General features: G+C 38.7%; 6 protein-coding genes and 1 long non-coding RNA gene across 13 annotated transcripts; 5 read left to right on the top strand and 2 right to left on the bottom strand.

Moving 5' to 3' along the window:
• The first annotated feature begins 12,937 nt into the window (after positions 1 to 12,937).
• On the top strand, positions 12,938 to 37,160 carry LOC117290546. Of its 2 annotated transcripts, none has more exons than XM_033771981.1 (6): positions 12,938 to 13,019; positions 15,217 to 15,340; positions 16,653 to 16,726; positions 18,266 to 18,411; positions 20,277 to 20,439; positions 35,944 to 37,160. In XM_033771981.1, the coding sequence occupies exons 2-6, from the start codon at positions 15,271 to 15,273 to the stop codon at positions 36,046 to 36,048; spliced, it is 558 nt and encodes a 185-aa protein (XP_033627872.1). In that variant the 5' UTR covers positions 12,938 to 13,019; positions 15,217 to 15,270; the 3' UTR covers positions 36,049 to 37,160. The 2 variants fall into 2 exon arrangements, with proteins under 2 accessions (XP_033627872.1, XP_033627873.1); XM_033771982.1 differs by having other exon boundaries at positions 12,985 to 13,019; positions 15,220 to 15,340.
• Positions 37,161 to 51,003: 13,843 nt separating this feature from the next.
• On the top strand, positions 51,004 to 56,841 carry LOC117290195. Its single transcript, XM_033771453.1, has 5 exons — positions 51,004 to 51,030; positions 52,768 to 53,149; positions 54,454 to 54,555; positions 55,376 to 55,511; positions 56,535 to 56,841. The coding sequence occupies exons 1-5, from the start codon at positions 51,004 to 51,006 to the stop codon at positions 56,668 to 56,670; spliced, it is 783 nt and encodes a 260-aa protein (XP_033627344.1). The 3' UTR covers positions 56,671 to 56,841.
• Positions 56,842 to 60,242: 3,401 nt separating this feature from the next.
• LOC117290862 (aspartate beta-hydroxylase domain-containing protein 2-like) lies at positions 60,243 to 62,502 on the bottom strand. Of its 2 annotated transcripts, none has more exons than XM_033772417.1 (3): positions 62,372 to 62,502; positions 61,329 to 62,220; positions 60,243 to 60,699 (listed from the first exon to the last, which is right to left on the bottom strand). In XM_033772417.1, exons 2-3 carry the CDS (start codon positions 62,065 to 62,067, stop codon positions 60,479 to 60,481), a joined length of 960 nt encoding a protein of 319 aa, XP_033628308.1. In that variant the 5' UTR covers positions 62,068 to 62,220; positions 62,372 to 62,502; the 3' UTR covers positions 60,243 to 60,478. The 2 variants fall into 2 exon arrangements, with proteins under 2 accessions (XP_033628308.1, XP_033628306.1); XM_033772415.1 differs by having other exon boundaries at positions 61,329 to 62,257; positions 62,451 to 62,487.
• Positions 62,503 to 62,654: 152 nt separating this feature from the next.
• Positions 62,655 to 92,070, top strand: LOC117290561 (synergin gamma-like). Of its 5 annotated transcripts, none has more exons than XM_033772003.1 (18): positions 62,662 to 62,672; positions 64,787 to 64,812; positions 66,244 to 66,285; positions 69,096 to 69,283; positions 70,370 to 70,515; positions 71,488 to 71,726; positions 72,318 to 72,584; positions 72,793 to 73,120; positions 73,809 to 74,031; positions 75,319 to 75,508; positions 78,726 to 78,893; positions 79,382 to 79,522; positions 82,765 to 84,204; positions 84,563 to 84,672; positions 86,542 to 86,692; positions 87,966 to 88,022; positions 88,859 to 88,950; positions 90,776 to 92,070. In XM_033772003.1, the coding sequence occupies exons 1-18, from the start codon at positions 62,662 to 62,664 to the stop codon at positions 91,013 to 91,015; spliced, it is 4,059 nt and encodes a 1,352-aa protein (XP_033627894.1). In that variant the 3' UTR covers positions 91,016 to 92,070. The 5 variants fall into 5 exon arrangements, with proteins under 5 accessions (XP_033627895.1, XP_033627894.1, XP_033627892.1 ...); XM_033772001.1 differs by having other exon boundaries at positions 70,367 to 70,515; XM_033772004.1 differs by lacking the exon at positions 66,244 to 66,285 and having other exon boundaries at positions 62,655 to 62,672; positions 70,367 to 70,515.
• A 4,012-nt stretch (positions 92,071 to 96,082) lies between these two features.
• LOC117290390 (protein tirA-like) lies at positions 96,083 to 113,948 on the top strand. Its single transcript, XM_033771766.1, has 10 exons — positions 96,083 to 97,152; positions 99,453 to 99,852; positions 103,209 to 103,312; positions 103,976 to 104,121; positions 106,019 to 106,137; positions 107,244 to 107,397; positions 108,864 to 109,006; positions 109,883 to 110,014; positions 110,584 to 110,824; positions 111,337 to 113,948. Exons 2-10 carry the CDS (start codon positions 99,480 to 99,482, stop codon positions 111,473 to 111,475), a joined length of 1,551 nt encoding a protein of 516 aa, XP_033627657.1. The 5' UTR covers positions 96,083 to 97,152; positions 99,453 to 99,479; the 3' UTR covers positions 111,476 to 113,948.
• Positions 113,949 to 115,324: 1,376 nt separating this feature from the next.
• Positions 115,325 to 117,339, top strand: LOC117289975. Its single transcript, XR_004519015.1, has 3 exons — positions 115,325 to 115,593; positions 116,219 to 116,418; positions 117,245 to 117,339. It is a non-coding gene; the product is annotated as an uncharacterized LOC117289975 (long non-coding RNA).
• Positions 117,340 to 122,483: 5,144 nt separating this feature from the next.
• Positions 122,484 to 126,044, bottom strand: LOC117290194 (perlucin-like protein). The gene is made up of 2 exons (XM_033771452.1): positions 125,741 to 126,044; positions 122,484 to 122,659 (listed from the first exon to the last, which is right to left on the bottom strand). The coding sequence occupies exons 1-2, from the start codon at positions 126,042 to 126,044 to the stop codon at positions 122,484 to 122,486; spliced, it is 480 nt and encodes a 159-aa protein (XP_033627343.1).
• Between the last annotated feature and the right edge of the window lie 18,135 nt (positions 126,045 to 144,179).

Genomic DNA, 144,179 nt, shown 5'->3' with positions numbered 1-144,179 from the left:
CTTTTCTTTATAGTTTTCTGTTGATGTGTTATTCAGGTTGGCTGCTTTTTGACTGACTGGGACGTTGACTGAACCATCTAACGGAGTTGCTGGAATCGACCTGTTGCTGTATCTGGACGCCTCACTCTCTACTTCAAAAGGTAGATATTTTTTTTTTAGAAAAAGAAGTTTTGAACAATATCAATCTGTAAAAGCTCTATTTAATTCAGCATTTTCCTGTTTTAGTTGTATTTGATGTGTTATTCAGGTTGGCTGTTTGATGACTGACTGGGACGTTGACTGAACCGCCTAATGGGGTTACAGGGATCGACCTGACGCTGTATCTGGCTGCCTCATTCTCTACTTCAACAAGTAGATTTTGTTTCTGTTAATTTTACATTCAAGAAAAACCTCACTAGTATTTTGACACAATCTCTAAAGGTATGCCATTTTATTCATTGCTCTACTAACCAAACTTGCACCTCCATCCGTCATGGTTCACAGGGTCATATGTAACAACCACCCACACCATCTATCGCACCGAATTTAATCCCAAACTAATTAGAAGAAACTCGGTTTCTAAATGCATTTTTTGATTGTATGTATTTGTTTTTTTATTTTATGCAATGATGTAATGTGGAACCATCTGCCTATGGGAGTCGGCTTGAAACTGCAAATGTCATTCGGACCATGACGTTGACTGAACCATCCAACGGAGTTGCTGAAATCGACCTGTCGCTGTATCTGGACGCCTAACTCTCTACTTCAAAAGGTGGATATTTTTTCTTTAGACAAAGAAGTTTTTAACAAATCCAATCTGTTTAAAGCTCTATTTAATTCAGAAACTTCTTTTTTAATTTTTCTTTTGATGTGTTATTCAGGTTGGCTCTTTCATGACTGACCGGGACGTTGACTGAACCATCTAACGGAGTTGCTGGAATCGACCTGTTGCTGTATCTGGACGCCTCACTCTCTACTTCAAAAGGTAGATATTTTTTCTTTAGAAAAAGAAGTTTTGAACAATATCAATCTGTAAAAGCTCTATTTAATTCAGCATTTTCCTGTTTTAGTTGTATTTGATGTGTTATTCAGGTTGGCTGTTTGATGACTGACTGGGACGTTGACTGAACCGCCTAATGGGGTTACAGGGATCGACCTGACGCTGTATCTGGCTGCCTCATTCTCTACTTCAACAAGTAGATTTTGTTTCTGTTATTTTTACATTCAAGAAAAACCTCACTTGTATTTTGACACAATCTCTAAAGGTATGCCATTTTATTCATTGCTCTACTAACCAAACTTGCACCTCCATCCGTCATGGTTCACAGGGTCATATGTAACAACCACCCACACCATCTATCGCACCGAATATAATCCCAAACTAATTAGAAGAAACTCGGTTTCTAAATGCATTTTTTGATTGTATGTATTTGTTTTTTTATTTTATGCAATGATGTAATGTGGAACCATCTGCCTATGGGAGTCGGCTTGAAACTGCAAATGTCATTCGGACCATGACGTTGACTGAACCATCCAACGGAGTTGCTGAAATCGACCTGTCGCTGTATCTGGACGCCTAACTCTCTACTTCAAAAGGTGGATATTTTTTCTTTAGACAAAGAAGTTGTTAACAAATCCAATCTGTTTAAATCTCTATTTAATTCAGAAACTTCTTTGTTTTAATTTTTCTTTTGATATGTTATTCAGGTTGGCTCTTTCATGACTGACCGGGACGTTGACTGAACCATCTAACGGAGTTGCTGGAATCGACCTGTTGCTGTAGCTGGACGCCTCACCTTCTAAGGTGGATATTTTTTCTTACGATACAGAAGTTTTTAACAAATCCAATCTGTTTAAAGCTCTATTTAATTCAGAACCTTTTCTTTATAGTTTTCTTTTGATGTGTTATTCAGGTTGGCTGTTTGATGACTGACCGGGACGTTGACTGAACCGTCTAACGGAGTTGCTGGAATCGACCTGTTGCTGTAGCTGGTGGATATTTTTTCTTACGATAAAGAAGTTTTTAACAAATCCAATCTGTTTAAAGCTCTATTTAATTCAGAACCTTTTCTTTATAGTTTTCTGTTGATGTGTTATTCAGGTTGGCTGCTTTTTGACTGACTGGGACGTTGACTGAACCATCTAACGGAGTTGCTGGAATCGACCTGTTGCTGTATCTGGACGCCTCACTCTCTACTTCAAAAGGTAGATATTTTTTTTTTAGAAAAAGAAGTTTTGAACAATATCAATCTGTAAAAGCTCTATTTAATTCAGCATTTTCCTGTTTTAGTTGTATTTGATGTGTTATTCAGGTTGGCTGTTTGATGACTGACTGGGACGTTGACTGAACCGCCTAATGGGGTTACAGGGATCGACCTGACGCTGTATCTGGCTGCCTCATTCTCTACTTCAACAAGTAGATTTTGTTTCTGTTATTTTTACATTCAAGAAAAACCTCACTTGTATTTTGACACAATCTCTAAAGGTATGCCATTTTATTCATTACTCTACTAACCAAACTTGCACCTCCATCCGTCATGGTTCACAGGGTCATATGTAACAACCACCCACACCATCTATCGCACCGAATATAATCCCAAACTAATTAGAAGAAACTCGGTTTCTAAATGCATTTTTTGATTGTATGTATTTGTTTTTTTATTTTATGCAATGATGTAATGTGGAACCATCTGCCTATGGGAGTCGGCTTGAAACTGCAAATGTCATTCGGACCATGACGTTGACTGAACCATCCAACGGAGTTGCTGAAATCGACCTGTCGCTGTATCTGGACGCCTAACTCTCTACTTCAAAAGGTGGATATTTTTTCTTTAGACAAAGAAGTTGTTAACAAATCCAATCTGTTTAAATCTCTATTTAATTCAGAAACTTCTTTGTTTTAATTTTTCTTTTGATATGTTATTCAGGTTGGCTCTTTCATGACTGACCGGGACGTTGACTGAACCATCTAACGGAGTTGCTGGAATCGACCTGTTGCTGTAGCTGGACGCCTCACCTTCTAAGGTGGATATTTTTTCTTACGATAAAGAAGTTTTTAACAAATCCAATCTGTTTAAAGCTCTATTTAATTCAGAACCTTTTCTTTATAGTTTTCTTTTGATGTGTTATTCAGGTTGGCTGTTTGATGACTGACCGGGACATTCACTGAACCGTCTAACAGAGTTGCTGGAATCGACCTGTTGCTGTAGCTGGACGCCTCACCTTCTAAGGTGGATATTTTTTCTTACGATAAAGAAGTTTTTAACAAATCCAATCTGTATAAAGCTCCATTTAATTCAGAACCTTTTTTTTCTTTAGTTTTTTTTTATGTGTTATTCAGGTTGGCGTTTGACGACTGACCGTGACGTTGACTGGACCATCTAACGGAAGTGCTGGAATCGACCTGTCGCTGTATCTGGACGCCTCGCCCTCTACTTGAAAAGGTGGATATTTTTTCTTTAGATAAAGAAGTTTTTAACAATTCCAGTCTGTATGAAGCTCCATTTAATTCAGAAACTTCTTTTTTAAAGTTTTCTGTTGATGTGCTATTCAGGTTGGCTGCTTTTTGACTGACTGGGACGTTGACTGAACCATCTAACGGAGTTGCTGGAATCGACCTGTTGCTGTATCTGGACGCCTCACTCTCTACTTCAAAAGGTAGATATTTTTTCTTTAGAAAAAGAAGTTTTGAACAATTTCAATCTGTAAAAGCTCTATTTAATTCAGCATTTTCCTGTTTTAGTTGTATTTGATGTGTTATTCAGGTTGGCTGTTTGATGACTGACTGGGACGTTGACTGAACCGCCTAATGGGGTTACAGGGATCGACCTGACGCTGTATTTTGCTGCCTCATTCTCTACTTCAACAAGTAGATTTTTAATTTTACATTCAAGAAAAACCTCACTAGTATTTTGACACAATTTCTAAAGGTATGCCATTTTATTAATTACTCTACTAACCAAACTTGCACCTCCATCCGTCATGGTTCACAGGGTCATATGTAACAACCACCCACACCATCTATCGCACCGAATATAATCCCAAACTAATTAGAAGAAACTCGGTTTCTAAATGCATTTTTTGATTGTATGTATTTGTTTTTTTATTTTATGCAATGATGTAATGTGGAACCATCTGCCTATGGGAGTCGGCTTGAAACTGCAAATGTCATTCGGACCATGACGTTGACTGAACCATCCAACGGAGTTGCTGAAATCGACCTGTCGCTGTATCTGGACGCCTAACTCTCTACTTCAAAAGGTGGATATTTTTTCTTTAGACAAAGAAGTTGTTAACAAATCCAATCTGTTTAAATCTCTATTTAATTCAGAAACTTCTTTGTTTTAATTTTTCTTTTGATATGTTATTCAGGTTGGCTCTTTCATGACTGACCGGGACGTTGACTGAACCATCTAACGGAGTTGCTGGAATCGACCTGTTGCTGTAGCTGGACGCCTCACCTTCTAAGGTGGATATTTTTTCTTACAATACAGAAGTTTTTAACAAATCCAATCTGTTTAAAGCTCTATTTAATTCAGAACCTTTTCTTTATAGTTTTCTTTTGATGTGTTATTCAGGTTGGCTGTTTGATGACTGACCGGGACGTTGACTGAACCGTCTAACGGAGTTGCTGGAATCGACCTGTTGCTGTAGCTGGTGGATATTTTTTCTTACGATAAAGAAGTTTTTAAAAAATCCAATCTGTTTAAAGCTCTATTTAATTCAGAACCTTTTCTTTATAGTTTTCTGTTGATGTGTTATTCAGGTTGGCTGCTTTTTGACTGACCGGGACGTTGACTGAACCATCTAACGGAGTTGCTGGAATCGACCTGTTGCTGTATCTGGACGCCTCACTCTCTACTTCAAAAGGTAGATATTTTTTCTTTAGAAAAAGAAGTTTTGAACAATATCAATCTGTAAAAGCTCTATTTAATTCAGCATTTTCCTGTTTTAGTTGTATTTGATGTGTTATTCAGGTTGGCTGTTTGATGACTGACTGGGACGTTGACTGAACCGCCTAATGGGGTTACATGGATCGACCTGACGCTGTATCTGGCTGCCTCATTCTCTACTTCAACAAGTAGATTTTGTTTCTGTTATTTTTACATTCAAGAAAAACCTCACTTGTATTTTGACACAATCTCTAAAGGTATGCCATTTTATTCATTACTCTACTAACCAAACTTGCACCTCCATCCGTCATGGTTCACAGGGTCATATGTAACAACCACCCACACCATCTATCGCACCGAATATAATCCCAAACTAATTAGAAGAAACTCGGTTTCTAAATGCATTTTTTGATTGTATGTATTTGTTTTTTTATTTTATGCAATGATGTAATGTGGAACCATCTGCCTATGGGAGTCGGCTTGAAACTGCAAATGTCATTCGGACCATGACGTTGACTGAACCATCCAACGGAGTTGCTGAAATCGACCTGTCGCTGTATCTGGACGCCTAACTCTCTACTTCAAAAGGTGGATATTTTTTCTTTAGACAGAGAAGTTGTTAACAAATCCAATCTGTTTAAATCTCTATTTAATTCAGAAACTTCTTTGTTTTAATTTTTCTTTTGATATGTTATTCAGGTTGGCTCTTTCATGACTGACCGGGACGTTGACTGAACCATCTAACGGAGTTGCTGGAATCGACCTGTTGCTGTAGCTGGACGCCTCACCTTCTAAGGTGGATATTTTTTCTTACGATAAAGAAGTTTTTAACAAATCCAATCTGTTTAAAGCTCTATTTAATTCAGAACCTTTTCTTTATAGTTTTCTTTTGATGTGTTATTCAGGTTGGCTGTTTGCTGACTGACCGGGACATTCACTGAACCGTCTAACAGAGTTGCTGGAATCGACCTGTTGCTGTAGCTGGACGCCTCACCTTCTAAGGTGGATATTTTTTCTTACGATAAAGACGTTTTTAACAAATCCAATCTGTATAAAGCTCCATTTAATTCAGAACCTTTTTTTTCTTTAGTTTTTTTTTATGTGTTATTCAGGGTGGCTGTTTGATTACTGACCGGGACGTTGACTGAACCATCTAACAGAGTTGCTGGAATCGACATGTCGCTGTATCTGGATGCCTCACCCTCTACTTGGAAAGGTGGCTATTTTTTCTTTAGATAAAGAAGTTTTTAACAATTCCAATCTGTATGAAGCTCCATTTAATTCAGAAACTTCTTTTTTAAAGTTTTCTTTTGATGTACTATTCAAGTTGGCTGCTTTTTGACTGACCGGGACGTTGACTGAACCATCTAACAGAGTTGCTGGAATCGACCTGTTGCTGTATCTGGACGCCTCACTCTCTACTTCAAAAGGTAGATATTTTTTTCTTTAGAAAAAGAAGTTTTGAACAATATCAATCTGTAAAAGCTCTATTTAATTCAGCATTTTCCTGTTTTAGTTGTATTTGATGTGTTATTCAGGTTGGCTGTTTGATGACTGACTGGGACGTTGACTGAACCGCCTAATGGGGTTACAGGGATCGACCTGACGCTGTATCTGGCTGCCTCATTCTCTACTTCAACAAGTAGATTTTGTTTCTGTTAATTTTACATTCAAGAAAAACCTCACTAGTATTTTGACACAATCTCTAAAGGTATGCCATTTTATTCATTACTCTACTAACCAAACTTGCACCTCCATCCGTCATGGTTCACAGGGTCATATGTAACAACCACCCACACCATCTATCGCACCGAATATAATCCCAAACTAATTAGAAGAAACTCGGTTTCTAAATGCATTTTTTGATTGTATGTATTTGTTTTTTTATTTTATGCAATGATGTAATGTGGAACCATCTGCCTATGGGAGTCGGCTTGAAACTGCAAATGTCATTCAGACCATGACGTTGACTGAACCATCCAACGGAGTTGCTGAAATCGACCTGTCGCTGTATCTGGACGCCTAACTCTCTACTTCAAAAGGTGGATATTTTTTCTTTAGACAAAGAAGTTTTTAACAAATCCAATCTGTTTAAATCTCTATTTAATTCAGAAACTTCTTTGTTTTAATTTTTCTTTTGATATGTTATTCAGGTTGGCTCTTTCATGACTGACCGGGACGTTGACTGAACCATCTAACGGAGTTGCTGGAATCGACCTGTTGCTGTAGCCGGACGCCTCACCTTCTAAGGTGGATATTTTTTCTTACGATAAAGAAGTTTTTAACAAATCCAATCTGTTTAAAGCTCTATTTAATTCAGAACCTTTTCTTTATAGTTTTCTTTTGATGTGTTATTCAGGTTGGCTGTTTGATGACTGACCGGGACGTTGACTGAACCATCTAACAGAGTTGCTGGAATCGACCTGTTGCTGTAGCTGGACGCCTCACCTTCTAAGGTGGATATTTTTTCTTACGATAAAGAAGTTTTTAACAAATCCAATCTGTTTAAAGCTCTATTTAATTCAGAACATTTTCTTTATAGTTTTTTGTTGATGTGTTATTCAGGTTGGCTGTTTGATTACTGACCGGGACGTTGACTGAACCATCTAACGGAGTTGCTGGAATCGACCTGTCGCTGTATCTGGATGCCTCACTCTCTACTTCATAAGGTAGATACTTGTTCCTTAAGTGAAGAAGTTTTTAACAATTCCAATCTGTATAAAGCTCTTTTTAATTCAGAACCTTTTTTTTCTTTAGTTTTCTGTTGATGTGTTATTCAGGTTGGCGTTTGACGACTGACCGTGACGTTGACTGGACCATCTAACGGAAGTGCTGGAATCGACCTGTCGCTGTATCTGGACGCCTCGCCCTCTACTTGAAAAGGTGGATATTTTTTCTTTAGATAAAGAAGTTTTTAACAATTCCAATGTGTATGAAGCTCCATTTAATTCAGAAACTTCTTTTTCAAATTTTTCTTTTGATGTGCTATTCAGGTTGGCTGTTTCATTACTGACCGGGACGTTGACTGAACCTTCAAACGGAGTTGCTGGAATCGACCTGTTGTTGTATCTGGACGCCTCACTCTCTACTTCAAAAGGTATACTTTTTTTCTTTAGAAAAAGAAGTTTTGAACAATATCAATCTGTAAAAGCTCTATTTAATTCAGCATTTTCCTGTTTTAGTTGTATTTGATTGGTATTCAGGTTGGCTGTTTGATGACTGACTGGGACGTTGACTGAACCGCCTAATGGGGTTACAGGGATCGACCTGACGCTGTATCTGGCTGTCTCATTCTCTACTTCAACAAGTAGATGTTGTTTCTGTTATTTTTACATTCAAGAAAAACATAACTAGTATTTTGACACAATCTTTAAAGGAATGCCATTTTATTCATTACTCTACTAACCAAACTTGCACCTTCATCCGTCATGGTTCACAAGGTCATATGTAACAACCACCCATACCATCTATTGCACTGAATATAATCCTAAACTAAATAGAAATAACTCGGTTTCTAAATGCATTTTTTGATTGTATGTATTTGTTTTTTTATTTACTGCAATGATGAAATGTGGAACCATCTGCCTATGGGAGTCGACTTGAAACTGCACACGTCATTCTGACCGGGGCGTTGACTGAACCATCTAACGGAAGTGCTGGAATCGACCTGTCGCTGTATCTTGACGCCTCACTCTCTACTTCAAAAGGTAGATATTTTTTCTTTAGAAAAAGAATTTTTTTAACAAATCCAATCTGTTTAAAGCTATATTTATTTCACAACCGTTTTTTTTAAAGTTTTCTTTTGATGTGCTCTTCAGGTTGACTCTTTGATGACTGACTGTGACATTGACTGAACCATCTAACGGAGTTGCTGAAATCGACCTGTCACTGTATCTGGATGCCTCACTTTCTACTTCAAAAGGAGTACATTTTTTTCTGTAGACAAACAAGACTACGTTCGTATCTCAAAAAGTTCTTCTTAATTCAGCATCTTGCTGTTTTGTCATCAGGGCCAAATTTCATCTGGCTGTTTAAGCAGAAAATATTGCTAAACAGTTTTCTGCTAAGCAAAACAAAAGCAGGATACTAGTCATAAATTGTACATGTGACACGGTATTTTGGCATAAGTATTTTGTGCTTAGTTCCCTTTTGAGCTTAAGCAGTGTTGTAAATTGGGCCCTGATGATCTATATTTGTTTTCATATGGTTTGTTCTGATGTGAGTACATTGTTTTTTTCTTTCGGATGATTGTGAAGACTGCTTTTCTGCCCTCCGTCAATATGGACCATGAAGATGTGACGACACAGTACAAAGAGAGATACATCATAGCTCGAGGAGATGGACATCAAGTATTTCTCAGCTACATACCAGGGTCCCAAGTGAAGTTTGAAGGTAGGATCTCTTTTAGCTAAGCTTGAGCTGAAAGTTTAGAAATCCATTAAAGTGCAGAATTTATACATTTCTTACGTCTTATAATTAAAACATAGTCCCATATTACCTTGCACGAATACTGTATGTTAAACTGCCAGGAGCGTCACTGAGTGAGAGATATGCATGCTTTATAAAAAGCCATTGTTGTGGTTATTATTATACACTCATCTTTGACCTTTAAATTCAAATCTTAGTTAAATCTTAGTTTTTAAACTAAGATTTGAGTTTAAAGGTCAAAGATGAGTGTGTAATAATGACCACAAAAAACAGTTAAAACTGTTTTTTATTTATGTTTGATCATATTATTACAGGATTAACAGCGTCAAACAACTTTGAGTTGGACACGTGAAGATGCTGAGCCACCTTATGCAGTACCATAAAACTCTTGCTTCACCACCTCATCGAAGGCGTCATGACAGCAGATGGACACATTGTATAACAGAATGAACCCCAAGAACACAATGAGGCAGACCAAGTTGGCCTTGGATGGACGACACAAGAGAATGTGGAAGCGTCACATGGATGGGACAAGCACAAGAAAGATCAAGGTGGAATGGTGACGAAGAGACCTTCCTTCTACAGTATTAAAATAATGCAAAATCTTTTTTTTTTATTTATTTTACTATTCATTGGCCTGTTTTATTCATTCCTGGAAGTTGACATAAAACAGTTTTTGTCCTCATTGCTAAAGTACTTAACTGTGGATGAAGTTTATTTAATTCCTATTGTAACTTTTATTATTCTTATTGTTTACATGTTATCTGTTCTGTGGTACCCTTACATGGTGGCCACCATGTTTTTATTATTATTATCTACTGTATGAGGACATGTAAAATATTGTGACACACATAGGGTTAACTAAAGTTTGTAATGTCAAAGTTCATGACCTTGTCTGTGTTTGAGTACTCATTAACAAGGTTTTTGCTTACAAAGGTCTTGACATTGTCCATGGTATTCATTAAGGTAATTGAGTTCTCATTAACAAGGTTTTATAATTACAAGGTCATGACGTTGTCTTTAGTGTTTATTTATAGTGTGTTGAGTACCCATTAACGATGTATAAAGATCCCCTTTAACTGATTGTGGGGTGGGAGATGACAACCTTCGCGTGGTCCACCCTGTTGTTAACTAATTGTCATCAATAATAGAGCTATATAATACTAGTTTGTATAGCTCTATGCACCAAACTAATTTTTTAATTACAAGGTCATGACATTGTCTCTAGTGTTTATTTAATGGCTGTTTAGTACCCATTAATGATGTATTAAGATTCCTTTAACTGTTATTTGTGGGGTGGGAGATGACAACCTTCACGTGGTCCACCCTGTTGTTAACTAATTGTCATCCAACAATAGAGCTATATAATACTTGTTTGTATAGCTCTATGCACCAAACAATTTTTTTCAAATACAAGGTCATGACATTGTCTTTAGTGTTTATTTATAGGGTGTTAATTACCAATTAATGATGTATTAAGATTCCTTCAACTGTTATTTGTGGGGTGGGAGTTAGATGACAACCTTCACGTGGTCCACCCTGTTATTAACTAATTGTCATCAAACATTAGAGCTAATAATACTTATTTGTATAGCTTTATGCACCAAACTAATTTTTTAATTACAAGGTCATGACATTGTCTTAAGTGTTATTTATAGGGTGTTTAGTACCCATTAACGATGTATTAAGATTCCTTTAACTGTTATTTGTGGGGTGGGAGATGACAACCTTCACGTGGTCCACCCTGTTATTAACTAATTGTCATCCAACAATAGAGCTATATAATACTTATTTGTATAGCTCTATATATGCACCAAACAATTTTTTTTAATTACAAGGTCATGACATTGTCTTTAGTGTTTATTTATAGGGTGTTAAATACCCATTAATGATGTATTAAGATTCCTTTAACTGTTATTTGTGGGGTGGGAGATGACAACCTTCACGTGGTCCACCCTGTTATTAACGATTTGTCATCAAACTATAGCTATTATACATGTTTATAGCTTTATGCATCATTGTACCCTTTTCATGAAATATGTAAATTGCACATAGCACGTGCGCACTAGCATTTTAGTTGGCAAAAAATTAGGGCACATTGATAGGGCTGTTTTATACACGGGGAATGGGTGCGTGATGCAGACGCGATTGTGCGTCTGCTTGGTGCACAACTCTATGACGTTTGCCAACCAACAGGGGCCGTGCGCATGCGAGAATGAAATAAGCATGTTTCCTGAAAAGGGTCCATTTACCCCAGGCACGATGGAATTCATGACTTGATGAACTTTCAAGAATTTTCATGATTAGTCCATGCATCAAACAGTTCTTGACATGTTCATCACAGCATCAGTTCATGAACCAACTCGTGAACTGTTAATCCACTCCATTAATGAACATTTCATGGAATTTATAAGTTTCGTGTATTTTCATAAAAGTCCATCTTAGCTTTCTCTGCAATTTATTCATAACTCAACTGTGTATTAACTTAACTCCCTGTTTTCAAATTGGTATATATTTTTCTTCTAACTTAATTACTTCCAGTATCTGTATGTCATTGCTGGTAATGCCCATTAATGTAATTACCAAACGCTTTACTTTGACAAGTTTCCTTTTGCTTTGACAAGTTTTACTTTGACAAGTTTCCTTTTGTAATTAAAAAATCTCTGCCAAAACCCGGAGGTCTTTGGTCTATATCCCACTCCAGTTAATTTGTCTTTGTTCAACTCAAAATCATTTACAATTTACCCAGTCAGTTTCCCTTGATAGGGTTCGAAACTTTTCACGGTAGAAGAATTATCAAAGGGGGATATAGTTCCGGTACTGTAACAATCGGTTTTTGGCCAAAAAACAGTGTTTGTTGTTAAAAGCATTGTTGGTTTGAACTGTAAACCCCACTTTATAATGCAGTGGGCCTAATACTAGAATTAACCTGCGAATTTTCATTTCAAAAAGGTGATCGCGTTTTTGAGATACTGCCCAGACTCCACGGCGATTTATGTCAACGTAGGAAAAAAATTCATTAGAGGAGTATAGTAACACGATCTTTTTATAATCAGTTTTGGGGAGAAAAATCACAAGTACCCTTTTTCCATACCCGTACATATATACCAAAGCTGCTGTGTACTTCTTTCTATTCATTTTCAGAGTTGAATATTATGTCCACAATAGGAAGAATAATCTCTATAGGAATACAAGCTCAGAAGCATTACCGCGGTAACGATTCTCTATGTTGATTAGTGGGAGTGGGGTTAAAAAGTGTGACCCCTTTTTTCACACATAATTCCGCCCCGCCTCCTCCTCCCCCAATCGGATGTAGTAAATAAACTTGTTTTAGTCCCACCAACGCCCAAGTGCATGCAGGTAGACTCAAACCAGCAGGCCTACTCCGCCCTGTACTTAAACGTTGTTATTGCTTCATATCTATTTTGGCTATTTTAAAGTGATATATTATTTACAAGAGTTAGTGAACGAATAAAAACCATCAGCGCAATATAGATGAAATTATAAAAATGAGTAGTTTCTAGCGAACTACACACCCCCTGCGACTAGAACAAGTTTTGGAACATGTAAACTGCGCGACCCTGGTTATGTGGTACTTGCGCACGTTCCTGTCATCACGCATTTTCATGCGGTTGGATGGAACTTACAAGTTTGCGCAATGATGTTGATGTGATAAACACATAAACAACAGCTGAAGGAAGAAAGATGGTCGGTCAAAAAGTAAGTAAAGTGTTTTTTGTCACTTAAATAACCCAACTACTACTTCTACCTTTATGGTAGTCAAGTATCTATAGTCAGTAGTCAGTGTTATTTATAGTGGTACACAATCCATGATTTGTGTGGTTGGATTGGAATAATGGATGGAATTGACGGGTATCGGTACATGCTTAGCCCCGTCCGTCTGTGTGCATGCATGGAGGTAGAATTCTACCTCCATGGTGCATGCAATAGAGGAAGTTCAGCATGAGCCTGGCATGTTTCGGTTCACACGACAACACTTTTTCATTCAATGTGAAATAATATGTTAAAGGCAGTGGACACTATTGGTAATTACTCAAAATAATTTTTAGCACAAGACCTCACTTGGTGATGAGTAATGGGGGGGGGGGGGGGGAGAGGTTGATGGTATAAAACATTGTGTGTGAGAAACGGCACCCTCTGAAGTATTATATTATTATTTATTAAATTAAATTTTCACAGGTTTGTTATTTTATGCATATGTTGAGATACACCAACTTGTGAAGGCTAGTCTTTGACAGTTACCAATAGTGTCCACTGCCTTTAAAGCCATTGGACACTTTCAGTAAACAGTGTTGTCCAAAGGCCCACACTTCGTGTATCCCAACTTATATATAAAATAACAAATCTGTGAACATTTAGGCTCAATCGGTCATCTGAGTCGGGAGAAAATAACGGGAAAACCCACCCTTGTTTCCACACGTTTCGCTGTGTCAGGACATGTGTTTAAAATAAACCCGTAATTCTCGACAACGAGAATTGATAATTGTTTTAATGTTTTCTCGAAAAGTAAAGCATTTCATGGAATAATATTTCAAGGGAAGTCTTTCACCATTAGATTACCTTCTGTAAACCCTTCAAGTTATTTGTACATCTGTGAACTTTTATTTTGTTTTTTTGTGCCGAAAGTTCATAATGGCTTTAACTCAATGAAATATCCTGAAAAGGTGGTGGCAGGATACGGACAGTTATCCAGTAACTTAGTTGCGATAACGTAACCCTCCTGCCGATGGCAGGCTGGCTCCGCCGTTGGCAGGAGGGTTACGTTATCGCAACTACCAGTAATTTTGTCTTTAATCTATTTATAAGTAGACTTTACCATGTTTACTACTCTGTCAATCTCTGTGTGTGTTCCCACTGTGTTGGTACAGTCTATAAAAATAATTCAGAAGTTAATTTCCATGTCCGACTGTCACTTGTTCACTTCTACCATGGAGGTAGAGTCATCTTATGCTTCTACTTCTTCTACCTGTCCTTGGTACTTGGCGTAGTCCTTCAGTCAGGATCATGGATGTAAATGCCAAGGCTAGCTGCTTACATGTTTGACTTTTTTATGTGCGCTGCCAAGTGTTGCAGCTAGCACTGTAGCAGGTGACGTGCACTCATCATAAATGATGAAATAAATTATCTCTTATCTACTCAATGACATTACAACGAAACAATTACACAACATTTATTCATACAGCGCCTAACATTAGGGATTAATACTGTTGTTTCTAAATCCACATTCAGTATTTTGTGTTAGACTATACCCAGTTACTGGGGCGCTGAACCACTTTTCTCAAAACATGTCATTCTTTGTCATACTGGCAAGTACTAGTACAACCGAGAATGGCAAATTAAAAAAACCCAGGTGTACAGGGCCCCAGTAACTGTGTCTAATGTGGGACTGCGTTTGAATTATGAGAATTATGTACTCCTTTTAATATTTACTGTACATGCAGCAACATTGTTTACAAGCGCTTTTCGAGCGCTCTGGGTTTTTTTTCTGTGTGTTACAAAACAAACAGGACCAATGCCAACGGCTTTACGTCCCATCCAAAGGACAAAGCATCATGGTTACACTTGTATGTGGCTTGCTCAAGGACTGTGGCGACTGAGAATATTGCCAGTATTACATTTTGGTAACATCACTTAAGTGAAAACATGGCAGTCCATATAAAAAATGTTCATGGATTAGCTGAGAATTTTGGCATTCTTTGCTTACACAGCTAGTGCAGATGTTCTGCGCTTGCCGTGCAAGCAAAATGGTGATCACATACATGATATAAGCGCAAAATATGGTGGTGAGCAGAGCCATGAAATGGGGCCCTGGTATTTTTCTCCATTAGTCACTGAAATTGTCATTTGAAAACCCAGAGTCTGTAACAAAAACCTCTCTTTGTTTTGTTTTTTGCAGCAGCTTTTGTAGTCCTAGCAAGCAGGTGACGCCATACTGAGTGTTGACAGCATCATGAAGTACTCCAGTGACGTGTACTTTATCTATCATCAGGATGATAAAGAATTCATGGAGGTTTTTGAGAGTATGTATAATTATTTCAAAAAAAGTTGAGGATCTTCCTTATGTATGTCGAAAATCTACTCCTTGATAGTAGAATAATATATAGCAAGAAAGGTTCTCAAAAGAACATAATCTACCCAGCAAGTAGATATGGTTTTAAAGACACTGGACCTTATTGGTAATTGTCAAAGACCAGTCTTCTCACAAAATAACAAACCTGTGAAAATTTGAGCTCAATTGGTCGTCAAAGTTGAAGAAAAGTTGAAGAAAAAATGCTCTTGCTGCACAAGTTGTCTGCTTTCAGATGCTTGATTTTGAGACCTCAAAATCTAATTCTGAGGTCTCAAAATCAAATTCAAACCAATTATTTTTCGTAGGCAAGGAGTTCCTAAGCGATATTAATAAAAATAATAAACGCAAAGTATTATATAGCGCACGTATCTACCAAACGAGGTACTTAAGGCGCTGAGTATATACAAATTTTCAGAAAGATTGCAGTGATGAATTCCGAGACCCAATTATGTAGCACCTTATAAGGGTTACAAGGTGCTACGGCACATACAGCAGCCACAGCCAGAAACGACGAGGCGATCCCCTTCTCTTTTTGATAATTGCACTTGGTTCCTTGACATGCGTTGCACAGCACATGGGACCAACGGCTTTACATCCAATCCGAAGGACGAAGCAATTGTTAAGTGTCTTACTTTATACAAGGTTTGGCTGGGGATTCGAACCCACACTCTGCTGATCAGAAACACCAGAGTTTAAATTAGATGCTCTTAAATGCCCGGCCACGACAATTCCACGTGAAATGCCTCCGTGAGGTACATAGTATCAGCTCTGCATTTTGTTGAGAAAGTTCATCACTTGAATTAAAGGCACTGGATTGGTAATTACTCAAAATACATGTAAGCATAAAAACTTACTTGGTAACGAGCATTGGAGAGCTGTTGATAGTATAAAACATTGTGAGAAACGGCTCCCTCTGAAGCAACGTAGTTTTTGACAAAGAAGTGATTTCCCATTAAATATTTTAGTTTGATTTCGAGACTTCAGAATAAGATTTTGAGGTCTCTATTTTGAGGCACAACTTGTGCTACAAGTGCGTGTTTCTTCCAGTATTCTCTCATAACTTCAATGACCATTTGAGCTCCAATTTTAGCCATATGTTGAGATACACCAAGTGAGAAGACTGTTCTTTGAAAATTACCAAAGGTGTCCAGTGTCTTTAAACTCTTCTCTTAGGCTTTTTAATTTCCCCAGTGTGGGATAATAAAGTTCTTATCTTATCTTATATTATCTTATCATTGCAAACCAATTTTCTTTCAATCCAGAATTACTGAAATCTAACGGTCTGTCTGTATGGGATGGGGAGACAACACATGGAAAGGGTTTGATCGATTCTAAGGTAAGTCAAAAGAGTTCTGAGTAATGTTTCGTACAAAAGTGCCCTGAAAACCAACCTTTTTACTATACAGCATTAATTACCTTGCTTGTGTTCAGTCAATTGTACATAGTTACACGCGTTCTATTTGAGTAATTTGTAAAGTCAACAGTTAACTAAGGTTTCAGTGCCATACATCTCCATCGGTGATGCTCGGATAGCTCCCTCGCTGAAAGCTCGGAACTTAGGGGTTATTTTTGATTCATCAATGACACTTCAGCCACACATCAACAACATTGTTCGTTTATCATCATATCACATCAGGAATATAGGTAAGATTCGCAAGTACTTGGGCAAAAGTGCCACTGAAAAGGTCATTCACGCATTTGTTACTTCTCGTCTTGACAACGGCAATGCTCTTCTCTACAGTCTTCCTAACAACCAGATTTCCAGACTTCAACGGCTCCAAAATACTGCTGCCCGCATTGTGACACTGTCTAGAAAATCGTGTTCTATCACCCCCATTCTGAAACAACTACACTGGCTCCCTATCTCTCAACGAATCATCTTCAAGCTGATGCTCATTGTCCACAAAGCTCTTAATGGCAAGGCTCCCCAATATATTTCTGAACTGCTTCAAGTTTACACTCCATCAAGGAATCTTCGATCAAGTTCTATGCTTCTCCTCATTGAACCCAAGTCTCGACACTCATGGGGTGACAGGTCTTTTTCTTCAGCCGCGCCAGGCATCTGGAACTCTCTACCACTTAATCTTCGATCTTGTCTTTGTACTGCAAAATTCAAGTCTCTTCTCAAAACTTATCTTATGTCACAGGTTTTCAATGACTAATTTTGTTGTGTCTGTTTTTCTTTGTGTTATGTTTTGTTTTTGTTTTGTTTTTGGTTTTACTGCGCCTTGAACACCCAGCAGGGTGGATATGTGCGCATTACAAGTCTTATTATTATTATTATTATTATTATTAAAGTGCCTTATAGAGATAACATTATATTAGGCGCTATATAAATCAAATATATTATTTCTTACTATGACTTGTGTGTTGTCGTGGCTGAGAGGATAAGAGCACCAAGCGCTTTATAGAAAAAGTCTGATGATAAGAACACCAGAACCCATATCAGGTGCATCAGACCATGACACATCAAAATAACCAACAAAAACACAATGTAGCTGGAACATTATACAGTGTGTATGTTTAATATTTCTCATACTGCAAAGCAATATTGGTCAAGTAGCTACGCAAACACACATTGTATGCTCAAGCTGCTCATGCAACCTATCCTAGACGAAAAATAACTGCCAGCAAAAAAAACACCTTAGTTTAGACTTGTATACAAAATGTTAAAGTGTTGACACAACAGGTGCACACAACTGAGCAAATGGTACTGTTTGCACGTGCTTCGAGCTGTTAGTTTTCAGTTTCTCTCTTAATTTAAAATTTTCTTTGGAACGAAATGCTTTTAAACGAACGCATTTGCATTCATCATTGATATTGGTAACCCATTAAGAACAAATTTTGGATTGGTTTTTGTTCTCTATGGTTCCAGGTCGTGGTGATTGTAATGAGCACCAGCTCCACCCAGGACAGACGCTGCGAGGACGAGGTATCGCTGGCCTATATATCAGATACTCCCATCTTCCCGGTGACGAAACAGACCTTCGTTGAGCTGGAACGTACCCTCTCCTTCTCTATGTATGTAAACAAAAACTTAAAGGGACACGTTGCCTTGGATCGGGCGAGTTGGTCCATGAAAAGCATTTGTAACCGTTTGTTTAACAATGCATATGGTTAGTTAGAAAGATATTTAAAAAGTCGAGTAGGCCTATAATGATTAACCCACACAAACATGCCTTGAAATTGCAAGGTTTTCCTTCATACGTCGTGTACTATCATGGTCAGCCGTTTTATTGAGTCAAAACTTTGACTTTATAAAATGGCCGACCGTATTAGTTCTCAAAGTAAAAGGAAAACCACGCTATTTTGAGGCATGTTTGTGTGGATCAATATATTCTACCTTTATATCATCTTCCAAACCATATGCATCTTACAAAAAATTATTACTAAGACCAACTGGCCCGATCCAAGTTAAATTGTCCCTTTAAAGACTAACTAGTTGTATAAAAACTGCATGAGCTTTCGTAGCAACAACTACCCTTGTATACATTTGTACTAGTTAGATTCATTGTCAGAATTTTTTTTGGGTAATTCAACGTGTATCATCGTTACCATGACTACAACAAGAACAGACAACCAAACATACATCAGGAATTGCTTCATTTATATCTAAGGCCAACCCCTGGGAGAATTAAAATGTTTTGTAGCTGTCGCCTTTGGATTAGTTGTCAGAATATTCAGGGTAATTCAGCGTTTATCATTGTTACCATGACTACACCAAGAACAGACAACCTACGTCATAAAATACGCCAGGATTTGCTTCAAAGAGTATTTTACCACTAAGGCCTCACCCTGGGAGAATTAAAATATTTTGTAGCTTTCAGCTTGGGATTAATTGTCAGAATATTCAGGGTAGTTCAATGTTTATCACCGTTACCATGTCTACACTGAGAACACACCACAAACAATACAAAACAACAATTGTACCAGGGATTCGCTTCAAAGAACTGCTTAATGGGAAGTTTCAACAATTCAGAATTTTAATCTGAGAATCGGACTGTCAGATTGTTTTTTTTAGATTATCTACTCCATAATGTATTTTTTCATGCGTGGACATAACTGCTGTAGAATTTTGGCGATATCTCAGAAATGTAATTCTGGATGAATGTTTATACTATATGGCATCTAATCTGTTATGGAAGTGTAAAATAGAATAGAATGCAAAACTTATGTGAAAAACTCATGAAACTTAGGGAATCTGTTTACTTGGTCTGGCAACAAAATTAAAAGGCCCCCAAATAAAACTTAATTACATCCCGCCCGCTTGCTTTTTAGAGGCTGCCTCCTTTTAAAAAAATTTGTTATTTTTTATTTATACAGAAAAAGGATATATTTTAAACGATCTCCCCGATCAGAGGAAAAAATACATTTTGAAAAAAGGAACCCAGCTGGTTGTCTTAAGAAATGTGTCAGCAGCCATTTTGAAAAAAAGGGTCCTCCTCCTTTTCGAGAAAGAAGTAATTTTCCTCTAAAATATTTGAACTTGATTTCAAGACCTCAGATTTAGATTTTGAAGTCTCGAACCAAGCATCTGAAAGCACACAACTTCGTGTGACAAGGGTGTTTTTTCTTCCAATATTGATTATCTCCAAACTTCCACGACCAATATTTTGACAATTGCCAAAGGTGTCCAGTGTTTTTAAAGACGAATATCAATGTCTACCTTCAGCTCCTCTACGTTATTATTATCAATTTATAATTTTCTTCTTGTATAGAAATTTTGCACACAAACAAAAATAAATAGTATTTTTTTAATCAATTCCTACTTTCAGCTGCCCTGAGTTATTATTCACATTTAATAACTTTGTCTTCTTGTATATAGCGAACTTGCATACAAAAAAATACAAAATAAAAAGAAAAACTATACCGCATCATTTTTTCAGGAAATTGATCTTAGCTAAGATCAACTGGATGTTCTTTGAGACTGAAGAGCAGCGAAAGACAAATTTCGCAACGCTGCTGTCGTCAATCTCGTCCACCCTGGAGCAGGTAACCAAGGAACAGGACCAGCAGGAGGAGCAGGACGAAGATGAGGACACCCCTAAGGTATGAGAGGCCTTTTTTGAGGAAGGGATATGATTTTAATCATTATAATAACTGTGTTTATAACACACCTTTTGCAAAAGGATACAAAGTGCCAGGTATTTTTACTGCAAGGAGTGGGACGAAGTTTGAATTATGAGACGTAATCCTTAGCACCATGTAATGATTTACAGGCCCATGTAATGATTTACAAGGTGCTGTGGCACAATATGCAGCCAAGTCAGCCAGGAACACCGGGGCGAACCCCTTCTCTTTTTCGATAAATGCACTGGGTTCTTTTACATGCATTTACACAACACATGGGGCCAACGGCTCTACGTCCCATCCGAAGTACGAAGCAAAGGTTAAGTGTCTTGCTTTTAAAAGGACACAAGTGTCAGGGCTGGAAATTCGAACCCCCACTCTGCTGATCAGAAACACCAGAGTTTGAATTAATAATAATAAAAATAACGAAGTCTTATATAGCGCACGTATCTACCAAACAAGGTACTCAAGGCGCTGAGTATATACAAACTTTCAGGAGGATGAGTTATTGCAGTGATGAACTCTGAGATCCAATTATTAAGCACCTTATCAGGATAATAGTTTTTGAAACTGTGCATGGTGGAAGCATAACTAAGCGGGGTTTGCGGTAGCACCATTTGAATATTTTTGAGTATTGTTGGTTCTGAACAGGTGGTTTATGACTCAACGCTTTGAACAGTATGCTCTGATAGTCTTCAGGAATATAGTTTTGGAAACTTTGCATGGTGGAAGTATAACTTAAACAGGTTGGCAGTAACACCCTCACTATCCCCTGTGCTTGTTTCTACTGACACGGTTCAGTGAGCACACACCCCCCACACACCACCCAAGGCTCCACAACAGGTTTCACCACGCATCATCGAGTTCACTTCCCACCTCTATTTCCCGCCTTCATGCATCACCGCTGATCCGCCGCCCAGTACTTAAGCAGCATGCAGCATCAGAGTCCAGCATTCTCCAGAAGACGATCAGAGCATACTGATCGAAACGTCGAGTTAATCCAACGGTTCTTTTCAGAACCACCCCAACTCATTTAGAGATAGTTATTACATGGTGTTACCGCAAACTTTTCTATATCTTACTTCCACCATGCAAAGTTTCAAATCCTACTTATGTGAATATCTCTTTTGAGTACTGTAGGTTCTGAAAAGAACCGGTGGGTAACTTTGCTTGGTGGAAGTATAACTAAGAGAGGTTTGCTGTATCACCATGTGATGATCCTTTTTTTGAGTAGTGTTTGTTCTGAAAAGAGCCGGTGGGTAACGACTCAACGTTTCAATCAGTATGCTCTGATTGTCTTCAGGAATATAGGTTTTGAAACTTTGCATAGTGGAAGTATAACTAAGCGAGGTATGCGGTAACACCATTTGAATATCCCTTTTGACTAGTGTTGGTTTTGAACAGGTGGTTAACGTTTCAACGTTTCAATCAGTATGCTCTGATCGTCTTCAGGGTAATGGTTTTTGAAACTTTGCATTGTGGGAGTATAACTAAGCGAGGTTTGCGGTAACACCATTTGAATATCCCTTTTGACTAGTGTTGGTTTTGAACAGGTGGTTAACGTTTCAACGTTTTCGATCAGTATGCTCTGATCGCATTTAGAACAATAGTTTTTGAATCTTTGCACATTGTGGAAGTAAAGTGAGGTTTGTGGAAACACCATTTGAATATTTTTGAGTATTGTTGGTTCTGAACAGGTGGTTTATGACTCAACGTTTTTTGATCAGTATGCTCTGATTGTCTTCAGGAATATAGTTTTTGAATCTTTGCATTGTGGAAGTATAAATAAGAGAGGTTTGTGGTAACACCATGTGAATATCTCTTTGGAGTAGTTTTGGTTCTAAATGAACTGTTGGCAAACGACTCAATGTTTCAATCAGTATGCTCTGACCGTCTTCAGGAGATTAGTTTTTAAAATTTTGTTACTATTATTATTGTTTTTTGTTTTATAATTTAATCAAGATCAAATTAATAAAAATTGTGATGATGAAGCCATACATGGCACAAGCTAGTGTATCGGGGCCAATATGTACGATTTGCTTGGCGATACGCACAAACTTCAGCTTACGTGAAAAATAAAAAAAGTAATGTGGAGATACGGGAAGGAGGCCGGTCCTCTATTTAAAAATGACGAGATTTTCACGAAAATTACCCAAAATGCAAAATCCAGATGATTAAGTCAAAAATATATAGTTATCCTCTGCACTTGCACTGATTTTTAAAACTCCAATCAATACTCTAGTATGTAGCATACGCAGTACACATTGCATAATACAACACGCACAGCACAGTCACTTAAAGTAACTGGACATTTTGCTAATGGTCAAAGACCAGTATTTTTACTAAGTGTATCCCAACTTACATAAAATTAAAAATCTAAACATGTTTGGCTAAATTCATCATCAAAGTTGTAAGAAAATAATGAAAGAAAAAAAAAATTGTGCTTTTAAGATGCCAGAAAAAGGCTTCAGGCCTGAAGTATTCTCAGATTTAAATATTTTAGTGAGAAATAATGTACTTCTTTCTCAAAAATGTCTTTAATTCAGAGGGAGTCGTTTCTCAATGTGTTATACTTGTAAGAGCTTTCCGTTTCTTGTTAGCAAATACGCTTATATTATGCTTTAATATTTTGAGTAACTATCGAACGTGTCCAGTGCCTTTAAGGCCAAAGGTCAACACTAGGCTGGCTACACTTAGTACAAGTACAAGTTTACAATGATTCAAAAAGCCCTAAAAATGGCAATATTTCTGGAATTAAATACATGTAAAACACATAACATTATACACTAAGAGCATGGCACTGTACAACGTAGACTTTATCGTAGATACTTGGTACGCACACATTAGGCGTGGAATGAGGTGCATGCTGGTCTAGCTAGCCTTCAAGTTTGATCTTTTGATCGCTAGCTAGACCAGCATGCACCTCATTCAACAGTTAGCGCTTGCAAAAAGGTATATGATTATTTAAAAACACTTAATAATTTACACTTGGTGTAAAGACATTCTTAACAAATCAGAAACATGTCGTGAAATCCAAATCAACTTTATCTTGAATCTCATTACAGACCAACGTTTTTTTTAAAACTACAATATACAGGGTGTCTAAAAATAACTAAACACTTTTCAAATGGCTGCCGAATAAAAATGTATGATTCTGGGGGAAAAGGTTAATAATGTACATGTATGGATAGCGTATGGACTCAACTTCCATATGTGACACCAACTAGTCCCAAAATAAATTAATGCTTGAGTGAGCACCGCTCACTTTTGTAATGGGTATGAAAATTAGGTTGCGCAGGAATTAGCTTTCCAATTTGTGAGAGGTAAGTCCTTTTGAGCTTACAAAATTGAGGGTGATATGATAGATTCATGATCAATTGCGATCAGTTTGGGTTTGCAGAGTTATAATTGTATGCATGAGTGCACAGGAATGGCTTTAATTTTTTATTGTAGTGTTGTAACTTTCCCTGGTAGACTCAGTGGTGTGTTCATGGGAGTCAGGCAGATATTACATGTTGCAACTGTTATTGTTTACATCTGTCACTTTGAATAAAAACCTTTAACCCACATTTCAGTTATTGTAAAATGAGTTGAACATCTCAATGGTTTACTAAATAACCAGATGGGGATTATGTAAATTGATTATTCAAATACGGTCTGTTGAAAAATAGGGATGTCACAGATGTTGGCTACTTATAATTTAGGTTACCCATTGACCTCAAGAATGAGTAGCCAATGTCTTAGATTGAATTTTACACCAAATTACAAAACTGCTGACAAAAATGTTTCACTTTGCAACTGACACTAAAAATCAGGAACCCACAATCTTGTTACTACATCCCGAGTTCCCAACTTTTCCTGGTTCTGCAGAAAATTCTGTGAAAATAATCAAATCTTTTCACGGTTTGATAGACAAATTTGACAATCTCCCTGATTATGGAAACTTGTTGAATGTAATTCTAAATATCTCCCTAATTGCTGTACAAGATCTCTCTGATTGCAAGACGCAAAATTGTTGGCAGCTCTGCTACACGTTCTTAAAAAGGGAACACTTCTAGAAAATTGATACATGTAAAAATCCCATATCACAAAGAATGTCAAAGATAAATATTTGGTACATCATACTCGCGGAAAAAAACTTTGACAAAACAGGATATAAACCTGAATAAAAACATCCACAGAATCATAGAATTTGAGCTATCCAAATCCAAAACACATGCACGAGTACATGATATCAAATGTTCAGCGGCATGTATTTGTACTACAAAATACCGACAGGCAATCTCCTCAACCAAATATGAATGACAACAAGTTACAATACTATATCCAAATATTTTTAAAAAGTTTGAAAGTTGAATTTTATACAATGAAAATGATCCTATTCACAACGCGCAGCGCATATACACGCACGTCTCCTGTCCGCCATTTTGTGTGTCAAAATGTGGACAGAAGGAATGAACTCCCCAAAAAGGCAGAATTGGTAGATATGCATTGTTCGGAGGTGCGTAAACAAGTGTACATTTGTGTGCATTTTTGACACCCAAAATTGCGTACAGGGAGGTGCACCTATGGTAACCACTAATGCCCTAGACAGGTACATTTGTAAATTACCATTCCTGAATACAAAGGAGACCTACCTAGATTTTTTCCCCGGCTTTCCCATTCGTCAAACCAAAAGAGTGGCTATAAATACAGAGTCCCTCAGAAACTGCTGTAAACCAGTAAATGAACCGAATCTTACATGAGCTACCTACAAAGGCTTTATAACACCCCTTACAAATATTCTGCCTTTTCATTGGTTTAGAGCGCGTCACATTCTATGTCTTAGTTTTACTAGACAGCGGCAGTGTGATAGTGCATCGTTTGCCGTGTGATAGTCCGACAACTATCACACCAGGTGATAGTCCGACGATGATAGTCCGACAACTATCACACGGCGTGCAGTACCCAGACGTCTTTTTACCCACCTCGAACCCAATCATCAGTTGTGCATTTGTGTATCAGAAACGCGCGTACGAACGTTACATGTACGAAGATGATAAATAGTCTGTTGGGGTGTTATAAAACAAATATTGACTGCTTTAACTCTTAATATGGTTAAAACCATAGCACTCGAAGCAGTCAATATTTGTATAACAACAGCTAAGAGATATTAAATGGATAGTTAACAGTCAGAATACTGGCATTACATTCAATGTGTTTCCTGCATGTTTTCTAGTTGCTGCACGACTCGAAGCTGCACGACTCTGAGCTTCTGAAAAGCTAGAGGTATAGTTTGCTAGCTGCTTGCAGTAAATGAACCGAATCTTTGAACATGGGATGCCTGTAAAGGCTTAACTTGTTTCAAAAGTTTCAAGATCTCTTCTGTTATGAACATTGAGTAACATCTCATTTTCAGTTCAGAAGTAGGGCATTTTATAAAGTTAAAATGAACACACTTGCTTGTTTACTTGCTTAAGTCGAGTGATTTCCTTGATGAACGCTTGAACACAATAGTCATATCATCGTGATAAAGTAAATTACATTTTTTGTTATAAAAGTCATGGGATTGAGGGCGCCTATTGTTCATCTAACACGTCGCATTCATTCATAGCAATCTGAACAACAATCTGGTCCGGCCTTAGAGGTCGACCAATGCAAGAACACAGCATGTCTTGAAGACCTTTCCGAAACTTCTCGTATTTGAAGATGTAAATGATTGGATTGATCACAGAGTTCATTTTGTAAATGCTTTTGAATACACTACTAAGTGTGAATGAGCAATTGTTGAAGCTCCGTCCTGGCAAGCAGATAAGTAAATACAAAGTATAGGGTGTCCACAGCACAACCAATGCACCCATGACAATCTTAAGCATGCTGATCACATTCTGTCTGGCCTGGAAAAGCCTAAGGGCTGCTCCTTGTACATTCTGTTGTTGGAATCGTTGAGCACTTCTCTTGAGAGTGGCTTGGATCTTGTAGTAAGCCCAGCTCATAAAAAGGATGGGCAGCAGGTAGGCAAATAGGAAAAAGAGCACAGATGTTACATCATCCAATGTGTCAAATGAGTCAGTCATTCCACAACCAAGCCAGTAGGTATCATTGCTTTCATTCCATGTGAACAAACTTGGGCTTGAAAATAAAATCGACATCCCTAATGCTACAAAAATTTTCATGATAACTTTTTTAGGAGACATCATTCTAGGATAGTGCATTGGATGCACTATTCCTATATATCGTTCATAGGTCACCAGACACAGACCGTAACTTGATGAGTAGGCCATACAAATAAATAAAAAGCCGCTCCTGACAATCCGACAATAGACCTCTCTGCCGACCAAACTCTTCGGTAGATACTGCTCAGCTGTCGCATTGATCCAAATTAAGTTACAGCAGTAAATGCTGTCAATAACGGCAACATATGCCAGCAAGTAGTTTGTCATATTATGAAGGCTTTTGGTGCGAAGGATGACCAGCCAAGCTAGAGTGTTGAAAACCATTCCAACTGGTCCTTGGACAAGTGGAGTTATAATAACCCATTCATACATTTTCAGTCTTATGAACGCTGGTTTTAACCTGATGCTGGTAGGTAGTGATTGTATAGTTACCAACTTTCAGTAATTGTTTTCAAAATTCATGTGCTGATCACAAACACACAAGATATGTTGGAGTTATTCCTCAGTCTGATGGGCGATTGCACACAGTCTTTGTGTTTTCTACATCAAGTGACGCTGTGATAAGATTCTTCAACTCTCCTCTTTGCTGCTGAAAAGTTTGACGTAGTCTCTGAATGCCAGAGAATTTTATTAGCCTTATACAATTGAGAACAAGTCCAATGTTGACAGCAATCATAAATAAGTGATGAAGTCCAAGATGGTCAGGCACAAATCTCCTGGTCTGCTCTCTGCTGTCGTTCCTTGACACTGTTATATTTCTGAGAGTGTTCCTCCACAGTTTTGGTAGAATTCTCATCCAGACGAGTGTAGGTTTGACAGGAGATTCCAACTGTTGTGCTCACTAAAATGGACTTGACAAGGTTTGATTGCCAGTCTCAATTTTTTGCATTACGTTATATTGGAACCTTTGCTGGCATCAAAGACTCATTTTATATTCTCGTTAAGGCATTTATTTTTGCTATGTTGATATCTACATGATGAAAGACTAGAGATGAAATTTGTTCGATGAATATTAAATGAGCGCAGGGAACAAAAATAACCCCATTAACCTTCAACGGGTTTTACCACAATATTTGAGCTTTAGTGAGTTTACTGTGACAGGAGATGATTATGAATAATTTCCATCCTCATTGTCTGCACCAAATGCGAATCTATACCACTGACAATGTAATACTAAAAATAATAGTAATAAAGTCGAATGCGCACATATCGACCCAGCTGGGTGTTCAAGGCGCAGAATGCTGTCATAAAATAAAGGTCAACTATTTTTTTTAAAGTGCTGGCTGTTTCAGAGACTGATTTATTGGTTGTTTCTTTCAGTTTTACAACCAAATTTAGACCGACATATATGGAGTTATAAATATATTTTTTGTTCAATCTTGCAACTATTTTGATGAGTTGGGAATTCATCAAAACATTTAAATCTTACAAAATGAACAAATGAAACTTGCGCGCAGAGTGCTTTGCACAAACCAATGCATATTAAGACTCGCTGGTTTGTGATATCAATAAACTTATAGTAGCCAACAATTTTGTCGATGTGAATAAATCATTGGCTGTTCATTCTCAGCTTGGATTTAGCTAGTATTGAAACAGTATTTGCTCCACTTTCCTGCTACATGTATGAGAATACTTTAGTAACCTTTATAGACCAATAAACATGGTTATGGTTATGGTGCATGGTTTGATGAGATTGAGGTCTCCTGCTGTCATGCTTACATGTTTTGTTCATTCATAGCAATCTGATCACCGATCTGATTTGGCCTGAGGGGTTGACCAATGCAACAACACAGCATGTCTTGAAGACCTTTCCGAAACTTCTTGTATTTGAAGATGTAAATGATAGGATTAATCACAGAGTTCATTTTGTACATGCAAAAAAGTGCCAAACGCAATGTGAATAGATTATTATTGTTGCACCATTCTTTCATTGCATCTGGCAAGCAGATAACTAATTCAAAAGACATTGGGGTCCACAGAACAATCAGTGCACCCATGACGATCTTAAGCATGCTGATCACATTCTGTCTGGCCTGTAAAAGCTCAAGGGCTGCTCCTTGTACATTCTGCTGTTGAAGTTGTTGAGCACTTCTCTTGAGAGTGGCTTGGATCTTGTAGTAAACCCAAGTCATGAAAAGGATGGGCAGCAGGTAGGCAAATAGAAAGAAGAGCACATATGATACATCCTCCAATGTGTCAAATGAGTCAGACGGTTTACAACCAAGCAAGCTGGTATCGTTGCTAGCATTCTGTATGAACAATCTTGGGCTTGAAAATAGAATCGACATCCCTAATGCTACGAAAATGATCATAATAACTTTTTTAGGAGACATCATTCTGGGATAGTGCAATGGATGCACTATTCCTATATATCGTTCATAAGTCACCAGACACAGAGCATAACTTGAAGAGAAGAGCATTAACCAAGATATAAACCCACTGTAGACAATCCGACAACAGATCTCTCTACCAATGAAACTCTCTGGTAGCTGGGCCGTACTTGTGACATTAACCAAAAAGAGTTCACAGCAATAAATGCTGTCAACAACAGCAAGATATGCCAGCAAGTAGTTTGTCATATAATGAAGGCTTTTGGTGCGAAGGATGACCAGCCAAGCTAGAGTGTTGAGTATTATTCCAATTATTGCTTGTACCATTAAAGAGATATCAATCCATTCAACCATTTTCAGTTTTTGATTACTGTTAACAGCCGCTATTTGCCTCTGAAATATCAACTACAATCCTGAACTGATGCTAGTAGTGGTTGATCGGAGTTGTCAATGTTCATCAAGGAAGTTCTGTAAATGTGAGTTTACATGTAGCAAGATCATGTCTTTCTTCATTTGTTGATCACACATCAGAAAATATGTTGGAGTTATTCTTCAGTCTGATGGGCGAATGCAAACAGTCTTTGAAGTTTCTACACCAAGTGATTGTTCAATCAATGCTACTATTTGCTGCCGAAATGTTTTATACAGTGTAATTTCAAAATGCTAGAGAACTCCAATAGCCCGATACATAAACTGAAAACAATTTCAATGTTGACAGCAATCATGAAGTAGTGACGAAGTCAAAGATGGTAAGCCACAGATCTCCCAGTCTGCTCTGCGCAGTTGCTCATTGAAACTCTGTTTTAGTTCTGAGAGTGTACCTCACAATGCACAGTTTAATTATACATATAACTGTCATTCAGTCGGTGATTGATCTGTTTGACAAGTGATTTCAACTGTTATCCCCATTAACACAATGGGACTTGACAGGGTTTTGTTTGCCAGTAGTAGTAGATATAGCAAGACAGTTCTCTAAAAAACAAAACTCTACCTGGCAAGTAGATATACACATCGTAAACCAAATAAATATTGATGCCTCACCATGAAGTGCCTCAAATCATATATAATTTACTGCTATAGTTTATAATATGCAATTAGCTTAAAGGCACTGGACACCTTCGGTAATTGTCCAGACCAGTCTTTACACTTGTTGTACCCTCAACATATTCATAAAATAACAAACCTGTGAAAATGGTCGTCGAAGTTGCGAGAGATTAATACCTCGTCGAAAAAGCTGTGTGCTTTCAGCTGAGGTCTCGAATTCAATTCAAATGTTGTAGTGAGAAATTACTTCTTTCTCAAGAAACTACATTGCTTGAGAGGAAGCCGTTTCTCACAATGTTTTTTACTATCAACAGCTCTCCATTGCTCATTACCAAGTAAGTTTTTATGCAAACAATTATTTTGAGTTATAACCAATAGCGTCTATGTACACATGCAAGTGCAAGTCATTGCATTTTTTAATTAGTAAGTGCTCAGTTTTCTTGAATATAAACAAAGGGCTTGAAAAAATAGAAATGACATCACCCTTGCTCTGGAAACGGATCAACCCTGTGGAAACAGCGGGCACTATTTTCCATCAGATAAAAACCATCCACAATTACTCTTGTCCCATTTAGGTTGTAATGTTGTAACAATATTAACAATTTTACCTTTTTAAAGGCACTAATTGTCAAAGACCGGTATTCTCACTTGGTGTATCCCAACATATGCATAAAATAACAAACCTGTGAAAATTTGGACTCAATAGGAGACTTTCCAACGCTAGGTGGCAGCAGACATACCGGGTAAATTTCCATTGTTTACGTAGTTCTGAACATGCGCATAATTCTGAGAACAATGGATTTACCCGGTAAGTCTGCTGCCCTCTATCGTCCCAGAAAGTCTCCCATTAGTCATTGAAGTTGCAACCTTGTTGTACATACATATAATAGTGTGCTTTCAGATAGGAATAAAAGGCTTCTGGCCAGAAGTCTTTTATTCATTTTTAGTGAGAAATTACCTCCTTCTCAAAAACTACCTCACTTCAGAGGGAGGCGTTTTTTTACCAGAATGTTTCATACTATCAACAGCTCTCCGTTGCTCGTTACCAAGTAAGGTTTTATGCTTGTCACGGTTGCGACCGCTGAATGATGATGATTTATGATGTTATATTTTGAGTAATTACAAAACGTGTACAGTGTATTTAACTAATTTTAATTAAAACAAAATGAAATGAAATGATCAGCACATTGGGACAGATGTTGTAGGAATTCAGTTTCCAAAATCATGTCTGACTCGATCAAACAGCCTTACATTTTTGAAACAGTATTTGCTCGAATTTTTTTATTAAAGAATACTGTAATTTGTGTAGACAATATTCCACAAGCTGTTGGGAAATATTTGTAATTTGACATTATTTATGGTGTATGCTTGATGTGATTGGGTGCTCCTAGTGTTCTTCTCACACAATTTGTTCATTCATGGCAATCTGCACACCAATCTGGTCTGGCCTTGGAGGTCCACCAATGCAACAACACAGCATGTCTTCAAGACCTTTTCAAAACTTCTTGTACGTGACGTGTATATAGAATACATGTACGTAAAGGATGAGTTCACAGAGATGGTTTTTGTACACTAAATCAAAAACAATATTTAGTGTGCCTGAATAATTGTTGTATTGTAGCCTCTTTCTGACAAGTAGATAATTGTAAAAAGACCTCTGTGTCCACAGTGCAAACAGTGCACCCATGACAATCCTAGGCATGATGATCACATTCTGCTCATGCTTTGTAGTGGGACGTTTGTAAATGTTTTTGAAACGTTTGAGCCCGCGTCTTCATGATGTCGGGTATATTACTGATTTTGGGGGTTGAGCAAAGAATTGACTAGAGTGGGATTCGAACCAAAGACCTCTGGATTAATGTGCCGGCGCTCTACCAACTGAGCTATCTAGCCCTATGTTGGTAAAGCGCCGGGAAAAAAATCTTCAATTCTCCTCTTTGCTGCTGAAAGTTTGATGTGGTTTCTAAATGCCAGTGAACTTCAGTCGTTTTACACCTAAACGAGAACAGGTTCAATGTTGACAGAAATCATAAAAAAAGTCCAACATGTCCAAGATACTCAGCCAAAGATCTCCCGTTCGGCTTTTTGCTGTTGTTCCTTGAAACTGTGCTTCCTTAATTACAGTGTTCATGCAATGGTGAGAAAATGTTCACAAGTTGAAGTCTGATGGAACAGCATGACATACACCTTGTAAAAGTGTTGTTAATGAATGCCGCCTGTCCCAACAATCATCCAGTCAAATGACGAGAATCTGCGTTGGTGGTATATCATATTCTAAATGTGCCTTTGTATCGTTTTCCTTTTACTGTTGTGAGCCCTGCTGCGGCCGTGAGGTCAATTCATTAATATTGTTTGCTTACCTAATTTTTGAACAGTGCCTTTGTGCTATCTTGTAGTTAGTATCATTGTGTTCGGTCTCCCCTTTCATGTTTTATTGCGTTTTGGTTCTACCTTCTATGTTTTACCTATGGTTTTACAGACTTATAGTGAGATTAAAAAGAAATAATTACCGGATTTATATAGCCCCCATTTACCAAAGGATGCAAACAAATTGAAGCTCGTCAATTTTAGCCTTTTTAACTACTGTTGTGTAATTTTGAATTTTAATTGAACAATAACAAACCAAATTGAATTGAATTGTATTCAATAAACACACCATAACACACCCCTGCAAAATTGCTGAATTGCTTTTTGATGAAAGCTTCTTTCAAGGAATGAAGTAATAGCTCATAAGAGAACAATAACTGTCTCTCGCTAAAAGCTGAAATTATTATAGCAGTTTTTTTGTAATGTCATAATAAAACCTTTGTCCGGCGTCAAAAGCTCATTCTGAGTTGTTTCTAAGGCATTTCTTGAGCAAGTTCGAGTGTGCACATTTAGTCCACCAGTGGTCGACCACAGACTAGCAACGCACATGCGCAGTGATGTACTCACCCGAACGACTTGTTTGGTAGTCTAGTCAACCTTCCACCTTTTCGCTAAAGTGTCACTGGTTCCCCTCTGCGCTTAACACATGTTAGAATGGAACATGTTGTTGGGACCAGTGAAGAAACCATGGGCTCGAGGCTGGTTCCAAATGGTCGACCACAGTAATCAACCAATGGTCGGCTAGCCTGGGTTCGAGTCAAAATGGTCAACCTTTAGTTAACCATTGTGCTCACTCGAACTTGCTCCTTGTATTGTCAGTATCAATGATTATTAAAAGAGCACATTAAATAAAAGCCACCCCCCCCCCCATTAAACCTTCAACAGGTTGTTGTTGGTGGGAACTAATATCTCATCAATATATTTAGCACTAGCGAGTTAACTACACCGTAGGATAGGAGGACATTATGAATGATCTAAATTTCTCGCCGTTTGCACTCATGTCGAATTTACATCACTGTCAATATTCTGTAAAGCTCAACTATTTTTACAAGTGCTGTTTCTGAGACTGCTTTATTTTAATTTTATTTTTAATTTGTCCATAGAATGGAACCCTGTGGAATACCAGAGGGCACTGTTTTAAATTCAGATGAAATACATGTACCATCCACAATTACTCTATAATTTCAATTGCTCAATATACTCTACGATGAACACATTGGGATGCATATTGTAGGAATTCATTGGCCACTAAAGAAAATTATGGTTGACTGGATCAAAAGGCTTTAAGTTTTTGACACAGTGTTTGTTTACAATTGTATGATTCAAGAAACTGTATTTACCTGTGTGGACAAAACTTAAAGTGTAGGACTAAAGAATGGTTATGGTGCATGGTTTGATGTGATTGAGGTCTCCTGCTGTTCATCTAAAATGTTCCGTTCATTCATAGCAATCTGCACACCAATCGGGTCTGGCCTTAGAGGTCCACCAATGCAAGAACACAGCATGTCTTGAAGACCTTTCCGAAACTTCTTATGCTTGAAGATGTAAATGATGGGATTGATCACAGAGTTCATTTTGTACATGATTTCGAATGCAAAGTTTAGAGTGACTGAATAATGGATGTAGCACCATTCTTGCATTGCATCTGGTAGGCAGATTGCCACATACAAAGACGCTGGTGTCCACAGAACAACCAATGCACCCATGACAATCTTAAGCATGCTGATCACATTCTGTCTTGCCTGTAAAAGCCTAAGGGCTGCTCCTTGTACATTATGCAGTTGGAATTCTTGAGCACGTTTCTTGAGAGTGGCTTGGATCTTGTAGTAAGCCCAGCTCATGAAAAGGATTGGCAGCAGGTAGGCAAATAGAAGGTTGAGCACATCCTCCAATGTCTTATTAGATGAGTAAATCCGTTTGCAACCATTAACACTGTTTGTATCATTGCTAAAGTTCCATGTGAAAAAACGTGGGCTTGGAAAGAGAATCGACATCCCTAATGCTACGAAAATGATCATGATAACCTTTTTAGGAGACATCATTCTAGGATAGTGCAATGGATGCACTATTCCTATGTATCGTTCATAGGTCACCAGACACAGAGCATAACTTGATGAGTAGAGTGTACAAACAAATATAAAGCCGCTCCTGACCATCCGACAATAGATCTCTCTACCAATCAAACTCTCTGGTAGGTAAGTCTCAGCTGCGACATTGATCCAAACTAAGTGACAGCAAAAAATGCAGTCAACAACAGCAAGATATGCCAGCAAGTAGTTTGTCACATTATGAAGGCTTTTGGTGCGAAGGATGACCAGCCAAGCTAGAGTGTTGAGAAACATTCCAACTGCTCCTTGTACAATTTTAATGATAGTTTCCAATTCCATTTTTAGTATTTTGAATCTTTTTGTTTGCCAGAGCTGCAGTCTTAAACTGATGTAGGTAGTGAGTGATTGTTCCCAGTGATGTTGCTACGAATCTTCAACTCTTCTCTTTTTATGTAGTTTTGCAATGTCTGAGAACTCCAGTTGTTTTACACATAAACTGAGAACAAGTTCAATGTTGACAGCAATCATAAATAAGTGTTGAAGTCTAAGATGGTCAGCCAAAGATCTTCTAGTCTGCTCTCTGCTGTTATTCCTTGAAACTGTGCTTTCTCAATGACAGTGCTCATTGAATTACAAATAGTCAATGTATGTGAGTGCAATGGTGAGAAAATGTTCACAAGTTGAAGTCTGATGGAACATCATGACATAAACCTTGTAAAGGTGTTACTAATGAATGCCGCTCACTAACAATCATCCAGTCAAATGACAAGAATCTACTTTGGTGGTATATCATATTCAATGAACACACCATACCGCAATCCTGAGAAATTGCTGAATTAATTTTAGATTAAAGCTTCTTTGGAAGTAATAACTCATTTATAAGAGAACAATAACTGTCATTTGCTAATAGCTGTATAGATCTCCCAGTCTGCTCTCTGCTGTTGTTCCCTGAAACTGTGCTTTCTCAATAACAGCGCTCATTGAATTACAAATAGTCAATGTATGTGAGTGCAATGGTGAGAAAATGTTCACAAGTTGAAGTCTGATGGAACATCATGACATAAACCTTGTAAAGGTGTTACTAATGAATGCCGCTCACTAACAATCATCCAGTCAAATGACAAAAATCTACTTTGGTGGTATATCATATTCAATAAACACACCTCTTGCAATCCTGCGAAATTGCTGAATTAATTTTAGATTATAGCTTCCTTTGAAGTAATAACTCATTTATAAGAGAACAATAACTCTCATTTGCTAATAGGTGTAACTACGACATGTAGGTCAGTTTTTTATAACGTTATAATTGAGCTTTTACCTGGCATCAAAAACCATTTAGTTTTTCATTACGATGAAAGAGATTGACATTTTTTAATGAATATTAAATTGATGCATGGTACAAAAGTTACCAAATTAACCTTCAACAGGTTGTTGTTGGTGGGAACTAATATCTCATCAATATATATTTAGCACTAGCGAGTTAACTGTGACAGGAGGTCATTATAAATGATCTAAATCTTGATCGTTTGTACCCTACAGGTTGTAATGGTGAATCTACACCACAGTCGGGAGCTCTGTCCAGGGGCTGTTTTCACAAAGCAGTCAAATTCATCACAAGACAATTTTTCAGTATTGCCATGGTGATTTCCATTGTGACATCACTCGTTATTGTGCAACTTTGATTGATTTGCAGTTAAAATCAATCTTAGGTCTTTGTGAAATTGACCCAAGGTCCACTTTTTTTTAAGAGCGCTGTTTCTGACTGCTTCATTGTTTTTTGTTTTTTAAGTTTATCCTTAAACCCTAGTCACACATAAGGCAGAATGTGCTGGAAATGCCATTGGAATGAAAATTTGTTGTATGTTCCTGGATGTTCGAAGTGCATTCTGAACTTTCTGACTGCATTCTGGGTGCATTCCAAATAGTCGAGCCCATTCTTGTGGCCGGTCAGAATATTTTGCTCTTGCTAAAAACATTCAAAGTCATTTGAAGTGGAGCAACAATTGAACGGCATTCTAAGTGTTTATTCTAACTGCACTCTGATTGCATTCTAAATATTCTTATGGCATTCCAACAGCATTTGAGACATTCTGATCGCATTCAAGGGAAAATTAAAATCAGCTGTTGGTCCAGGGGTCCATAATCAGTGGTGGTTGGGCTTAGACTGATGAAAATGCTAGATTCGGCAGCATTTCTTACCCTAAGGGGAACCTTCGCAGTACATTCTTAATGTTTGTGCTGCTATCGGTTTGAACTTGTTGACGTTCAACCACATTTAGTGGGCATTCCAGAGGAGTTCTGACTGCATTTGAGGTGTATTCGAACATCATTCCTAAAAAGCTTGGTCAATTTGAAATTCCCTCGCGAAGATGACATGAGTTTTTAAAATTCTTCATTCCGGCTGGTTCTTTTTCATTCCTGCTGATTCTGAAAAAGGGTGACTGGGGCTTTAGAATGAATATACCCTTTGAAATACCAGAGGGCACTGTTTTCAATACAGATGAATGATCAACAACAATTACTCTATGGCCCTTCTTAAAACCAAACTTCGGCTATGGATTCGTCTTGAGGCTCCATTCTCTCGTCTCAAGCCCTGAGCGCGAATACACAAAGCACGTGCAATTGTCAGAACCAGCAGGGCCAAGCTAGCCTGAGCCAAAGCCGAAGCCTGGTTTCGAAAAGGGCCTATGTGTTCTATAGCTTTATCTACTCTAAGATGAACACTTTGGGGTGCATAATGTAGGTTGTATGAATTCACTTTCCACTATTAAAAGAAAATTATTGTTAATCAAAAGGCCTGAAATTTTTGAAACTGTTTTGATTTACAATTGTCTGATTCAAGAAACTGTATTTACCTGTGTAGAAAAAGCTCAACGTGAAGGATTTTTAAATTGTTATGGTCCATGGTTTGATTTGATTGATTGTTCCTAGTGTGCTTCTAACACGTTTTGTTCATTCATAGCAGTATGAATACCGATCTGGTTTGGCCTTGGAGGTCGCCCAATGCAACAACACAGCATGTCTTGAAGACCTTTCCGAAACTTCTTGTATTTAAAGATGTAAATGATTGGATTGATCACTGAGTTCACGTTGTACATGAATTGGGATACAATAGTCAGTTTGAGTGAAGAATCGGATAAGCACCATTCCGTCATTGCATTTGGTAAGCAGATAATAGAATGGAAAATAAGTGGTGTCCACAGAACAAACAGTGCACCCATGACAATCTTAAGCATGCTGATCACATTCTGTCTGGCCTGTAAAAGCTCAAGGGCTGCTCCTTGTACATTCTGTTGTTGAAGTTGTTGAGCGCTTCTCTTGAGAGTGGCTTGGATCTTGTAGTAAGCCCGGCTCATAAAAATGACAGGCAACAGGTAGAGAAGTAAAATGTTGAGCACAGACTGTACCTCCCTCACTCTGACAAATGAGTTAGTTTGTTTACAAACAACACTGCTGGTATCATTGTTAGCATTCATTGCAAACAGACTTGGGTTTGAAAATAAGATTGAAACTCCAAGCGCAATGGAAATGAAGCAGATAACCTTTTTAGCAGACATCATTCTGGGATAGTGCAATGGATGCACTATTCCTATATATCGTTCATAGGTCACCAGACACAGAGCATAACTAGATGAGTAGACTAACACTTGCCCTATAAAGCCGCTTCTGACAATCCGACAATAGATCTCTCTACCAATGAAACTCTCTGTTAGGTACTTCTCCGCTGTTGCATTGATCCAAATTAAGTTACAGCAATAAATGCTGTCAACAACAGCAAGATATTCCAGCAAGTAGTTTGTCATATTGTGAAGGCTTTTGGTGCGAAGGATGACCAGCCAAGCTAGAATGTTGAGAATCATTCCAATGGTTCCTTGTACAATTCCAATAATAGAAGCCCAGTCATACATTTTCAATACTTTAAACACTAACGTTTGCCCGATGTTATAGTCTTAAACTGATGCTGGTAGTGATCGATCGTAGTTGTCAACTTTCATCAATGAAGAACTGTACATGTTGATGTAGTAAGATCTTTTCTCACTTCATGTGTTGATTGAACACGCAAAAGATGGAGTTGTTCTTTAGTCTGATTGGCGAATGCAAACAGTCTTTGAATTTTCTACATCAAAGTGAAGTTGCTGAGTTTCTTTAACCATTTAGCCGCTGTACCGCCCAGCCGCCTCTATGCGGTACGAGGAAACCCCGCTAGCTTGTGTTTGTAGAAAAAAAAGGAACATTAAAAGAAAACTCGATAGTCATTAGTAGGTCTACGCATTTGTTAATATATCTAGTTGTTATAGATCGTTATTAATTTTCCCTTCACAGTTGACTTGTCGAAGCTAATGATGATGAAATAATTTAGCTCTTACGAAAAAAAAACGCTCATTAGTAAACAGGAAATTGTTCATCATTTATGATGATATTGTCGTAAATTAACGCCTTCGCATTTAATCAGTATGAGCATTGAGCCAGATAAAAGCCTTGAAAAGCTATTGTGTCCACTTCATCCGTGCACAAAAATATTCGCCATAAAAATTACCGTAGCCGTTTAACGAGAGGCATTTATTGTTCCCTTGAGAACTTGTACTTTTATACAAATATGTGCATACATATTACGATTCCAGTGATTTACTGCAAGAATCTTGAGAAATTGGTTTTCAGCAAACTCCGGCGGTGCAGGGACTAAAGGGTTAACACTATTTGCTGCTGAAATGTTTTACAGTTTTTATATGTTTTACAAGTTCAATATTGATAGCAAGGTATACATGTGATGAAGTCCAAGATGGTCAGCCACAGATCTGCCATTCTGCTCTCTGCTGTTGTTCATTGAAACTCTGTATTATTTCTGTGAGTGCTCTTTCGCCTGCTCAGTTTTATAAGAAATGTCATTCAGTTGAGTGTATGCTTGATAACAGTTTGCAACAGTTATTCCCATTGAGGCACATAGACCTTTTTTCTTTTCTTTTCTTTTTCGCCCAAGTGAACAGTATACCTGGCAAGCAGAAGTTGTCATTGATTTTCTATTAGTTTAGAAATGCAGTTATAGCTTTATTGCTTTTGATCATACCTTTGATACGCACAATAAATCTAATGGCGGTTTGTCAGGTGCTTGGAAGAAGGGTTTATGGCTTCATGCACTTTTTTTTCGACACACAAAGTACTTTTTTCCGGTAACAAATGGCTGAGGAATTGAAATTGCTCTGGAGAAAAAATATGCCCATTCTTGTTTTTTTTTTTCTTCTAGAATTATCACAAAGACATGGATTTCCATGCAGAGTTTTACCTGCATGGAAATGACTTGTGAAATGCAGACAACTTTTTCGTGAAAGTTTTCACCTAAAACAATTTTGTACATTAATCCAAAGTTATGCCCTGGTATTCTTTCAAAACGCCCTACTTGATTTGAGGTTATTTTTGTTTTTATTTGTTTGTTTTCTTTTGCTGCCAATGAAAGGAATGGATAATAAACAAAATTATTGCGTAGTATTACAACTACCTTCAAGTAGCTATATGGGTTAGAATCTTCACTGCTACTGTTTGCTGCTGAAATGTTTTATGTAATTCCTCAATGCCAGAGAACTTCAGTAGTTTTACACGTAAACAGAGAACAAGTTCAATGTTGAAAGCAATGAGAAATAAGTGTTGCAGTCCAAAAAGGTCAGCCACAGATCTCCCAGTCTGCACTCAACTGTTGTTACTTGAAAGTGTGTATTCTTTATGACATCGATAGCACATTCATACATTTTCAATCTTTTGAACACTATCGTTTCCCCAGTGCTATAGTTTTATACAGGTGCTAGTAGTGATCGATCGTAGTTGTCAACTTTCATCCATAAAGAACTGTACATGTTGATGTAATAAGATCTTTTCTCACTTCCTTTTTATGATCACAAACACACCAAGATGTGTAGGGATTATTCTTCAGTCTGATGGGCAAACGCAAACAGTCTTTGAGTTTTCTACACCAAGTGATGTTGCTTAGTTTCTTTGATACTGTTTGCTGCAAAAATGTTGTAGGTAGTTTCAAGGTAGAACTTCAAAAGCTTTATACATAAACTTAGAACAAGTCTATTGTTGACAGCAATCATACATAGGTGACAAAGTCGAAGATGGTCAGCCACAGATCTCCAAGTCTGCTCTCAGCTGATGTTCCTTTAAGTTCTGTACTAATAATAATCTTACTTATAAGGCGCTTTTTACAAAAGCGATACAAAGCGCTAACGAAATACAATAGCAACAAAACAAAAGATAAATTACATGCTTTACAGACAAAACAATGCAATTAACAATGACTCAATCTAGAGTAACTTAGGATAGAGGTGGGTTTTTAATTGGGATTTGAAGGAACTCAGGGAATTGGCTAAACGAACAGATTGAGGAAGACGTTTCCAGCATTTTGGCCCAGTGCAGCAAAAGCTTTAGATCCTACATTGGTACGTGATCGTGGGGCATTCAATACAACAGCTGAAGTGGATCTTAAATTATACAGAGACTGGCGGGTGTGGAGAAGGTTGCCCAGATAATTTTTTCGTAATGACCAAAAGTGTCCAATGCCTTTAAGGCCAAAGGTCAACACATTGCCAGCTTCATGACACATACAACTTAATTTTAACAATATTAATTTTGGTTTTGCATCAGGGATAAACTTGACATCTATAAATTCGTTACAGTACCCGCTGCCAAAACATGGGACTCCAACTGCCTCTAGCTACCGGGCAGTCTCTGTAGTCTAACTAGTAGGACACTGCTCTAGAACTGCAAGGGTCGTGGGTTTGAATCCCAATCGAGTAATATGCCTGTGATATCTTTTCACAGGACTCAAGAAAGTGCTGAGGATACAGTGCTCACGCACATCGATGTAAGGGTGAAATCTAAAATCTATATTCTTTATCCCCATTGCAAATTTAACATCTATTAATTTTTTAAGTTTACAATTATTCAATAAGCCCTACAAATGGCAATAATTCTGGAATAAAATGATGAGTAAAACAAAAAACATTATCCACAGCGAGTTCAAGGATCTGATCCCTGCCAGATTAATAGTATTTTGAGCATGGTTTGATGATAATTGGGGGTTGCTGCTGTCCATCTTACAGGTTTTGTTCATTCATAGCAATCTGACCACCAATTCGGTTTGGCCTAAGAGGTCGACCAATGCAACAACACAGCATGTCTTGGAGACCTTTACGAAACTTCTTGTATTTGAAGATGTAAATGATGGGATTGACAACAGAGTTCATTTTGTACATGGAGTTAAATACATAAACCAGATAGACTGAAAAGCTGTGGCACCATTCTGTCATTGCACTTGGTAAGCAGATAATGTGATAAAAAGCCAGTGGTGTCCACAGAATAAACAGTGCACCCATGACAATCCTGAGCATGCTGATCACATTCTGTCTGGCATGTAAAAGCTCAAGGGCTGCTCCTTGCCCATTCTGTTGTTTGAGCTGTTGAGCGCTTCTCTTGAGAGTGGCTTGGATCTTGTAGTAAGCCCAAGCCAAACAAAGAATGGGCAACAAGTAGCCAAAGAGAAAGAAGAGCACAACTGTTACACTCTCCATGGTGTCAAATGAGTCAGACAGTTTGCAACCAAGCCAGCTGGTATCATTGCTAGCATTCACTGTGAATAAACGAGGGCTTGAACATAGAAATGAAATCCCTAATGCTATGAAAATGATGCAGATAACTTTTTTAGGACACATCTTTCTTGGATAGTGCAATGGATGCACTATTCCTATATATCGTTCATAGGTCACCAGACACAGACCATAACTTGATGAGGAGGCTGTTAATACCAAAATAAAGCCACTTTTGACAGTCCGACAATAGATCTCTCTTCCAATGAAACTTTCTGTTTGATAGCTTTTAGCTGTTGCAATGTGCAAAATAAAGTTACAGCAATAAATGCTGTCAATAACGGCAAGATATGCCAGCAAGTAGTTTGTCATATTATGAAGGCTTTTGGTGCGAAGGATGACCAGCCAGGCTAGAGTGTTGAGAACGATTCCAAATGCTTGTGCAATTTCAATAATAGAAGTCCATTCATACATTTTCAATACTTTAAACACTAACGTTTGCCCGATGTTATAGTCTTAAACTAATGCTGGTAGTGATCGATCGTAGTTGTCAACTTTCATCAATGAAGAACTGTACATGTGGATGTAGTAAGATCTTTTCTGACTTCATGTGTTGATTGAACACGCAAAAGATGGAGTTGTTCTTTAGTCTGATGGGCGAATGCAAACAGTCTTTGAATTTTCTACATCAAAGTGAAGTTGCTGAGATTCTTTAACCATTTACCCACTATAAAGCCCAGTCGCCTCTATGCGGTACGAGGAAACCTCGCTAGCTTGTGTTTGTAGAAAAAAAAGGAACATTTAAAAGAAAACTCGATAGTCATTAGTAGGTCTACGCATTTGTTAATATATCTAGTTGTTATAGATCGTTATTAATTTTCCCTTCACAGTTGACTTGTCGAAGCTAATGATGATGAAATAATTTAGCTCTTACGAAAAAAAAACGCTCATTAGTAAACAGGAAATTGTTCATCATTTATGATGATATTGTCGTAAATTAACGCCTTCGCATTTAATCAGTATGAGCATTTAGCCAGATAAAAGCCTTGAAAAGCTATTGTGTCCACTTCATCCGTGCACAAAAATATTCGCCATAAAAATTACCGTAGCCGTTTAACGAGAGGCATTTATTGTTCCCTTGAGAACTTGTACTTTTATACAAATATGTGCATACATATTACGATTCCAGTGATTTACTGCAAGAATCTTGAGAAATTGGTTTTCAGCAAACTCCGGCGGTGCAGGGACTAAAGGGTTAACACTATTTGCTGCTGAAATGTTTTACAGTTTTTATATGTTTTACAAGTTCAATATTGATAGCAAGGTATACATGTGATGAAGTCCAAGATGGTCAGCCACAGATCTGCCAGTCTGCTCTCTGCTGTTGTTCATTGAAACTCTGTATTATTTCTGTGAGTGCTCTTTCGCCTGCTCAGTTTTATAAGAAATGTCATTCAGTTGAGTGTATGCTTGATAACAGTTTGCAACAGTTATTCCCATTGAGGCACATAGACCTTTTTTCTTTTCTTTTCTTTTTCGCCCAAGTGAACAGTATACCTGGCAAGCAGAAGTTGTCATTGATTTTCTATTAGTTTAGAAATGCAGTTATAGCTTTATTGCTTTTGATCATACCTTTGATACGCACAATAAATCTAATGGCGGGTTTGTCAGGTGCTTGGAAGAAGGGTTTATGGCTTCATGCACTTTTTTTTCGACACACAAAGTACTTTTTTCCGGTAACAAATGGCTGAGGAATTGAAATTGCTCTGGAGAAAAAATATGCCCATTCTTGTTTTTTTTTTTCTTCTAGAATTATCACAAAGACATGGATTTCCATGCAGAGTTTTACCTGCATGGAAATGACTTGTGAAATGCAGACAACTTTTTCGTGAAAGTTTTCACCTAAAACAATTTTGTACATTAATCCAAAGTTATGCCCTGGTATTCTTTCAAAACGCCCTACTTGATTTGAGGTTATTTTTGTTTTTATTTGTTTGTTTTCTTTTGCTGCCAATGAAAGGAATGGATAATAAACAAAATTATTGCGTAGTATTACAACTACCTTCAAGTAGCTATATGGGTTAGAATCTTCACTGCTACTGTTTGCTGCTGAAATGTTTTATGTAATTCCTCAATGCCAGAGAACTTCAGTAGTTTTACACGTAAACAGAGAACAAGTTCAATGTTGAAAGCAATGAGAAATAAGTGTTGCAGTCCAAAAAGGTCAGCCACAGATCTCCCAGTCTGCACTCAACTGTTGTTACTTGAAAGTGTGTATTCTTTATGACATCGATAGCACATTCATACATTTTCAATCTTTTGAACACTATCGTTTCCCCAGTGCTATAGTTTTATACAGGTGCTGGTAGTGATCGATCGTAGTTGTCAACTTTCATCCATAAAGAACTGTACATGTTGATGTAATAAGATCTTTTCTCACTTCCTTTTTATGATCACAAACACACCAAGATGTGTAGGGGTTATTCTTCAGTCTGATGGGCAAACGCAAACAGTCTTTGAGTTTTCTACACCAAGTGATGTTGCTTAGTTTCTTTGATACTGTTTGCTGCAAAAATGTTGTAGGTAGTTTCAAGGTAGAACTTCAAAAGCTTTATACATAAACTTAGAACAAGTCTATTGTTGACAGCAATCATACATAGGTGACAAAGTCGAAGATGGTCAGCCACAGATCTCCAAGTCTGCTCTCAGCTGATGTTCCTTTAAGTTCTGTACTAATAATAATCTTACTTATAAGGCGCTTTTTACAAAAGCGATACAAAGCGCTAACGAAATACAATAGCAACAAAACAAAAGATAAACTACATGCTTTACAGACAAAACAATGCAATTAACAATGATTCAATCTAGAGTAACTTAGGATAGAGGTGGGTTTTTAATTGGGATTTGAAGGAACTCAGGGAATTGGTTAAACGAACAGATTGAGGAAGACGTTTCCAGCATTTTGGCCCAGTTGCAGCAAAAGCTTTAGATCCTACATTGGTACGTGATCGTGGGGCATTCAATACAACAGCTGAAGTGGATCTTAAATTATACAGAGACTGGCGGGTGTGGAGAAGGTTGCCCAGATAATTTTTTCGTAATGACCAAAAGTGTCCAATGCCTTTAAGGCCAAAGGTCAACACATTGCCAGCTTCATGACACATACAACTTAATTTTAACAATATTAATTTTGGTTTTTGCATCAGGGATAAACTTGACATCTATAAATTCGTTACAGTACCCGCTGCCAAAACATGGGACTCCAGCTGCCTCTAGCTACCGGGCAGTCTCTGTAGTCTAACTAGTAGGACACTGCTCTAGAACTGCAAGGGTCGTGGGTTTGAATCCCAATCGAGTAATATGCCTGTGATATCTTTTCACAGGACTCGAGAAAGTGCTGAGGATACAGTGCTCACGCACATCGATGTAAGGGTGAAATCTAAAATCTATATTCTTTATCCCCATTGCAAATTTAACATCTATTAATTTTTTAAGTTTACAATTATTCAATAAGCCCTACAAATGGCAATAATTCTGGAATAAAATGATGAGTAAAACAAAAAACATTATCCACAGCGAGTTCAAGGATCTGATCCCTGCCAGATTAATAGTATTTTGAGCATGGTTTGATGATAATTGGGGGTTGCTGCTGTCCATCTTACAGGTTTTGTTCATTCATAGCAATCTGACCACCAATTCGGTTTGGCCTAAGAGGTCGACCAATGCAACAACACAGCATGTCTTGGAGACCTTTACGAAACTTCTTGTATTTGAAGATGTAAATGATGGGATTGACAACAGAGTTCATTTTGTACATGGAGTTAAATACATAAACCAGATAGACTGAAAAGCTGTGGCACCATTCTGTCATTGCACTTGGTAAGCAGATAATGTGATAAAAAGCCAGTGGTGTCCACAGAATAAACAGTGCACCCATGACAATCCTGAGCATGCTGATCACATTCTGTCTGGCATGTAAAAGCTCAAGGGCTGCTCCTTGCACATTCTGTTGTTTGAACTGTTGAGCGCTTCTCTTGAGAGTGGCTTGGATCTTGTAGTAAGCCCAAGCCAAACAAAGAATGGGCAACAAGTAGCCAAAGAGAAAGAAGAGCACAACTGTTACACTCTCCATGGTGTCAAATGAGTCAGACAGTTTGCAACCAAGCCAGCTGGTATCATTGCTAGCATTCACTGTGAATAAACGAGGGCTTGAACATAGAAATGAAATCCCTAATGCTATGAAAATGATGCAGATAACTTTTTTAGGACACATCTTTCTTGGATAGTGCAATGGATGCACTATTCCTATATATCGTTCATAGGTCACCAGACACAGACCATAACTTGATGAGGAGGCTGTTAATACCAAAATAAAGCCACTTTTGACAGTCCGACAATAGATCTCTCTTCCAATGAAACTTTCTGTTTGATAGCTTTTAGCTGTTGCAATGTGCAAAATAAAGTTACAGCAATAAATGCTGTCAATAACGGCAAGATATGCCAGCAAGTAGTTTGTCATATTATGAAGGCTTTTGGTGCGAAGGATGACCAGCCAGGCTAGAGTGTTGAGAACGATTCCAAATGCTTGTGCAATTTCAATAATAGAAGTCCATTCATACATTTTCAATACTTTAAACACTAACGTTTGCCCGATGTTATAGTCTTAAACTAATGCTGGTAGTGATCGATCGTAGTTGTCAACTTTCATCAATGAAGAACTGTACATGTGGATGTAGTAAGATCTTTTCTGACTTCATGTGTTGATTGAACACGCAAAAGATGGAGTTGTTCTTTAGTCTGATGGGCGAATGCAAACAGTCTTTGAATTTTCTACATCAAAGTGAAGTTGCTGAGTTTCTTTAACCATTTACCCACTATAAAGCCCAGTCGCCTCTATGCGGTACGAGGAAACCTCGCTAGCTTGTGTTTGTAGAAAAAAAAGGAACATTTAAAAGAAAACTCGATAGTCATTAGTAGGTCTACGCATTTGTTAATATATCTAGTTGTTATAGATCGTTATTAATTTTCCCTTCACAGTTGACTTGTCGAAGCTAATGATGATGAAATAATTTAGCTCTTACGAAAAAAAAACGCTCATTAGTAAACAGGAAATTGTTCATCATTTATGATGATATTGTCGTAAATTAACGCCTTCGCATTTAATCAGTATGAGCATTGAGCCAGATAAAAGCCTTGAAAAGCTATTGTGTCCACTTCATCCGTGCACAAAAATATTCGCCATAAAAATTACCGTAGCCGTTTAACGAGAGGCATTTATTGTTCCCTTGAGAACTTGTACTTTTATACAAATATGTGCATACATATTACGATTCCAGTGATTTACTGCAAGAATCTTGAGAAATTGGTTTTCAGCAAACTCCGGCGGTGCAGGGACTAAAGGGTTAACACTATTTGCTGCTGAAATGTTTTACAGTTTTTATATGTTTTACAAGTTCAATATTGATAGCAAGGTATACATGTGATGAAGTCCAAGATGGTCAGCCACAGATCTGCCAGTCTGCTCTCTGCTGTTGTTCATTGAAACTCTGTATTATTTCTGTGAGTGCTCTTTCGCCTGCTCAGTTTTATAAGAAATGTCATTCAGTTGAGTGTATGCTTGATAACAGTTTGCAACAGTTATTCCCATTGAGGCACATAGACCTTTTTTCTTTTCTTTTCCGCCCAAGTGAACAGTATACCTGGCAAGCAGAAGTTGTCATTGATTTTCTATTAGTTAGAAATGCAGTTATAGCTTTATTGCTTTTGATCATACCTTTGATATGCACAATAAATCTAATGGCGGGTTTGTCAGGTGCTTGGAAGAAGGGTTTATGGCTTCATGCACTTTTTTTTTGACACACAAAGTACTTTTTTCCGGTAACAAATGGCTGAGGAATTGAAATTGCTCTGGAGAAAAAATATGCCCATTCTTGTTTTTTTTTTTCTTCTAGAATTATCACAAAGACATGGATTTCCATGCAGAGTTTTACCTGCATGGAAATGACTTGTGAAATGCAGACAACTTTTTCGTGAAAGTTTTCACCTAAAACAATTTTGTACATTAATCCAAAGTTATGCCCTGGTATTCTTTCAAAACGCCCTACTTGATTTGAGGTTATTTTTGTTTTTATTTGTTTGTTTTCTTTTGCTGCCAATGAAAGGAATGGATAATAAACAAAATTATTGCGTAGTATTACAACTACCTTCAAGTAGCTATATGGGTTAGAATCTTCACTGCTACTGTTTGCTGCTGAAATGTTTTATGTAATTCCTCAATGCCAGAGAACTTCAGTAGTTTTACACGTAAACAGAGAACAAGTTCAATGTTGAAAGCAATGAGAAATAAGTGTTGCAGTCCAAAAAGGTCAGCCACAGATCTCCCAGTCTGCACTCAACTGTTGTTACTTGAAAGTGTGTATTCTTTATGACATCGATAGCACATTCATACATTTTCAATCTTTTGAACACTATCGTTTCCCCAGTGCTATAGTTTTATACAGGTGCTGGTAGTGATCGATCGTAGTTGTCAACTTTCATCCATAAAGAACTGTACATGTTGATGTAATAAGATCTTTTCTCACTTCCTTTTTATGATCACAAACACACCAAGATGTGTAGGGGTTATTCTTCAGTCTGATGGGCAAACGCAAACAGTCTTTGAGTTTTCTACACCAAGTGATGTTGCTTAGTTTCTTTGATACTGTTTGCTGCAAAAATGTTTTAGGTAGTTTCAAGGTAGAACTTCAAAAGCTTTATACATAAACTTAGAACAAGTCTATTGTTGACAGCAATCATACATAGGTGACAAAGTCGAAGATGGTCAGCCACAGATCTCCAAGTCTGCTCTCAGCTGATGTTCCTTTAAGTTCTGTACTAATAATAATCTTACTTATAAGGCGCTTTTTACAAAAGCGATACAAAGCGCTAACGAAATACAATAGCAACAAAACAAAAGATAAACTACATGCTTTACAGACAAAACAATGCAATTAACAATGACTCAATCTAGAGTAACTTAGGATAGAGGTGGGTTTTTAATTGGGATTTGAAGGAACTCAGGGAATTGGCTAAACGAACAGATTGAGGAAGACGTTTCCAGCATTTTGGCCCAGTTGCAGCAAAAGCTTTAGATCCTACATTGGTACGTGATCGTGGGGCATTCAATACAACAGCTGAAGTGGATCTTAAATTATACAGAGACTGGCGGGTGTGGAGAAGGTTGCCCAGATAATTTTTTCGTAATGACCAAAAGTGTCCAATGCCTTTAAGGCCAAAGGTCAACACATTGCCAGCTTCATGACACATACAACTTAATTTTAACAATATTAATTTTGGTTTTTGCATCAGGGATAAACTTGACATCTATAAATTCGTTACAGTACCCGCTGCCAAAACATGGGACTCCAACTGCCTCTAGCTACCGGGCAGTCTCTGTAGTCTAACTAGTAGGACACTGCTCTAGAACTGCAAGGGTCGTGGGTTCGAATCCCAATCGAGTAATATGCCTGTGATATCTTTTCACAGGACTCAAGAAAGTGCTGAGGATACAGTGCTCACGCACATCGATGTAAGGGTGAAATCTAAAATCTATATTCTTTATCCCCATTGCAAATTTAACATCTATTAATTTTTTAAGTTTACAATTATTCAATAACCCACTAAAATGGCAATAATTCTGGAATAAAATGATGAGTAAAACAAAAAACATTATCCACAGCGAGTTCAAGGATCTGATCCCTGCCAGATTAATAGTATTTTGAGCATGGTTTGATGATAATTGGGGGTTGCTACTGTCCATCTTACAGGTTTTGTTCATTCATAGCAATCTGACCACCAATTCGGTTTGGCCTAAGAGGTCGACCAATGCAACAACACAGCATGTCTTGGAGACCTTTACGAAACTTCTTGTATTTGAAGATGTAAATGATGGGATTGACAACAGAGTTCATTTTGTACATGGAGTTAAATACATAAACCAGATAGACTGAAAAGCTGTGGCACCATTCTGTCATTGCACTTGGTAAGCAGATAATGTGATAAAAAGCCAGTGGTGTCCACAGAATAAACAGTGCACCCATGACAATCCTGAGCATGCTGATCACATTCTGTCTGGCATGTAAAAGCTCAAGGGCTGCTCCTTGCACATTCTGTTGTTTGAACTGTTGAGCGCTTCTCTTGAGAGTGGCTTGGATCTTGTAGTAAGCCCAAGCCAAACAAAGAATGGGCAACAAGTAGCCAAAGAGAAAGAAGAGCACAACTGTTACAATCTCCATGGTGTCAAATGAGTCAGACAGTTTGCAACCAAGCCAGCTGGTATCATTGCTAGCATTCACTGTGAATAAACGAGGGCTTGAACATAGAAATGAAATCCCTAATGCTATGAAAATGATGCAGATAACTTTTTTAGGACACATCTTTCTTGGATAGTGCAATGGATGCACTATTCCTATATATCGTTCATAGGTCACCAGACACAGACCATAACTTGATGAGGAGGCTGTTAATACCAAAATAAAGCCACTTTTGACAGTCCGACAATAGATCTCTCTTCCAATGAAACTTTCTGTTTGATAGCTTTTAGCTGTTGCAATGTGCAAAATAAAGTTACAGCAATAAATGCTGTCAATAACGGCAAGATATGCCAGCAAGTAGTTTGTCATATTATGAAGGCTTTTGGTGCGAAGGATGACCAGCCAGGCTAGAGTGTTGAGAACGATTCCAAATGCTTGTGCAATTTCAATAATAGAAGTCCATTCATACATTTTCAATACTTTAAACACTAACGTTTGCCCGATGTTATAGTCTTAAACTGATGCTGGTAGTGATCGATCGTAGTTGTCAACTTTCATCAATGAAGAACTGTACATGTGGATGTAGTAAGATCTTTTCTCACTTCATGTGTTGATTGAACACGCAAAAGATGGAGTTGTTCTTTAGTCTGATGGGCGAATGCAAACAGTCTTTGAATTTTCTACATCAAAGTGAAGTTGTTGAGTTTCTTTAACCATTTAGCCACTGTATTATGAACGCTGGTTTTAACCTGATGCTGGTAGGTAGTGATTGTATAGTTACCAACTTTCAGTAATTGTTTTCAAAATTCATGTGCTGATCACAAACACACAAGATATGTTGGAGTTATTCCTCAGTCTGATGGGCGATTGCACACAGTCTTTGTGTTTTCTACATCAAGTGACGCTGTGATAAGATTCTTCAACTCTCCTCTTTGCTGCTGAAAAGTTTGACGCAGTCTCTGAATGCCAGAGAATTTCATTAGCCTTATACAATTGAGAACAAGACCAATGTTGACAGCAATCATAAATAAGTGATGAAGTCCAAGATGGTCAGGCACAAATCTCCTGGTCTGCTCTCTGCTGTCGTTCCTTGACACTGTAATATTTCTGAGAGTGTTCCTCCACAGTTTTGGTATCGCCCTGAGGTCCCTATGTCGGAGTTAATGTCTGTATCATTATGATGAAAGACTAGAGATGAAATTTGTTTGATGAATATTAAATGAGGGCGTAGAACAAAAGTCCCATTAACCTTATTAGGTTTTACCACTCAACAATATTTTAGCACTAATGAGTTTACAGGAGAACATTATGACGAATTTCTATTCTTATTGTCTGCACCTAATGGTGATTGAAGACCATTGTCAATATAACACTGATGGTAATAAAGACTTGTAATGCGCACATATCCGCCCTGCTGGGTGTTCATGGCGCAGAATGCTGCCCTCAAGGTCTACAAGTGCCTGTTTCGGAGACTGCTTTATTGGTTGTTTCTTTTAATTTTACAACCAAATTCAGATTGACATAATATATCAAATAAATAGATTGTGTTTTCCTAACTGCTTCAAATTTTTGGGCGATACATGTATAAAAAAAAAAACACCAACACCTTTTTGAAAGGAAATTTTCATTAGTTTTATTGCATACATCTACATTTTGTCTTGTTCCATGAAATGCTTGATCACAACTTATATTTGAATTCCTCAGTTTTTGAGACAGTTGCTGTTTCACATGATTAGGGGCAAGCTTTTGCCTAGTCTCAAAAGAGATGGTTATCACCCAAACACAATTCTGAATGAACAATGGTACCAGGGTTTGCTCGTCTTGAAGTTGCTATGCAAAGGCTTGGCCCGAACCATTTGACATACAGCAAATGTCTAGGAGGAATTCAAATGTAATGTGTGTTTTGTGTCTAAGCAAGTCATTGTAACAGGCATTATTCATATTTATATAACACCCAGGCAGATCCTTGCCATTTGATTGGAGGATTGTCCGTCACGTGATAGCAAATAAAAGTGCTATTGCACGCTGAGTCACTCACCGTGCATTTTTCGTTCCATCCGAAAAGTACTATTACACACTGAGTAAAAACATCACTGCATGTGCGTGTCTTTGGTAACGCAGTTAAAAGGCACATACATTCGGCGTTTGCGTGTCTCAAAATAGCTGTAAAGAACGCACATAGTCCTGAATCCTGCAGGCCGACCCAAAAGAAACGGGTGTAATTTCACAATTGAATGTAGGCCTACGCTTTGTTTGTTTTCAAGTTGTATCCTCCAATCAAATTGACAAAGATCTACTTGGATGTTATATAAAACAAATAATGAATCTTTTTCATTCGTGCAATGTTTCATTCAACTCGCTCCGCCTTGTTGAATAGAACATTCCATCTTTCAACTCATGGACATTTCGCACCATTGCACTCATAAACATTCATAATTTGTATACTAACTCGCAAATGGCTTTTTCTCTACATCTGTCTTTCAATTTGTTTTCAGGCTTGGAAAACCAGACTGCACTCCGGAGTCCCACTCAGGGAGTGTAAGGACTTTTGGGAGAATAAATTTGGTGACCTTAACGAGGTTCCTTGGGTGACCTTCCGAAAGGCGTTCCTGGAGGAATACGACGACCAGCTGACGGAGAAATTCTCGAAAGAGAAGATTGATTGGTTGACGAATCTCCTGTACGGTGACATTTTGCTGATGCGTAATATCATTACCAAGCACACATATGAGACGTTCTGCTGCCATGATCCGAACGAGCCTCGGGATCCAGATCGCTTCTTCAGCAGGTTACTCTCATACGCGAAGGGCACCATCGCCATGAGAGGGGTATTCAACATGGAGAGTACTGTGCGCTTGGATGCTATACAAAAGCTAGGTACGGCGTAGCCCTATATAGGACTCTTCCTCGGTACACAGATACAGAGTCCTAACTATTAAGGCCCGTTTCTGGGGCGGAAATTTTTTAAAGCTTCATAACTCAAATCTTACCTGCAAAAAGACACTAATTTCAACAGATTCACGTTCCATGGCGGCGTACATTTTTCTGGGGTGGGTTTTGGTCCTAATATATTCCTAACAAATCAGTCATTTTCGTGAAACAATGCAGCTCCCAACATTACAAAAAATCCCATTTTGATCATTTTCTCACAGTGTTGTCTGTTGCCTTGCGTACGCGTATACATTCGCGTACAGACGCATGATGCAAGACGCAAGAATTCTTGGTCACCGTATCTTGACTGCACAGCGTTAACATGCAACCACAACGCAAGATTTGCGCGTCGTGCGTTTTGTCTTGCGTTAACACGGCAGACTGTGAGAATACAAACAAAAATATGAATTTCTTACTGTGGGGAGCTGCATTATTTCATGAAAATGACGGATTTGTGAAGAATATATGACGACCAAAACCCACCGCAGAAAAATATATGCTGCCATGGAATGTGAATCTAGTGGCTTGTTGCAGGTAAGATTTGAGTTATGAAGCTGTGAAAATTTTCCGCCCCAGAAATGTACCCTGATGTCCAGGACGTCACTGTAGTACAATACGAAAGTGTAAGGCCGCCAGGGCTAGGTACAGCGTTCATTTATGTTTTGCTTCAACCCTGGTCCCAGGGGTGATCATTCTCGCTGTACCATTCTCTTTTTTACAGGAATCCTTGCTGGTATTGGTTGGTTTTAATGTTCCAGTATAAAATAATAATAATAATAACCAGATTTTGTTACACCTGAAGGGCGTCTCAAAGAGCTTCAAACATTATTACCCCTAGTCAATGGGCCATCTCAGCTCCCTCTTGTGCTACAACGTGCCACTCCGCTAAATCAATCACAAGAACCATCTCAGCCCTAACGGTTACCAAATTACCCCTAGGTGGAGAGAAGCAATTACAATATAGTTAAATATCTTGCTCAGGGACACAAATGTCACGACCGAGATTCGAACCCACACTCTTCTGAACACTCTGCGGCCTCGACACCATAAAGCACGTATTTTAATTAGCTCTGTAGCCTAATGGAAAGATACTTTTGCAGAATGACCACTGCCATATTTGTGATTAGTAGGCTCTTGTGGGTAACATTACACACTCCATTTTGGGGGTCATCTTCAACATGTACATTTAATGAAAGTCAATTACTCAATGCAAATATTTGTTATCTTCATTCATTTGTTGTGACATGCAGGGCAATTCAAGACGCAGTCAGTCATTGCAGTTTTGTTGGACTTGTCCAATGATAACGATGCTAATGTGAGAGCCGTTGCAGCTATTTCCTTAGGGAAAACGGGTAATTATGCCAAATATATCAATCAATTAATCAGTCAATTAATCAATCAATCAATCCAGGGGTCGATTTCACAAAGAGTTAGGACTAGTCCTAGGAGATATCATAAAACATATGTCTAACCCCCAAGTTAGGACGAGTACATGTAACTAGTCCTCGGAACGAGACTAGTCCTGAACTCTTTGTGAGAGCTGTCTCTGGGTCATTTAGAGAGCACCAAATCAAAAGTTTGCTTTAAGGCGCTGAGGCACAGTTGAATGGTTAGTAAGCCTTCTAGAACATTCCAAAATAAAGCAATACAACAATGTTGGAGTATAAACAAGTAGGTTGCACAGTTGTTGGCAGCCCACAGGAAGTGATAATATAGTTGTGTGTAAACAACAATCATTCAGTATCACCCTGGCAGGCCTGATACTTCACGGAGGCAACGAAGGCGATTGCCTCCGTGTCCCCCGGTCATTGCCTTGGTGCCCCGCGAAAATGCTACAGTACAAATTTGCAATTTCATCATAGGGTGCCCTTTACCAAGAAGAAAATGCCTTGGTGCCCTTGCCCTTCCAAAAACGAAGCATACAGCCCTGCCCTGTAATTGGCAACGGGGCTTAGAGGTGATTTTTCTTTGATGGTTAGGGAAGCCATGGATAATCAAATCTCCTGTAGGGGGAAGTTTTCAGTCATTACCAAACAGATACACACCCTATAAAAACGTGAACACCAGTTTGTTTTGTTCAAAATATCTACATTTTTTGTTAAGGATTAAAACAATGAAAGGGCTCCAAAAACCAAAGGTATACTTTTTCCTTTAAATCAATGAATCCTGCAGGTATAAAGAGCAGACGAGTGTCCCAGAGGATGCTGAAAATGCTGTCTGATCCGGATCGCTTGGTGAGAGAGGCTGCCTGCATATCCCTGGGTCGCATGCAGATTGAGTCGGCAGTACCCAATATTGTACAAGTCTGGTGAGTTCGGCAGAAATTCTTAGTCTGGATTATACAATCTTTTTGGTTTTTACCCATACACACCGATGTGTGAACTCCACCCCAGGGCACTAATGTAAAGTGCGCTGATGTGTAAATAAAATCTGTTAGAACTAGTTGTCAGTATTATTGGGCTTGATCAAACAAAATTGTTAAAAAACAAGGTAAATATTAATGTTAAAGTTTTTTTCTGATTTTGATGCTGGTCTTGCAAAACAAATTCTGGTCCAGTTCAGATTTTGAGCTACAAGCCCAGTGGACTTGTGGATTTTCTGCTCAAATTGTAGCCCTATTAAGACACTGGACACCTTTGGTAATTGTCAAAGACCAGTTTTCTCACTTGGTGTATCTCAACAGTACATGCACAAAACAAAAAAACCTTTGAAAATTTGAACTCAGTTGGTTGTCAAAGTTGCAAGTTTATAATGGAAGAAAATACACCCTTGTGATACGAAAGTGTGTGCTTTCAGATGCTTGGTTTCAGGACCACAAAATATCATTCTTAGGTCTTCTTTAATTAACTTCTTTCTCAAAAACTATGTTAGTTACCAAGTAAGTTTTTATGCTAACAATTACCAAAGGTGTCCAGTGCCTTTAAAGGCAGTGGACACTATTGGTAATTGTCAAAGACTAGCCTTCACAGTTGGTGTAACTCAACATATGCATAAGATAGCAAACTTGTGAAAATTTGAGCTAAATCGGTCATCGAACTTGCGAGATAATAATGAAAGAAAAAATATCCTTGTTACACGAAGTTGTGTGCATTTAGATGGTTGATTTCGAGACCTCAAGTTCTAAACTTGAGGTCTCAAAATCAAATTCGTGGAAAATTACTTTCTCTCGAAAACTATGGCACTTCAGAGGGAGCCATTTCTCACAATGTATTATACCATCAACCTCTCCCCATTACTCATAACCAAGAAAGGTTTTATGCTAACAATTATTTTGAATAATTATCAAAGGTGTCCACTGCCTTTAAACCATTATTGTCTTTTTCCGAACCAGGAGGAAGGACATCATCTCTCATGTGAGGGCAGCAGCCGAGGTAGCTCTTCGTTTGATCGATTCAGACCGTGCCAGGCAGGCTATTCAGATGACTGAGGTTATCAGCTCAGAGATTCACAAATTGACCTTTGACTGAAATCTCCCCTCCGACTTTTATGGTTGTTTGTTTGTTTGTTTGTTGGGTGTTGGGTTTTTGTTTGTTTGGATGATCTTCTCTTCGGATGAACTTGTCAAACTCCCACAAGGGGATATAAACACTAAGCTGGCAATAGACCTTTATTACTCCATTCCAACTCATTGTAACCAAACTGAGGCTGGATGAAATAATAGACTGGTGCCATGTTTGCACAATCAATGTTAGGATTCATTACTGTTATGGAAACAAGGGACATGACCAAGATGGTGACAGTGTGATAAAGGTATACATGTATAGCCAATCTCTCTCATACAAACAACTTCTATGATGATGAATTGCACAAACCAAGAAACCAAGATAGATTATGCGGTCACTTCAAGCAATGTGATGGTGTCCTCGTCAAGGTCTATAAAGGTTAAACAAAACAACTTCTTCCTGCCCTGAAGGCTTTAGAATGATTTGTTGGTGATTATAGGTTTTCCGGGTCAATTTTAGCAAAAATTAATTCAATTTCATCTTAAAACCATATTTAGATTCCATGTACAGTCACAGGCCTGCTATGACAAAAGCAATGGTCCTGTTTTAAGATTCTTGAACAAAATGATTGTTTTACTCCAAACATTTTGATGCAGTTGTGCTCAGCTGAGTGGTGTTAAAGCCACTGGACACTTATGGTAAACAGTACTGTCCAAAGGCCCACACTTCGTGTATCACAACTTACATATAAATTAACAAACCTGTGAAAATTTAGGCTCAATTGGTCATCGGAGTCGGGAGAAAATAACGGGAAAACCCAAAGTTATTTGTAAATCTGTGAACTTTTAATTTTGTTTCTGTTCCAAAAGTGTATAATGGCGTTAAATCTTTATCAAATAATGTTAGGGACTGCTGTAAAACAATGTAATGAAAATAATTGTTGTCTCAGTTTTTGGCATGTAAAACGTATTAACCAGTTATGGTATTTACATTGCCGTCATTGCAGTGATTTTGCTGCAAATATTTATAATTATAAAAATCTCCTGAGGAAGCTGCAAATTCCTTTATTTTCACACTCAGATTTTCACTGATTAGAAGGGGTAGCTGCCAGCTAGAGTCTGACAACTTCGCGGTCTCCCTTGGCAAAGCACGACTTCATGCCATGCACATCGCAAAAAACCACGGCGTGTGAGCTCGCTCAAACCTCGGTCATTTACGTACTAAGCATTCTCTCAAAATAAACATCTTTTAAATAATATAACCAGTTCATACGTTTTACATGCTAAAATAATTTGTGTGAATTGTTTCACCCATTTCTCAAAAACTGCAGCATCTCAGCAAGTACCACCATTATCTCCAAACCATGTAAGTTTAATGTAAATCTGTGGACCTTGTGTTTTGTGTCCCACAAAGAGTACCCAAATCGTTTAAAGGAACATTGCAGAGTTGTTAAAGGCAGTGGACACTATTGGTAATTACTCAAAATAATTATTGGCATAAAACCTTTGTTGGTGACGAGTAATGGGGAGTGGTTGATGGTATAAAACATTGTGAGAAACGGCTCCCTCTGAAGTGCCATAGTTTTCGAAAGAAAGAAGTTATTTTCCACGAATTTGATTTCGAGACCTCAAGTTTAGAACTTGAGGTCTCGAAATCAACCATCTAAACGCACACAACTTCGTGTTGCAAGGGTTATTTTTCTTTCATTACTATCTCGCAAGTTCGATGACCGATTGAGCTCAAATTTTCACAGGTTTGTTATTTTATGCGCATGTTGAGATACACCAACTGTGAAGACTAGTCTTTGACAAGTACCAATAGTGTCCACTGCCTGTAAGAAAAACAATCGTGAATTATCACAGGTTTACATAAAACTTAGTCTAATGATAATGATAGTAGAAAAGATCCCTTGAAATATTTCTGTCTGAAATGTCACATTTGATGGATGTAAAAATAACTCATTTCCTGTTTACAGTTTATTGCTCAGTGAGCATTTTCTTCCTCTTTTTTTTTTTCAATTTGTGTAATCGGTAATCAGTTTTTCACAAACTTCTACAGGTTCTACACTGCCAGCAACTGTTTTGTTAGCAAAACAAAATGATGTAATATTCCATTAATATGTTATAATAATGGTGCAATTTCTCTGTCTCAATTAATACTATCTATCAATGTTTTATTACAAAATTATGCAAAAATGAGTGTTTCAAAGGTATCCAATTTGGTTAGATAAAGATAACTGAGTAACGTGTATTAACTAGAACTTTATGGAGATTTTAGAAAGTTATATTTTAGTGTTTATAGTATTTTCATAAAATTATAGAACTTAAAGTAGTGCTGGATATATCAGTGACAGTGAAGTGAGTCTAGAACATCCTCACCGATGATAAATCTTGCCATTTTGGGAGTCAGTAAAAAAAAAAAACTTAAATCAGGGGAAACATAAACATCACAAAAAATTCTTATAAATCACAGAACTCAGCGAGTCTGTCTGGTTCCTTTGATGAATCTTGCTTGTACCATTTTGGGAGTCAAGAAAAATCCTGAAATCTGGGGGGACTATACCTGGAACTAAAATAAATCAAGAAAAAGTCAAATAACAGGACTCAGTGGTACTTTATTCATCATAAATGAAGATTTTATATCAAAGTAGTGTCTATGGTGAAATCTAAATCTGCCTCAAAATGTCACTGATGTTGTTTTGTATTTGTATAGATTTATAAACATCTGTAGTGTACTGTAAATTATGTTATGCCATTTGTACTTTTTACTCAGTGTAATTAAAAGTCAGTTTCGCTTGGAAGGAAACTTGAACTTGTATCCTTGATTACGTGTGAAGTGGGCAGGGTTGTTCCGTAAGGACTATTGGTACGTATGTAAATGGTAGGAATGGGTTTGCACTATTGCTTATGGACCGTATTGAATAACCCCTTTGTCGTTTGTTGCTATGAAATTCGCCATTTTGTAGGGTAAACCATATGTGCGTCCAAACGCTTACATCAATGAAGCACGCATCATTCCCGGTTTGATTTCTGCGGTGCATGCACACGCACACGCCTGCACACTCACACAGACACCATGTTGTAGGTCCGACATTTGAAAGGTGACGTTACATTCAATATGGTCTATTTCACACATGCGCTCATGGAATACGGATAGTGAACCCGTAGACAATGAGGGTCGAAAGGCTTAGTTGGGTTTGGCACGCACGTGATCTTTTTTTCCCCCCGTACTCCATGAGTGAGTGTGTGACAACAAATATATCTTCAAGCAAATTATCAAATAAACACTACGCTGACAAAAGCCAATCTCTCCCATACAAACATTGGTTTACAGGCAGTGGACACAATTGGTAATTACTCAAAATAATTATTAGCATAAAACCTTACTTGATATAACGAGTAATGGGGAGCTGTTGATAGTATAAAACATTGTGAGAAACGGCTCCCTCTGAAGTATCGTACTTTTCGAGAGAAAGAAGTAATTTTCCGCGTTCATTTGAAGAGGCATTTATCTGTGACAAGGTGTTTTTTCTTTCATTATTATCTAACAACTTCGACCACCAATTGAGCTCAAATTTTCACAGATTTGTTATTTTTTGCTTATGTTAAGATACACCAAGTGAGAAGACTGGTCTTTGACAATTACCAATAGTGTCCAGTGTCTTTAAAGTCTATGATTATTAGTTACACAAATCAAGGAAATTTGATTTGATTACAATGTTTTAGATTCAGAGATTGTTAGATTTAGCCGGGTGTCTGTGCATTGTTGGAGACGCTTGAGGGTTTGCAGTCTGACAAATCCAAAACTGCTCCACAGTTAATTTCCGCCGTCCCTACAAATGGAACAAATGGCCCAAGGCATCCCTCTCGGTACTTGTGATATCTGGGTGCCAGAAGTCAAGCAGCAACACGACCCGGGGTCCTTGGGCTTGGGATCCAGCGTGTCTCGCTTCATGGAGGAACGAGTCGTCGAACAGGAGGCATTTCCCTTCCCTCCAGTGCCTTCTCTGATGGGCTACGGTGAGTGTACAGCAATCTCGAGGAATATGAAGACCTGTAGATGTGTGTGATCAGATAAAGAAGAAAAAATGTACACAGTTATAAGCATCACTCTTGAATTTCAAGGATTTACATCTCAAGGAGAGCATCAATTGGCTTCCTATAGTCGACCGAGGTCTGAATCATGTTGGGGGGGGGGGGAGGGGCAACTTGGTACCCATTTAAAGGGGCTCTGTGCCAGTAGCTGTGTGGAATCATGGAGGTAGGAATGAACTCGCACCCAGTTTCTGCACGCGCATCCTCCTTTAATATCAAATCTATGAGAGCACATGCAGTAACTATATGTTCAAATTCCATAGTACTGTACATCAATAGGCCTGCTTTGATCATGAGGACATTACCCCTTTAATAGGTGTGGGTGAACAGCAGCTCTGATTCAATTGAAGGTAATTCTGTTGTAAATTTTGGCAATTGACCAAGGACAGACTTGGGGCCTATCCCATGTAGTCTGTAACCTAAAGCTAGAGCAAGATTACTCCAAGAACTATGAGGTTCGTTCCGCTATCGTCACCACGAGACAGCTGTGGAATGAACCTCATAGTTCTAGGAGTTCTTGGCTCTCTTTTGACATTGGTCTTTTCAGGGAATCCAACTGTTATCCACCCATTATAATAGAGCTCTCACCAAGATGACATCTGATCCTTAAGTTGCACGGTCCGTAGTGCTCTGTGATGTGAGTGCCTGCCTCCAGAACGGAAAAAGTTGCGTTTCCAAAGACACAACCACTCATGAACGATTCCATCTCTTCAAGAATTGCGACTGTCTTCGGGCATCTTGCACAATTCTCCTCGATCTTACGTCCCTGGTTAAACAAATGAAATACGCTCCACATTCCGTCTGGTACGTCATTCTCGACCCATCCTCGGAAATCTTCCGCAATGTTTTGTTCGTTGAGCATTTCTTCGTATTCCCGTTTGACAATCTGAACGGCACCTTCCAAAGCTGATATTTCGGATAAAAATTTGTCATCACACCATGGACTGGCATCCAGTCCTTCGAGTGTAAAAACATTTGGTTTCTGTAAAGAGGTCAATCGACTTGGTTCTTGGTCCACCTCTGCGCTGTTCTCAATCGAAGTTTGTACACGTTTTAATTCCATTCCTTTACAACCACCATCTTTGCTTATCTCCTTCTCATACACCAAAAATCTTTCCGACAGATCAGTTTTCAATAGTTCATAGTTATTGCATCTTACACAGCCAGGTGAAGTGCATTTAGAGAATTTATCATAATACAAACTGTTGTTATCAGATTTTGTTTGTGTCTCCTTCCGTTGAAAACAAAATATAATCATCGTAATTATAATACCAGATCCGATAGTAAGAAACAGTAACAGTGGGTGTTGAAGCATTTCAAATTCCATTTTCACCGGCAATCAAGGGTCCTTTCAGCGACTCACTAACAGTTGCCTACCAAACTATGTCTACAGTTAACTTTTACAATGGCTGACCCCTCCAGTAAAGTCACACTCACAGTTGCACTTTGCAGTTGTCCAATTCAACAAATTGGAGGGAGTCTGATGATAGCAGATTGGAAAGTGGACAGTTGTCCAACTTAAGTCCAGAAAGTAAGTAAACGGATAACTTTCCGTATGGCGCCACCACTTTTTCACTCATATTTACAGAAAGGGATATCTCATATCGAATGAAAAAGTGGTGGCGCCATACGGAAACTTTTCCAAGTAAACCATTGAACATTCTGTGTCATTTTTAACGCAATAATTCTCTGTAAACAGTAGGTTTTTACAAACTAAAACACAAAACTTTGCAGACTTCAATTTCAGATGGACTTCTACCAATGTTTATGACGCGCGCCCTCTCTTGTCAGTCATCGCCCAGGGCGTTTGAGAAAAATAGTAAGGTTACCCAGTTTGAGAGGAGTGAATTTTGCGCACAAATCCTATGCGAAAATACCGAGAGACGTCTGGAACATTATTATGGGAGAATAATGTAAAGAAATGGCATTTCGGTGAGTAGATTTTCTCCATATTGCTGTATTTTTCGTCTGTATACTTCACGTATTTCTGTAAATTTTATGAAAAACAATTATTTGCTGTAAATATGGAATGTGTAGAATTTAGCAGAAGTGGTTTATGATTGATATGTATGTACCAAAAAAGACTTTCTAACGTCACTATATTCCTCTCCATGCAATTGCAATATTGAATGGACGGATGACTGTGTGTGGGTCCTACTAACTACTTGCCGTCAACTCGCAGTCAACTCCTCCAATATACATTTAAAATCCACAAAAGAAGCATAGAACGGTGACGTATCAGCTAAAAGAGAACTTGCGTAAGTTTTAGGTCGTATTTCGGAATAAAAATTGAGTTTTTTTTCTTGTGAAAAAATTATCTCGAAGCAGCAAAACCGTCGGCCGCCATCTTGCTTTTTCATATGGATTAATCTTGGCCCGAGATGTCAATGATTGGTACTTTTTTCATCAACACAAAGTCGTTTTTATGAATGAATTTGTACCGAAAACCATGAGAAATATGTAGTTTAGCCCAGACTTAACACTTCCGTGCCCCGTTTATAAATTTTTCAAGTAAATTTAATGAGTTGACGGCACGAAAATGATTTGACGGCAAGTCGGCGAGTTGACAGCAAGTAGTAGGACCGCTGTGTGTGTGTCACTGAATGTGTCACTAACTACTGTCACTGTGACACTGGCAGTGTCTACTTCTAAAAACAATATAAAGGCTCCCCCGTGAGCCATCTCCATCTCCTGCCGGAGGAGGGTTACGTTATCGCAACTATCAATATACATTCATTATTATGCTTGCATTGCCTTTTTGTCGGGTGAAATTAAAAAACATCTTCTAAAACTATAACCGGGAAATTTTCTGCTCAGTACTCACTGACACTGTTGTTTTTCTGTCGCGACGCACGTTTTTTAACTTCTCAATAAGATATACTGAACGCTTTATTTTTTGGGTCACAAAGTGCTGTACACGCTGGCACCAGCCTACTAGATTGACGCTGTGCAGGCAAAGCCCTAGCCGAGTTGGACTAAATCATTCTGTACAAGGGGTGTTACAAGGTTATGCGGCAGGCAGTGCGTGGGCGCTGTCCGGTTACAATACACGCCGTTCATGCATATAGCTTGCACTGCCTTGTAACACCCCTTTTACATAATGGTTTGGTCCGACTCGGCTGCGGCTCGGCAGTTCGTTAATCCAATTGGCTGGTACCCGCTTGGTGAAAAAAAAAAGCGTTGGGCATATTGAGAAGTCAAAAAACGTCCGATTGACATAAAAACTACAGTGAGTACCGAGCAGAAAGTTTTTTTCCATGGAAAATTAATTCTTTCTCAAAAACTACATTACTTCAGCCGTTTCTCACAAGTAAGGTTTTATGCTAATAATTGTTTTGAGCAATTATCAATAGTGTCCAAGCTTGATAGTGTCCACTGTCTTTAATAAGCAATTACACAGCACACAACGCAAGGGACCTGTGGCTTCACAACCCATCGGAAAACGATATGGAAAGGTTTGCAGTAACACCATGTAATGATTATCTCTAAACGAGTTGGGGTGGTTCTAAAAAGAACCATTGGTTTCGAATCGATTTTCAATCAGTATGCTCTGATCGTCTTCTGGAGAAAGCTTTCTCCAGAAGACATCAGAAGTCGACCAGAAGACAATCAGAGCATACTGATCGAATTGTTCAGTTGAAACCAACGATTCTTTTAAGAACCACCCCAACTCATTTAGAGATTATCATTACATGGTGTTACCGCAAACCTTTCATATAGCAGAGGTTTAGCTGAATTAACTTTAAATCTTTTTATGTCAGCCTGGTGAAAGAAATGGGCAGTTATTTTTTTCCCACACAAAAAATAAATCCTTCACTTTGGTCTATTTGTCTCCAGTGCTGTGGAAAACCTCTGTGAAATTTAAACCCCAGTGGTTGACCAAGTGGTAGAAATGCCACCATTCCAACACACATTGTGCAATTCTCCTAAAACTTGGATCATAGTGTCTGACTTGGTATTTAAAATAAATTTGATATAAAAAGAAGAAACAAATATTATGATGCATTAAAAGTTTTTAAAATGTGGTCTTTCATTTACCATCCTAGGAATCCTAATGGTCAACCAAGTGCAGGTAAGAAGTTAACTAATCAATAAATTAATTAAAGAATTCGGGTACTTTTTCAAAATGTCCACAGATTTACATTAAACTTACAGGGTTTGAAGATAATGATAGTGGACATGGTGGAAAGCTTCCCTCCAAATATTACTAACTGAGGTTCTGTAGTTTTTGAAAAATGAGTGACACAAGTCACAACATAATTTTCGTCTCAGGAAGACGAAAATTATTTTAGCATGAAAAATCCCATTAACCAGTTATGATGTTATGACATAACCATAGATGTAGAATAAGTGGTTTAATACGTTTGTACATGCTAAAACTGAGCAAACTTATTTAAAAAAAATAGTTAATGGCCTGACGTTTCGACCCTAGCAGAGTCTTTCTCGAAGGCTAAATGACAACACAACAAACATGAACAGGTAACTAAGTGAAACAGAAGCAGTGAAGTGTAAATACATGAATGGGGTTAGCTAGAAAGCATACAGAAAAAAGCAAGGGGTAAACAATGAATAGGGGGACAAAAAAAGGGGGGGGTGAAGGGAAGGGACTGGCTTGACCACAAGCAAGAAGATGGAAACACAAAGGACAACATCAAGGGTGGGGAGGTGGGGTAAAAAAGTAATTAATTGGTGAATGAGGCCCAGGCTAAAAGGCTATGGTGAAAAAGGAGACGGCAAAACAAAAGGTTTACTAGTCGTTTCCTTCTTGGATGTTCAGACCATGGGGTTGAATGGTCTGGAGGCGTCTAATCCAGAGTTTCTCCCTACTCAAACAAACAGTCTCTCTGTGGTTGCCTAGTGCTTCTATTCCCTGTAAAATCAAAATTATTTGTTTTACTTATTTCTCAAAAACTACAGCACCTCAGTATTAAGTAAAATTTCAAGGGAAGCTTTCTACTATCATAATCTTCAAACTGTGTAAGTTTAACGTAAATCTGTGGACATTGTGTTTTTGTTAGGACAAAGTACAATGACCTTTTAAGCCAGGCTCATACTTCCTGCGAACGCAAATGCGATACGGATGTTGACATCACATTTTCGCAACAAATAAAAAGTTGAGCTGTACTCAACTTTTGCGAAATATTTGGTGCAAAAACAGGGCTGTGATGTCAAATTCAAGTCAAATTGGCTTCGCATTTGTATTCGCAGGAAGTATGAACCAAGCTTCAGTGTCTTTGAGTAATATTTTGATAAGGCTTTTGAAAAGTCAGTAAAGCTCTGACCAATACTTTTACCTTGCGCTTAAAGGCAAAATATGGCTTTAATTAAAAAGGAAACCACGTTTTTAACAACCTATCCAGTTTTGTGCAAAGAAACCACCTTGACTTAATCCTAATTATGCAAGCCTAAATCTAACAAAGATCACTTCTATTTCTTTCTTCTCTTCTCTTCTCCAAACTCTGACACCCTCCCCCCCCCTATCTCCGGGGTTCCCTGTCAGTAGGCTTTGGGATGCTGCCATATCATCAGCAGATGTATATGCCAGGTAACCATAGCAACAATCAGTAGATAAATCAAGGATGCAGTATCAGCTTGTGTACATCATCTTGAGTGCTTTCCATATCCCCTCATTCCTCTTTTCAGTGTCTTAAGTTTATTTTTGTCTCTTTTTTTGTGTCTCATTTACTCATTTGATTTTGGCATCAGGTGTGCATCAACCAAGCCTCTTGAGCGCTTTAGAAAAAAAGTTATGTTTTCTGTTACATGCCAACCATAGAGCTATATATATTGACTAGAGCGCTAACTTGCTCTGCGTTTTGAAGCCACCCTGTGCGCAGACATGTTTGATGTGTTGCGTGAATTTTTAATTTTAAGAGAACACACATTGCTGCGATTATTTTACATTCGGCGTGTGCGCTTACGTACGCAACTGTCCACTCGCGTACGTCCGCGCTACGTAAACCGTAACTTCGACTTGATTGCCGTACTAAAAAAAAGTAAACGCGCCATTTAATCATGACGCACATGGCGCTCGCAGTTTGTGCGCTGATCAGCAGATTGTGCGTTCACATTTACTGCATTTTTGCTTCGATGGCACATAAAAAAGAACAAACGCACTATCATGCAAATAGCCGTACAATTGCCGTACAAAATTTCAAGCTTTTATATTGGTTTGTACATAAACATGGATGCGCCCACACGGCTTCAAAACCTTGGCGCGTGTATAACGGGGTGTAAGCGCTCTAGTCAATATATATAGCTCTATGATGCCAACCCAAACTAGTTGTTTTGTTTTGTTTTGTTTTGTTTGTTTTTGAATGTGAAGCGAATGCTGACGTCACAAAATTCGCGGTCGGGTAACAGGAAACATAATTTTTTGTTTGTTTAGCCCTTTGCTGTCATGACCGGCGTCACTGTTTATCAGTGCATTTAGAGTTAAAGACACTGAAAACGTTTGGTAATTGTCAAAGACCAGTATTCTCACAATTGGGGTACATATCCAAACATAATGTATGCATAAAATAACAAGCCTATGAAAATTTTGACTCAATTGGTCATTGAAGTTGCAAGAAAATGATGAAAGAAAAAACTCCCTTGCCGACAAAATATTGTGCTTTCAGATAGGAATAAAAGTGGTCTGGCCAGAGGTCTTTTATTATTTTAGTGAGAAATGAATTCTTTCTCAAAAACTACGTTACTTCGAAGGGAGTTGTTTCTCTCAACAGGTCTCTGTTGCTTGTTACCAAGTAAGGTTTTATGCTTTTATACATTTTGAGTAATAACCAAACGTGTACAGTGCCTTTAAAAGCCATAATGCATCTCATTTATTCAGCCAAATCATCTGACGTCATCATTCGTGATAAATCACAGCCGCACCATTTTGGGAATCAGAATTACATGTATTGAGTGAATAGACCGTATCGAGTATGACGTCATCATTCAAATACCTGCCCTACAACATGGCGTCTGTGAGCGTGTGCATATGTTTGCCATAAAAATAAAACCCGGAGCGCTGCATGCTTCATTGATATACGCGTTTAGACGCACAACAAAGGTGTTATTCAAGTAGTGCGTAGCAATTAGAAGGTCGCCCTGGAGGCCATTGCCTCCAAAACTATTCAATACACTTTATGATTTCCCAATTGGAGTGCGCTTTGTGCAAAATGAAATGGCCGTGCCCTTTCAAAGATAAACGGCCTCGCCCTCTCAAAGATGAAATTCCAGGCCTGTCTGATTTCATTAATGGTCATACTTTTACATCTACATGAACATGTACAGGCTGTATGTGGTTGGTTTTGTGTTTAATTTGTTGTGAATTATATTTTGTTTTGAATTAGATTCATGGCTTGATAATATTTTGTTAGGCTGCCTCATTTTATGAAGATGTGACACTAACAAATGCCAAGTAAATGTTTTTTAAATTTTGTTATACTTCTGTTGAGTTTTGCATGAGTTAGATTCTGTTGCAGTGTTAGTGACTACATGTATCTTCGTTTACAAACATGTGGCCTGTGACCTCATACTGAAATTTATGCAAAACAAGATGTAATACTTTGTGTTATTGGGCCTGATTGTTGGGATACTTTGCATTGCTTATTCTTTTTGGCCTGAGGTCGAGTCAACCATACAGTGTCATTGAAATGGCTTTTAAATCTTTATCATGCAATCACCATACATGTACATACATAGTCATGTTCCCTGATACATTGCTTGAGCAATCATATGTAGTATTACAGGGGATCCAGACTGTAGTTCTTTCTTGCCTCCATTTGGTAATAATCATTTGCAGGCCTGATACTTCACAGAGGCAATAGACCCTATTTACACGCTATACTCGCATATACACGCTAGCTCCTGTCTGCCATTTTGTGTAACAAAACGTGCACAAAATTTTTGTGCACATGTTTACGCATCTCAAAACAATGCATTTTTTGCCTTTTGGGGGAGTCCATTTCGTTTGTGCACGTTTTGATGCACAAAATGGCGGACATGAGACGCCTGTGTATGTGCGCTGCACGGTGTGAATAGGGTCTATTGCCTCCATGCCCCTGATCATTGCCTTGAGGGCAGCATTCAAATACACACCTACATACCTCTGGGTGAAGAGAAGCAATTAATGTAAAAGATCTTGCTCAAGGACACAAGTGTCATGACCAGGATTCAAACCCAAACTCCGATGACTTTACCACCAGAACTTGAGTTTGATGCTCTAAACCCCTCAGCCATGACGCCCTACCATATACATGTACATGTATTTCACCAAAAGTGTTATTTCTACATGAACGTACATACAAAGCATTCCACAGCTTGAATAACTTATGATATTGATATTCAACCCTGATTGATCTCTCCAAGGTAATATGAGTATGGGACCGCCCGGACAACAGCAACTACCCCGGCCGGGCAGTGCACAGTTCATACAGCAGAGGGCGCCCTTCCCTGGAGCTGCAGCACCGCAACGCTATCCCATCATGCAGCAGGGCATGTTGCCCCAGCAGGGGGCGTTCCCGCCACAGATGTACAGTGGTCAGATGCCTGCGCAGGTAGTCTAGTCCCTAACCTCGTCGTCAATTCTCATTGACCCCTCCTATGTACAGGTTCAAAGGAAAGAACCTACTATCCCAACCAAAATGCTTGGGCCACCCATTCGCTATAAACATGTGACTATAAACATTCTCTCCCCTGTCCCCCAGACTTGATTTAAGTCCCATTCTCGTGTGAGAGGTCCCTAAGCTAACCTCAACTTACTATGAAACAACCCGTTGCATACAGTACAGTGTGCGCTCGCCGTCAAAATGTGGTCCCGAGAATGGGACTTGACGAGGTCGTTTCTTACTCTGCACAATGGGGAGATGTACAAAACCAATGGGATCGTAGAAGCGCTGCCCTGCCGGTAAGATATTCATTATACTCTGTGACATCACAGTCGAAGACGTTGTAAGGCACGCATCTATACTACGCGGCACGCACGTGGGGCGGGTAAACTCATTAGCAGGCAAGGGGGTGTCGGCGTCATAAGTCGTTTTATTGCACTTCCCAAAATTCAAATTTTGCAAACTAAACCGACCCCAATGTACATGTATGTTACAAAGTATTACTTAAATTCAAATGAACATTTAGTGCTTTCTTTTTTATAATTAATTGGTTATTAAAAAATGTATTTCAATCATCAACTAAGTACTTAACCCACAAGTGACAAATGAACTAGTCTTCTTTTTGGGTTGATTGGTCAAAACGTATCACGTAACAATGTTACATATTCATAAGTGAATACATTTACATACCAGGCGACTGCGACATCGTCAAGTCCCTGTCCCGCATGCGGAACAGGTTTTGGAATGCAGAGCATCACAAAACAGTAGTTTCCTGGGGATGGCACGGGATTTGGACTTGAGTCAATAAGTCTACTGTCCCCCCTGCTCAATGTTCATGGGAGCTCTGTGATTTTCACGTTTTTCTAAAAACTAGTCAAGCAGAAACTATGTACAAAAATTACTGTGTTTTTTAAATCTGAAATATTTGTTCATGGGAGCTCTGTGATTTTCACCTTTTTCTCAAAACTGGTCAAGCTGAAACTATGTACAAAAATTACTGTGTTTTTTAATCTAAAATATTTCTCTTGTTAGCAGGCTGGTCTAAGCATGCAGCAGCAAATGAGCTATCAACAGCAGCAGCAGCAACAGCAACAGCAGCAGCAGCAGCAACATCAGCAACTAGTAGGTCAACCACAACAGTTACCGGCTCACATGCAGCAATCTTTATCCCAGCATCAAGGGTAGGAGTGCTCTTCTCATTTCTTTATTTGTGATGCGATATAAGCTTAATGAGTTGTTTGTCGGATATATTATCATGGATACAACAAGCCATTTAATAGACAAAACAGGCCACGAGACTAATCAGGCCAACAAGGGTGAATTAAAAAAATAACAAAATGTAAATTTCAACTCCGTAAAATTTCACAGACAATAAATGTAACAAGACACTGGACACTATTGGTAATTGTCAAAGACCAGTCTTCTCACTTGGTGTATCTCAACATATGCATAAAATAACAAACCTTCGGAAATTTGACTCAATTAGTCGTCGAAGTTGCAAGATAATAATGAAAGAATAAAACACCCTTGTCACACAATGTTGTGTGCTTTCAGGTGCTTTATTTCAAGACCTCAAATTCTAAATCCGAGGTCTCAAAAATCAAGTTCGTTGAAAATTATTTCTTTCTCGAAAACTTCGTCACTCCAGAGGAAGCCATTTCTCACATTGTTCTATACTGTCAACCTCTCCCCATTACTCGTAATCAAGAAAGGTTTTATGATCATAATTATTTTGAGTAATTACCAATAGTGTCCACTGCCTTTAAAGGCAAATTATACCTTTGGGTTTTGGAACCGTTCCATGTTTTAATACTCTATAGATGTAGATAAAACTTAACTTGTGAAAATATTTCATTTCAATATGTCAGTATGTGGTCGCATTTTATTAGATTGCTGTCCACACAGGCGGAAAAATTCCCTGATAGGAATACACAATCTGAGAAACATTACGAACAGAAACACTTTTTAGATTGAAACTATAGAGCGTAAAATCTTAAATCTTTTTATAACACACATTACTTCGACGTGACATGTTACTTAAAATGCCTGTTATTATCGAAACTAGGCACTAGGCTTCTATCCAATTGTTTTTATTGCCATTGATTTTAAGAGTGATTACCAAACGTGAACCTTCCCTTTAATGCCCTCTGTAGTCAACAGAGGCAGCTTCTAGAGCAGCAGAAGCGGATGGAGGAGCAGATTAAGAAAGAGAGGTACTTCCAGGAGCAGCAGCGCAAGTTGAAACAGTTTGGTCGAGTGGGCAACAAAGCGGCTTCGGTCGACGCCCTTAACATAAACCTCGATGACATGTTTGTTAAAGGAGGAGGCGGGGCAAGAGGTGCTGGGAAGGGAGCTACGACAGCACAAGCTAAACCACAGCAGACCAAACCAGGTATTCAATTGTTGTAATTTAATATTGGAGTGGTGGCTGTCCAGTGTGGATAGTCATTGGATGCTTGACAGTGATAAATCATTCCCCTGCCTTTTGGTCAAAACGGGGCAAGTTTTTGGCACAACAGACAGTGTCTACATGGATTTCTAACATTGTTAAAAAGATTGCATGAGTTACATGTAAAATAAAAAAAACATAGGATGCATTGGATTAGCTTCCCTGTGTCGACCCCACGGTGCTCACGTGGATTAACCCTGACAAGAGCTACATACAATCAATTGATCACTCACCCTCTCACCTTATAAGGGTTTACATGGTGCTACGGCGCATTTAGCATCCACAGCCAGGAACACTGGGGCGAAACCCTTCTCTTTTCGATAAGTGCACTGGGTTCTTTTACATGCGTTACACAACACATGGGACCAACGGCTTTACGTCCCATCCGAAGGACGAAGTAATGGTCAAGTGTCACAGCTGGGGATTCGAACCCACACTCTGCTGATCAGAAACACCAGAGGTTGAGTTCGGTGCTCTTAACCGCTCTGCCACGACACTTCCATAACATCTTATAAATGTTTCCTTTTTGACAAGCTCCTGCTCCTGGTATGGAAGATGATGGATTTGGAGACTTCCTCCAGGGCCCAACACCCCCACTGAACACCCCTCAGACACCCACCGCTGACCCCATCCTACCTCAGGGCCACCTGGCCTCCCACGTTGGTCAGCCATCTCCGCAACAACCTCCATCCCAGGATGAAGGATTTGGAGATTTCCTACAAGGACCGGCAGGGGAGGGAAACGGCAGATTGCAAGAGGTTGACCCGGGTGTGAGGATGCCACGCAAAGAAGGGAAGAAAGGTATTTATTTTGTTACGAATACAAAACTAATAATAATAAAATAACTGAGGATTAATTGAAGTGTGCATATGATCAAATTATCAATAAAACAAATGGTGTAAGAAGGGTAAATTTAGGTCGTATAAAGCCTCCTTGCCTGTGCTCTTGAAACTGGTACTTAATAACACCTCCACCAGCGTTAAGTGAGTTTTGTGACTGTCATTTTCAGTGCGCTCCCTTGAGACTATGTTGCTTGACTCGACTGACCTGAAAGCTTCCAGCAAGGCCCCAAACGCCTTTCATCAACGGAAACCCCTCCGGGAGTCCCAACCTGCTGCTGCGACTCCCACCTCCCAGTCCCAACGACAGCAGACATTTAATGCTCACCACAAAGCCAGACAGTGGTCCAGCGCCGAGAACTTCAACACGATGTTTGCGGCGCCAGACGCACACCCAGAGCAGAGTGGAGGAGGCCAGTCTGATTGTGGGCAGGCATTGGGTGCGGGCAGCTCCATTGTTGGCTCACAGGGTGGAGATGGAAAAGCCATTCCAGCATGGTGAGTGATGATATTCAGAAAAGTGTTTTAAGAGGAAAATAAGTTTCTACCTTCAGCACCCCTGAGTAAATTTCATCTTCAATGTTTTCTTTTTGTAGCTCCTTAACTCTTTCAGTGCCAAGGTCGTAAAATCTATGTTGTAAATGGTGTTCGAAGCTTTGCATGGTGTGGAGAATAAGAGTAACTATCAATATAAATATGAATAGTAAACTTGCGAGTTCAACCATGAGTAAAATTAATCTCTTTTGAAGGAGTGGTGGCTCTGAAAAGAGCCAACTTGGTCTTGACGTTTCAAACAACTACACTCTGCTCGTCTTCAGGAGAAAGAGAAATAGATTTTACTCATGGTTGTACCCGCAAGTTAACTATTCATATTTTTATTTATAGTTACTTTTGGAAGCACTTATTATCATACTCAAAAAGTGTCTTCAGTTGTACGACCCATGATATTCATATTATCAGGAAAGGGAAGTACCACTCAAGAAATACTATTGACTTGGGGATGAACCAAGGCAACACAAATTAGCAAGAAGTGGGACTCGAACCTTCGGAATAACATGCCGGTACTCCTGAAGTCATTGGTTTTGAGTCCCACTCTAGTCAAACCCAAATCAATTAAAAAAATTTACCCAGTCGGTTTCCCTTGTGGTTCGTAATAATTGATACTTTTCATTGATTCCGTCAAAAGGTGCATGAATGAGGCCAGCCTTCCGATCGTCTACCATCAGGTCCTGGAAGCATCCATCAGGGACAACGTCGTTGAGACCAACCTCCTGTACCCAATCCTCATGCTGTCCGGCTTGGACAAGCCCGTCCTGGGGCACATCTGGACTCTCGCTAACCAGACCATACCTGGCCAGCTCACCAGGCTGGAGCTCTACTTTGCCCTTGGGATGATAGCTCTTACTCAGGTAATAATAATATACCTAGGGGGAGCATGGCGCCTGCGTGCAGACTCGTGACAGCACGCGTTCGTTTCCAGTTTGTCACTTAAGGACCATAGATAGATTAAGAACGCGGTTACTCGCGTGCAGACTGGTGACACCAGGCGGTCATTTCAAATTTGTCACGGGCCTTTGCCCAATGGTTTAAGCAGTCCAGTGATTTTTAAACACATTACTTCAAAGTCAAATGTTTCTCCAAATGCCTTAATAATTATAATAATATCGAAGTCTTACATACACACACATCTTCCTAACAGGGTACTCAAGGCGCTTAGTATATGCAAACTTTCAGAAAGACAGGTTATTGAAGTGATGAATTCTGAGACCCAAATGTCACCTTATAAGGGTTTACAAGGTGCTACGACGCATTCAGCAGCCACAGCCAGGAACACCGGGCCAACTCCTTCTCTTTTCGATAAGTGTACTGGGTTCTTTTACATGCGTTACACAACACATGGGACCAGCGGCTTAACAACCCATCCGAAGGACAAAGCAATGGATAAGTGTCTTGCTTTAGGACACAAGTGTCACGGCTGGGGATTTGAACCCACACTCTGCTTTTCAGAAACACCAGAGTTTGAATTTGGTGCTCTTAACCGCTCGGCCATAAACATGAGAGTAGACAGTCATTTAATACAGCACTTGAATTTGAGAAAAAACACCTTAGACTATCTGAAGCAGCTGTAGGCTTCTAACCAATAGTTTTTATTACCATTAAATTTAAAAGTGATTACCAAATGTATACCTGTCCTTTTAAGGGTCTAACTGAATTTTGACATGCACACTGGCGCTTTATTTTCTGATTTCAGTAGAGAGTGTGTTTCAGTTTATATGGGTGCCTTAAATTGGCTTCCCTGGATCGACCCCGGTCTGCCCCGTGTGCGTTCGAATAGAATGACGTCATTCCAGGGGCCCACCTGGGTCAGCCCCAAGTGCCCTGCTTTTGGAGTGGGCCACTTGGGGCTGGCCCGAGGTGAATGATGTCACCACGATAGGGAGAGTGATCGATCAATTTAGCTCTTGTCACGTTCTCACCCGAGTGAGCACTGCAGGGTCGACCGAGGGAAGCTAATCGAACGCACCCTAAGAATGAACTATCAGACTAGAGGTGAATGATGTCACCACGATAGGGAGAGTGATCGATCGATTTAGCTCTTGTCACGTTCTCACCCGAGTGAGCACTGCAGGGTCGACCGAGGGAAGCTAATCGAACGCACCCTAAGAATGAAGAAAAAATTTTCTTGATCCTCTCAGAATGGACAACAGCCATCCGTCGAAGCACTGCACCATTGCAGGGAAGCACCATTACCAGTACTAACTCCCAAGGGGCAGTCAGGGCCCCAGACCATCCCACAGTCTATTGCCAAGCCTGCTACTGAGAAGGGGGCCATGAAGGGGCCAGATGAATTTATTCCATTTCAAGAGGCACCTAAGACAAAACCAAGTAAGTTTTTTTTATGAATGTTAGCCTAAAGGTTGTCCGATAGAGAATCCATAACTTCTTGAGTTTCAGGAAGTATTTAAGCCGAGTAATATGCCTGTGATTTTTGTTTTCACAGAACTCGGGGAAAGTACCGAGTATTCAGTGCTTACACACATCCGTGTTTATGAGTAAAACCAAAATTAATGTTCCCGAATCCCACCTGAGTGATATGCCTGTAATTTCTTTTTTTTTTTAGAACTCGGGGAAAGTACTGAGTAGTCGGTGCTAACACACATTGGTGTAAGGGGAAAGTACTGAGTATACAGTGCTAACACACATCGGTGTAAGGGGAAAGTACTGAGTATACAGTGCTAACACACATCGGTGTAAGGGGAAAGTACTGAGTACACAGTGCTAACACACATCGGTGTAAGGGGAAAGTACTGAGTATACAGTGCTACCACACATCGGTGTAAGGGGAAAGTACTGAGTATACAGTGCTAACACACATCGGTGTAAGGGGAAAGTACTGAGTATACAGTGCTAACACACATCGGTGTAAGGGGAAAGTACTGAGTATACAGTGCTACCACACATTGGTGTAAGGGGAAAGTACTGAGTATACAGTGCTTACACACATTGGTGTAAGGGGAAAGTACTGAGTATACAGTGCTACCACACATCGGTGTAAGGGGAAAGTACTGAGTATACAGTGCTTACACACATCGGTGTAAGGGGAAAGTACTGAGTATACAGTGCTAACACACATCGGTGTAAGGGGAAAGTACTGAGTATACAGTGCTAACACACATCGGTGTAAGGGGAAAGTACTGAGTATACAGTGCTAACACACATCGGTGTAAGGGGAAAGTACTGAGTATACAGTGCTAATACACATCGGTGTAAGGGGAAAGTACTGAGTATACAGTGCTACCACACATCGGTGTAAGGGGAAAGTACTGAGTATACAGTGCTAACACACATCGGTGTAAGGGGAAAGTACTGAGTATACAGTGCTAACACACATCGGTGTAAGGGGAAAGTACTGAGTATACAGTGCTAACACACATCGGTGTAAGGGGAAAGTACTGAGTATACAGTGCTAACACACATCGGTGTAAGGGGAAAGTACTGAGTATACAGTGCTAATACACATCGGTGTAAGGGGAAAGTACTGAGTATACAGTGCTAACACACATCGGTGTAAGGGGAAAGTACCGAGTATACAGTGCTAACACACATCGGTGTAAGGGGAAAGTACTGAGTATACAGTGCTAACACACATCGGTGTAAGGGGAAAGTACTGAGTATACAGTGCTAACACACATCGGTGTAAGGGGAAAATACTGAGTATGCAGTGCTAACACACATCGGTGTTAGGGGAAAGTACTGAGTATACAGTGCTAACACACATCGGTGTAAGGGGAAAGTACTGAGTATACAGTGCTAACACACATCGGTGTAAGGGGAAAGTACTGAGTATACAGTGCTAACACACATCGGTGTAAGGGGAAAGTACTGAGTATACAGTGCTAATACACATCGGTGTAAGGGGAAAGTACTGAGTATACAGTGCTAACACACATCGGTGTAAGGGGAAAGTACTGAGTATACAGTGCTACCACACATCGGTGTAAGGGGAAAGTACTGAGTATACAGTGCTACCACACATCGGTGTAAGGGGAAAGTACTGAGTAGTCAGTGCTAACACACATTGGTGTATATGGGTAAAACCAAACATTGAATATTCTTTATCCCCGATGCAAATTTTAACATCTATTAAAAACTCTGTACACATTCACCCTGGTACCCATTTCCTTAAGGCCAGTGATCCTGACTTCACAATAAGCTTGGGCGATATCGATTTATTTTATTCACGATATATCGCCGCCAATATATCGCGATATTCGATATCATCGCGATTAATTAAATTTGACATCATTAGTCTTCAAACTACAAGTGAAAGTTGTTCAAGAGACAGTCAGCATAAGAGAGGTGTTCTAATGACCTATTCTTCTGGTTTTACTCCAAACCTATGGGGGTGCAAGATGTCTCAGCTCGGAATACATCGTGATATTGCGATATTTAATCGATATCGATATTTCGATTAAAACCAAAGCGATCCGATATCGAAATTGTTTCCAAATTAATATCGCGATATTCGATAATATCGTGATATCGCCCAAGCTTAACTCACAAGCCGACTGCTGGTGTCAAATAGCCCTGAAGAGTAGGGGAAAAAAGTCACACTGTTTCCTGTTTGAAGATTCAATACCATGATTTGTTATGATTCAAAGTTGCTTTCATGTTAATATGTTTGCCCTAATATTCACATTACAAACAACCACCTGTGAAACTTTGTTGGTATTTGTTGTGTCAGTGAACTCAGTTACACATGACATGGCCTCATGAACTTTTGATCAGATAAGAAAGATCCTGTTGAAAACTGCTCAATCCCATAGAGTTATACATGTATTGAGGAACTAGAGGGCGCACAAGCCTAGATACGCGGCCCGTTGTGCGGCCATTTCCTAAGTTGACAAAGCAGCATTGCATAGCATTATCATAACACACACACACCAACATGTACATGTACTTCGTATTCAACGCGCGTACAACGAACTTACAAAATGGCGCGCGTGTCTCCTTGCAGTCCCGTTGCGTTTGTGCACGCAGCATCACCAGTGCGCCCTCTAGTTCTTATAATATATAACTCTATGCTCAATCCCAAGACGGTGAGTACAGACTCGAGTTTGTCATAGGCAAACTCAGGTTTGCTTTTAATGGGTGATTCGCGTAATATAGTTCTTTACAGGGCACTGTAAGTGCAGAATTATTAAAGGCATTGGACACTATTGGTAATTACTCAAAATAATTATTAGCATAAAACTTTACTTGGTTACAAGTAATGGGGAGCTGTTGATAGTATAAAACATTGTGAGAAACGGCTCACTCTGAAGTAACGTAGTTTTCGAGAAAGAAGTATAATTTTCCACGAATTTAATTTTGAGACCTCCGAATGAGATTTTGAGGTCTCGAAATTAAGCATCTGAAAGCACACAACTTTGTGTGACAAGAGTGTTTTTTCTTCCATTATTATCTCGCAACTTCGAAGACCGATTGAGCTCAAATGTTCACAGGTTTGTTATATTGTGCATATGTTGAGATACACCATGGGCCATGAAGTTGAGCCTTCTTGGAGCTCATTCTTATACCATATTTCCCCCTCCTCTCTCAGACACAAAGATTACACAGCATGTGTTAGAACCGTCCGATTCTAAACCAAGCAGCGGATCAAGCTCTAAGTGGGGTTCGTCTGTCACCGTTAAGACCCGCAAGTCTTTGGAGGATGACGATACGGACCGACAACTCGGCATGGACTCAAGCCTGAAGTTTCCCAAAGAAGGTAGGTATCAACAAGCCAATCTAGTGGGGCTTCAGAAAAAGATTGTTTGTAGCTAAATGTAAATGTAAACAAAATCTCTCATGACTTGTGCTGTAATTCACCAGAAAAACTCTCTTTCCTTTGTGATAGTTGCCATTACCTTTCTATTGTTGTCATCTTTCAATTGTGGCCTAGATCTCTCTACTTTGTTGTCGCTGGCCAAGTATTTCAAGATACAATTGACTCGATGGAAAATCCAATTATAACAAAAACAATTTTTTTTTTAATTTTGAGATATCTATCATGTGCTGTTCATTTAGTTTGCCAACTAAGCCAGAAGCACCAGATCAAGTAATTTTGGGGTTATTGCTTCAAATTTGTTCTCTTTGCCACAAACTCTACAGATTTTAACCAATGCAGTCTGTTTGCATACTTAGTAAGGTATTACTAACTTTCTTCACATTAAACCCTTCCTTTGTCTACTATCCCACCGCTGCCACCGAATGCAGAGGAGAACTGCTATATCTTTTCAGGCTCTCCGGCGGACTCCTCGAGTGAAAGGAGCTCCCCACTTGTCTGGGACCCAAACTCCATTTATGATAAGCTTACCTGTCGCTCACAGGAGTCTGTCTCCTCGGGTTCACTGTCAGGTTTGTTTTGTTTGAGCAGGGAAGGCATTCCCAACCCAGTTTGTCACCACCTCCTGATCCTCGCTGGTGTGAACCTCCTAGACCCTCTCAGTGCTTATTTAGTACTGTGTTGTCTTTGCATCACTTGTACATGCGGGCGTAGTTGTCTTTTACAAGCTATATCACCCCTGATCATTATGACACTTGATCAACCCTGATCATTACGTTATGCATGTTTCTATTCTTTTTTTTAAGGTGATTATACTGTTTTGCATGTACTTTTTCACATCCCTGCTAAATTTTCTTATCTTGTATCTTAAGATAAGAAAAATATCCTTTTCCTTTTCATTGTGACATTGGTTTTTCATCAAACTAGTTTGTCAGAACACCGTGGGTTTGTGTGTCTGGGATAGTTATGGGCATCTTGACACTTGTATCGCATTTTCAAACACTCGCATTCAGTGCAAAAATATCTGATCTCAGATAAAGTGGTGAGCCAGTATAATGAGAATTAAACCAGTCAGTTTTATTTAGATGCAGTGGACAGTATTGGCAATTACTCAAAATAATTATTAACATAAAACCTTACTTGGTAATGAGTAATGGGGAGAGGTTGATATTATAAAATATTGTGAGAAACAGCTCCGACTGAAGTAACACAGTTTTTGAGAAAGAAGTTTTCCATGAATTTGATTTATGCATATGTTGAGATACACCAAGTGAGAAGACTGGTTTTTGACAATAACCAATAGTGTCTAGTGTCTTTAAAAAACTGAGCACATGAAGTAAAATTGCCAGAAAGTGGTTTCAATTTTTTTTCACTGACACGACATTCTTGATGTTTTGCCGGCTTTTATTCTCTCTAATTTTGTGCTGCAGACAATCAACTAGATTATTTTTCAATAGCCTAAAAAAAAAAACATCTGAAAGCCTTTACCATGATTAGGTCAGCCCTTGCACTGAGTACTATTTTCCTGCTTTTGTTCATCGGTAAAATATCACGCCTGATGTTCTGCTCCACTGGCTTAAATGTTACTTAAATTGCTGTCTTTGAAATTCGCGGATGGTAGGATACATCTAGTGATTAGTTTGGTTGTAATTTTGGTAGTTGTTTTAATAGTAAACTGGTGTTTGCATGTTTGTTTTGCTTTGCATGTACAGTGCATTTATATGTTCTCCCATTTAAGCACAACCTAGTTGGTGTACGTTCTCACCACGCCATTTTTTTCCCGCGAATGCCAAGCTCGATCATAACCCCTGGAAGCATGACTTTGAATAGCCAAGTATTTTTTATATTTTCATTAGTCCTGTGGTTGATCCATTCTGTGTTGGAAATGTATGCCGAGTGCGCAAACAAAAGAGCCATCACAGAGCAACTGGTTCCCTGCCATTCTTCCTTTATATTGTCACATGTTTAACTGCATGTAGTTTAGGGTGACCTCGTAAAAACGTAAATCATTTGAAGTGGATTGCGCCAAAATATTTCCTTTTTTGCACATGCGTTCTATGCGGCCTACAAGCGCCATCAAAAGTGATTTGACGATCAACGAGGTTCCCGTCAAAGGGTTAGTGATAACATGTGTCTATTGACCCCTTGCAAGCGCCTCACACATGGTAACTGATGCCTCTCTCACCATTCAATTCAATTCAATTCAATTCAATTCAATTCAATTCAATTTTATTTGTCCTACCATGGAGGAAATTCATTTTGAATACATGCAATAGAAACAAAATTAATAAAGCACAATCATAAATAAACTACTGGAAAAACGCAATACTAATTAATGTTGGTGGTCAATAGGTTTAGGTGTAAATGCCGCGTCACCTAAAATGCGCATTTCTCTGAATATTACCTGTTGACATTGACCACCAAAATGGCGCATCCAAGATTATTCTGATGACGACGTCAGGTGAAGTGGGTCAATACGGTGGGCTGCTGATAGTAACCCACACATGAACATAGTCTGGTCCCATCTTGGTCATGACAGTTACTATTCATGGTTGCTAAAATGCACTTGGGGAACCAAAGATCCATGTAGTAGCACGCTGTATTTTTCTGTTAGTTAAATTCAGGCACGTAATTGCTCATGATAGTTTCCTGCTTTTAGGATTTTTTCTTTCAAAAACCTCCTTTTAAAAGCCTTTACATTTTCTTGAAAGAAGTAAAGCAATCACCAAAGGGAGAAATAAATAGTCAACATTGGATCCAAACGTGTAGTTTTATTGTTCTATGCACAGAGTCTATAAACCTCCTGAAATGGCCTTCTTGGAGGTTTCGGGTCAAGAATAAAGGGGAACCCAGGCCTGCAAGTAATTTGTCAGGAAATTTCACATTCCTCAAACCCCATCCCTGTAAAGTGTGTGTTTGACTTGTTGATTTATAATAGCGAAAGAAGTAGATAATTGCTTTGTATTGCACCCTCAAGGCCTGATGCTTTGTTTTTTGAAAGGGCAAGGGCACCAAGGCGTTTTCTTCTTGGTAACGGGCTCCTCCATGGAGAAGTGGTAAATTTCTATTGAAACATTCTAGGGGCACCATAGACTTGTGGACAAATCGTTAATGGTCTGTCGTGGTGATAGTCGAGTCATGGTCGTGGTGTAATGAATGATTCAGGTCTCCGCAATCGAATACCGCGTTGCAAGATCACTGCTCTTGCCTGAAACTGCTGGCTGTCGACTACATCTCCTCCGTTAAGTGAGACTGCACAGCGCGAGAGCAGTAGGCTCATAGGGGACAGCAGTCTCGCGAGAACATCGCCAGTGTCGCGGGAATCGCTGAGAGAGTCGGAACGCTATCACCGCAACAGACATTTAACGCCTTGTCCACAAGTCCACGAGGCAATGAATAAGGGCAGTGGAGGAAATTGCCTCCATTGTCTTGATGAAGTATCAGGCCTGACTGACCCTTCCATGTAGCTGTAGATGAGACTCGTAGGTCAAAAACAAACTAAATTATGACTGTGGCACTATACAGCTTTTATGAGCTTAGGCTCCAACCAGAGCTTCGTCCGCCATTTTGAAAATGTACACTTTCGGTACGGGACTTCAAACTGGCAGATGGTTGCTAAGCCAAAGCCTACGCTTTGGTTTCAAAACTGGTCAAAGTGGGTTTTTGTTTTACTCTCATACACTCACTAAATTATCTGAAACATGCACTTTTCTAGAAATTATTTCATATACTTTTTTAGCGAGTTATTATAATACTAAAATATCTTTGTAATTATTGGTCTCATAATTTTAATTTCTTCCGCTCTGTTTTATAGATCGAACGCCAATAGAAGAAGATGATGATGATGATGATGATGATGATTTTAATGATTTCAAATCAGCCCCAGGGCCATCCAAGATGAGCGGTTCTTCATCTCTTGGTGCCTTCCCGTCCATCGCACCTCCTCGAGGCATCAACAGCGGACCACTGAATTCCACCATCTCAGCAACTTCTAAACAGAGCAGGTTCGCATCGTCGGGAATGCGGTCACTTGATTCCCCGCTCGACGGGAAGTCCAGGTCTTCGTACTCGAGCGAGGAGCAGCAGAAGATCGACCTCTTCCAGATGGACTTTGAGAAGGTGTTTCCGAAGGTCGGGAAGAAAGGCAGCAGCTCGAAAGAGTTTGGGGGCTTCCAGAGTGTGACGGCAAATGTCTCTCCGACGGTACCAGAAGACGAAGAGTTTGGAGACTTTGCACAGTTTAGGCACTCTGCATCAGAGTCTGACCTGATGGGGATGCAGCCTACTAACGGAGATAAGTATGCGGTGTTTCGGGACCTACTCGGCGGGGACTCTGCAACTTCAGGACAGGAAACCAAACAGATGAAGTCAACGGAGATAACGGAAGGGGACGAGTTTGATGACTTCAAGAAAGCTGAGCCAGCAAAAGAGGAGTCTTCAACAGGTGGATCTGATTCCATGGCAGCCTTCAAAGAGGCCACTCAGATGCCACCAAGCTTCACTGCTAACTTCCAGGATGCTTACCCTAACACAGCCCCGCAGGCTTCATTATTTGGACCGTCGCCATCACTGCCATCAATCAACCTAAGTCCTAGCTTACCAGAGGAGGAAGATGGGTTTGCTGATTTCAAACAGGCGATGCCAATGCCCTCGAGCGCTTCAGACGTTAACAACCTAAAGTCTGACTCCGTCAGCACAAGCTCCTCTGAAGGAAAGTACAACGTACTCCGAGGCTTAGGTAGCCTGGATGATCCATGTCCACCAGATGATGAGTTTGGTGACTTCAAGACAACTCAACACAGTATGACAGACTCTCTGAGTGCGTTCAGCATCAAATCAATCGATGAAAACACCCTTGGAGGAATGAAGAAACCAATGTCGGCAAGCGATCTGTACGGCATGGAATTTGATGCTCTAGGTTCCATCAACAGCGCAACAGAGCCCATGGCGATGCTGAATCTTGAAGATGCCTCGGAGAATGATCGCAGTGACATCCTAGAGACCACACCTACCAACCCTGTAGACCATTCCTTCCCGCCGGCGGCACCCCCCAACGCATTTCATTCAATGCAGAATAGCGGGATCGCTAAACTAGACTCCATCGACAGGCTTGATTTAAAGACCTTTGAACTTGACCTGACCCTTGGGAACCTCGGTGAGATGGAGAGCAAAGATCGAGGGGATTCCTTCGGGGAGTTCAGCAGCGCCCCCGTGGACATGACGAGTCCCAATGAGAACGGGAATCTTTTTAAAGGTAGGGACACAAGTATATCACTTGATATTTAGTATTAAAAAGCCGCATTCCCTTAGAGTGACCCCTTGCATGGCTGCCATTTCCCAGGTTGTATGGTAAACTTGGGTGTGACCCCTAGCCACACGGGCTTCTGACTGGCATCCCCGAACAAAGATAGTGCCGGACATAGGGAGACCGCCAACATCTGGTTGTATAGCTCAGTTGCTAGAGCACCGATACAGTAATCCAGTTGGTTCATGTCCCACTCCAGTTATTTTCTCTTTGTTCAAACCAAAAACTACCTTATAATTATTATCCAGTCAGTTTCCTTCGTAGTTTATAACTTGATATTTTTATTATTTTTTTTGCGAAATTTCAGATCCCTCTGGGCCTCTGCCTCCGTCCTATGGTGTGTCATCGGTTCCTCTGGTTCCTAGCGGGTCCAGCACGATCGCCGACAGATATTCAGAAGTAGTAGGAGATGTGGATGTAAGTTTGTCTTTGGATTTCTTCTGCCACACTTATTCCAGGTAGTTTAATTATCTCTAATAATATAATAGGTCTGATATAGCGCTTTATCACACCCCTAGGGGCGTATCAAAGTATGAGACCTATTCCTTTGTGAAGGCCTAGTCACACTGCAGCGATAACGATAAGGACGCAAAGGATAGCATTCTATTGGTGGAATTGCTCCTTGCAGAATACGCCCAGGCTTAATCAACCAATCGAGGGCGTGCATTTTTAACTTTATCGTTTTCGTTCTTGTTATTGAGGCTCGTATGACCGGGCCTTTAAGACCATGTAATGGTTTACAAGGTGCTGTGGCGCTTAATGCTGCCAATCAGAACCCTTCTACTCTTAACAATATGTGCACTGGGTTATTTTACATGCATTTCTCATCAATAATTATGAAGTGTCTTGCTCAAGGACACAAGGGTCATGACCGGGACACAAACCCGCACATTCTGCTGAACAGAACCGCTCCATTCACTGTTTAAACACCATATCAACCTCTACCCTTGCAGTTAAGTGGCTTGCTCAAGGACACAAGTGTCATGAATGAGATTTGAACCCACACCATGATGACTATAAACCACCAGAACTTTAATACCACACTTTAAACTGCTCGGACATACATGTCGCATTACTCATCTGCTTACTAGAACCTCCGGCAAGCTAGGGTGCCTTTTTCTTCCCTTACAGTTTGCAGTGTTTATGAAACATTAACTTACACCAATCCGGGCGTGCAAGTGTTGAGCATTGCCATTTCCTGCGGTGTCTTCAGTGCCTAGACTATACACAAAGAAACTGCAGTTGTTACATTTTGTCAATAGAGGGCGCTACCAATTTTGTTTTGTCGGATTGGTCTATACTTAGGCCGTGACTGAAATGGCGTCTACGGCTCGGCTACGGCTAGATTTAACGCATCATCATGCGTTGAAGTAAAGGACATCCTGAACAACACCCTTAGCAACAGTCAGAGCCATAGCTGTAGCTGCCAATTCGGATACGGCCTAAAGGCCCGGTCCCACTGCAGCGATAACGAGAACGATAACGATGCAAAGATAACACGTTCTATTGGTTGAATTGCTCCACGCAGAATACGCACACGCTCATTCAACCAATAGAGTGCGTTCTCTTGGTGTCGTTATCGTTATCGTTCTCGTTCTCACTGCAGTGGGACCGGTTCTTTTTAAAAGGCTTACTCAATAAAAGCTCTGTATATGTTTGGTTTTAACTCTGAAAATTGCATTAAAAGCTTACTGGGTAAGAAGTGCAGCAGCTTTGGAAAGTATAATGCATATTAAGAAACTTTTACTTCTAGAGTACTGTCGTCATGGTAAACAAATATCACTTTTTATCCTCAAAAATTTGAATCTGAGAATATCTAAAAAGTACTACCACTTATTGAATAGTTTCACTGGAGTCAACACATGACAAATACAGAACTGTATGGTAAGAAACCAAAACTATCCACTAAAGAAAAAACAGCATCGTCTGAGATTCGCAGGGCACTCTTACAGAAACGCCAAACAACCTGTCTCTCAGCTTATCACCTGGTCACCAAAACATAGAAGGAGAAACCGGGAAAGACAGAAGCTCAACTGTACAGATGTATTTGCTAGGGACATCGGGGTGCTTCCAGCTGATCTTCCCAACCTAATGAGAGATAGACAGGGATGGGCAAGTCTCAACATGATTCCGACCTCGGTCGACTAGAGAGAGAGAGTGAGATTGGAACAAACAATGGGTTCCAAATACCAAACGTGTCAACCCCTTGAAGCAGAAAACCTAGGCTTTATTAAATTGTCCCACTGGTGTGAAATGTCACGCTCTTTCCTTTTTTTTTCTTCTCAGGATGAAAACCGCCATGCCAGCGAGTGGCAGCGGTGTTTGCAGAATTGCTACGAGTCTATCAAGAAAGCCAATAATGTCTTCAATAACATCAGCAGTTCCTCCGTCTGCAACGAAGTTATCAAGTCCTCAGAGGGAGGGGAATACCTCACAGGTAATAGTTTGTCTTTCTTGGTAATTACTTGAAATAAGTATTAACAGATTTGTTTTTGTATGCATATGTTGGGATGCAACCACATGAGAATACTGGTCTTTGAAAATTACCAAACAGTCACAACTCTCCACTGCTTGTTACCAAGTACGTTTTTATGCTAACCATTACTTTGAGTAGTTACCAATAGTGTCCAGTGCCTTTAAAGCTTCAAATCTGTAGAGAAAGTTAACATTGTGAAAGAAGAGCCTCTAAAAGGAATACTTCTAAAGGGATTTACCTTTAGTATTAGTTAGTACCTCGCAGGTAGAATTTTGAGGGGAGTACCCAGAAGGTAACATTCTGAATAGGGGAATAACTAAGAAAAATACATTCATAAATACCTCAGACAGTTTTGCTATTCCTTTTGGTGGAGAGCGCGTCACGTGGTTGTGTATAAACCTTTGTTTATGACCAGTAAAAAGTGTTGAAACATGGGCGTGACACGCAAGCTTGCACCTGTGCTTATAAGACAGTTTCTTCACTCCTATTTGTCGAGAGCAACGGCCGGGACAGTTGTGCCACATCACGCGATATGCCCGACACGCACAGCAATCCCTTATAAGGAGTTGTTTACCCGATCGGGCCGAGGGCCTTACCATTTCATAGCTGGAGGGGGGTGTGTGTTGAAAGAAATCATTGAGCAATTAAAATGTTGGCATTTATTTTACTTTTTGATAATTTACCTCGACTTAGTCTCGGCAAAATTATCAAGAACCAGGCCTCATTGGGATTAAACAGTTAGTTGAAAACCTCTTCACCACACATTGATTCCCTTTTTTAAAGGCAGTGGACACTATTGGTAATTACTCAAAATAATTGTTAGCATAAAACCTTTCTTGGTATCAAGCAGTGGAGAGCTGTTAATAGTACTAAAACATTGTGAGAAATGGCTCCCGATGAAGAAATGTAGTTTTCGGGAAAGAATTTTCCACGAATTTGATTTCGAGACCTCAGAATTAGATTTTGAGGTATCGAAATCAAGCATCTGAAAGCACACAATTTCGTGTTACAAGGGTGTTTTTTCCTTTCATTATTATCTTGCAACTTCGACGACCAATTGAGCTCAAATTTTCACATGTTTTTTATTTTATGCATACATGTACATATGTTGAGATACACCGAGTGAGAAGTCTTGTCTTTGACAATTACCAATAGTGTCCAGTGCCTTTAAACAACAAAACTTGTTTTTGATTTTTGATTTTCTAACAAAGTTTTTGTTTATTGTCATTTTTAGCGGTGATTGAAATATACCGAGTGGCTTGTCGGATTGTAACGTCAATGAACGCCATGGGTAAGTCCCAGATTGATGTAACTGTGGACAATCTATACTCTGCAGCATCAATAAATTTGTCTGGCGCAGTCAAGCCTAGCTTCATTGGCTGGTTTTCTCTTACTCAAACATTTGTGCAAATTTTCAACCAATCAGCTGCTGAATTCCTCTTTTTATATTTTCACTTGGGCATTCAACCTTGAAAAAAAAAAACACTGTAAAAGAATTTTGTAATTTTCTCCTGATTTTGAGTGACATAGTGAGCTGAAAATACCCTGTACAAAGTAAACATGAAACGTCCTTCCTTGTCTTATCTCCGTGGGCTTCTTGGCTGGTATAGTGTTTGGTTTTCACAACCAGAATAAATTAAACCAAATTAAATTGAAAGTTGTCCCATTCAAACAATCAATTCAGGAAATGATTTAAGGATTACTACCAGGGAGCTGATTAAAGGAATGTGACACCCGCTTCAGACAGGCGCTCCAGAGTCGCGCCCAACCAAATAGATAGGAGCGACTCTGGGTCGACCCAATTCAATTTTTTGTTTCAGACTGGCGAACTTAACATTACATTTACAGTAGGTTCGGCTCATGACAAGATCAACGTCTGACACCAAGGCGCTCCAGAGTTGTGCTTAACAACTGCAGCAGCCGATCTTTCGACTTCTAGCGCGTCGCTCCAACCGTTTCTGACGTCAGACTTTTCATGCACTTCATTCAATGATTTAGTTTGGCGTGACACTGAAACGCCTGTCTGAAACGTGTGTTGTTGACCGAATGACGTCGGCAGTAGTTTGATACGGTTATTGTGCAATGCACTTTATAAGAACTAGCTATTATTATTATTATTATGAACAGGTGTGGATACAGCTGATCTACAGAGACTCGAAAAGGACATTGAGCTGATGTGGAATAATCTCTCTGCCTTTCTGGCATCCAGTACTATTGTGGTAAGTAAAATACGGTCAGCGATGTCTTCTTTAAAGGGTCTATGTAACTTTTGTTGGACAAAAAACACAATGTCCACAGATTTACACTAAACTTACACAGTTTGAAGATAATGATAGTAGAAAGCTTTCCTGGAAATATTGCGTGCTGAGGTGCTGTAGCTTTTGGGAAATGGCTAAAACAATGTCACGAAAATAATTTTCGTCTCATGAGACGAAAATTATTTTAATCATTTACAAACATATTTTCATGACATTGTTTTACTCATTTCTCAAAAACTACAGCACCTCAGTAAGTAATATTTGAAGGGAAGCTTTCCACTATCATTATCTTCAAACCCTGTAAGTTTAATGTAAATCTATGGACGTTTTGAAAAGGTACCCAAATCCTTTAAGGCTGCATACTTTATAATTGTTTATATAACACCCAATCAGATCCTTGCCATTTGATTGGAGGATTGTCCGTCACGTGTTAGCAAATAAAAGTACTATTGCACGCTACGTCACTCACTGTGCATTTTTTCGTTCCATTTGAGTACTATTGCACTGTGAGTAAAAACATCACTGCGTGCGCGTCTTTAGTAATAGGCACATATTTCGTCGTCAGCGTGTCTCAAAACAGAAGCTTTGCTTGTTTTGAAATTTGTATCCTCCAATCAAAATGGAAAAAAGATCTACTTGGATGTTATAACAAAAAATAATAATAATGGATGTTTTTCATTCATGCAATAGTGCAAATATTTTCATTTGTTGAAAGATAGAATGTTCCATTCAACTCGGCTCCGCCTCGTTGAATAGAACATTCCATCTTTCAACTCATGAACATATTCGCACCGTTACATTCATTATTTGTATACTAATACTACATGTAGATTGTTAATGCTAAATACTCCAGAAATTAGTGACCCGAAAAACTTACTTGATGAGAGGCACTGCAGCTGTTGATAGTAGAAAACTATTTTAAGACCGGTTTTGAATCTGAGAAACTGTTCATGCGTGATACGTTTTCTCAGATTTCTGAGGGTTGGTTTTCATTTGCTGCAAATGCTGCTACAAAACATCAACTTGGACTAATCAAAACACAGATATGGTGAGCTTATGTCACTGCATGCTTAATATCCAATGGAATCATTGTATCCAATGTAGTCACTGGTTCTGTAAAACCAAAACCTGTCTTCATCCTTGCGGATAAAAAGACCGGGGACCAGACCACAAAAAGCAGTGTTGTAACCAAGTAATTTTTCAAGTCAAGTCAAGTTGCAAGTCATCTTTGCTCAAGTCAAGTCACAAGTTAAATTTGGTCAAGTCAAGTCACAAGTAATTTTTCCCAAAGTCAAGTCAAGTCTCAAGTCTATTAATTTTGGTTTTTACCCAAACACCGATGTGTGTTAGCACTGTATACTCAGTACTTTCCCCGAGTCCTGTGAAAAAATATCACAGGCATATTACTCGGGTGGGATTCGAACCCACGACCCTTGCAATTCTAGAGCAGTGTCTTACCAACTAGACTACCGACATTGCCCGGCAGCTAGAGGCAGTTCGAATCCTATCTTTTGGCAGCGGTAACCGCAACGATAATAAGAGATGTTAAATTTTTATCGAGGATAAGGAATATTAATTTTGGTTAATTTTAACAAATTTTGCGAATTAAACATCTATTATATAAATCTCAAGTAATTTTTCCACAAGTCAAATCAAGTCGCAAGTCAATGAAATTAGCGACTCAAGTCTGGTTTGAGTCAACAACACTGACCAAAAAAGATCTCTCCTGAGCAAACTATAGAGGGCGCTCTGTATTGTGAATCACCCGTTTGTTCTCTCTTTGTAGCCAGCTGCAGGTTCCTTCGTCTTCAAGACGGCCATCCTTCGACCGGAACCGACCAACAACGATCGAGCTTGTGGGGTTTGTCTCCTCAGTGTAGACGCTCGGAGTAAAGCATTTGATCACTCAAAGGACAACCACAAGCTGAGCTATGGAGGCAGGCAGTACCACGCAACTTGTGCTAACCTCTGGGTTAACATGGTTGATTCCATTCTGCCTGCTCTACCACTCAACAGGTTACTTTAAGGACTGTACCATTGGGTAGAGGTAGGATTTTTACTATCTGGGGTGGATAGGATATATTGTGTATTACCCAGTGAACCAGGTCCACCTCCGGGTCAACATGGTTGATTCCACTCTGCCTGCTGTACCACTCAACAGGTTACTTTAAGGACTGTACCATTGAGTAGAGGTAGGATTTTTACTACTTGGGGTGGATATGATTTATTTTGTACTACTTGGTGAAACATCTAGAGTAATATAAGCCAGTGAAAGAGAATTGTTCTGGTTATGTTGGAAGGCAGTGACTATGGTCCACCTCTGGGTCAACATGGTTGATTCCACTCTGCCTGCTCTACCACTCAACAGGTTACTTTAAGGACTGTGTCATTGGGTAGAGTAACAATTTTTCTTGGTATATGGTGGTGGATGTGATTTATTTTGTATTACCCAGTGAAACATCCAGAGTTAAATGTATTATAAGCCAGTGAAAGCGCATTTTTTCAGTTATGTTGGAATGCAGTGACTATTGTCCACCTCTGGGTCAACATGATTGAGTCTGTCCTGCTGGCTCTACCACTCAACGAGCTGCTTCAACTGTGCCACTGTGCAGATGTAGGATTTGAAGTAGTTCTGCTTGTGGGCGTGCGTTCTTCCTGTTACCGGGTACTCTTCGATTACACATTTAGCCCAGAAATTTGGCACTTGCACAGTAAATGGTGATCGTGAGCGCGAATTTGGCGGTAAGCAGAGCCATGAAATTGGGCCCTGTTATCATTTGGGTACACAGATGTAAAAGTATGACATGAAAAAATTTTGTGCGCATTCTGAATCCCTCAGTCAGCAGTCTCTTGGTTTAATTTCTATTCATAGACCTATACCATTATAAAGTTCACTGAGAATTAATGTGGAGGAAATAATTTAGTCTGGCTCTTGCTTTTAGTTATAAAAATTCAGTAGTCATTGTTGCAAGTATACACTGGGACCGTGACAAAGATTGCAGCAAGACCTACACCGTGTCCAAAACGTAGACTTCGGCTACAGCTACGGCTAGATCAGGGCCCAATTTCATAGAGCTGCTAAGCACAAAAATTTGCTTAGCACGAACTTTCTTCCTTGATAAAAACAGGATTACCAACAAACTTTCCATTTGTTGCATATTTCTTGTTACTGGTATTCAGCTGTTGTTTGCTTATCTTGAAAATCACGTGAAAATTTGGTTGGTAATCCTGTTTTTATCAAGGAAAAAATGTCATGCTAAGCAAATTTTTGTGCTTAGCAGCTCTATGAAATTGGGCCCAGCTCATCTGTCAGTGTTGAAGGATAGGCAGACGCGCCCGATCTAGCCGTGGCCTAGGCCACATTGTCAACTGTACTAAACGTTTAAGTGTTATTGACCAATGTAAGCCCATATTTTGTAGAAGATGTAAAAAATTGTTGAATTTGTCTTTGCAGTTTTTATGTACTCACTTCTTGAGAATATACAGTAGTTATAATTTACAGGTCTCGTAAAGTGGTTTGTTACACCGGAAGGAACTGTCACAGAGCTGGTTAGTGGAAAATAGTGTTAGCTGTTGAAAATTGCTTACCAACCAAAAGGACCCGTGGTATAAATGCGAAAAAAATAGGTAGTGGATTGGCATTTGGACCCTACCCTCCGAGGCTAAATCATCCTAGTTGAGCCTTTGAGAAAGACGCTGCTAGGGTCAAAATCTCCGGCCACCAACTTTTTTTGTTTGCGGTTATTTTTCATGACGGGTTTATGAGCTACTAGGAGCTAGGTAAGAGTTATGAGACCCATGTCTATAGCACCATAAGTGTTTACAAGGTCATATGGTGCATTCTGCAACCAACCAAGTTCTTTTGCCTGTGTGCACAACACACGGGACATATGGCCCTATGTCCCATCAAAAAAGGACACAGTAATAATAGTTAAAGACACTGGACACCTTTGGTAATTGTCAAAGACCAGTATTCTCACTTGGTGTATCCCAACCTATGCATAAAAATTAAAAATCTGTGAAAATTTTTACTCAATTGGTCATCGGAGTTGCAAGAGAATAAGGAAGAAAGGAAACCACCCTTGTTGCACAAATGTGTGTGCATTCAGATTCCTAATAAAGGCTTTAGGCCTGAAGTCTTTTAATATTTGAGTGAGTACCGTTTCTCTCAACAGCTCTCCGTTGCCTGTTACGAAGTCAGTTTTTATGCTAACAATTTTGTTGAGTAATAACCAATAGTGTCCACTATTGATAATTACTCAAAATAATTACTATCATAAAACCTTTCTTGATTACTAGTAATGGGGAGAGGTTGATAGTATAAACCATTGTGAGAATTGGCTCCCTCTGAAGTGAAGTAGTTTTCGAGAAAGAAGTGATTTTCCGCAAATTTGATTTTGAGACCTCAGTTTTAGAATTTGAGGTGTCGAAATCAAGCATCTGAAAGCACACAACTTCGTGTGACAAGGGTGTTCTTTTCTTTCATTATTATCTCTCAACTTCGACGACCAATTGAGCTCAAATTTTCACAGGTTTGTTATTTTATGCATATGTTGAGATACACCAACTGTGAAGACAAGTCTTTGACAATTACCAATAGTGTCCAGTGTCAAAAGCGGAACTTGAACCAAATTACCAATATTTTATTCGGATTCTGATTTGGATATTGGATTTGTTAAAATTTGAGATTTGTTAAAGTTATAAGGTAATTGTATAAACTCATGGCTGTTTCTGATCACGTTTAAAACTTTTGTTCTGCTTATAACAGCCACATGTATGTATTACGTGTGATGTAAAACCATTATGTAGTGTAATTTGTATTTTAAGGTTTATTCAAATTTAGGAATATTTAAGACGTAAAAATTAGTGTATTTTTTATGATGGCAGTGCTGTGTATATAGATTTGCTGAATTACCATGTGCAATAGTTGGTGTATATAATCATTGCAATGATATTGAAGTACTAACCTAATCATTCGCATATTAAAAACTGTATGTGTAATTACAATAGAAATTACACTGTGTTCTGTTGTGGGTTTTTTTTTTTGCACTGGACTGAAAATGATTGGTTGTGAAAATGTCACTGGCAAGCAAGTTCTCAAAGAACAATTCTAGACCTGAGCTGGCTTGTCAAACTATTGATACCAATAAAACAAGTCACTCTATGGAGGTGAAGTTAATGTCGAGGAAGTCAATTCGATCCATCTGGAGAAATCCCTTCCGTGTTGGGAGATTACCTGGCAAGCAACCTGCACAGGTTGGTTATTTTATGCATATGTTTAGATACACCAAGTGAGAAGACTGGTCTTTGACAACTACCAAAGGTGTCCAGTGTCTGTAACTGTTGTGATTAATTGGTCCACCAGCCTCCAGGTGAACTCAACCAAAGCTTAAGTGTGGGCCAGGGTTAAGACCCCAGCTGACAGTGGCCCAAAAAACAGGATTTCCTAAAAACCTAAACATCAAGTTTTCCCTCTTAAGTTAGACAGAGGCTACAAGAGTGATTGGGCGGATGAGAACGAAGAGCTCGAACATAGGATTCGAACTGCCTCTAGCTACCGGGAAATCTCTGTAGTCTAGTTGGTAAGACACTACTCTAGAATTGTCATGGGTTTGAATCCCACCCGAGTAAAATGCCTGTGATATTTTTTTACAGGACTCGGGAAAGTACTGAGTATACAGTGCTAACACACATCGGTGTATGGGTAAAAACCAAAATTAATATTCTTTATCCCCGATGCAAATTTAACATATAATCGTTGCGGTACCCGCTGCCAAAACATAGGATTCGAACTGCCTCTAGCTACCGGGCAACCTCGGTAGTCTAGTTGGTAAGACACTGCTCTAGAACTGCAAGGGTCGTGGGTTCGAATCCCACCCGAGTAACATGCCTGTGATATTTTTTTCACAGTACTCGGGGAAAGTATTGAGTATACAGTGCTACACACATCGGTGTATGGGTAAAAACCAAAATTAATATTCTGTATCCCCGATGCAAATTTAACATCTCTTATAATCGTTGCGGTACCCGCTGCCAAAACATAGGATTCGAACTGCCTCTAGCTACCTGGCAACCTCGGTAGTCTAGTTGGTAAGACACTGCTCTAGAATTGTCGTGGGTTTGAATCCCACCTGAGTAATATGCCTGTGATATTTTTTTACAGGACTCAGGAAAGTACTGAGGATACAGTGCTATAACACACATCGGTATAAAGGTAAAAACCAAAAATAATATATTCCTTATCCCTGATCCAAATTTAAAAGCTATTAGAACGTGTGTTACAACCAAGCTATTAATGTTATTATTATTTGGATTAATATTATTGTTATTTTACTAATTATAAATGTATGTAACACTTACATTTTGTCATCAGTAATTGTAAACTTTGCTGTACCAAACACCAGACTTTCTTCTGAATTGCTTTACTTCCCAACTCCAATTTATCGCAAAATGATGAAAATGTCAAGAAATGTTGCCAGGAATCCAACGAGTTTGAATGTTTGGGCTAAATGCCGTTGGAGAATCAAAGACCAATCCTGTATTTGATGACAAATGTGGTACCACATCGCGGAAAATCACCAGAGCTTACAGAAAGCGTTTTAACAGTGTAAGAGTGTAGATAGAAACTCTTGTCATTTTTCGATGGCCAGTCAGTTTTCTATCGACTGGAACAAAAGGATTCCACATCCTGTCTTTTATGAGTAATACATGTATCCCAAATGAAAGAGCATTTTAATAATGAAAGATGCATTTTAATAATAATAATAATAATAAGACTTGTAATGCGCACATTTCCACCCTGCTGGGTGTTCAAGGCGCAGCTTATCATAGGTGTGTGTCAATCCTCCTGGACCCAATTTCATAAAGCTGTTTAGCAGAAAACTCAGCTAAGAACAGGGGCCAATTTCATATAGCTGCTTATAAGCACAACATTTTGCTTAAACAAAAAAATCCTTGCTTAGTAAAATCAGATTACTGGCCAAGACTCCACTCAATTGTTATGCTAAGTCAACAACAGCTAAATACCAGTCACAAGCAATGTATATGGCATGACATTTTGGCCAGCAACATGTGTAAAATAAGCGAGCTATTTTCGTGCTTATAAGCAACTTTTTTGCCTAAGCAGCTCTATGAAATTGGCCCCTGTCTTTTGCTAAGCAAGAAATGACTTGGGTATCAGTCATAGCGATGCTCTATGGTCACATCAATGGTAGTTCTACAGTGTTTTGGCTGTAAGATATTTTTTGCTTAACAGAGTTTTCTGTGCTTAGGAAATTGTTGTGCTTTCATGCTTTATGAAATTGGGCCTAGATTACAGGGTTTGATATTAACAGTGGACCACAGGCCCGAGTCCAGTGATTTTATTGTCAGGCCGGTAAACTTGAATCCCTCACAGTCCGGTGGTCTTGTGTTTCCAGAATTTGAGTCCGACCAACACCTTTTAATTCTATTATCAGTGTATAAACTTTTAAAACTTGTGATCATGAAACAGACGAGATCATTATTGTTTGTTCAAATAAAGATAGTTTATATGGAAATATTGTAAAAAGGGTTTACATAATTTATACCTCAGTTGGGAGAGTGCCAGCACATTAATCCGGAGGTCGAAGGAAGTTTATAGGCCTACCCGCTCTATAGCCAATTTTTCTGTGGAGAGCAAATACCTTTTTTCAGGACCTCACAATTTAGGTTTTAAAATTCATGTAAACTGGTTTAGTGTTACCACTAGACTGTGCAAGTAGTGCATGTTTTGCAAGCTTTTAAAAAATAGTTGCATATAGTTTAATAAATGGTACATATTTTCATCGTTTTTATTAAGAAAATAAACAACTGAACAACACATTTTACACTGTATACTTCACAGTTCATCTCACAGGGTATGTGCCACTGAGATACAATTAAATTCAAGGCCAACAATTTCCACACAATTTCCTGTCACTGTACATTTTAAGGTCAAACCAAAATGCATACAGAGTTTTTGTGACAGAAAATTTCCTTTGCAGAACTAGTTACCCAGTTGTTGCACATAATTGTCACGCCTACTATACCACTGCCTGGACTATTTTTGTGTCTGGGTTTCGTTTATCATTTTACACTGAAGTCGAGGTCACCACTGTAGTGTTAGCCCAAGGGAGTGTTGAGTTTTACCAACTGGAAAACAGGGTAGGACAAGGTTTTTGTTATTAGTATTAGACAATGACATAATAATGCATGTTTTACTTTAACAATTAAAACATGATCATTGTTGAGAATCACTTTGATTTTTACCATTTAGGCTCTACAGTGCAGTGTGCAGTAGTTGCACTTACATGTACTTTAATTGACACTGTTTGTGTAGTGGAGTCTACATTATAAATAATGGCTGGGTTTTGAGGAAGACTCAGGTGCTTTCCATTTATATACTAAAGTTTCTGGTTACTGGTTAAAGGGAAAGTACACGTTTGGTAGTTACTCAAAACAAATTAATATTAAGTTAAAAACTGACTTGGTAACAAGCATCGGAGTGCTGTTGATAGTATAAACCATTGTGGGAAACAATTAACTCCCTCTGAAGTTACGTAGTTTTTTTAAAAAGAGGTAATTTCTCACTAAAATAATAAAAAACTTTCTAGCTAGAAATCTTTTATTCCTATCTGAAAGCACACAAATTCAGCCAACATGGGTGTTTTTCTTTCATCATTTTCTCCCAACTACGATGACCAATTGACCTAAAATTTTCACAGGTTTGTTATTTTCTGCGCATGTTGAGATACACCAAGTGAGAACACTGGTCTTTGACAATTGTAATAGTGTATCTTCCCTTTAACTGAAATTTTCATGATTTTTAGGTAGTAAATCCTGGAAAGCACCCCCTATAGTTTGTGAACGTGGAATCGTGGCTGGGTGATTGCAGTCCCTATGGGTTTTTTTTCGCATATAATAGTTGAGTTCAGAAATATTAAAAATTAAATGTTTTATTCTTTTTACAATTATCTATGGATGCTATAAGAATCCTGAGCAGATGTGGATGGTATTTATTTGATATCGGAAGAACAAAATTATTTTTTTTTTTACCATACAAAAACTGTATAGGGACAGCAATCTCCAATACAAGCGCTTTATTTTCCTAACTACAGGCTAAATTGGGCGCCAAAGTCTGCGATTCAACTTTGAGTTGTTGACAGTAAGATTCCCCAGTAGGTCTACAAGAAAAACTAAAATAGCAGATCCAGTGGATTTTTTCTCCAGATGTGGCGAAGAAGCACTATACAGCTGTTGATAATTTTTACATTTTGAGAAACAATTCCCTTTTGCATGAATGTTAATAACAGAGGGATTCAGAAATATTTCAATCATTTTTTTTTTTCGCTCTAAGTTTTCGGTTTTATAATCTCAAAAACACCACCTTTTGCAAGTTGAAAATGTTCACAGGCTCACAGATAGAAAAGTTGAGTCAAAAGCAATGTGCATTGTTTGATTTTAACATGTATATAACTTGACATTCCTGGCATAACTTCCTGAAGTTCCTTTCAGAAGTGTAGGCCGACAGATTAAAGGGACATGTTGCCTTCGATCGGTCGTGTTGGTCATATGAAAAGCGTTTGAAACCATTTGTTATTAAAAGAGTTGTATGGTTAGAAAGATGTTTTAAAAGTAGAATATTATGATCCACACAAATATGCCTTACCATTGTATGGTTTTTCCTTATGATGGAATTAAACACGGTCGGCCATTCTATGGAGTAGCCTATAAAAAAACATGTAATTTTGAGGCATATTTGTGTGGATCATTATATTCTACTTTGAGAACCTATTTATACTCTTTTAATAACATACGGTTTCAAATTCTTTTCATGGACCAACTCGACTGATCCAAAGCAACATGCCCCTTTAAGTGCACTGATCAGTTATGTCCTTGCTCTATGTGTATAGTAATCATTGTTCGTGAGTTTTGGGGTTGTACGCTTTTACTCAATTGTACATTAAAACAATGATTTCATACTTGTTAATTAACTTTGTTTGACAAGTTCAAAATTGTCATACTATACTATTGGCCTTTTTGTTTTTGCCTCAAAACAAATATCAGACAACTATTCAGCTAGGGTAAGAGGAGCAGTATACTGTTCAAAACGTTGAGACTACATCGACACTTTTCCCTCAAAAAAAGATCTATTTTACATGGTTGTACCCGTACAGTTACTTATTCAGGATATGTTGGTGTGCCCATTTTGTGGAATCAGTGGGCAAACCATTTATCGGATTATAAACGCATTGAATGGAGACTATAAACATAACACCCTTGAATGGAGTCTAAGTACATACATGTATTTCAAGGTCATAGTCCAAATTTCTCCAACAGCAAACAGTTTAACCACTGGACCGGGTAGACATTGTGTGCATACCTAGCTGTGAAGGTTACAGGCATGTACAAAAAGATCTCTATAATAAATAATTTGATTGTGTTTGTTATTATTGCACATACAGGTGCAGTTACTAGTGTAATAGTGAGCTATGGGAACTGCCTCAAGTAAAAAACGTTCCAAAAAGCGGAGACCCCAAAGCGCCCCTCCCGGTGCCCTTAAATCCCCGTCCACACCAAACAACCCTAATGAGCTTTCCCCTGAGCAGAAAACCGGTTCGCCATCCAAGCAAAGGGCTTCATCAGAAGGGACTATAGAAGTGAACCAGGGATTATCATCAAGGAAGTCAGAGGAGGCAGCTGTAGTGAATGACAGTGGCGGCGGGGAACCGGTGAAGAAGCCACCACAAGACATTAGTAGTACAGATGCTGAGGAGCAGGTCACACGGTCTTTAAGCATGGAGCCTAAAGATATCATGATAAGCTACAGTCATCAGGACAAAGATCAGATGAGGAAAATCAAAGGTAAGTTCGATGGGCATTAATTATAAAGATATACCGGGTACAGACATTAATGTGTGCAAGGAAATCAGTACAGTATGTATCATGTATGATTCTAAACCTAATCAATATTCAATACATGCATGAACGCAGTGTGTACAGTGGATGAGTTAATTTCTCTACTGTGTGCTTTACTACTATAACACACACACACCCATACAGTGTATCATATAACATGGAGGATTCATAGAGCATGTCTGTGTTGATTTTGTTGCTGGCTATAATTTAAGTGCCTACTGCTGTCACTGTGCTGTAGCCTACCATCAGTGCACTACACATAGGCCTGCTGTTATTGTCATTGCTGGCTGCATTAAAGCCATTGGACCCTTTCGGTAAACAGTATTGTCCAAGGCCAACACTTGGTGTATCACAACCTCTATATCAAATAACAAACCTGTGAAAATTTAGGCTCAATCGGTCATTGGAGTTTAAGAGAAAATAATGGGAAAACCCACCCTTGTATTCGCGAGTTTTACCGTACGTCATGACATGTGTTAAAAATAAATCCGTAATTCTCGCTATCGAGAATGGGAGACTTTCTGGGACGATAGAGGGCAGCAGACTTACCGGGTAAATCCATTGTTCTCAGAATTATGCGCATGTTCAGAACTACGTAAACAATGGAAATTTACCCGGTATGTCTGCTGCCGCCTAGCGTTGGAAAGTCTCCTATTGATATTGTTTTACTGTTTTCTCAAAAAGTAAAGCATTTCATGGAATAATATTTCAAGATAAGTCTTTCACCACTACTTCTGTAAACCCTGTAAGTTATTTGTAAATCTGTGAACTTTTTTTTACTTTTTATTTACCGAAAGGGTCCAATGGCTTTAAATATAGCTATATATAAAAATTAATCCATCATTGTAGCAGCAAATGCAATACACACAGTCTATTTTTCATTTTCATATTAGTGTTTGGAAAAGTACAAGATTTGGGACGTCTTCTTATATTTTTTATTATCACCTTAAACCATATTATAGCCTATGTCAATACAAAATACATATCATATGCCTCTGGTAATAAGTCTTTGAGTCACACACAAGTAGGCTACCCAAAGATTTTGCTATACATTGTATAGCGCACATACATATCCACCTTGCTGGGTGTTCTAGGCGCAATTAAAGGCAGTGGACACTATTGGTTATTACTCAAAATCATTACCATCATAAAACCTTTCTTGATTACAAGTAATGGGAGAGGTTGATGGTATAAAACATTGTGAGAAACGGCTCCCTCTGAAGTGACGTAGTTTTTGAGAAGAAGTAGTTTTCCACAAATTTGATTTCGAGACCTCAAGTTTAGTATTTGAGGTCTCGAAATCATGCATCAGAAAAGCACAAAACTTTGTGTGACAAGGGTGTTTTTTCTTTCATTATTATCTCGCAAGTTTGACGACCGATTGAGCTGAAATTTTAACAGGTTTGTTATTTTATGCATATGTTGAGATACACCAAGTGAGAAGACTTGTCTTTGACAATTACCAATAGTGTCCACGGTCTAAAATAGAAACAAAACAAAAGAAAAAACAAACACAACAATCAATTACATTGATTGAACCATGGGGCTGCTTTATTCCACCCCTACATTTCTCTGCCCTTATTTCAGTTTCGTTTTCATTTTATTACAATCATAAAATACTTCTTTTTTATGCATTAGTCATTCATTAAAGGTGGATAGTGTCTACCCTGGTAATACTCCTAAAATTAACGAGCAGAAATGCCAAGTTCAGAAGCCAGCTATATGCGTGAGATTTTTCAAAACCCCCACCCCCCATAATTGTTGTTTATTTTTTGATCAAACAATGTTTTTGTTTTTTTCCCTGTCTGGCCCAAAATGCATGAGAAAATACATGCGGCATGTGAAAGTGTGAGACAGACCCCTAATGCATGAGTCTCACGCCTAATGCTTGAGGCTTGGTAGGTCTGAATGAGGTGAGACACACTGCAGCTTGTTGATACTACATATTTTGAATTAGTCTTTCCTTTCAAAATAAAATAGTTTGGATAATTTTTTACCCTAAAGCATTTGAATCTGAGAAGAATGCACTAATAGTTTCTCAGATTTCTTAAACCTTGTTGCACGTCGCAAATGCTGTGGCCAGAAATGTGGGTGCAAGTAACCCACTGCCTTCTCGCTGAATGTGGATGACATCATAGTGAAAGTACTGTGACCACCCCAACTCATTTAGAGTTAGTCATTACATGGTGTTACCGCTAACTCTTCTATATGAATATCTTTTAGCTGTTTGCAAATCTCTGAACATTTATATTTTTTAACTCTTCCCAATGTATATATGCCCACCCCCCTTTAACCGTAAGATAAGCTTTCACATTGGAAAGCAACAATTCAATTTCTTGATCAATACCAATCATTAACATGTACTACTGCCTTCTCGCTGAATGTGGATGACATCAGTGAAAGTATTGTGACCACCCCAACTTATTAAGAGATAGTCATTACATGGTGTTACCGCAAACCTTTCCATACTGTGATGACTATTGTGTAATTGTTGCCTCAACAAGTACACACTGAATTCAGAGCTTGCTGACTTTAAATAGTGCACATTTCTGCCGCAAAATCTGGTTTATAAAAACCAATCATGACCCTTTAACTCTGGTAATTATGTGGTGAATATAAAAAAAACCAGTCAGGCGTGAGTGGCCAGCTCGCCAAGCTGGCCACGAGGCCGTCAGTTTGAATCCTGCACCGAAAGCCGAAAGAACACCATGTCACTTCTTCCGTCTGCAATACAATATTTACTCAAAAGTTATTGATCACAAACAAATCTAACTTGTAAGAAATAAAAGTACTGCAGTTGTTAATAATGTATAACATTTTTGAAAAACGATTCCCTTCAAAAGAGTGGTTTTATAAAAGAGGGATTCAAAAACATTTTCAATCTGAAAAACATTTCTGCTTGAAATGATTCTCAGATTGCAGTTTTTACTTCCTGCATGGACCACTCCAGATTGTTGGCGACGTCTTAAAGGCATTGGACACCTTTGGTAATAGTCAAAGACTAGTATTCTCACTTGGTGTATCTCAACATACATTTTGTAATGCATAAAATAACAAACCTGTGAAAATCTTGACTCAACTATGGAGTAATTACCACTAGTTTCCAATGCCATTAAAACGATTCCACCTTTTGAATTTGAAATTTTAACAGTCAGTTTTATTGTAAATCTACAAAAGGTTAAAACAATTTTAAAAATCCAAAGACCAAAGGTGTTGCCTTAAAAGAAATGTGGCAAACAGTTTTTTAAAAGATATAATGAATAGTTTAATGTTGTTGCTGTCCTTCCCCATCTCACCTCCAGGATCCTTGGAAGAAGCTGGCATCAAAGTGTGGGTGGACGAGGTCGGATTGAAGGCCGGTGTAGAATTCTTCAACAAGATCGGGCAAGCTATTGTTGATGCTAAGGTCAAGATCTATATTAGCATACATTTTTTGTTGCATTCAAATCATTGTTCTTGTGGCCAGAATGTTTATTGAACCATCCATACTGAATGTAGAAGAGCCTTTGAGCATCACTGAGTGACTGATATGCACGCTATATATTAAAGTAGTCACTCAGTTATATGAGACCTTGTCTTGAGTCTGATGCACCTTTAAAGACAGTGGACACTATTGGTAACTGTCAAAGACTAGCCTTCACAGTTGGTGTATCTCAACATACATGTATGTATGAAATAACAAACCTGTGAAAATTTGAGCTCAATCGGTCATCAAACTTGCGAGATAATAATGAAAGAAAAAAAACACCCTTGTCACATGAAGTTGTGTGCGTTTAGATGGTTGATTTCGAGACCTCAAATTCTAAACTTGAGGTCTCGAAATCAAATTCGTGGAAAATTACTTCTTTCTCGAAACCTACATCACTTCAGAGGGAGCCGTTTCTCACAATGTTTTATACCATCAACCTCTCCCCATTACTTGTCACAAAGAAAGGTTTTATGCTAATTATTATTTTGTGAAAATTACCCATAGTGTCCACTGCCTTTTCAACACTCGACTGTGCCACACTAAATGGCATAACAGCAACCTGCCATATAATTCTACCGCATTTTTCTTGACTGTTACTAGCTTTTCCTGTCTCTTCTGAGTACAAAGTCGGTCATCTCCAAGTACTGCAAAGATGAGTTGGCCTTGGCATATGTCTCCAGCAAGCCCATCTTCCCATGTGCGCTGCAAGTCAGAGATGAAGTTATTCCCAGCATGGACTTTGGCATGTGAGCGTTCATTGCTTTTTTTTTAAAGAATTTTCATTTACAATTCCAAAAAGAGAAGAAATAGTTCTTAGCTTTAATGACATTGAGACACTTATGTCAAAGACCAGTCTTCTCACTTGGTGTATCTCAACATATGCACAAAATAACACACCTGTGATTTTTTTTAACTCAATTGCTAGATAATAAGGGAGGAAAAAATACCCTTGTCACCCAAAGTTGTGTGATTTCAGATGCTTGATTCCGGGACCTCAAAATGTAATTAGGTCTTAAAATCAAATTCAAATATTTTAGTGAAAAATTACTTCTTTCTCGAAAACTGCTTTACTTCAGAGGGAGCTGTTTCTCACAATGTTTTATATGTATCAACAGCTCTCCATTGCTTGTTACCAAGTAAATGTTTATGCTAAATTATTTTGAGTAATTGCCAATACTGTCCAGTGCCTTTAAGGTAGGGTCATAGATTGTTTTATGTCAATGTAAAACTATAAAGAAAGATACTATGAAAGTCACTTAAAGTGAAAGTTTCACCTCAAAAAACAATGTCTATTTGTGGAGAAAACAACAAAAATCTTTCTCAGTATTTTCACACGAATCCATCCATTTTTAATGAGGTGACAGCATCTCTGGCCACAGCATTTGCAAATGCACACCAACCCTCACAAATGTAAGAAACGATCTGATTAATTTGTGAATAGTTTCTCAGATTCAAATGTTTTTCGGTGAAAATTATCCAGACTATGTTCCTTTGAAGGAATCCTTTCTTAAAATAGTCTGCATCCTTTTCACAAAGTAAGTTTGTATGGTTATTAATTGGTGGAGATCTTACCAATCTAGGTCTCAAAATCCTTTAAAAGTATCAATGTTTTGACATGTAATTTTTCCATTGTTTTTTTTTAATGGGCAAGTACATAATTGAATTGAATTGAATTGATACTTGGCACTACTGCAGTCTTAGGTTAACACATCATACACATCCACTACTCTCTGTTACTATGGTCCTCGTCTTTGAAATTCGGTTGACCAGACTATCAAAGCCTCATCCTCTGTGGCTAGGTTCAAAACATCTTATAAAAAATTCCTTATTTCCCAATATGTAACATAGTTTTTATACCCTTCTTCTCCTTAAATATTTTGCTTACTTCGTCAGTGTCATTTCATCCAGTAATTTGTTTGTCTTTCTGTCTGTCTGTCTGTTTGTTTCCTCCGTCTGTTTCATCTGAAGTGTCGTGGCTGAGCGGTTAAGAGCACCGAATTCAAACTCTGGTGTTTCTGATCAGCAGAGTGTGGGTTCGAATCCCCAGCCGTGACACTTGTGTCCTTAAGCAACACACTTAACCATTGCTTCGCCCTTCGGATGGGACGTAAAGCCATTGGTCCCATGTTTTGTGTAATGCATGTAAAAGAACCCAGTGCACTTTTCGAAAAGAGAAGGGGTTCGCCCCGGTGTTCCTGGCTGTGGCTGCTGTATGCGCCGTAGCACCTTGTAAACCCTTATAAGGTGCTAAATAATTGGGTCTCAAAATTCATCACTGCAATTATCTATCTTTCTGAAAGTTTGTATATACTCAGCGCCTTGAGTACCTTGTTTGGTAGATTCGTGCGCTATATAAGACTTCGATATTATTATTATTATTATTATTATTATTATTATTATTATCTTTGTATTGTCCTAATCATGTACCTCTGTCATGTTCTTTGTTAAAAGGCTAGCCGCTAAAAGGTACCTGGCTTATTTCGGGCCTTGCCTCCACGTGCTTTCCTGCTTTCTTTTTCCTGCTTTCTTTTTCAGTCTTTTATAATATGCATTACAGCATAGTTCTGTAATTTGTGGAAATGTATATTGATTTGAATTGAATTGAATTGGATTGAATATATCTGTTACCACTTGTACCATTAGGCGATTGCAGCTTGCTCCAGTGACGTGGTTTATGTTTGACGATAGTGCTTCCTACAATCAATCCATGAAGGATCTCCTGACCGATATCAAGGCCAAGCTGGCTGAAATGCAGGAAGAAAGTAAGTGAGAATGCGTATTGTTAGAATTCCTACCTGTGGAAGTGTTGTGGCCGAGCGGTTAAGAGCACCGAATTCAAACTCTGGTGTTTCTGATCAGCAGAGTGTGGGTTCGAATCCCCAGCCGTGACACTTGTGTCCTTAAGCAAGACACTTTTAAGTGGTTAAAACCATTGCTTGGTCTCGTGTGTTGTGTAACGCATGTAAAAGAACCCAGTGCACTTATCGAAAAAAATAAGGGGTTCGCCCCGGTGTTCATGGCTGTGGCTGCTGAATGCGCTGTAGCACCTTGTAAACCCTTATAAGGTGCTAAATAATTGGGTCTCAGAATTCATCACTTCAATAACCTATCTTTCTATAAAAATGTAAACTAAGCGCCTTGAGTACCTTTTTGGTAGATACGTGCGCTAAACAAGACTTTGATATTATTATTAATATTATTATTACCTGTAGTTGACAGTAAATGTTTGCTTTTGGTTTTTTACTTGTTACTTGCAAGGTATTGTGGGGCTACAATTTTGAAGTATGATACCTATCTTTACATATCACCTTGTAAGGGTTTACAATACAAGGTGCTGTGGCGCAATATACTGCTGGCCAAACCAGGTTTGTGAGGCAAGGTCTTTGCGGGCTAGTTACATGGTGTCCACTTTGAGTTGTCAGCATGGTTTTGCCGCATCTACTTTGTGTTGCTGTGAACAAAAAATGTCAAACGGCATGCAAGGATCTATTTGTGAGCAAATAAATGCTTTTCGTTCATGCAATGTCAATCAGTGAAATCTGGCTGTTCCAATTCACGAGGTGAAGTCGCGTAAAATGAAAAAGTCCAGATTTCACCTTTAGGATTTTATTCCGCTTCAATGTAATAGACCGATCCATTAGGCTCCGCCCACGACGCACGTGTGAGCAAGAACACGTGAGCCTCTCCAATGCCTTTCTGCACAATCTGCCGCACGCGCCAAGCATACGCGCACGCATGTCGGACCTTATTTGTCGGACCTTCGTTGCGTTGTGATTGGTCAATATGCAATGGGGCGGAGCTTAATGGATCGGTCTATTGACGTGCATCCAATATTTGTATCTCATTTATTAAACTATTTTTTGTTAAGAAAAAACTTCAGAAGCTGTTGCCGACAAGAGAGCAAAGTTCCAGCGTCAGCGATCTCATTTGAACCTCCACTCCAAGCCCTCCTATCACGGCAGAACCAGGGTTGAGTTCTGGGAGAAGAACTTCAAAGCGCTAGAGGCTGTAGAATGGGAGCAGTGAGTTTGCATTTCTTTTATTTAAAGGCAATGAACACCTTTGGTAATTGTCAAAGACCAGTAATCTCACTTGGTGTGTCCCAACATACTGTATGTATAAAATAACAAATCTGTGAAAGTTTGGATTCAATTGGTCATAGAAGATGAAGAAAATAATGAAATCAAAAACTCCATTGTTGCACATTTTTGTGTGCTTTACGCCTTATAAAAGACCTGAAGCCTTTTAATATTTGGGTGAGAAAGTTCGCAAAAACTACGTCACTTCAGAGGGAGCTGTTTCTCACAATGTTTTATACTATTCAACAGCTCTCTATTGTTCTTTACCAAGTAAGTTTTTATAGTAACAATTATTTTGAGTAAATACCAAAAGTGCCAGTGCCTTTAGAAACAAACTATTCATTTTCTTTCCCCTTGTGGCCGAGCAGACAAGAGTGTAGGTTTGAGTCTCGGCTGTAACACTTGTGTCCTAAAGCTATTAGACACTTAAAGGCAGTGGACACTATTGGTAATTACTCAAAATAATTATCGGCATAAAACCTTACTTGGTGACGAGTATTGGGGAGAGGTTGATGGTATAAAACATTGTGAGAAACAGCTCCCTCTGAAGTGCCATAGTTTTCGAGAAAGAAGTAATTTTCCACGAAAATTGATTTCGAGACCTCAGATTTAGAACTTGAGGTCTCGAAATCAACCATCTAAACGCACACAACTTCGTGTGACAAGGGTTATTTTTCTTTCATTATTATCTCGCAACTTCGACGACCGATTGAGCTCAAATTTTCACAGGTTTGTTATTTTCTGCATATGTTGAGATACACCAACTGTGAAGGCTAGTCTTTGACAATTACCAATAATGTCCAGTGTCTTTAACTGTTATTGCTGTGTCCTTTGGATGGGACGTAAACCTGTGTGGTGTGTAATGCAAGTAAAAGATTCCGTGCACTTATCAAAAAGAGAAGTGGCTCGTTTGTTTGTTTGTTTGTTTGTTTGTTTGTTTGTTTGATTTTTTGATGTTTTGTTTGGTTTGGGTTTCTAATTCATGAGGATGTATGGCCGTTCCAATTAGGAGTAGAGTGTGGGTTTGAGTCCCAGTTCTGACAACCATGATGCTTCATCCTTCATATGGGACGTAAAGCCGTACTTGGTCCTGTGTGTTGTGTAATGCATGTTAAAGAACCCAGCGCACTTATCAAAAAGAAAAGGGGTTCGCCCCTGTGTTCCTGGTATGATTTGGCAGCATATTGGTGCTATGTAAAAGGAGTATGTCTCATTCAAAATATAGTCCCGCATACCTTGCAGGAAAAATACTGTATGTTAAAGCGCCTTGATCGGGTCACTGAGTGACGGATATGCGCGTTGTATAAGAAGCCACTATTAGTACTATAGAAGATTTGAAGGGATTTACCTGTCCGAAAAACCATTGATGTATTCTCCCTTTCATTTAAATCCTTGCAACTTCCATTCAGCTTTGAGGAGGCTTTCTATAAGGATTACCAAACAGAGCTAGATGAGATGTTCAAGAAGGTAGACCAGAAATGGCTTCTCTCCATCCTCTGTAATGAGCTAGATGAAGACGGGGACGGCATTGTGTCCCTCAAACACTTCAAGGGTAAGTAATGCTCTTTTGTAAGGCCAGAAGTGTCGTCGCCGAGCGGTTAAGAGCACCGAATTCAAATTCTGGTGTTTCTGATCAGCTGAGTGTGGGTTCGAATCCCCAGCCATGACACTTGTGTCCTTAAGCAAGACACTTTGTCAGGACTTCGGATGGGACATATTAAGCCGTTGGTTCCATGTGTTGTGTAATGAATGTAAAAGACCCCAGTTCACTTATTGAAAAGAGAAGGGGTTCGCCTCGATGTTCCTTGTTGTGGCTGCTGTAGCACCTTGTAAACCCTTATAAGGTGCTACATAATTTGGTATCAGAATTCATTTAACTTTAAAAACCTATCTTTCTGTAGGCCCTATGTGTATACTAAGCGCCTTGAGTACCTTTTTGGTTGATATGTGCTGTGTAAGAGAGAACCATACACAAAACTTGAAGCCAAAAGCAATGTCATTTACAGATAGCACAGTGTGCAATATGGGTTTGGCGTATAGTTGTTTCTTTCCCTGCCTTTCCACCTCCTCCTGTGAACCCCTGTTCAAATCTCACCTCGGACCGGAGCAAGTTGTGTGGGTTGGGTTTTCAGTCCCAATGTCCCCATGTCCCATCTGATTGCACAGGTTTTTTCCCTTTGGGGGTTTTCTCCGAAATCAAAAACTGAACATTTCATGTCCTATACCACAAGGTTTTTTTCCAGGACCTCTAGCTCCCTCCAAAAAAACAAACAAACACTCTTGATCAATATGGCTGTGCACCTTGGTCATTTATTGGCACCTACATGTACTCAAAGGACTTGAGTTTCTATATGAAGGGGAGAAGGTTTTTCATATTATTCTTCCTCTGACATTTTTACTCCGTTATTTTTTTCACTACTCGCTGTAGAGTTCTGCGTCGTAAACGGCGAGTCATTTGAGTTTTGGCAGAGAGTACAGGAACAAGCCCTAGAGAGTTACACCATGAGGGAGGTGTTCAGTATGGACTCTACTGTACGCATTGACGCTATACAGAATCTCAGTGAGTACAATAATTAAATGGAAAGGTTTGCGGTAACACCATGAAATGACTATCTCTAATGGGTTGGGGTGGTTCCCAACAGTTGGTTCAACGGTTCTATTCAGAACCACCCCAACTCATTAGAGATAGTCATTACATGGTGCTACCGCAAACCTTTCCATATTGTATTTCCACCATGCAAAAACCAAGCGCACCTATTGAAAAGAGAAAGCATTCATCCCGGTGTTCCTGGCAGTGGCTGCTGAATGCGCCGTAGCACCTTGCAAATTAACCCTTATAAGGTGCTACATAATTGGGTCTCAGAATTCATCATTGCAATCTTTCTGTTAGTTTGTATTTATACTCAGCGCCTTGAGTACCTTGTTTGGTAGATACGTGCGCTAAATAAGACATTGAAATTATTGTTGCTATTTTTGTGTAGTCTTTGAGGCAGACTATGCTAGAAGGGTTGAATAGTCAGGCAACTACTGTTTTTAGCATTTTGCAAAGGTCATTTGGTTGGTAAGCAGTTTGCAACAGCACATTGCTTTTCTCATGTAACTAACTCATTCCAATTTTCTCTCAATCAGGCAAATTCCACAGTAACTCCGTCGTGGAAGCACTCCTGGATCTTTGCAATGACCCAGACGAGAACGTACGTGCAGTTGCCGCTCTGTCCCTTGCCCGGGTAGCAGAACCAAGCAATAAGTACGCCATAAAACGCATGATGCATCTACTGAAGGACAAAGACAGGCTGGTCAGAGAAGGTGGTTGCCTAGCCCTGGGTCATATCAAGGCATCCGAGGCTGCTTCAGAACTTGTCAACCTCTGGTAAGTTGAGTAGTCGGGTAAACTGGGAGGGGAAGTTTAGGAAGAAAACCCACACTGATCTTTTAGATGATCTTCCCGTCAAGAGAACTCGAAACACCAAGCTGGCAACAGCCAATCTTTCTCATACAAACATTGGTTTGACCTTGACTTGCCCATATTGTAACTGTAACTGAAGGATAATACTATACTTTAGTCATTTTGAAATCAACAGTTAGCTTGGGGGATCCCACAATCTTGTAATTGCAAGTCCTGCAGTCTAACGACTGAACCACCACATGGCACCAAAACCTCTTGCCATAATGAGAAAGCATAACACATAGGATTCAAACTGCCTCTTAGCTACCGGACTAGCTTGGTGGTCAATTGGTGAGTTCAATTTCCACTCGAGTGATTTGCCTGTGGATTTTTTACACAAAACTCTGGAAAGTACCGAGTATACAGTGCATACACATCGGTGTATATGGGTAATAACCAATAACATTATTCTTTCTCTATTTCTTTTCTTAATGTAGGAGAAACGATGCCATCTCTAATGTAAGGGAAGCTGCTCAAATTGCCCTGGAGAAGATCGGCGGTGAAGAGGCTCAGAAGGCAATGCATATCACCAAAGTGCTAAGCGAAGAGATCAAGAATTTAGCAGAAAAACCATAAGACGAACAAGTTGATACGTCAGTTAGTTGGTAGGTTATTAGAGCACAACTTGCCCTCCATTTTTGTATGGAGCATCCACGTTTTTGCACAAAGCTATCTCATAGGACACTTCGTACTGCACTTTGAAAACCAGTTCTTAATTTTTTGTGGGTGCTAAATAGAATTTTTCTTTGAACACATACTCAAGTACATGCATAGTATTGAGCCTATTGTGTAAATCCATTAGCGAACGACAGTTCTATGAAAACAAAGTCGTTACTCAATTAATGCACAGTCCTCAAACATTTATTCAATGGGAGACTTTTGGACGTTCCTTTTACTTAGTTCTCGCCAGTATTGTGTGTGTTCAGACCCTGGAGCTGCAAAAAAAAAAGTATGTCTGCTGCCGCCAATTCTTAAAAGAGAAAAACAGAGCTTATGTTTTTTGTTTTCAAGGTTTTTCAAATTTACTTTGAGAACAAAAAAGTATGGTTTTATTTTTTGAAGTTGATTGAAGTAAATCAGTTAAATTTAATGAGCAAAACAAAATCAAACCTGCTAAGCCAAATGTTGACATTATTTTGGCTTCTTGTGAATAAGCTGGAATTTCTCTCTGATTTTCTTTGTGTATTCAGAGCTGGATAATTACAAGGTGGAAATTAAATAACAATCGGATAGAATATTTCATACAGCACATCATTTTTGTTAGACCTTTTGTAGACATTTGATATTATGATCTTGTCCTGCCTTAACTGTAACATATTTTACTGTTTGTAGTGAAGTCAAAAGAGTATATGACTATTTTTGTATACAAAAAAAACAAATTTATAGGGGCTGTTTATATAACAAGATGAAATCAAGTTATTAATTAGAACATTTTTATATAGTAGATCTCTATAACACATTTTCTTGGAGACCCTTTGTGCCTGTTTATGCAGCTATGGTCTCGATCTTGCACTGCAAAAGATTTAGTCTCAGTCCTCCCTGGGGCATGGCTAGGGATGAGAAATCTTACTGTGAGCAAGAGACCTACATAATAATAAGAATACAGACTTGTAATGTGTACAATCCATCCTGCTTGATGTTCAAGGCGCAGTATAACAAACAAACAAAATACACACACAAAACAGACACACAAAAATTAGGCCTTGTAAACCTGTGACTGAGATGAATTTTGAGAAGAGATTGGAGATTTGTGGTTCAAAGACAAGGGCCCTATTTCAAGGCTGTGCTTACCGCTGAATTCCAAGCTAACAATCCTGATTCCCCGCTTACATGCAAAATTCGCTGCTGACCGGTGAGATACGCTTGCTGTAAGCACAGAATTCCCTGCTTCCGCAAGTGCAGATTCTGTGCTTACGAAAGTAGAGCCATGAAATTGGACCGAGATCTTTGAACCTAGGATCAGACTGTGCTGGAACTCTCAGTTGAAAAAGAAGAAAATTTGGTTGATAATGAAGGTTGATTTTATTAGGTAGAAATAGGATGATGACAGTTTACCAAACATCTCAAGGTTATGGCCTTTTTCTGTGTTTGGTAATGCCAACGAGCCTTACCATGCAATTATAACCATGCTACAGAGTTGTTGAGAGAGACTTTGAAACTTCTCTTTTATGTTGAATATAATGAATATGAATATAAACAAATTACTAAAAAGATCATTGTAAGTGTACATTTGAATTATCTTGCCCATCTGTGCAGGTTTTAATGAAAGGATTAAAGGTGCTATTAATGCAGACTTTCCCTTAATAAATTTGTGGTGCAGAACTGTCTTGAGGGGTCATCGCATTGGTGCTTTTTTGTTCCATTTTCTAAAGGAACTCTCCAGGGTACAACTCAACCAAATTGTAATCTTTTAGTCTGATTAGAAATGCCACAACGGGCAAGATGGGCAACTGGAGCTTTAAATTGTTAAGTATGGAATAGGCGCCATTTTTAGTAAACATTGTCTCCATACATGCACTCCCATCTGTTAGTATTATCGCATCCAAAGAGTTGATTACTAAAATGGCGTTCAGTGCATACTTCACATGAAGCCTGAGTAGCACACCTTGCACCTGCGACGCTGTACAACATTTGGTCAAGGGTCAGCCTTTTTTAAGAGAAAATGGGCAGAAATAGCACCTTTAAGCTCTTGAGCTTGCCTTCTCCTTAAAGTGCAGCTTATCGCCACCACAAGAGGCACTTTGAGAGGTTTAAGTTTGTAAATTTGGGTGCTTTTAAATATCTGAAATGTGTAGTACATATATATAGACATTGTGGTTGAATAATAATATATTTTTCAACCTCAAAGTATAGTGTGGTGGACCGTAACCTTGTATTAAAAGGTCTAGTATTTACCTTGTATTACAAGGTCTAGTTTTTGTAAAGCATTTTCTACAATCATCATACTTCAGTCAGTTTTACTTCTTCCATTGAAATGAATTTTTCAGCTACATTTGATCCAATATGATTTTATCATGAAAATAAACTGCATCAAATATTATTGGCATTATTACTTGTCTGCATTGGTTTTGTGATTTGCAAACGATTGGGACTTTTTGTGTTCATTGAAAATCGCACCAACGAATATGTTCAGGGTTTAATTGGCCTCAACTTTTTCAATGACTATAGCCAGTAAAAAGACCACTCAGCTCTTCATTTCATCATTGTATCAACAACAAAATTCTTGCCGAGCTAGCAGAAACAGTTTTCACCAACCAACATCCTAAAGTTGTGACTGGTGCCCCACTTATTTTCTCATCCTTGCATCAATAAATAGTTTGAAATAGGTTCAATTTTGAAAAGGCTTTGGATTTTTCCAAAATTACCTAAATTCTAATGACACACTTATTTGGAAAGAATAGAACAAACTTATGAAAGTGTTGGTGTTGGATATGTTGGATATATATTTTTAAAATCTGGGTGGGGTGGGGGGGGGGTCAAAATTCAATAAAAGGGAGGGTCGAGTTGCTTGAAGATGATAACATGGTGTGGGCCTACTTGTCCATCCGCAATTTAAGCCTCCTATGCAGTTTCCCTTTTCTTGAAACACATGTTATTTTTTAGAATAGGGGGAAAAGGGGAAAGGTTTTTAAAAAAGTTGTCCACTTTTGCAACAAAACTTTTAGGGGAAGAATTAAATACCCCTCCCCCTTCCTAATAACTAAAGTGAAGTTTTCCCATAGAGCTATGAGTTTTCCTTATATTCTTATTTATTTGTAATCTACTTTACATCTGTTTGTGGGAGCTCGCTTGATATGACGGAACATGGGTCCAATTTTTGAGCCCCCCCCCCCCCCTTCAGATCCCCCCCCCCTTCAGATACCCCCACCCCCATGTTCTGGTTCCTCCTCCTTCTTTTGACCAGCAGGTGTCAAGCAGACCACAGAGCAAGGATCAGGACTAGCAGAACGAATCTCGTATTGGGCGTGGGAAAGCTGCGTTTCTGGCCCGATTTTTCTATCGCCAGATTCCGAAGTAATCTGCTAAGCACAAAAATTTGCTTTGCAGGAAATTTCCTTCCTTGATAAAATTAGGATAACCAACCAAATTTCTACTTGCACATCATCGCGTACCGGACTAGACAGCAGCATATAGCGGCCGGCGTTGTTCTCAGCTCACCGTGGGAGCTGCACTTCGCCTTTTTCTGATGAACTTTTACTTGCCAAAAATATCAAAACAAATTCTAAAATCGGTCATGTGTATTCAGCCATTATTTCAGTACATGCTGTTGCACCTTTTAGAGCCACTTCATAGTGTGATATTCTTGAGCAAAACTTGGTCAACAAAGTTGAAGAAAGCTTTACCATAGAATCATGGAGGAATTCCTCCATGATAGAATGAACCTTGTGTATTTGTGTCAGGCAAGCCACGTGAACCATGTGCGTTTTGCCAAGCAAGCAACGTCTGTGAGTGAAGTCAGGACAGGGAAAAACTGTTGACTCGGTCAAAACTGCAGCACATTCTTTGAAGGAAAATTCACAGATGAACTCTTAAGTACATTATTATGAGTTCCTTGAACTCTAAGTTTCGACGACTAAGCCAATTTGGTAGATTTGCGAGAGGGCGTGGTTCCATTGTGCCACCGTATACTGCAACAGAAAACTTCATGACGAAAGCTGGACACTTGGCTCTACCGACCACCGACATCTTGTCAGGTAAGGCTAATTTTGGGTGCATTATCTAGAATTATTTTACCACATAGAAATGTATATAACTGTTGTCTTTTAACTATGCATTACAATATAGCAGACCGAAACACTGTGCATTAGGCAGGCCATGAAAATCATGGCCAATTGACACACACAAATACACTACACAAACGGGGGGATTTAATGCTGCATTTTAGAGTAAGGAATATGACTCTGGGTTGGGCATCCCAACACCTTTGAGATGGTCTAGAGATAGTCAAACAATTCCCCCATACCATGCTTGCCTGCAGAGTATCCAGCATGTGTATGTTTTCTATGGCATTGTCCCCACACTGACTGAGGCATTGGTCAAATCAAGTCAATGGGGAAATCTCCATGTTGAGTTGGATGAAGCGGGTAAACCAGATTTAAGCTATGCCACTCAAACTCTCTAGTATGTTTCTCTAGTAAGTTTTTCAATCATATGATGGAGAAAGTCAAGAAAAAAGAGATTTCTACTTTATTCACAAGAGAGTAATTAACAAAAACTGCTAATTGTGCCATGAAAATCACTTAACGTGACTCCATTTGTCTTTTAAAGTGACACCTTTGGACTTAAAACTGTAGCACTAATAGTTGTTTTTCTCAACAGCCTCTGTGAAAATGACTGGGATAGCAGCGGTGCGCGCGGTGATCCGAGACGGGGAACAATGAGGCGGAGAACAACCCAGCTAGAGCGGGGAGCTCCTGGTGAGTTATAGCGAGGCTTCAGGCGGTGTTGAGCGGACTGTTTCGCTGGGGTTGCAGAAAGAGTGACTGGTACTGTCTCTCAATGAGCCCTTCAGCGGACAGGTAAAAACAAAACTAAAAGTAACACTATTTGTTCTCTCAATTTTCTGTGTGTTGTTTGGAAAAAATATTCCTATCCTGCCACCACTTTTTCATTTGTTATGAAATAAATTAGCACATCTCAGACCTACCAAGTCTCACGCATTATGCGTGAGACTCACACATTTGGGCTCTGTCTCACGCTCACATGCACAGCAACCATTTTCTCACGCATTGGGGCCAAAAATTTAAATTAACAACATGCATTGCCAAATCGCGCTCGTGTGTACAAAAAACGCAATCTACAATGTTTGCACAATCTTCAGATTGCACGCAGTTTATCAGAATCATCATTTTTGTACAAACTTTGTACAAACAGAGCGCAAATTTGCAGATTGCGCACGCTTTTGCTCTTCCAGCAGGTTCAGCTAAAATTCGGCAGAGCGCAAAACACTTATTGTGCACAAGTTTTTCCCAATTCGTTTAGCAAATTCGTTAAATGCGCTCCACTAGCGAAGACACAACAGGCAGAAGAAGTGAGCGGAGGATTTGAAAAATCTGGCATCCAGCATAGCTGGCCTCTGGACTTGGCATCTCTGTTTTTCTCAAATATTATTTTGTTTCCTTATATTATGTATTTTATTCTGAAAAGTTTCTGTATATCTAATTTAATGTGAAAAAGTGGTGGCGCCATACGGAAAGTTATCCCCTAATTCTGCCAAAATATTATGTTGTTGAGGAGGGAATGAAAAAAGTGATTTGAGTGAAATAGTTCCACTCCAGTGAACCATGGAGAGTGAACAGAGAAATAATATTTTACGGAACAATCTTTTTACCTGTCCCTTTTTAGGTGCTCCAAGCAACTGTGAGACCAGATGTTTGATGATGTCATTGGATTTGTGGTTTGTGGACGTACAGTGGAGTCATCGCTGGAGTCATCGCCGGATTCAGGTAAGGAAAACTTTTGCAAAATCCGACCCCCACTGTTCAAGTTTGCTCAAGTGAAATTTTCCTCTTTGGTAGAAATTTATAAAAGCAATTGTAGCCTAACGTTCCATACTCAAAACACTTATGGGCAATTCCAAGCAAACATGGACATGACACCAAACCATCAAGTTTTTGACACAACTTTCTTTTCACTTAGAAGTTATAGCTAACATATGAAACCAATTTTTGTTTAGTTGTTGACAAGGAATGAACCCAATTTTGCCAAACAAGAACTCAGCTTGGGCTCCATGTAGGCGTTGCTACATTGTCTGGAAAGCTGTAATGCGACTGACCGTAATGCAACTGACCATGGTTTTGCCATGTATACCTAAAAGTTCAAGTTGCTGACCGTTTATAAGTATCCTGTTGGATACTCATGTATAAGAGTTGTGTGTTAGATATAGCAACACTTTCGCAAGCTTTTTGGTTAGAGGAAATTTTCGAATTGTACAAGTGTGTTTTTTACCATGTCCTTTTTGTGTAATGCGACTGACTGCTTTTAACAACGTTATAACATCCAGAGCACAAAGCCCACAACATTTCTAATATCATCAATTCAAAGCCTTGGGTGTCAAGTACAAATCAGTCTATAAACTTAGTGGAAATAATATCTCACATAGAACTACTAGCACCAAGATCAAGAAATGACACTAAAAAGTGTAATGTGACTAACCATGGAATTGCCCTTTGGCTACATCATAGTAGAAGAAAAGTCGAGAACAAATTCAAGTAAAATTAAAAAAAGGAGCCTAAATTCCCCCCCCCCCCTAAAAACAATAAAAGAAAGCAAAATCACAAAAATATGATAATTAGGCCCCTCAAAAAAATATGTTGGATTGCCCTTTCACCCGATTTTTTGCTTGGGTCTTTTTTTTCAGATGTCAAAGAACTGTCAATCAAAACTAGTTATTATTCCTCATTGAAAATAATGTATAAGATGTGAATTATTCACAGTCGGAGAGTTTCATTTAAAGTTTCTTCTTGGACTTTATTGCCCCTACCTCCCCCTTTTTAATCACTTGATCAACTTGCAATAGCAAAATATTAAAAATTTGACTTTTCACCTTAAAAAAAAACAGATGAAAAAAATCAAATTGAAAAATTTACTTTAAAAAAAATAAAATAATAATAATAATAATATGTATAAAACAAAAATATTACAAACTTGACTGTTCACACCAACAAAAAATGAGAATTTTTTTAGGGAATGCAATATAGTGGAGGTTGGAAAATGAAGTTGTCCTTTCAAGATCAAGACAAGGCGAAGACATTGAAGTGTAAGAGAAGATCAAACCCGTTCTCTTGCAGAGTCCCACTCCTCGTACCACCCCTCCTCTCCAAAGATGTTCTGCAATCTTGTTGATGTTGTCCTTGCTTGTGCAGCTTTCAAGGGGACTGTACAATTTCTTGGCACATCTTTATGTGCATATTGGTCGAAACCAATGATGCTTTTGAATCGGGGTTATTTCTATCGGGGGTTATACTTCAAGTCATGTTTATTTATAATTGTCATGATTTTTAAACAGACAGAGGCAGCAAATCACAACTGAAACCATTTATAATAATTTTAAATAATTCCTCTAAAAAGGTTGGGTGAGGTTGGGCGACAAATAATCTTTCTCTTCACAGCTAAAGTTTCCCTATAAAGAAAGGTTCATGCGAATGCAAATTCGATACTATTTTTGACGTCACAGCCCGATTCGCCGGAGTTGCAGTCCAGCTCCAGCCATATTACTCACTGTGAATTTGTGGCACCAAAGCTTGTACTGCATTGGCATTCGCGGGAGTATGAACCGGGCTTAATACTCTTTTTGTTTTCTACTGTCTGTAAGCAGCTACTGCAGAAGTGGATGTTGTGGCAAAGAGTCGTTCACTGATGATAGAACTGGGAAACCGTATATAGTCCTTACAGTTCCTTTCAGATCTAAGAACTAAGAAGTACTGCCCCTGCCCCCCCCCCCTCCCCTCACCTTGAATTCTGAAATCTTCTCTAGGATAGCAGAACAATGTTCTTTTCATTTCAATCTATTCAGATCTAAGAATCTAGAAGTACTGCCACCCCCCCCCCCACCTTGATTTCTGAAATCTACTCCAGGGTAGCAGAACAATAGATAAGTTCTATTCATTACAATCTACACAGCATGATTTGCACAAATCAATTATTATACAAACTAGATTAATTTCTGTGATCAATGTGACATGAGTGACTGCGGAATTGCCAAACTGACTGTACATTCACTTTCAATTTTATTTATTGCTTTACCATTGAGTTAAATTACATTCCTACTACACACAAATCATAAAATTTATTTTTTGTCACATGCAGTAAAAGCCATTTAAAGGCGAGGTATTGGCCATCTTTTGGTTTTTGAACTGTTCGATTTGTTTCAATCCTATATTCATAAATACCTCAGACAGTTTCGATGCTCCTATTGGTGGAGAGCGCGTCACGTGGGTGTGTATAAACCTTTGTTTATGACCAGTAAAAAGTGTTGAAACATGGGTGTGACACGCGAGCTTTCACCTGTCCTTATAAGACAGTTTCTTCATTCCTATTGGTCGAGAGCAACGGCCGGGACAGTTGTGCCACATCACGCGACATGCACAGCATTCCCTGCACAGCATTCCCTTATAAGGAGTTGTTTACCCGATCGGGCCGAGGGCCTTATCATTTCATAGCTGGAGGGGTGTTGTGTTGAAAGAAATCATTGAACAGTTAACATTTTTGCATTTATTTTACTTTTTGACCAACAAGTGTTGATGTTTTTTGACCGAAAAGGTATTTGTAAATGGGAATCAAAGTGTGTTGAAAAAGTTTTCAACTAGTGGTTTAAACCCGCCAAGGCCTGGTTCTTGATAATTAACCTCGAGTAATTAGGGTGGGGGGTGACTCCGCCTACCCCTTTTGTGACGTCAATCGAGGCAGACTGTGCCTCGATCGAACATCGAACACACGTACGTGCAAGTACATGAAAGTCCTAGTCGTGAGTTTGTACGTTTATTATTGCATTTCTCCGGCAATGTCAACCAGGTGTATTGCTGCTGGATGCAGCAAATCAACTAAAGATGGGGTTAGTTTGCAAAGTGGTCCGCTCAAACGTATTTTCCAGCGCTGTGCAGCAAACACTTCGAGCCGTCGTGCTTCGAGAATCCGGAATACACCACGCATTTTGACATGAAGAGAGAAAAGTTCTTTTCTAAAACATGATGATGCCATCCCAACAATTTTTCCAGCTAGTGGGAAGTCGAAGAAGGTACCTGAAAGACGTGACAAGCCTAAAGGAGCATTTGCCTAACGTGAAAAAAAAATTGGGTATTGTTTCAACTTTGAGGGCGTGTTGTAAGCTTGCGCCAAGCGTCACTACCTTGTGCACTGGTTGGCACTGCATGCAATTAACCGTGCTGGGTAATCCAAGTGGACCGTCCGCACAGCTTCCATACAGTGTGTGCAGTTCTGTACATACGTAGGCATCATACGATCAGGTATCCAGACGTAGTGTACGGGGCCAGACTACTAATTTTCTCTTCAAATATCGCGCCTTGATTGACATCACAAACAGTGCCCTCTTGGGTCGGGCCTACTTTAAATTTGTAAATAAAATGGAAACTAATTTTTAAGAACCTTAGTTAACTATTTATTCATATTCCACTCATCAAAACACATACATGTTTTAGTGACAAAATCTTTATTTTGACAAAATACCCCTTCCAGGTGACTTTAAATGATTTTTTATATGCGGGAAAAAAATAATAATTTAAGATTGTCCAACCTAAAAGAAATATAAAAAAAGATTTCCGGTGCTTCGGCTTTTATTCCAGGCACCTTACGGTTCAAAGATTACAGGAAACAGTTTTCATTTGCTGTGTTTAAACGGATTGTAAAGGATCAGAAACTCTCAACCTAAACGGGAAACGATACTGAAACATGGTTAAGTGACAGTAAATATTTTAAAGGCTAGCTATTTCCTTTGATTTTAGGATTAAAAAAGCCAGTAATGTTTGTTGATAACTCCCTTTCAACACCCACTGTTTTTTTAGTTTTGAACCACAAATTCTCAGTCTTGTAAAGTTTTTTGAAAGTCTGTTTATAAAGAAAATAATAATTTAGTCTACTCTTTCTCACCAAAGAAAATGTATCTTGCTGATTTGTGTTGGCTTATTACCCCCCCCCCCCCAAAGTCAATAGTATTTTCTTAGTGATAATGCCCTCTCGTGATAAAATGTCCGTAAGGGTCGTGCGTACATTGATGACACTTTTTGAGCATATCAAATATTGCACATGTACAATGAAACAGTTCGGCATACATGAAATAGATCATAACCTTGGCACGGAAATAATTAAAATTTACACATTACTGTTAGCAATAAACAACCATCAAAAGCCAAAATCTTCAAAGGCAGTGGACACTATTGGTAATTACTCAAAATAATTATTAGCATCAACATAATAAACCTTTCTTGGTGACGAGTCATGGGGAGAGGTTGATTGTATAAAACATTGTGAAAAACGGCTCCCTCTGAAGTGTCATAGTTTTCGAGAAAGAAGTAATTTTCCATGAATTTGATTTCAAGACCTCAGATTTAGAACTTGAGGTCTCGAAATCAACGATCTAAACGCACACAACTTGGTGTGACAAGGGTGTTTTTTTCTCATTATTATCTCGCAAGTATGATGACTCGCAAGTATGATTGAGCTCAAATTTTCACAGGTTTTTTTTTTCATGAATATGTTGAGATACACCAATTGTGAAGGCTAGTCTTTGACAAATACCAAATGATAGTGTCCACTGCCTTTAAACAAAAAATTAATTACTACAATTTTGTCAAACCACGAAAGTACATGTATGTACAGAGAAATTTTATTTTTCCAATGCACTGCCAATTACCATTTTGTGTGTGATCCCCTTTAAGGTTTTTCATACATGATTGTTTTTAAATTTATTGATTTACACTGCTGAGTTCAAATATTTTTTATTTTTGTCCTTAAAATTGGATAAGGGTGAGTTTGATCTGTCATTTAGTGTCATTGATGGGATTCTTGTTTGCAAGATGATGGCAGTGTGATTCACTGGTCCCTGAATGTGTGTAGATCATTGGTACTTTTATGCCACTGGTTGCTTACACACTACAGGGGCCTTGTCACCATTACCACATTGCCAATCCCTCCAGCCGGAAGGCCACAGCGTGCCACAATTGTAAGCAATTCCACTATTAGGCTCCCCATCTCCCCAACTCCTGAAGTCAACATCAGTTGCTCCATCCTTGCACTCCCAGGTGCCTGTAAAGATAAGGATAGACAACAAAGTGGACTCAATTTTGTCATGTTTAACAGATTTGTAATCTGCTTTGATTGCCCACAACCCAACACGTTTCAACACAATTGGTGGATTGTAAACATGTCACAAATTGTTAACAATCCTCTCTTTATGGAAAAAAGTGAATGAGAAAGTAGAATAAAATGTTGCAAACCAAAAGGCCTGAAGGTTTTAAATGCAAAAACCAAAATATTGACCTTTTGTTTTTACCAAAGTAGTTTTCACTGGACCACATGCCAAAGGCCAGTAGTTTAAGTGGCCAGTAGTTTTAGGGCCAGTAACCTCAAGATTCCAGCAGTCTTGTGTGTTTCAGTTGAATATAATAATACAGTAGAACAATGACTTAAACAGAAAGAATTGATGTTAAAATGTTGACTTTAAGTCTGGTAAACACCTTTTCAACTCTATTGAGTAATGAATCCTGTAACCCTGTACCCCAAAAGACAAATTGATGTAATTCTCTCTTGCTTGTAGCGTACATGTATTTCATAATACTTGTTCAAAAAGAAACACAGTGCATTTTATTAATTTTAATTTTAATTCTTTGGACAACACAATGAAACATCAGACCATCCAGGGAGGGGCAAAAGTATTTTAAAAAATGTCATAAAAAAAATTTGCCCTCCCAGACCTAGCTCATTAAAGGTAAACATTTACTATTAGGCCAAACAAAATAAATGTTGTGTTTATGGTAACGGCCTGAAAAAAAATTCCAGGTAGGTAGGAAGGTAAATAATTTTATTTTGTTAATCTTTTTTATTGGTTAAGTTCTTGAATTTCCAGGTATTTGTTAATTTTTTGAAACAAGTTTTACTATGATTTTCGCAAAAATGCATTATCAGCCCTGATACTTCAGCTTTCAAGGGGCAAGGCAGTTTTGCCTTGACTTTTTGTAAAAAAGTTGGGAAGGGCGGGACGACAATTTGAAGAAGAAAAAAAAAAAAACAAGTCCGAGATGCCAGTAAAAAATAGCTCTTGCAATTTTTCCACTTCAATTGATTGCCTCATAATCCTATACCCAACCCATGATGCACTAACAACTAAAACCCACAGAAAATGAAAGCAATCATCTAGGCCTAACTCAACAAAATAAACAAAATAAAGAACAAATCTTACAATACACAATAAAAAAATATTTTTGTTCATACAGCTACTATTGGTCATGCACGTTGTGTAGTTGTTCATAGAGACGCTAAAATTCCCACGTAACTGCTCCATTTTTAAACAATATTGACAGTATATTATCCATGCGGTTCGCAACAACTATGCTGTCTTGATGTAGGTTACATGTACTATTATGCATGCATTGTAGGGGAGCATGTGCAGACATGTCAAGTCGTTGTCTCAAGCGTGTGTTGCTGGTTCGCGTAATTTCACCAATAGAGGGCGTTTAATCTCACGCTATCACATTGTTCCGAAACGCCCTCTAGTTCTCAATGTTTCTTGTATTTTTTTGTCGCATGCAAAGAACAACGACTAGCGGGCTTGAAATCTGCTGTTTTGCATTTACGTGCGTGAAATTGGGTGCTATTTCTTTGCGTGAATTTTACTCAGACATCGGGACTTTTTGGCTTATTTTCGAACTTGGACATCGTTGAATATAACAAAAATTTGTGAAGTATCAGGGCTGCATTATTACACTGGTAAGTCGAGGTAAATAGTTTTAAAGTGAGGCAACATGTTGAAGTTCTCATTTTAAATTTTACCAACTTACAAAATATTTAGAAAAAAATGTTGAGGTCGGCAATTTGGCCGCAAAAAATTGAGGTCGGTCGGGTTACCGTAAATACAACATTTATTTTGTTAGGCCTTAGATACGTTACACAATCTAAAATTGCAGTAAAAATTCAAACAAAAGATGGCTAGTAAAAGCAATACACAAACAATTACAAGAACTACCGTATAGAACATACCACATTAAAACTAAAACCCTTAATTGTCAAAAATAAGCAGAAACTATTATTAAGATAATAAATAAATATAATAAAAAAAAGATGAAATAAAAATGTGTACGTATACAAAAATGAAACTGAAGGAAAGATCGAGACCAGATTGAAACAATACTAAAAAAATACTACATGCAACAGAACAGGTTTTAACCAGGACAGTTCTTGTCCACAAAATTTATTTCAGCAAAAAGCCCTGTGGTCTTGTGGATTCCCCAAAAATAAATGTTTAAGTGAGAAATTACTCCTGCGTCAAAAACTACATTGCTCCAGAGGGAGCTGTTTCTCACAATGTTTTATTCCATCAACAGCTCTCCACGTTGGCTACTACGGAGTAAGGTTTTATGCGATCAATTATTTTATCAATAGTGTCCAGTGACTTTAATGTGTAAATCTTTTTTGTAGTGATACGTTTGTGTATTAGTTGCAATAGAATGACTAGACACTGTTTCTCTATTTGGATGCTACTTTAGAAAACTGTTTTGTTCTAATGGTATTCACCCAATTGCGTGAAAACGCAAAAATGCAGCACCCCTAGTCGCCCAAAACAAAAGGCATGCATACTCGCCGATACTTGAAAACGCAAAATTCCAAAACACCTCGGATTTGCCACACACAGGGCGCGGATTCACCGGCTCATAAAAAACTCAAAATGAAGTAAAACCATTGGCCACACACGGCTAGACTTCAGTCGGGGTGTGCGCTTCACACAATAAAAGACCACTGGGCATTGGTCTTGTTTGTAAGTTGGTCCTGGGGGTGGCGTGCGCGCCTTGACTTCAGACTACCACACTCACTGAGCTGCTCAGTTCGTGGCTTATAATACACACCCCGATGTGGATCGAGGTGACAACTCTGGTTTGTGAAATCGCAAAACATTGAATGCCGCCGATTCGCCATTTGGTTATTTTCAAGACTAAACATTTTTTAGAAATGTTCAGGACACATACTACATTTAAAAATTGAAAATGCCCCATTGCATCCTTTTGGACGAATTTGTCACTTTGTGAAAACGGTGACAAAATCTAATATCATTATCTGATATGTCCAGACACATGATTTCAGTAAATACCTAAATCAAATCACAAAGGCACTCACCTTCTTCTTCAATATCATTGCAGTCAATCCAAATGGCTAACGTAACACTTTGGAGGTGTGACTGCTCCTCCAGAGAATTTGGGGTTGCCATCACGCCCCCGATCTCAATGCATTTATCTTTTGCATTAGCCCATTCACGGTGCTCAGAAATAAACTTGTAGCAGTGACTGTTCCACTTGCTCCATCCTGCGGGGCAAGTTTCTTTTGCAGCTTTACGGAGACATCTCCCGTTAGCTTTGTTTAAGTGTTGACTTAGCGCACAGAAAAGTAAAATGCTGACCTTCAGCGTACGTAGCATTGCCATTATTGTTACTTTCCAAGAGTTTTTATTTTTTCAAATTGAAAATTGCTTTCAAGTTTTCAGAAACAGTTGTTCATCCAGGAGCAAATAAATACCTGTGGTCTCTGACCGTAACTGAAGCGCAATCTGTCAGTGATTTATTTGTTACCAGGTGTTCTCCTCAGATCCATTGGCCCAGGGTGATAGAAAGTAGAATTTAATTAATTATACAAGTGTAGGTTAAGAATTGAAAGGATTTTTTGCTAAGGAATTCACCACTTTTGTGGTTTACTATTGATTGCCATTTAGTGATTATCAGCCCGTGATACTTTGGCTCATGCAGGATCATGTGTTGATGCCTGCCTTCATTAAGGGAAGGTTTGTCTCCCACAAGAAATTCAATAAGCGTAACAGTTTTGCATCAGTCACATTAGCAGATTTTCCAACAGTCAAGCCTGGAAACAACCCACTCAACACCCACAACAATTGCCATTGTGCCCTTTGCAAAGTTCCAGTATCTTCCTCATAAAGAAGTGCCCATAATTACCAGAAGAATGGAAATGCATGCTAGAATGATGTGTTTACAAACACAAATGCCCCCTTGATATTAATCTAATTCTTGAGTTGTTGCTTGGACAACATTTCCTTTTTTGATTCAGCCATTAATGACCTCGACATTCAGGGGCAGGGGGGGGATATCAGTCCAAAAGAGAGCTGTTGGGTAGAGGCGTGGAGTCGTTAAGACTTGCATTGAGTTTTGCTCTAATTAGTTTTCTGAATGTTGTTGTCTTTTTTTAAATCAATGAAAGGAGGTTTTGAAAAATCCTCTGGAGTGTTTCATTGCGATTGCACAGTTGATGCAAGGATTGTATGTGAATCAAATTGATTAAGATTGCTGGGTTCTTCAAAAGATACTTTGTTTGTGATTTTGTTTATCTCTGATTAATACTCTATTCCTCTTGTGGTTAGTTTTTCACTGAAGGGATTCACTTTGTCTGAGAAATCATTGTTCGTGTTTCTGGTATATTCAAGTCACCCGTATATATGAATGTCTTGATAACATGTAGGGGGTGTGATGATTTTGTGTGTGTTATAGGTATTGGTAGGTTTCCCAGGGGTTTGGTATACTTTTTATGTGTCAAGAATGCCAGTTTCTCTGAACCTTTCATTCTGGTAAGTTGAGTAGTTTGTTGGGCACACTGGGAGGGAAAAATTTAGGAAGACCCACATCAGGATATAAACGACAAGCATGACAGCAGCTAATCTCTCTCATGCAAACAATGTTTTACGTCTATGATTTTGAATTGCATAAATAAAGAAAATGATGATTCAGTATGAACGACAATACTTTTGGTAATTTTGAAATCATCAGTTATCTTGGGGGATTCAAACTAACACCCTTGTAGAAAAGCAACACATAGGATTAAAATTGCCTCTAGCTACTGGACTAGCTTAGTGGTCTAGTGGTAAGACATCTGCTCTAGCCATGCACAGTTCGTTGGTTCAAATCCCACTGAGAGATTTGCCTGTGGATTTTGTTCCCTTGGTGGAGTGCGTATCAAAGTTGCAACCTCTTTCCTTCTTTCCTAAAGATATCATTGTAAATGTGCCACCAGTTTGTCTGACCTGTTTGGTTGATTTCACAAAGAGCTAAGACCGACCTTAACCGGTTTATAATAACTGTGTATCATTGCTGAGCAAAGTACGCCACAATATAAATCACAAGCGTGATTTTTATTCTTTTTTAAATCCAACTTTAGACGGCTTAATATTCTTCACAACGTTTTTCTTTTATTCATTGCTTTATGAAGGTGAATTAATTTACATTCATACTACAAGCAAATAACACAAATGTGTCACTAAATTAAAGCTTTCCATGTTCTTATAAACAATTCGAAAATTTTCCCACGATCCCCCCGAAATTGTTTCCCCCTTGATTTTGGAACAGTGTTTTTTGCTGCCATTGGTGGTGCCTTGCATGGTATCCAACAAGTACCCAGATAGAAATGAAAAGTGAAATCAATACTGGAGTACCAGTGCCTCAGAAAACCATTGTCAAACCAGTCCGTGTCGTGGCATATTTTGGTGTCACAACACGGACCTGATGAAGGTTGTTTGTCTTCGTTGCTAGGCAATTCTCCATTTTCTATTGTCTCGTTTGGATCCAGTCAGTTCGATGTCACAATGCTGTTATGCACACTTAGATGAAATTTAGTTTTACATCATCACAGATCATTTTTGTTGAGTCTCACGCAATGTTATCACCACACACTTGTTAACGTTTCTATGTTTATCAAAAGAGCATTGATATTTATTTCAATACAAAAAAACCTTAATAAATACAATCAATCTTGATATACAATTCCTCATATTACTCAAGACGAGTAATCATTACAAGTGCACTGTGTTCTGCAAACTGACTTTTTGCATACATTCATGTCGGATGTTTTATGTTATTTTTTTAAAGCTGTACGAATCCCCCAGAAGAATATTTCCATCAGAAATACTGTGTACATGTAGCTAGTTGCTCTTATTGACTGGTGTATTTATCATAATAGATAATACTTGGGATAGAAGGTCTGTTTAGGGACTGTATAAGAAATAGTACAGAAATTGTTTTCTCCCCCCCCCCCCCCCAACCATTTTTTTTTTTACAATCACATAATTGAAGAAAAAAAGAAAGACAAATATTTATATAGATATTATAACAGATATAAGTTTAAATATAGTGTGCCAGAAAAGAACATTTGAATCAGAATCACTTATCGTTACATGGCTTGAATTTACATAAAAAATAAATTCACAAGACCACAGGGGTGGTAGCTCAGAATGTTCACTGGACCACAATCAAAATGAGCAAAGACTTTTATTACCTAAACTGCTTTTAATTGAACAACAACAAGACAAGATTAACGACAATTTAGGGCCTTTCTCATTTGTTGTAGGTATACTTTGATATTCAACAGAATTGAAAGACGTTTATTTGACTCAAAAGTCATCATTTAAACATCACTTTTTTTTAGTTTACAGTAATTTCCCAGTGAGTTGTTTTTATTCAATAAAGCCCTTGATTTGTTTCAGTTTAATGACCCATTACTAAAATCACTGGCATCAAGCCCGGTTCATACTTCCTGCGAATGCGAAACGAATTTGACGTAAATTTGGCGTCACAACCCTCCTTTCGCAGCGATATTCGCAAGTGAGTTGGGCAAAGTTGAACTGCTGCGAATTATTCGTTGCGAATTTGTGACAGACGTCAACAATCGTATCGCATTCGCATTCGCAGGAAGTATGAACTGGGCTTTAGGCCGGCCATTAAGTGTCAATTTCAAGCCCTGTTGGATACTGATGATGTTATTTTGATTCTTATTGTGTGAAGATCATTGGTACTTTTATGCCACTGGTTGCTTACACACTGATGGGTACTCCTAATCACAAGGCCCATGATACCAGCCTAAAGCCAACAGTCGAGCACAATTCCCAGTAAGTCCCTCATTAGGCTCCCCATCTCCCCAACTCTTGATTTCAACATCAGTTGCTCCATCTTTGCACTCCCAGGTGCCTTTAAAGATAAGGATAGACAACAAAGTGGACTCAATGGAACTTTGGAAACATTAGCCATTCAGAGAGGATTGGGGATATGTGCTGTAATGTTCAATCCAGCGATAAATTTTGTCAATTTCTTTTTTAATATTAAGTGTTTTTCCAAATACACAGTATCCCAAGATCAAGCAAGATTTTGGTTGTTGGAATACACACTGTGATTGAATAATGTAAAGTTAAAAAAAAACATTGGAAAATGAAGCAAGAATAACACCTAGACATTGAACTCTCATTATGGAAGTATGCCTTGCCTATCACCATCATTATCTGATATGTCCAGACACTTGTGATTTCAGTGAATACTAAAATCAAATATTTGGCACTCACCTTCTTGATGAATATCATTGCAGTCAATCCAAGTAGAAGAAATACCTTCGGCGAGTTCAAAGGTTTTGCGGTGTGACTGCTCTTCCAGAGTATTTGGGGTGGCCATCACGCCCCCGATCTCAACGCATGCATCTTTTGCATCAGCCCATGGTATTTGTTGCTCAGTAGCCTTGTAGCAGTGATTTTTCCACTTGCTCCATCCTGAGGGACAAGTCCCTTTTGCAACTGTACGGAAACATCTCTTATTGGGAGATGTTTCCGTACAGTTAAAACTTTGTAATATCCAGGCATTAGATAAACAAAGATGAGTAAAAGCTTCACCATTTTCAAGTTTAATGACCCCATGGCGTAGTTTGGCCCAAGAATTTGAATGAGACTGTGTTACTTTTTTTTCTTTAGATTAATAATTAACTGACAAAAAGTTTTGATAATGTACCGATGTACTGCACAGTGTGACTTGATGGGTTCTCCAACTCGACGATAAAACTGTTTGATCAAAACTGTGTATACTTAAGATATTGACTAGAGGTTCGGTGCGCACAAGAATATTGAATTTTCATTTAAGAACCACTTTCTTGTTTGCCAAATCCTTGATAGAGCTTACCAGATATCGATTACTTTAAAGGGAAAGTATTTTTCTAAATTTGTTTGCTTGCCAACTGGTTCTTGAAGATTCAAACGTACCTGTGCTTTCATTCTCAGTATACTCTTTTCTTTTGTTCATATCTTTTTTCTTCGTATTGTATTTGGGGGATATGCTATTGTTATTTCTTTCAATTCTCACAACACTTGATGCACATATTATTTCTTACATCTCCTACAAGTATAAACTTTTGATGCTGTTCGTAAGTATGTTTTTTTTGGTGAATATACCCTCCCTTTAAAAACACTAAACACCTTCGGTGATAGTCAATTAAGCGGTTCTAAAGCTGAAATATTGAGTGTTTTGTTGTCATTGCTGTTGCCATGGATTCAAGCCGGTGGGATTGATTTACGGAGTCAGGTTGAGTTGACTGATCTATGTGTAGATGAAATCCTTTCAATCAATCAAAGCAGAGATTGTTTCCTTCAAGGTTTTTGTTTAGAGGGGCTTCAAGCTCAAGTTTAGTTTTGTGATCCGCTCATTTTCCAATAGATACAATCCTTAGGAAAAATGTAAATAAATTACAAGTCTGTAAACGTCAAATGGGGGCCCTGGTTGGCTTGTGCATGATGTGCTCGCCTCTCACCAAGGTGACCCTGGTTCGATACCCGGCCAGGTAGGGCCATATGCGAGTTGAGTTGTTTGTTGGTTCTCTGCTGTTCCACAAGGGTTTTTCAGACCATCCGGTTTTCCTGTGCTCTGTGGTCATAATGGGTTGATGTTGCTGGCTGCCAAATGCGCCCTTGTATGCCCGCTTCTCGAACACGTTGTAGCCGCGTCCTTAGCAATTCAGCTCTAAGCCACAAGTAAGGATGATTAGGACAAGTTCTAAAGGTTTGGTTTAGAATTTTTCTAACCTTTTGAACTAAAATTTTCAGTGAATTCAGTCACAGATTTTCTGCTGTTTTTTTCATTTTTCTTCTTTTTATTGCATTTTTGGGTGGCATCCATCTGTCTGGAGAGACAATGGAGATTGCACTATCATGTTGGTCAATCTGTTTGAGTGTTGTACAGCGTCTGCTGTGGCTGTACAGTCCTATACTGGAGTTACCGGTATGTTGGTCAATCTGTTTGAGTGTTGTACAGCGTTTGCTGTGGCTGTACAGTCCTATACTGGAGTTACCGGTATGTTGGTCAATCTGTTTGAGTGTTGTACAGCGTCTGCTGTGGCTGTACAGTCCTATACTGGAGTTACCGGTATGTTGGTCAATCTGTTTGAGTGTTGTACAGCGTCTGCTGTGGCTGTACAGTCCTATACTGGAGTTACCGGTATGTTGGTCAATCTGTTTGAGTGTTGTACAGCATCTGCTGTGGCTGTACAGTCCTATACTGGAGTTACCGGTATGTTGGTCAATCTGTTTGAGTGTTGTACAGCGTCTGCTGTGGCTGTACAGTCCTATACTGAAGTTACCGGTATGTTGGTCAATCTGTTTGAGTGTTGTACAGCGTCTGCTGTGGCTGTACAGTCCTATACTGGAGTTACCGGTATGTTGGTCAATCTGTTTGAGTGTTGTACAGCGTCTGCTGTGGCTGTATAGTCCTATACTGGAGTTACCGTTATGTTGGTCAATCTGTTTGAGTGTTGTACAGCGTCTGCTGTGGCTGTACAGTCCTATACTGGAGTTACCGGTATGTTGGTCAATCTGTTTGAGTGTTGTACAGCGTCTGCTGTGGCTGTACAGTCCTATACTGGAGTTACCGGTATGTTGCTTTGTTAAAGGGATGCTGCAGTGAGTTCAAATAAAACAGTTAATTTTGCTGTCATTTATTACTGATGTATGTATTGATCATCAATAAAATTTGTTTTGTTTATCCCCGACATATCTGACTTGCGTAATTAGCGAATAAGTCATGCCCCCCCCTTTTTGGATTGTTACCGCCCCCTACCATCGACGTCACGTCAGGAATTCAAACATATCGTTGGCAAAAAGAGTCTGGTCCCTAACTACACGCGTCTAGGTACCTGGCCACACAGTGCACACGTCTCTATATGCACACAGCCAGGGGGCCCGACGGCTAGGGTTACCGACATGACGTCACGTTTATGCAAATGAAGGACCCCTTTTAGGGGCGGGGTGGGTTCCCCTAATCTCTTGAAAACCATTTTTAAAATACTTGCGCATTTAATGAAAAATATAAAAAAATATTTCAGGTTTAAAAAGTCATGTTTAATCGTTTAAATGAATAAAAAAACACTGCAGCCACCCTTTAAAAAAAACTTGTCAAAGAGACAAGAACGAAAATACTCCAGGCAGACTTTGAACAGGAATCTTAATACTGTGTTATACTTCATGTTCTAAGTTTGCTGAGAATTTATATTTTCTTTTTAAAAGTGCAATCACAGGTTTGTTTGGGTGAGGGCACCTGTATGAAATTCTGTGACAACATTTAACTGTTAAACCAGTCCTCGCTAATTGTATGTTAAGCGTTTGTAAACTAAACATAGAACGCACAACACTTGTATCAAACATTTAGGTAATTATTGAATTGAAATAGAAACCATTGCAAGAGATACGTGTAACCAGGGCTGCCAACTCAAGATTCTTCAGAAAGTGTCCCTGAAATTAATTATCTTTCCAAGTTCTGATGATGAAACAATATTAAAGTCTCCCCTGATTATGGAAAAAAAATTCCCCGTTATATAATGTCTAAATATCTATAATGTCTAAATATCTGAATGATTTTTGTCACGACAAAATCTTTGTGATTGCAAGGTGCAAATATTGGCAGCTCTGGGTTAACAATTGAAATACTGTACATGTATGCACTTAAATACACCTAACACTATTGGTAATTGTCAAAGACCAGTCTTAACGGTTGGTGTATCTCAACATGCATAAAATAACAAATAATTTGAGCTCAATTATTGGTCGTCGAAGTTGCAAGATAATAATGAAAGAAAAAACACCCTTGTCACACGAAGTTGATTTTGTGACCTCAAATTCTAAATCTGAGGTCTCAAAATCAAATTCATGGAAAATTAATTACGTCTTTCTTGAAAACTACTTCAGTTCAGAGAGAGCCGTTTCTCACCTTGCTTTTCACCTCGCTCCCCATTACTTCGATACCAATTAAGGTTTTATGATAATAATTATTTTGAGTAATCACCAATAGTGTCCACTGCCTTTCAAAGCCATTGGACCCTTTCAGTTCAGAAAAAAAAAAGTTCACAGATTTACAAATAACTTACAGGGTTTACAGAAGGCAATGGTGAAAGACTTCTCTTGAAATATTATTCCATGAAATGCTTTTCTTTTTGAGAAAACAGCAAAACAATATAAATTCTCGTTAACGAGAATAACGGATTTATTTTAAACACATGTCATGACACAGCGAAACGCGCGGAAACAAGGGTGGGATTTTTCGTTGTTTTCTCCCGACTCCGATGACCGATCGAGCCTAAATTTTCACAGGTTTGTTATTTGATATAGAAGTTGTGGTACACAAAGTGTGGGCCTTGGACAACACTGTTTACCGAAAGGGTCCAATGGCTTTAAGATCAACTTGAACGAACCACTAAAACTACCCCATATATATTTTGTGTTCTGTTAACACTTGGTCATAAGTGTGAAGTTTTCCTCGTTTATTTTGTTGACATTTGATCAGAAAATCTAGGAAATCAAGTCAAAAGAGGGCGCTATCAGATGATTGCCTGAAGCCCATAAATATATCTTGCTCGCGTCCAACTGATCAAGTGTAAAACATTTATCACTCAACTTCTTCTTGAATATCATTGCAGTCAATCCAAGTATAATCACCTATGAGGGACCACATATGGTTGTGCTCCTCCCGAGTATTTGGGGTGGCCATTGCGCCCCCGATCTCAATGCATTTATTTTTTGCATTAGCCCATTCAAGGTGCTCAATAACCTTGTAGCAGTGATTTCCCCACTTGCCCCATCCTGCGGGACAAGTTTCTTTTGCAGCTCTACGGAAACATCTCCCATTAGCTTTGTAGCATCCAGGCATTAGATAAACAAAGATGAGTAAAAGCTTCACCATTTTCAAGTTTAGAGACCCCATGGCTTAGTTTGGCAGAATAATTTGAAGGAAACTGTAATTCCTCTTTTTTATTTAGATTTGCAAATAAAAAGTTTTGATTCTGTACCAGTGTACACTTGATGCGTTCTCCAACTCAGCGATCAAAGTATTTAAATACAGGTTTGAATTCAAGTGTATATTGTTTGTGATACCACCAGAGTTGTGCGCACAAGAATATTGAATTGTCATTGTTGTGTTTGAAAAGGCAGTTTCCTGTTTGCCAACTCCTTGTAGTTATTGACTACATTTAAAGGGAAAGTGTTTTTACTGAAATCATTTTGTTGCCAACTGGTTCATGAAGATGCAAATATGCACATACGTGCATTTTATGAAGTTAATTTGTGGTCACATTCAGTTCACTTGTATTCTCTGCTGTTCTTGTCATTATATGTTGGGGGAATATCAGTATTATTTACTTTCATCATACACCACTTTTGTTTTAAATATAAACTTCAGATTCTTTATGTAAGTATTTTTTATGATTGTACTGAGCTCCCTTTAAAGAATTTTTATAAACCAATCCAAAATTTGTCTTAGGCAATGGTACGCCACAGTTTGTTATCGATATTATGCTTGAAGTGCGCTTCTGACCTTCAAGGTTTCAATGGAACATTCCAAGCTGAATGATTGATGAGTTTGTTGTCGCTGTTGTTGCCATGGTTTCCAGCTGACAGTGAAACACTCATTTTCCAATAGATAAGAGTCCATATGAAAATGGTTGGGAAAAAACGAGCCTCCTTTAGCCCTCGTTGAAATGATGCTCTCCTAAATGCCACTGTGGGTGATACCCTTCAAGTATAATAATTTGTCAAAACCTTTAAAAGACATATTGATGATCTCAAATTTTGGGTTGTATAAATTTTTTTACTGAAGGTTCTCGCCAAACTGCATGGAACTCGTGCTGATGAATGGTGCAGAAACTCCTCTTATTGACCTGTTTTACCTGACGTCATCGTCAGAATAATCTTAGATGCGCCATACAGGTGGGCAATGTCACTGTGCGTTAATTCAATGAAGTGTGCATTTTAGGCGACGCAGTGTTTAAACGTAAACCCATTGCCAACCAAAATGGTGAGCATGGAACAGTCAATTTATAGCAATGTACAAACTACAAACCCATTTTGGTCTTTGTTGCCTAATGACATCATGTTTTGAATCTCACTCTGATAGTGTTAAATTAGTTGTACTTGCATCATTCGAATGCGGTTAGATACTTGTTACTTGGTCATTACTTTCATGAGCACTCTGTCTATTGGAAAATGAGTGCATCACAAAACTCAATTGACCATGCAGGGTTTCTGCGGAGCCTTAACAAGCTTTAAAAAGTTCTTAATTCAAGGCTAACCAATCAGATCAGTGCTAACTCTACACTGAAACCCCTGGTCCCTATAAAAGAGACCATCATCTCAAACACTCTTCAGTCTCTTGACATGCCTGACGATGACTAGAGCAGGCCAGTCAAGTTGTTGAGTCCAATAATGTGAAGTAATTCCCAAGAAGTCCCCTCGATCCACTAAGCTAAATAGTCCAGGGGTCCATTTCACAAAGAGTTTTTTTTAGGACTAGGACTAACGCTAACTAGGACTAACTAATTTAGGGATAGTCCTAGGAGACACTTTAGGCTGGTCCTTAGTTAGGACTAGTAAGTCGTCCTAACTGGAGATGAGTCCTCAAATTTTTGTGAAATCCATCCCTGACCATTTCCTAAACCAATAAGCCCCCGCCCCCCACCTTGAATTCTGAAATCAACTCCAGGGTAGCAAAACATTATACAAATGTTGCACGCTATGACGGGGTCCATGGCGGTCTGTACACCCGACGGGGAAAATGGCACCCGAGGCGATGCCGAGGGTGCCATTTTCCCTCGAGGGTGTACAAAAACCATGGACCACAGTTCATGTTAGATTTTCCAATAATATAACAAACACATTCAAAACTTTTCAGAAATGTTCTTGTGCTTCGGCTTATATTCCAGGCACCTTATGGTCCAAACAGTTTTCCTTAGCTGTGTTCAAATGGATGGTCATTTAAATACATTGCATAACACTAGTATTATTATGAAACGTTCAGAGTACATTATTGCTTATTTTGCAATCGCCAAATTTCTGTGCTGGGTGTGAGTGAAGAATTCCCAGTAGTGTGGAGTACACACAATGTCAAGAAAAAACGGTGAATTATGCTTAAAGGGTCTATGTAACTTTTGTAGGACAAAAAACACAATGTCCACAGATTTACACTCAACTTACACAGTTTGAAGATAATGATAGTAGAAAGCTTCCCTGAAAATACGATGTGCTGAGGTGCTGTAGTTTTGGGTAAATGGGTAAAACAATGTCATGAAAATAATTTTCGTCTCATGAGACGAAAATTATTTCAATCATTTACAAACGTATTTTCATGACATTGTTTTACTCATTTCACAAAAACTACAGCACCTCAGTATTAGCAAGATTTGAAGGGAAACTTTCCACTATCATTATCATCAAACCCTGTAAGTTTAATGTAAATCTATGGACATTTTGAAAAAGTATCCAAATCCTTTAAAGGCAGTGGACACTATTGGTAATTACTCAAAATAATTATTATCATAAAACCTTTCTCGATTACGAGTAATGGGGAGAGGTTGATATAGTATAAAATATTGTGAGAAACGGCTCCCTCTGAAGTGATGTAGTTTTCGAGAAGGAGTATTTTCCACAAATTTGATTTTGAGACCTCAGATTTAGAATTTGAGATCTCGAATTAATCAAGCATCTGTAAGCACACAACTTCGTGTGACAAGGTGTATTTTTCTTTCATTATTATCTCGCAACTTCGACGACCGATTGAGCTAAAATTTTCACACTTTGTTATTTTATGCACTGTTGAGATACACCAAGTGAGAAGACAGGTCTTTGACAATTACCAATAGTGTCCATAGTCTTTATATTAGCACATAATTCCCTACTTGTGTAGAGCTAACTGCTGATTTTTTGCTAAAACGGTAATCAGAGCTGTGAATTTGGGTCCGGATCAATATTACACCAAAATGCACACAATAGGGGCCTACAACTTAAAAATATAAAAATGTACTAACTATGTAATAATGCAGCATTAAATATTGCAAACAACTTTTTTTTAAAGGATTAGAAACTCTCAACCTAAAGGGGGAACAGAATACTGAAACATAGTATTAAAATATGTAAAGAATGAATGGATAAAGGCTAGCTATTTCCCCTTTTTGGGGGGACTAAATCGACCCAAAATATGTATGTTGTTTACTCCATTTTAATGCCCATGCACTGTATGTTGGGTTTTGAACGAAAACTGATCAGCTTTGTAAAGTTTTTTGAAAGTCGAACCTGTACATTAAGAAAGTAGTCAAGTCTACTCTTTCTCACCAAAGAAAATGTCTCTTGCTGATTTGTGATTGCCCTAGTAGCCCCCCCCCCCCCCCCCCCCGAAAGTCAATAGTATTTTTGTTGGTGTTAATGCCCTCTCGTGATAACATGTATGTGAAGGGTCGTACATTGATGACACTTTTTGAGCACATAATAAAAGATTGCACATGATAAAAGCACTTTGGAATACATGAAATAGATCATACATCTACAACCTTGGCAATGAAATAATTATAGTTTACACATACTGTATACAATAAAGTGGCTATCAAAAGCCAAACTCATTACAATTTTGTTATACCACTATAGTACATGTATATACAGATAATGTTTTTTTCAATGCACTGGATTTCTCGAACTAAGTGCCAGTTTCCATTTTGTGTACATTCATTAGACCCCTATAAGGTTTTTCATACATAATTTTTTTTGTAATTTATTGCTTTACATTTCGGCGTTCAAATATTTTGTTTTTCCTCTTAAATTTGGCTAGGGGTGAGTTTGATCAGTCAGTTGGTGTCATTGATGTGATTCTTGTTTGCAAGATAATGGCAGTGTGATTCACTGATCCCTGATTGTGTGTAGATCATTGGTACGTAATATTACACCACTGATTGCTTACACACTGCTGGGGCCATCCCACTACATAGCATATCATACGAGCCTGAAACCCACAGCCGAGCACAATTCCAAGCAGCTCCACCTTCAGGCTTCCCTCTTCCCAATTGATGAAGTCAACATCAGTTGATCCATCCTTGCACTCCCAGATGCCTTTAAAGATAAGGATAGACAACAAAGTGGACTCAATGTAACTTTTTTATCTAGTGATTTTTAATATAATTATGTAAATTTGTAATCTGCTTTGATTGCACAACAACCCAACACATTTCAACACAATGGACCAATGTTTTTATGTGATCATGTGACCTGAGATGGTATAGAAAACACAGCTACACAGTGAAGACATTGGAAGACTCGTACCGATGGACCATAATCGGCTGTGTTTTCAATAAACAACACTTTTAACATAAAAAGAAGCCATTTTGAAAAAGTTGAATGTTGGACATTGATTTAAATCACATTGGCTGTTTGATGTTTCCAGTATTCTACTACAAAAAAAGGTTTCTTTTGAGAGTAATGTTATATAGACCATGTAAAGTATAAAGGTTTGAGCGAGCTCACGCGCCTGGGATTTTGCGCTGTGCACAGCGTGAAGTCGGACTGTGCCAAGGGAGACCGCGAAGTTGTCCGACTCTAACTGACAGCTGCCCCTTCTAATCAAGTAATTTGAGGGTTAAAATAAATTGATTTGCAACTTCTTCAGGAGACTTTTATTGAAAATATTGGCAGCGAAATCATTACAATGAGGGCAATGTTAAACCACACTTTTTGTGCACACATGACAGCATGCGAACATTCTCCTGGAATTTCCTAGTTGGTGGAACTGTGTTAACCTATTACTGGCATTTTTCAGCCACTGGTATAAGGTCTCATGTTACAAACTCTGGTCTATTGGTGGATTGCAATAATATCACAAATTGTCAACAGTCCTCTATGTATGGCTAATGCTCTCCATCTTTGAAATGGCCAAAACTAAATGAGAAAATAGAGTTTAATAGCAGTTGCAAAGCAAAATATGAAAAGGACCTCTGGTATAAATGCAATGACCTGGGGCCGATTTTACAAAGCAATTAAATTCATCGCAAGACAAATTTTCAGTATCACCATAGTGATTTGTATTGTGACATCACACTTTACTTAGCAACTACGATTGATTTGCAGTTACGATCAATCTTAGACCTTTGTGAAATCGGCCCCTGATGTTTCGACCCAAGTAGCATTTCTTGAAGGCTACAATGGAAAATTAAATGTTTTAAAATCATCAAGGAAGAGAAACATTAGCCATTCAGAGAGGATTGTGGGAGATGTTGGTCATGTCAAGTCCAGCAATTAAGTTTGTCTGTTTTTTATTTTATTTTATAGATATAGTGATTTCCCGGAAGTAAAGCATAAATAACACCTAGCCGTCTTTGAACTCTTGTTTATGGTAGTATGCCTTGCCTATCACCATCATTATCTGATATGTCCAGACACTTGTGATTTCAGTGAATACTTTAATCAAATATTTACATAGCACTCACCTTCTTCTTGAATATCATTGCAGTCAATCCAAATAGCACCTCCAAGATCATAGAGGTGTGTCTGCTCCTCCAGACTATTTGGGGTGGCCATCACGCCCCCCATCTCAATGCATTTATCTTTTGCATTAGCCCATGTAAGTTGCTCAGTAACCTTGTAGCAGTGATTTTTCCACTTGCTCCATCCTGTGGGGTAGGTTTTCTTTTGCAGCTTTACGGAGACATCTCCCGTTAGCTTTGTTCAAGTGTTGACTAAGAGCACAGAAGAGTAGAATGCTGACCTTCAGCGTGCGGAGCATTGCCATTATTGGTACTTTCCAAGAGTTTTTATTTTTTTTTCAAATTGAAAATTGCTTTCAAGTTTTCAGAAACAGTTGTTCATCCAGGAGCAAATAAATACCTGTGGTCTCTGACCGTAACTGAAGCGCAATCTGTCAGTGATTAATTTGTTATCAGTCTTCACCTCAGATTTTTAATTATCGACTTTGGCTTATAAGGGAAGATAGTGTTTCATTAATTAAATGCAAGAGGCTTAATAGTTGAAAGGATTTTTTGCAAAGTCTAAGGAATACCTTATTGTGGTTACTATTGTTGCCATTTATTGATACCTCAGCTTGTCATGCAGGATCATGCTGATGTTTGGCTCCGTTAATTGATGTTTGTAAAGGATACCAGTTTAGCATCCGTCATGTAAGCAGTTTTCCCCAAAAGCCAAGCCTCAAAAAACCCACACCACACCCACAACACTTGCCGTGGTAACCGTTGCAATGTTCCAATACAAAATCAAATTTTCCCCGTACAAGTTCCAGCGGAAAATTGCTGTAACCCTTCAATAATGAAGTTCAAGGCCTGAATAGTTGTGGCAAAAACCACTGAAACAGTATTTCAATATATGAATGGACATTCAGTCTTGTACTGAAAAACAAGACCTGAAATCATGTTTTTGTGTCTTCAGAAGGTTTTGTTTTAAAACCTCCCTCATAATCTCATTAGAAGTGGATGAAAAAAAAAACTTTTCAGTTATTTTTTTGTAAAGAAATGAGTTTAATGATTAAAATTATATCAACTCCAATATATTTCACTATTAACTTGCATATATCACACTTTCTATGTTACCGTATTCTCAGCAAGTGGCCACTGTATTCAGCTGCAACAAATGTGACTTTTATTTCTTACGCAGCCGTTTAAAGAGGGCAGGGTCGAATTGTGATAAAGGCCCTAGTGAAGGCGATGGCCTTTAGCGCACAGCAATGACCCATAATTGCCTTTTTCGTTAAAAAGGCGTTATAAAGTATGAAACTCTATAAATGTATCCGTTTTCTGAAGTCCTTGAGCTCTGTTCGTGTGCTGCGTTTTTATAACTGAGACAGTTTTTGGACATGCATTCCTGCACGCAGAAGTATGCATCTGAACACATCCGAAAAATATCCGAAAAATAATCGTTTATAAATAGCTCCAGCTGGTCATTATCAACCATTCAAACACCCCAACGTGAAGCGCTCGTCACCATTAATAGGAATAGAGAAACTGTCTGAAGTATTTGTGAAACTATGTTCTTTATAACTTTGTTTTTTACATCGAACAAAACCAAATGACGACCCTCCCTATGTCCAAAGATGTATTTTGGGTTAAGAATCCAATGCCAGTATCACATCTTGAATAGCATGTTCCTTCGTGGCTTAAATTAATAACTACCCAAGATTGAGTCTTATATAAAGCTGATAATGGCTGAAGTACGACTCTGGATTGAGCCTTGGTTTGCAAGGTTAGAGCGGGGATGCTGCCTTTTTAGGGTTTTGAGTATTCTTGCAAGAAAAGCCTTCGTTGTTCTGATTAAAAAATAATTCCAGATTATGTGTATTTAGATTTTTTTAATGATAACTTGGCCATCAAGCAACCTCAGATATTGTTTAAATAAACTTATGCCCACAAGAGTGATGTCATCATGACATCACAGTGAAGGTGTACTTTTTCAAACCTGTATGTATGGAAGTAAAAGTCTGATTGAGTTGGTATATTGGTATATATATTTTTTTTTTTCATTTTTTTTTTTTTTCTGTTCAATTCATTAAGGTTTATTAAAAATATCACAAAATACACGGCAGAAGTTAAAAAGACTTAAATTGACGTGTTTACATACATTATTGTAAACAATGACAAAAAACACAGACTTAAAAGAAGAGAAGAAAAGCTCCAGGCATGAATGCACAAAAAAAGATAAAAATTGGATTAAATTTGATAAACATTTGATAAAACTGATAATTCATTATTATTAAAAATTACAACAGACAACAAACTCTGACTTAACAAGGAGAAGAAACTGTAGGCGTGAATGCACAAATTAAAAAAATTTGATCAAATTTGATAAACATTTGATAAAACTTAACCCAACTGTTAGCGATACTTGTTGATGAAGCCACAAATTTGATAAACATTTGATAAAACTTAACCCAACTGTTAGAGATACTTGTTAATGAAATCACCAATTATTATACAGTCTCACTAATGCTGGAACACTAGACATTTGATATCTTTGCGTTCTCATTAGGGGCAAGTGAATGTTGTGTGAGTTTCTCAGTCCAGTGCGGAGAGTGTTTGGCGTTCAGGGGGTAACAAATCTCGGTGTCGTGTTGAGATTGTGATAGATTTGGCAAAGTCTGTAAGTATTTCAGTTCTTCTTAATGCAAGGGAGGGAATACCAATATCGGGGCCCATTTTCATGGCTCTGCTTACTGCTGAATCCTGCACTTATAGGATCACCAATCTCTGCTTATGTAGGCAAGCGCCAAATTGCTATGTAGCTGTGTGAGTGATGAATGCCAATTAGCGTGGAGTACGCAACAATGTCAAGAAAAAAATATTCCTAGCAAACCTGTGAAATATGCATAATTCACTGCTTGAGCAGGACTAAGTGCTGATTTTTTGCTAAAACGGTCAGCAGAGCTGTGAATTTGGGGCCAGATCAAAAATACACCAAAATGCACACAATACAGCCTTAAACATACAAAAATGTACCAACTATGTAATAATGCAGCGTAAAATTACGCGAACATTTTTTTTAAAGGATTGGAAACTCTCAACCTAAGGGGAAACAAAACACTGAAAAACGGTAAAGTAAAGAATAAACAAATAGTAAAGGTGATTTTTGTTGCAACACACAGAGAAAGTTTCTAAGCGCATCTAACTAAGTTTGTATAATGAGGAAGAGAGGGCACTTTTTTATTCTTTGTGTGATATTTTTACTTTATAATTTGTTTCCCCTTCTCTTCTGGCTGTAGAGTTCTGTATCGTGAATGATGAGTCGTTTGAGTTTTGGCAGAGAGAACAGGAACAAACTCTTACACCATGAGGGATGTGTTCAGTATGGACTCTACTGTACGCATCGACGCTATACAGAATCTCAGTGAGTACAATAATGAAATGCGATTTTATTTATTTCATACACACTTACAGGAACATTACAGAATTGTTTTGCTAACAAAACAGTTGTTGGCAGCGTAAGCACTTTATGTAATCCATCGTATACATAAACTGACAAACCTGTAGAAGTTTGAGATCGATTGCCACAAGAAAATAGTGAAACACCGATTACACATTTTGCATGACATTGATTAAAAAAAATATGAATAAAACTCTGACTGAGCAATAAACTCCAAGTGGGAAATTAGTTTTTTAAATTTCTCAATAACCATGATATTTCCTACAGATATATTTCATGGGATGTTTTGTACTATAGTAATCATTAGACCGTGTAAGTTTTATGTAAATCTGTGATCTTAGAGTTTTTTTTTTACCAATTCTTTAATGTTCCTTTAAGTTATCAAGCAATAAACCACATCTGGAGGTGGCAGGTTCACATCCTGTGTGCTTTATGCCTCTCTCTCTCTTTTAAACATCTTTCCACTTGACTGTGGCAGATTTCACGAAGAGCTTAAGGATTGATATCTTAACTGTGTATCAAATCTTAATTGCGAAGCAAAGTATGTCACAATACAATATGGTGATATTGCCAACTCATCTTAAAATAAAG

Source organism: Asterias rubens, chromosome 5, assembly GCF_902459465.1.
Source record: "Asterias rubens chromosome 5, eAstRub1.3, whole genome shotgun sequence".
Taxonomy (NCBI): Eukaryota; Metazoa; Echinodermata; class Asteroidea; order Forcipulatida; family Asteriidae; genus Asterias; species Asterias rubens.
The sequence above is the reverse complement of the archived record's forward strand: the minus strand, read 5'-3'. Positions and strand labels throughout refer to the sequence as shown.

Excerpts from the sequence above, each read along its gene's own strand:
- LOC117290546 (XM_033771981.1), top strand. The coding sequence starts at position 15,271 with ATGAAGTACTCCAGTGACGTGTACTTTATCTATCATCAGGATGATAAA. Across the intron at positions 18,412-20,276 it reads CGTACCCTCTCCTTCTCTAT|GAAATTGATCTTAGCTAAGA; the intron begins GTATGTAAACAA and ends TCATTTTTTCAG. Across the intron at positions 20,440-35,943 it reads AAGATGAGGACACCCCTAAG|GTTGTAATGGTGAATCTACA; the intron begins GTATGAGAGGCC and ends TGTACCCTACAG.
- LOC117290195 (XM_033771453.1), top strand. The coding sequence starts at position 51,004 with ATGAACGCTGGTTTTAACCTGATGCTG. Across the intron at positions 53,150-54,453 it reads GGATGCTATACAAAAGCTAG|GGCAATTCAAGACGCAGTCA; the intron begins GTACGGCGTAGC and ends TGTGACATGCAG. Across the intron at positions 54,556-55,375 it reads TATTTCCTTAGGGAAAACGG|GTATAAAGAGCAGACGAGTG; the intron begins GTAATTATGCCA and ends TGAATCCTGCAG.
- LOC117290862 (XM_033772417.1), bottom strand. The coding sequence starts at position 62,067 with ATGGAATTTGAAATGCTTCAACACCCACTGTTACTGTTTCTTACTATC. Across the intron at positions 60,700-61,328 it reads AAGGATCAGATGTCATCTTG|GTCTTCATATTCCTCGAGAT; the intron begins GTGAGAGCTCTA and ends ACACATCTACAG.
- LOC117290561 (XM_033772001.1), top strand. Across the intron at positions 64,813-66,243 it reads TAATGGTCAACCAAGTGCAG|GCTTTGGGATGCTGCCATAT; the intron begins GTAAGAAGTTAA and ends CCCTGTCAGTAG. Across the intron at positions 88,951-90,775 it reads TGGCATCCAGTACTATTGTG|CCAGCTGCAGGTTCCTTCGT; the intron begins GTAAGTAAAATA and ends CTCTCTTTGTAG.
- LOC117290390 (XM_033771766.1), top strand. The coding sequence starts at position 99,480 with ATGGGAACTGCCTCAAGTAAAAAACGTTCCAAAAAGCGGAGACCCCAA. Across the intron at positions 99,853-103,208 it reads TCAGATGAGGAAAATCAAAG|GATCCTTGGAAGAAGCTGGC; the intron begins GTAAGTTCGATG and ends TCTCACCTCCAG. Across the intron at positions 110,015-110,583 it reads TGACGCTATACAGAATCTCA|GCAAATTCCACAGTAACTCC; the intron begins GTGAGTACAATA and ends TCTCTCAATCAG.
- LOC117290194 (XM_033771452.1), bottom strand. The coding sequence starts at position 126,044 with ATGGCAATGCTACGTACGCTGAAGGTCAGCATTTTACTTTTCTGTGCG. Across the intron at positions 122,660-125,740 it reads CAATGATATTGAAGAAGAAG|GCACCTGGGAGTGCAAGGAT; the intron begins GTGAGTGCCTTT and ends TTATCTTTACAG.